This window comes from Echiichthys vipera (genome assembly GCF_963691815.1).
Source record: "Echiichthys vipera genome assembly, chromosome: 2".
Classification (NCBI taxonomy): Eukaryota; Metazoa; Chordata; class Actinopteri; order Perciformes; family Trachinidae; genus Echiichthys; species Echiichthys vipera.
The window spans coordinates 14634430-14778608 of record NC_139827.1 but is presented as its reverse complement, the minus strand read 5'-3'; the positions used below and the strand labels follow the sequence as shown (position 1 = coordinate 14778608).

Sequence of the window (144179 nt, the reverse complement as noted above, 5' to 3'; positions counted from 1 at the left end):
TAATAACCTTTTCCCAGTCTAGACTGCAGCTCAAGCATACAGTACAAGCCTAGCTATATACACAAAGATATACTCCTGTATAAACACAAAGTGGGAGAAAGAAGAGAAACTTTAAAGTGATGGACTTATATTGGTTTAGAGGGAGACATAGTCCATCAAGTGAAATTTATTTAGACTCTGGGCTGAAACTGTTGCTGGTATATATTGGTGTTTGGTGTAGGGTAGCTGTTGAGTCCTCTGCATACTGAGCAACAACGTTTTTCTTTAGGTAGAAGTTCATGAAACAGGAAGTCAATTTATATGTCCAGCGGATAAACAAATAGGCAGTTATATTGTGTATAACAATAAAAAATAGCTATGCTATTATTATTTGGGGAACTAACTACAATTTAGAAAATATAGAGGAAGCAGAAAGCCTGCATCATTTGGAAAGAAGTGATTGATTCATTTTGGCACAGGCTAATTGTACAAACACTGAAACAAGATTTAAAGAACAAGCCTGGAGCTAAAAATACACACATATTATTTTACAATTTGTAAGTTATATTGCTGAATTTATGTTTTTGATGTGTTTTTTATAGGTAGAAGCTGGAGGCAAGATATGTTTATTTCTTCACATTAGGGCTAAAGCAGTCATAAATATGAGTACAGGCATTGCACAGTAGAGTTCAAAGGCCTGAGTCTTGTATCCCATTAAAATAACTCAAACAAACAACACAATAAATATGACCTATAAAACCCTAATAATAAAGCAGGGGGAAGCGTGTGCATACGTACACTGAATGTAGAATGCAGCTACTATAAAGCTCTTGGTGCTTTGTTCCTATAGGAGATAACAGGGTCATGTACTGGTGCAACACATTTACAAAACTCAAATATACTGTATCTCACAATGCAAAGCCTGAATATCAAGATATTGCAATCAGGCTGTGCCAACCGCAGGTATAAAGTATCTAAAGATTGTGTACTGTCTCACATCCTGTTATCAATTCTTCAGCAGGAGAAGGAAGAACAATTGGTGTATTTATTTGAAGCTTGAGCAGCATGGAGTCATTTAAATGCCTAATAGATGCTTTCACCCTCTATTGTCAGCCCATTTTCTAAAACACAATCTTTAAGGCTTCATATTTCCTTTTGTATTTTGATTTTCATCATCCAACACTGTTTCAGTTTCTCTAACTTCCTCATCATTCATCCCTTTATTCTGAGCTTTTTCATTAAACTTTGTTTATATCTCATCCAATCATTGTCATTTATTTTCTGTCTGCTTTGAAAACACACAATGCTAGACACACTGACTGGGATAGGGATCTCTTCTTTTCACAAGAACACACACATCATCTGTCCATTTCTCACTTTCTTGCCATCTTTCTACTTACACAGTAGACACGCGTCCCTCCCCCCTTCTGTTCAGTCGGCCTCAAGCAGACTGACCTCCAGCCAAGGTCACTCGGTGACATGATGAAGGGCCCGGCTGAAAACATTTAGCCAGCTTCATTATTCCCTTTCCTGGGCTCTTGTGTGTAACAGAAGCAGGGCTATCAGAACTCAGAACTGGCCAGAATAGAGGGAGGAGCAGAGAGGAGACAAAAGACATGCAGGCTAGGTGTGTTTGTGTGTGTGTGTGTGTGGGGGGGGGGGTAGTATACATCAAGAAATACCAACAAATCAAGACAACTCGGTTATACCTTTGTAAAGGTGTTCATATTTCATAGCTTATGCTATGTGTAGCTGTAGAAATGACATCCAGGGGAAGGCACAGAGGCAGAGACATGAGGCAAAGATACTGCATGTGGCGACAAGGGAGAGTCAGTTTGGCAGCTGGTTTGGCCCGTTTGTAAACTCAATCAGCGGCAGAAGCAATTAAAGTTCAAAATCCTTTGCAGCAAAATCCCACTCCTTAGAGTCATAACTCAGTCAAGTCTGAACACACATATGTGCACTCTTAAGAGGATATCGTTATCTCAGATGATCTATCTTGAGTAAACATTCTGAAATTCACTTAGCAACCATGAAAAAAAGAAGCTTTCTATAACTACAGAGCTTGAAGAGTCATCAGGTTTTTAGCTTTTCTTCATTATCAAAGTAACCCAGTTACTACAGGTACATTGCAAACAAGAACTACTAATAGCTAATGAGCTATATTTTAAATGCTGCCAATTTAACACAATTTAAAAAATATCAGCTAAAACATTATCTTGATTCTGTCTGGGGGTGTCCTGAGGTTTAAAAGGAACCTTGCAGAGAGAGGTATCTCAACAATTGGAAATTATATTTGGCATAGACGTTCAAAATCACCAGATGATTAATAATATTAACTTCGGTCTTCACCTGACTAAGTACAATTGAGGCTATACAGCATCAACAATTCAACAATCAGGCCCACTCTATGCAGTAATTGGCTGCAGATGTGTGGTATAATGAAGGCAAGATTTGAAATCCTCTCTCAAACTCTCCTTTTTAATTACTCATAACTAGTAACTTTGGTAAATATGGATACATTTCTTCTTTCATGGCATAGGTAATAGGGGGACAAAATTTTTCAGACTGTATTTTCAATGTATGGCTTGATACAACCCTAAAGGGGTGGGGTGGAAGACATTTTTAGAAACTTAACAGCCAAAGGGACCATTTTAGAGGATTTCAAAACAAAATGCTAGATGATTAAGGGGAGACAGATGAGTAGGGTAACTTTAACTACTAATAGATATCACAGTGAAAGTTGTTTCACTGGGAGCGCTGTTTTAAACACAGGTTAACGTTGTGAATTCAAACTATATGTTTAGGTTTAGGCAACAAAACCACTTGGTTAGGGTTAGGAAAGGGGTGGGATTAAAATATGTTGGTTTGTATCATAACTATAGTGACATGCGGGACACAAGCAGGAAAAAAAAACATGGTTGAAAGTCCTGTGTTTGTTTAACCTATTCACCACGTGACCTCATCCCCACGAGGACTTTGCTGGTCTTACATATAGAGCACTTGCTCTGAGTGTCCAATATTGCTGCAGATGGGTTTGCAGTTGAAAGCCCGGTGTGTCTCAAACAGATGCTGCCTTGTGCATCGGTATCAAATGTGAAAAAACATCAGTATTTGATGCCCGGAGAATGAGAGGAGACAAAGAGATTTATGTTCAACAGTAGTTTTCTTGATGAAGATGAGATCAACAGAATTAGGTCGGGTTTGTTCAGTTAACAAAAGTATCTTTTCAGCTACACTGTATGATGCATATATAGGAAGAAAACAGGCATTGCTTTTATGTATTGATTTTTTTTTCATGCTTCTCTATTCAAAAGAAAAATGATGTCTCCATGATCATTCATCTAACCTTTGTGCTTTCCAGTGTATAATGAGCCTTGCAGTCTCATTGTTGGGTCAGCTCCCTTTAGTCTTGTAACAACGCCAAGAAAAAAGAATGAATGTCAGTGAGTGGAAAGAATACAAAAAAAGGTGTCACAGAAAGACTCTATTGCTGATGCTACTATTTGATATGTTAAACTTTATTATAAGTGAGCTTTAGGCCTCAGGATGAACATACAGGACACTACAGGATATGAATCAAGATTCAAGCAATATGCAAGTTAAGAACTACAAACAATCTGGTGGTTTGCAGGTATTGTACATAACAAAGATCGTGACAAATCTGGATGGGCTTTCTGTCTCTGCCAATACTCCGCAGGACTGGGGGGAGCAGGTGGTGGAGAAGCAACAAAGGGAAACCTGCAGTCATCCTTCAGATTCAGCAGGGGTTTTGCAACTAAGGACACAGTGTGTCATATGTGTGTACGATTGCAGGTGCGTGGTGGCCATGAACCATAGATCATATGTATATATAGGGATCTCCCGCTGCTCTCTTTCTTCTGTCTTCAGTGTCCCTGCTGAACAGATAATAGCACAGTCTCCCAGAGGATGTTTTTTTTCTTTGCAAAAAAGCTTCAAGATATCTTGAGCAAATATTATATTTTAGGTCGGGGCAAATGCAGCTTGAATTTTCTTTTGCTGCTACTATACAGTGTGGATACACTGATGATGACTAGAAGATAAGAGGAGGAGGAAAATGACAGTTGGTGACAATGAAAAATGTTGGGTTTTTTTTAGATCATTCATTCTAACGTACTTAATCTCTTCATGTCGCTTTAGTTCAAAGATATTTTTCCAGTTTCCTGTCGCAAGACGTTTCCTTCTGCTAAATCTCCCCTCTGATTCCTTCACACCATAAAACCTTATGTTGCTTATTATACCATGAAGTCTGTCCCCATCGGGTGAAGGACTGCATATATTACCCTTAATGCTTTTAGTATATAGCGAACACTCTGTGACCTTGCAAATGAATATTTTCAAAGGTAATTACCCACAATCCCTAAAATGTGTGATTAATCATTGCGAATGAGCCAGGGAGAAGTAGTACTGAGATAAGCCCCCGCATCAGTCACATTTATAATGTATGCATGTATATTTCAATACTGAGCAAAACTCACATGTACATTAATCAAGTCATCATCAATAATTTCTCTGTGACTGAACACATTACTTCAGGAAGATAGGGCCTGCCTGAGCCTTGAGCCGGCTACATGGTCTGTGTCATTGAGAAGTCACACCCTACACTACTTAAGTTAATCACCTGTATCGTGTGGAAAAGTACAAAGCACAACATGCCCTGTTAATGGAGACATTTGCATGTGAGCCATGATGAAGTTGACAGGGCCAAAGGCCTGTGTTTTACAGAGGGTGTAACAAGGCTGTCGCCTTCTGTAACTTGTTCATGGATGGGAAAACAAAAGACATGTTGATTTCATCAGTTATTTTCTCTTTCCATGCTGTGAGTTAGCTATCATACTTCACAGCTAGCTGGTAGACAGAGGGCACGCCTTGAAACAGACTGACGGGTTTGCCAGTTTTTGTGTTGACTGAAGCTAATCACACTTGCTTTGATCGAGCCCTAATGATGCTCTGTGTGTGTGTGTGTGTGTGTGTGTGTGTGTGTGTGTGTGTGTGTGTGTGTGTGTGTGTGTGTGTGTGTGTGTGTGTGTGTGTGTGTGTGTGTGTGTGTGTGTGTGTGTGTGTGTAGTTGCCTGTTACAGTAATATGGTGAGGCTTATCTGACCTCAAGGGAGCCTTTGGGACATAATAGTCACTTCACCTTCCACCAGACCTGTAATTACACACATTATGACCCTGACGAAAGTAACTGTGTGGCCTTCGGTCGATGCCTAACAACGAGCCTCCCCGAGATAGGTGAACCCAAATTAGTTGTTTTTTTGTGGTGTTTATATATTCTTGGCAACATGAGCAATGGGTTGAAAATGAGAGATCTAACTTTATGATGAATGCTAAATCAACTGATCTTGATGTGCATCCTTTAACATATTTGTTTAATGTTTTGTAAATCCTTGAACCATAAAGATGATGTAGCTATACAAGAAACAAAGCATGGGACGAGCAGGGAAGGACTAACGAGGCTGATACGGAGCATGTGAGGAGACGGACAAAGGAGGGAAAGGCAGCAGAGGAACACAGGAGGAAAAACACTAGTCAGAAAACCCAAACTCAAAAAACAAACGTCTTGATACAGAACACAGGCTCCATTACGGTAAAATAGAACTAAACTGAGTAAAATACAAAAACGAATAAACTGAAACACACAAAGACAGGCAGGAAAACAAAAAAACGACACAAGAGCAGAAATAAAACAACCCAAACCACCAGCTGAGACCATGTTGTTGTTGTTGTTTATTTACATATCTTCTATTTGCTTACTCTTAGATGTTATAGCATCAGTTAATGACTATGGCTCTTTTCTAAAACAAGTTATCCTGCGTCCCCTGTAAACTATGTCTTTCTTGCCATTACTGGCTGTAGGATTAGCAATAAGTTTTAAGAGTAAATCATCCAGAGTCTAAATCCCTGAGGGTTATTCTGTCCTTGATACAATGTTTTGCCTTTGAAGGTTATCAGATGGCCTCTGTAGAGATAGGTGTGTGTGTGTGTGTGTGTGTGTGTGTGTGTGTGTGTGTGTGTGTGTGTGTGTGTGTGTGTGTGTGTGTGTGTGTGTGTGTGTGTGTGTGTGTGTGTGTGTGTGTGTGTGTGTGTGTGTGTGTGAAAGAGAGAGAGACAGCAGTGTTTCTGTGAATGTGTGTGTTTATTGTATAACCATGCTGCGGTTAAGCAGTATCAGAAAGGTGTGGAGTGCGGAGCCTCTTATCTTTATTCTGAATAATGCAGTTGACCCAGGGGCCAGAGAGCAGTCAGACCCCTTCACTCTTTAAACACACACGCACACATAGACACACACACACACACACACACACACTCATAAATAAACATAATAAACATACACGCTCACCTGCTTCTCAGTTAATTATCTTTTCTCTGCCACACTTGGGAGGAGGCAGAGGAAAAATAGAAACAGGAGGTGAAGACTGATTATTTAGCACACAGTTCGTTCATTTTACTTACTGACCTTTTCACTTTAAGCTAAACACAATTCCTGTCCAAGCAGAAGACAGAAATATGTTCAACGCAATTACTTTTTCATCTATGAAACCCAATTAGCACTTCAGCTCAGCAATGAGAGCAGAGTATAGGAGGACTCCAGAGTCAACCTCCAGATGTCATGAACTCAGAGCACTGAATACACACAACGCGCTTTCATCGCGTTTGACCACTGGGGCTCTATTATGATAAATCAATGGCATAGTCAAGGCAACAATCTGATTATGGCTTCTTGTTATTGGTTTAGTCAGACTAAAATAAACTGTTATCCTAGCACCTTCGACTCTTCACATTTGTGATGTAACTATAAATCCTCAGGGAATATCTATATTACATTGGCAGAAATAATTTAACAGCAGATGTACTGTAATACTGCTGCAATTCTGCATCATGTCTTAACATACATCCCTGATGTCTTCATTTTAATACCCTTGATGTCTTTTGTGTTCCTTCCCTTAAGAAATGTTTCTCACATCTGTCAGATCGCAATTTTTCATCGTATATTAATAATTACTATTCAGAGCGCAGAATGTCAAGTCTTTTTCCCCCCCTCCGCTGTTTTTGAGATTCCCCAACATGAACCATTATTCATAATTATTTTCCAGTGAGCAGGAGAACATCAATTTCTTGTCCGAGGCTCTGGCTCGCTTGTAAATCTGGAACAGAGCACAGGCCTTTCAAGTACTTATAGTACCCATGTGATTTACTTGTCATATTAATAGACTGTTGGGCCTTAAGCAGCGGTTTCTTCATACTGAATAGTATATTTATGTCACTAGTGTCAGTGGACACTTAAAACTAATGGGTTAAACTTAGAGACAGTGTATAGGCAGTTCCAAGAAGTTCAGGGTATAGGAATTATGCTATGATGATGAACTTTAGGACCTACATTTGAACCAGCTCCACCACCTGAATAGTGGAGAAGGATTCAACTTATTGGCCAAACCAAACTGAGGACTAAAGGGGGGGGGGGGTACTGCTGGTGAATATGATTCAAATGTATCCGTAACAGTATTATGAAACTTCCCCAGTTGGTGTTTAAATATATGTATAAACACTTAGTATATCGATAGGAATAAAACTGGAAAGTTTGTTGTATGTAAACATAAAGATATGTATATATACAATTTGTGAGACACTACAAGAGAACAGAGTAAACAAATATACTGATATCAACATGAACACGTCCCCAGTTGATTACTTTCATTAAGACTTACTTTACATTATTTATGTTTTATATATTACATGTGTTCTGAAATACTATCTAATGCTAACTTTTGGTGTTGTTTATTTAGAGGAAATCTACAGATACAAGCAGAGTGAAATAAACACCTTAATGTGAATTTCAGATCTTTTCTTTCCACTTGTCTGAAAGAAGACATCTTATGGAAGCGAAGTAGCCCGAAATCTGAAAATTGAAAAAAAAAAAACTTTTTCTAAATTCAGCAAGACAAAAGAAAATCCTATAGTGAAATGTAATGAAACAATCATACTTAATAAACCCATTCATATACAGCAAACAGTCTGAGATTTGATCTGTTGCGTTTTGTTACCAAAAGGATGGTCTATACCTCAGCTGCAGCAGAGGCAGTGTTTAAATTACTCCTGGGCACAATTGCTCACATAGTCGAATATTGTGTATGTGTGTAACACAGCTGTGAGTAAAGAGAGGCTAGTGCTGTGGAGCCACAGTGTTTGTTATGTAGGGATGGCCTAAGTTGACTGAATGGCCTCAGTCATGACAGTTCTTTTGTTTCTGTGTGCATATCATATGAGAGTGTGGATCCAAGACAAAACACCAGTCTAATGACGTATGACCACACACCCATCTGGTATATGTCTGTGGGCTGATTAGAGCAACAGCAGCGTCCAGTTTTTTTCCCCTTAAACTTGTAATTCCTACCCTGCCCTCACTATATCATTTTGCACTACATTACATACGGACATATGTCCACAAGCATCCCAAACTGGTCAGCCAAGCGTGATCAAAGAGTGCTGAAACAGCGTTCAGTGTAGCGTAATAACTGTATGGGAAACTGTATGGATTATCACTTTTCATGCTGCATTAATCAATATCTTTATATCAATGATGGCTGCTTGTATATGAAAGAGGTCGCTCCTATGAACACAGAGAAATATCACCTGACTCAGCAGCTCCTTTCAATAGTTTTAGCGTATGTTGTTGCATTGCTTTTGTTTTCTGTAATATTGACAATAAACTACTTACTGCTGTTGTCCCAGAAATAATCACCTGTAATATAAATACAATAAATATACATTCACAACATTCAACAAACCCTCCCCCTCCTTTCCTATCACACGATCCTGCCTGGAACGTTTGTACCACCGTGGGCGGGCCAAACGCCCTGGAGCACACACAGGAAAAGACACAGGTAGGTGAAATGCAAACAACTTAAATAATGTTCGAGAATCTAATGCACTAGCTCTCACTTTTAAATCATGGTACCATAGCATATATGTCACACACAAAACTGAACAAAATGTAATTTTACCCTCTGTCCGTCAGCCATGCACAAACAGAGCCTATTTAATACTCGCAGAGCCGAGTACCAACTACCACATCTACCCAAAGACAACACACTCAACCCCGGGTTAAATGTTTTAAAAGTATGGTATTCAGTAAGTAGTCCATAAAAAGATGATACTAAAAATGCAATGTTGTTGCACAACTCTAAAATACAATGAATCATTAATATTCTAGTGTACTGTTTAGCTGTAAAATGAGAAAAATTTGTCATCAAATCAAAAAAACAAGCCCCGCCCACACATTTTCTCATTTAAACGCTTCTTTATACAGGTCACATGGCTCATTATACCACTCCTTCCAGTGTCAACAAATGTGATGCACAATTGCAATCCCAGATTTGACTACCTACCTATTCTGCTGAATATTCTTTGTGTAAATAATTTGGTTTTCTATTTGGGTGTTAAGTCTACCTTGAAGATATTTTTGACTATCAAACTAAAGCACATGCAAAGTTGTATCCTTAACAACCCTGACACAAGTGATACCATAAAAAAGAAGACACAGCCAAAAACACAGTTGGAGCTACAGACCCACAGTCATGGAGAGAACCATCTTCTTACTTTTACTTTGCACAGCTGCTGAGGGGGATATAGGAAAACACATTTATGTTTCTGAGAATATGAAATGGCGTCAGGCTCAGTCTCACTGTAGACAAAATCACACTGATCTTTCCTCTGTTCGTAGCCCAAATGATGTAGACAAGCTCCTAAAAGCTGCAGGTAATAATAATCCCGAAGGATGGATCGGTCTCCATCGAGATCTCAGCAATATTACTGGCTGGAAGTGGTCAGGAGGTGGATACATTACATACCAAAACTGGAAAGATGGACAACCAGATAATCATCATTACAATGAGACCACTGGACACATGGTATCTAATGGAAAATGGAATGATGAAAATGAAGAAACTTCCATGCCTTTTTACTGCTTCCATATTGCTGCAGTAGAGGTGAACAAATCATGGGAGGAGGCTCTGGAGCACTGCGGAGTGAAAAACTCTACCCTCATCAGCCTGCTCTCTGAGACCGACCACCTTCTGGCCCGGAAAGAGATCCAGAAAGTCACGGAGCCGGTGTGGATCGGCCTACGTTACCTGGAGGGCGGCTGGCTGTGGGTAAACGGTGACCCTCTGGTGTATGAGGCCTGGCCCCAGGGAGGAGATCAGAACCACCTGTGTCCAATACAGAAACGATGTGGAGCTTTAACCAGCGAGGGACTGTGGGAGAACAGGGATTGTCAGGACAATCTCAACTTCATCTGTGATTCAGAATATACCTGGTAATTTAGTTAAAATGGCATGACATCTATGACACTGTTACTGCCTTGTTTTACAACAAAAGACCTGCAATGTATGCAATATAGAAGCCAGTTACATGTAGCTATTAAGACCGGGTCCAGTCGAAATGTCTAGAGATTAAATAATATATACAGAATAATGTAAAATTAAATCTAAACTCTCATTTCTGTGTGCTTTTTTGCTGTGAGGCTATTATCCATTATCCATTTCTTATATGGCTAACTGCTACGTGTACCCGGGCACCAATGACTACCTGCTGCTCCTCATGGCCGATACCTTTAAGGTAGCCGATAATTTCACATTTTTGTATTTTAAAAATAAGCTCATATCCCATAGTTTATGAACACCTGAGGGTAAGAAAGGCTATGCAATGAGCAAAGTGAAGGATTTATTATTCCATAGCTCTGACCTAACAAAATCTAACTGACATCACCAGTGATGTTGGATACATAGGTATTGGAGTATGTAGATATAAAAGTTATAGTTTCATTGTCATCTGAATAAGACATTATGATATAAATGTCCAATTATCAACCGATATTGGTACCAATATATATCGTGCATCTCTACTAATAACTGTTGGGGAAATTAAGGTCATGTTGTTATACAGCGACAGTTAATATGATTACTTATTCAACCTTTGACTTTTCCAGCATGTTATGAAACCTAAAGGCAAATTAATAAAATTCATCAAACTCATTCAACGACCTGTTCAGCTGAAAAAAGAATTAATTAATTTTACATACAATTCAGACTCAACCACAGACAATCTTTGATCTGTAAAGATTAAAATTTGTATTTAAATTTGAGTTTTTTATTATATATGTTCAGTCTGTATAATATTTGTTGTTATGTATATCTGGAGTTTTGTAACAAAAATTATTTCCAGCCGGGGATTATTAAAGTATTTCTGATTCTGATTCTTATTTGGACAGACTGTTATTTACCCTGATTTTACATCTCTAGTTCTGTTTTCACCCTACTCATAACAAATACTGTATATTATCATGTATACACTGAACTCTGGACTTAGTCTTTATTAAAAACGCATTAACTGCAGTGTGATGTGTTTGTGCATATTCATAATAAATATTACACTCTAGAGTCCTTTTCAGGAAATAAAACAATATTTCAAAATGATGTAAACCCCAAATAATATAATAAAAAGGGAAGATGAAATCAAGAATGTGTCACAAAAAGAGAGCAACAAGAAAAAGCACACCTACACAGAATTATAGCTTTATTTATTTTTTCACACAAGGTTATCTAAAAACAAATTTGCAATGCAAAAGAATTATAGAATTGCTGATTTAAAAAAGGGCCGGACAGACGCTTGGTTGGGATATGTTTGTAATAATTATTTGGTGGTTGGATTGAACTAAAACCTTTTTCTAAATATAATATGTGTAGTTAAGTCAGATGTTTATTTTGGAAATAGTCCATTCTTTTGATTCATTGATATTTTTTATATATCCAAACAATTCACAAAACTAGAAGGGACTTGAGTGTAATGTAGTGTTTAGTATACTAGTAAACTATTGTATTGTCTAGTATCAATGCTAATTAGATGAAGCTGAACTGGACGCTGGAGTTTCTGCAGTTTTTAGAGTACATAAACAAGAAGCAGCTGTAGTCATTAACTTGAAAGGAGGTTCTACGTAGCATACAATACAGGCGGCTACTAAGACTTGGTTAATGCCTCCTTACAAGAGGATAATGTCAGCAGAAAAAATACACTGACACAGGCACAGTAACAATGGAAACCACAGTCACTCTGGGCCTGGCCGTCTGCCAGAAACCGGCAACCAGCTGTCTCCTAAAGCAGCAGAAACCCCAAATCAGGTCCAACAAATCTAAACTTTAATCTTTCTGTTATGGCAGTTGTTTAGAGGACAAACATCCAACAAGGAGGGGACAGTGAGCAGCTTGGTAGCCAGAAAATGTTGGTATTGTACACAACACTAGAAGCTTTAAACTTATGTGACCTATCAGGCTTTCAACTGACTCCTATGTAGAAGTAAAGATTCACATTCAGAGCAAGTGCTACAGGTCGAGGTAGATGGTTGGGTCACATTGGACTTTCACCAGGGAGACCCCAATAAATATTGTTTGAAAAAGCGTAATGTTTCCTTAGCGATTAGCTGAATATAAAGTGGAAGGAGAAAATGCAAATGCTACAACTTGGCTCATGTGAGAAAGCCATGTTGGGCTTGAAGTCATTACTGAGGTAATGATCATACTGTATGCAGGAGCTGTAACAGTAACGTTGAAGTTTCTTAAATATTTACCCTCAAATATAGTCACAGTTCTGCTAAATAAGCTGAAAAACTAATTCACCCCATGCAACTCATAAGAGTCAAACAGGGTATTCATATATTAATTGATGAGCACAAAGCATGGTAAACGACAACAACACAAAATATGAGCTCTGCCATATCAATAAATTAATTTACGATTAATGCCTCAAATACTGCACTTACAGTAGGCTGATAATACCAAAAGAGCAGCTGTTCCATTAAAGAAACATTCATTGCTCCTTTCTGAAATCAAAATAATTAATTCTTCAAACACTTAAGAAACTGACGGATCCTGGGGATCAAATTCGTTAAACTGTTTTGCTATCTCTCAGGAACAAATAAAAGACACATTAATGCACGGGTCACACTGAGAATGTATTTTTTTCTGTAACAAAGTTGTAAAGATTAAAGCAATGCTGATGATTAATTTAAAAAAAAGATATTAATCAAATTAAATTAAATTAAAAATCCAATTTCATCTGTCACTGTGACAATTTTGTAAATTCATCACATTGTCTATGTGTCAGAAACAGTCAAGGCCCTCTGAAATCGCACGGATACAAAACATCATAAATAAAATAAATGTATTATTATTTATTAAAAACCATAATAAAAAGAAATGTTTGCTCCAGTTCGTTGATGAAAGAATGACCCTTTAGCACCCCTAAATTGTTTTCTAAAATAACATCACAATAACATGCTCAAAACTCCTTGTGATTACAAAGCCATTACTGTTCAACATTCTGCAGTATCTTGTTTGTATATGAACTATAATTATGTGTATTTAAGTTGTGTGGGAGTTACATGCATCCATGGCAACCACCGATCTCCAAGTTTCTAGCTCTTGTCAACCATATACAGTACAGGTCAAGTGTCAACACCTCTGCGTATTAAAACCACTGGCAGCAACATCAGAGCAGCATGCTGTTTTTTCTCAGGAGCACTTTTGCTTATGTCATTTTTTTTTCTCAGGACCATTTGGCGTCATTTGTCAATGCATGGGTAACCCTGTGTGTGTGTGTGAAACTGTGATGCTCCACTGCAGTTGCTGTTTTAAACACAGGGAACACATGTTTAACATCGTGAAGTCTAACAAAACTATAGTAGTAAGTTATATATAGAAAATGGAAAAGATCATGGGTGGGGTTAAAATAAATTTGTAACATTACTAAAGTCGCGCACGGTACAGGAACAGGACACAAACCGTGGCCTCCCGGGTGAAAGCCTGGTGTCATCCAATCCACTCACCCGACCTCCTCCTTACATAGACTTTGTTTCGCTTAATCCTGGAGCACTTGTTTATATTGCCACGGATGGGTTTAGAGTTGAACAGGTTGTATCGATCGTGTGCGTGCATGCGTGCCTCTCCCTCGACAGCTACAGTAATCTTGGATACTACTGGACCCATCAGCTTGTGCACATTCATGACTGCTCAAGCACCTCTCATGTTTGCAGTGTTTGCACTTTTTGAAAAAAAACTATTTTATTGACTGTTTGATACCGTCCTTAACTACTTACTGCTCACTCCTCTCAGCTGGCTGGTATAGGGCCGCAAGTAATCAACAACTCCTACAATCACATTGAAAGGGGCAGGGTGCCCTGGTAGCTTTAGGGCACCTGGGCGTGAGCATGTGTCATCTGGGTTCAAATGCAACCCGTGGCCTGTGGTGTTTTACCAAAACACATATATCATTAAATCCAATGGGGGACTGAAGCCTGAGTACGGATGAGCTCTGATAATTTGGGTGCAGAATCAAGAAAACAGTCCTATGCAGGGTTCTACCAGGAGGGACAACAGTTTGAGATTCGACTCTTATTTGTTTGGGAGGGGAGAGGGAGACACACCTGGCAGAGATCTGCACCCTATTTATTCAGTGCTCTGTGTGGTTTGTTTTCTGACAGTGTTTTATTTGTCAGACAAAGCTGGACTTCAGCATCTACATTAAAAAATCTGAAGAAACATATGTCTTCCTTACAGAAAACTGACTAATGGCTGCCAGGGAGGAAATCCCTTTTCACAGAGCTCTTCTTTTTTCTTTGTGTCAATATCGAGCTATTACTTAAGCTTGTGTGTGCATTTACCTCTGTTACACTATACGTACCGTTCTATGTTTCATGGAGCAAAAGAAAGAAAGAACTGCCAGGAGCGTTAAATTCCCCTACTCTCTCTGCCTGGCTAAGGAGGCCTTGACAGAGTGCTGCGCTGGTTCTTTTTTTCTTGTTTTTTGCAAGCTCAAAAATGCTGTATCAAATACACCTCTAAGACATTTCATGGTGTTAAATTCTTTTATACAAAATTAGATTTTCAGTCCATTGTCATCCCAATGGTGTCACACACATACACACACACACACACACACACACACACACACACACACACACACACACACACACACACACACACACACACACTCTTTCTTTCCCAAGAAATGTCTTCTTTTTTTTTTCTTCTTTTTTTACAAAAAGAACAAATGTATTCATCAAACACTTTGCTCCAAGCACATCATCACTTTCCGGACTATTTTTTAGCATCAGCTCTTCACATCAAAGGAAATCAAAGGAATCTATTCACAAATGTCCTCATTCCATATTCCAGTTTCAGTAAAAGGAAAATAATATTGTACCATTTGCCAGGGTGGCCAGTTTAGCCTTCTTCCCGCCATTACCCCTCCTGTTCCTCTCTCATCTGTAGGTTTTCATTTCTGCACTAACAGTTGCCATTGAACCTGCGTGTGTCTTACAAGAAAGATTCCTGCTTCCCACGGTTGTGCAACACTGTAGAATACTCCACTGTACAGAAAATCTTTTCCTTTATGACATTTAGAAAAAATAAATCGTTTCAAGCCAAACTTGCCTATTCATGAGCTGGAAGCTTGGTGGCATAATGACTTGTCGGTCGGTCGGTGAGCTGCTATAGCTGGCAAGCTAACTGTTAAGTCACTAGTGGGACGCCCAGTCAAAATAAAGCAATTTTTTTTCTACTGCTGTTTATTTCCCCCCGGCATTTTGTTTAAAAACTATAACTAAACTAAACTATAACTTATTGAAGAGGAAAATAAAGCTCCCCAGGGAAACACGCTTTTCAGCAGACTCAATGAGAAACTAATAAGTGTGTGTGTTTGTGCTCACTGATTATTATAAGGGAGGGCGTTGTGTTTGTTGAACCGACTGATAAACCCACCTCCGCATCTATTTCACCAGTTAAACATAGTGTTCACTGATCATACTGTCCATGCAGTGATGCACAAGCTGGCTATAGCAGAAAATAACCCTGAGATATTGCCTCATTCTAAAAAGTGGACAGTCTGAATGTATTTTTACTTTTTGATGAGCAAAACGAAGACTGACCGTGTCCTTGATACATTTTTGTTGGCTTCAGGGTTGCTGCCTCTGTAAGTAGCTCAAGGTGCCTGAGTGAGTGGAATAGACTGCTTTCCTCTGAGGCTGTTTTCTGTCTTCATTTTAAATTAAACATCCCCTCTCTGTCTCATACATTCGCCTACGTACCCTCTCATGCGCACAAGCGCTCATGACTGCAAACTTGAGGAGTTTGCTCATTCTTTGATTTATTCATGCCCTTCTGCTCAATATGTGGAAAGGGGAATTGAAGTAACAACATGACATTTTTGTTTTATCTTATACCTTCATTCAAGTATTAGATTCATCATGAATTCACTTTAGAGATGGGATTTACAGCTCTTTGAAGGGAGACGGATCTTGTGGATCCGTTCCTTTTAAAGAGCCGTTGAAAAGACTGGCTCATTTTTATATTTATTTATTTTTAAGAAGCCAGACCGGGGGTAAATTATTTTATCCAGGCTATATGGACAACTCATATGACGTCATGCGGTATTTGCATATCAAATAAGCGCTACACGTGTACTCAGCTGGGCATTGTGTCACACTTCCATGCCTTACTGGGACACTTGAATAGAACAAAATCATTGTAAATGGCATTAGTAACATCTGTGCTTTTACTACTATTACAAATTAAAATGTCTGCTGTGAAAAAATGGAAGATGAAAAAAATGTTTATTTCAAATAAAATACAAGGTCTACTTTCTTGTTCTTTTGACCTTGGCCTTCTTAACCAAATAGAAGCCGCTCAGGTGTTATTATGTAACATGACAGGTAACAGGTGGTCAAACATGTGGTGTCTGTTTTCAAGAATGTGAATGTCCTCCTTGATCTGTCTTCCATCTTCCACTGACTTGTGGTCGATGACCTTTGACCGTTGCTTTCCTGGCAAAAACTACCAGCCGAAAAATAGTTTAACATTCTATCAGCGTGTTTACACTTTACACAAATAAGATATAACATGTTAATAAGCAAGCTTTAGAGGGGCTGATAAGAATTTATCTTCAAGACAGAGCCAGACTTGCTTCTTCTGGCCATTTCCAGTGTTTCTACTAAGCTAAGCTAAGCAGCTGCTGACTGAAGCCAAATATTTACGATACAAATGTGAGAGTGGTATCAATCTTCTCATATAACTCTCCCTTGACTGAAGCCTTTTTTCCTGAATCTTGAACTATGCTTTTTAGTATCCTATCTATGTTACTCTTTTGTATTAGATTTGAACTGAATTGAACTGAAGTCATATTAGAGGTGAAGTGACAGAAAAAATATTCAATAACCTTGATTATCAAGTAGTCTCTTCAGGTTTTCACTTCATTTCCTCCATAATTGAAATGTGATGAGCCTGAAGCTTCTGAATCGCTATCATGGCTGCTTAATGTCTTCAGCTACTCCAGAAAACCCTCTAGGCCGTTTTTCACCGTTCCTTGTGGACAAAAAAATGATGCCGTGAACCTGTCAGGCAAGACCCTCAGAGGAATGGTAGAAATCCAGGGAAATTCCCCACCACAGCTGTGAAGAAAGCAGATGGGAGTAGGGTAAGGAAGCTGAGAGGCGTCATTTGTCTTCATAAGACCCTCATTCCGTCGGGGTCGGAGCATGCAGAGGAAGAGGAAGCATAGGATAGGGAAATGAGGGATGGAGGGAGGGGGCAGAGAGAGATGTGGGTTATCTGTAAATGTTGCAAACTGAGATATGTGTTGGTCTGCTTCTGCTGATGGTGAAGGCTGAATTTGTTGTCAGCTTGTCGTGCATCTACACGGGGTTGGGGGGAAAAGGATGCGTGCATGTGTGGAATAGATGGGAAGAAAGTGATGAATGAGGAAGGGGGAAAGGAGGGAAGCTGGGAGGTAGAGGGAGGGTAGGATGAATAGTGGTGACCGATGAAGAGGGAGGAGGGCAATCTTAGTTTAAGATGTTATGTGCTTGCTAATTAGCACACAAAGTAGCTGAGGTTGATGAAAATATCAGTTAAACTAAAATATTCTTTATACAAATTTACAAGTTAATCCAAACATTAGTTCTGGATTAGGTCTGGACCAAAGTGTTGGATCGAAGGACCGACAGATCTACATTGGTATGCTGGGTTCAATTAAACAACAGCCATATAAAAAAAAAAGCATTGATGTGACTTGGGGGGAGGGCCATACGTCCATCTGGCTGACAAAGCTCCAAGGCGAAGTGAGGGCCAGGGGCTAGCCCCTAATTATTCATAAACTTTAACCTCCAATTAAATCAAAACTAGCCTGGTAAAAAAAAAAAAATCAACCCCCTCAGTGTTGTCATGGAGATATGACCTAAACATACACACTAGAATGTTTTTTTGTACCAGGCATTAAATAGGTTTAATTATGTTGTGAGAACGGTCTATTTAACATGGGGGTCAATGAGAAATAGCTCTAATATGAAACATGCCCCTAGTGGCCACTTGGCGAACTGCAAGAAGCACTCAAGAACTTAAAGCTGGAGACTAGTTCCACCTTGATGTTAGTCACGTGGATAGCGGTGTGTCTCCAGCTTTTAGACTCTTTTGTCTTGTTCATTTTTAAAAATGTTATTGTTCATTTTGTTTTTAGAGCTCCACCCCACATGGCTGAAGAGAACAAATGACAGGCCTCAGCTGTTAATATATTACACCACATTTTATACCCCCATCAGCCTATAAACATTCTCTACTTCTGCTGTAAGGAGCACAGACTGAATGATAGCTGACGGGCATGTGGTCTAAATTCACGCAAGGACATATCCACCAAAAAATCTGTTGTTCTTATTACACCATATACTCCAAGTATCCAGAACATTTGAGGCAGGTAAATAAAATGCTAATCATAGCTTTAAGGTAGCTGAGAGGCTACACAACAGCCAGAGATGCGCAGTTGCCAACAGGCCAGCGTATGTCTCCAAATAACATGAAATCATTTGTTTTTCATGTTTTTTTTTTCATTTGTTTTGTTTTTCAGTGTAAATCTATAGATTTTTATGTAACTGGGTATCTAGGGCTAAAATCCTGACATCCACTTTACATCTACCCTTAAAGCAGCTTATGAGGAACAAACTACCATATTTGTGCTGCCGGCCAAAGGGTAATCCCCACCTCCCAGACAAGCAGGATTTTTGGCTTACAAGTCTTCAGGCAGTGCTGCTACTCTGCCTGGGAAAAGCTTTCTCCTTCCCTGTCAGTCGGCCGCTGTGAGCCCCAGTGACTGCTAAGGGGGGTTAGTCTAATCAGGAGACCATGGGTGATGGGAGACAAGAGCGTGCTCCGAATAAAACCAGGTTCAAAGTGGCTGTGCTCAGCTGTCATAGTCTGAAGGAAGGCAGGAGAGAGAGAGAGGGAGAAAGAAGTGGAAAGCATGAGGAGAGGCAGAAAGGAAAGGGAATCAGTGAGGTTTAATAAAATGAAATAGGAAGGAGGGAGAGAAAAAGATTGATAGAAACAGAGAAGATGAGGTGAAAAGAGGGAGAGAGTATCCCTCAGCTCCACCACCTACTCACAGTCTGTTGGGAAGAGTTTAATTAAATATCAGGGAGGGTGGACAAGTGGAGGAGGAGAGATTAAAGCAACAAAACATTTAGTAATAAAAATAAACTTAATTTATATAGCACCTTTAATCGCATAAAATTCAGTTTAAAATGCTTTACAGCATAACCAAATCAATAACACACAAACCACACAACAATAAAAATCCTAAAGAGAAACACATAAAAACAAGAAAGTATTCTCGTAAAAATCTAAATTTACCATTAGCATGTAGACCTGTAACCCTACAATGATGATATGATTGCTCCAATGTGTGCTAGACATTAAATCAGTCGGTGTGGCTGAAAAGCAAAGAAATTGCTGTCCCCACGGCTGGTCTAAACAGCCATCACTGAAACTAAAGCAATGGAAAAGGATGAACTGAGCAGTGGTGAGTTATCAGGTTTCATGGTGCTCCGTTGGCCTTTTGTGTGTCTGTACTGCCAATGTTGACTTCACAGCTCAGTACCTTTGTGCTAAGCATTGGATCAAATCCTGCCCTGGAGGCATATCAGGGTTTTTTTTCAATATTGTAGTGTTTGGCTCCATCTTGTGGAGGTTTGAGAAAAAAGTAAAGCCTTCACTGTGCAGCAAATTCATACTGAAAAAGAGCTAATTTTAAAAAGTTGATAGACATTGATGTTATGATAGGGATAAAGGAAGCAGTCCCATTTTGAGTCTTTAAAAGTTTAAATCTCAGAATTGAAGAGCTGATCAAAGACAGGTTTTCATCTTTCAAAGGGATAGTTCAGATCTTTTGAAGTGTGGTTGTATGAGTTACTTATCCATCCATCAGTGTATACCTTTAGTAGGAGGTCAGCACGTTCCCAGTTTGGAGTAGCAGGTAAGAGGACTGTGGACAGGGGGGTAGCAAAATGTATTTTAGCCATTATTGAAATCAATATCAGTTCAAGTTTACTTTTTATAATATTTTCACTGCTTTACTTCATGTCAGACAGCCCTTTCTGACGAAGAACTGATGCGGGTCTATATCTCTTGTCAAAGTCACCAGACTCCATTGACAAAAACAGTAATTTAACCTTATAGAACAAAGGAGTTGTTGGTCTACCGCTGCCTCCATCCTTTCATTTGTTTGTGTTATTGTGTGACTTTGGCACTTTGGCACTTTGGCACTTTCTTTAGGTGGCTAAAATACCTGCTGCTCCTGGCCACAGCAGTCCAATTCTTAGCACCCATGCCTGTCCTCCTGCCTGCTTCTCCAAACTGGGGGGTGTGACAACTGGCATCTACTGTAAGTAACATACTGAATATAGATAAGCATCTCATACAACACCACTTCAAAAAACAGAACTATCCCTTTAATCTGAACACTTGTGTTCAGCGAAACCTTCTTCATAGGACAAGTTTATGTTGTTTCTTTTATCCATGACTTTATTCGGAAACGTCCACTAGGGGGAGAAATTGCTCCTAGGACGCTGTCTTAGACTCAAGTTGATGTCAGTCCTGCTCTCTTATGTAACTTTACAATGCTCTGTGGGTTTGAACTGCACAGTTCATTAACACAGGAAAATACCCGCGCCAGATTTAGCACATATCCCATTACACATATTTATATTATACAAGGACACAGTCTCACACTGAGCATTCTCACAGTTTTCTCTGTCAAGGATAGTCAAAACTCATGCTCTGTTATTTTTGAAAGAATAACACATACACCCCTTTCTCCTTTCTGTTACCTTAAACACACCAGTGGCGGACCTAGACTTTTTCAAACGTGCTACCAAAATATTAATCAATAGAATTGTACAATAGACCCTTTTATGCTTTTTATTGGGGGAGAGGCATTTTTAGGGGGAGACAGCAGGTCGACAGTAGATACCACCAGTTGCGTCGGATAGCTGGGAACATGAAGAGTAATTTAAGAAGAGCTCAGCAATGTGTCAAGTTTTTCTATTCACAAATCTCTAATAAACATTGTGTTTAGTTTATTTATTTTGTTACGTTTTTTTAGGCGGCTATTCAAACTTTGAACTGAAACTTTTTACGTAGACAAAATGGGCAACAGTTTAGCCATTTTCGAGTACGCAACCGGATAAATGCATTACACTGCATTTCACTGACTTGAACGTGAACGCACTTCCATCCACAGCATTAGAGTCTTTAGCCCCTTTCCTGACAAGCTAGCGTGGCATGTTGGTACCAAGAGATTGGGTTAATTGGTTTGATATGATACCAATATCTTCGCCTTTTTAAGACGTAATTTCAGCTGAGATCGGAAATATTTGCCACAGTTCGGGAGCCCCCTGGAACCCCCAGGCTTAATAATATAGGGGCACTGGCCTTTCGTACTGTACCCGCTAGAACCGCCACTGAAACGTTCATAAACGAGGTTCCCACATGCTTACTTTTCCACTGTAGCAGCACAGAGGCCAGTTTAATCACCCTGTCACCACCACTTGCACACTTTCTTCCTCCCTTTTCTCTCAGGACATTTCTTTTCTCCACAGGTCTCAATTTCATGCTCCCATTTGGATAATTACATTAGAATTATGTTTTGTAATGCATATTTTTTTACGTCTCTCCGTATGTATTTATGTATTTTAAAGTATATGACCTTAGTATCATGTAATTTGGTTCAAGTGACCTTAAAAGTGGTGTGGGCTGAAATACCAACAGCCTGTTTTTATGTGGAATACCATACTGCCAGACTGCCAGAACCCCATCGGGGCAGAGCAGCGGGGCACTTGCTCACTCCTCCCCTTGAAACAACAAACTCTCGTACCATGAAACACCTGTCGCCTCCCCCTCCCCTATACACACTTCTCCTCCCCTCCTTCTGCCTTTTACTTCTTTCTTCACTCTTTCTCACCACCCGCTTACCTACTTTTATTCACTGTTCTTTCCTGCAGACGTTTCCTGTTATCCTACATCAGCCCTTTCTCATAACCTGCGTCTCCACTGATGTTTTTGTGTATCGCGTTGCACATAGTGTGAGTATCTCTCGGGTGACGGGCCACGTGAGAGAAACGGCACAGTTTTTGGCCATTCGCCCCTTCTGACATCACTTTGTTTCCCAGACTGTGTATTATTAGATTGCTATATTCAAACCACCTCAGTGCATCTCATTACTGTTATTCCTTCAGGGGCTTCTGTTAGCTACAGACAGCCTGAGGTCAATTCACACCTAATTCAAAAAGTCAGTGGTGGAAAATAGTTAATGTTAAGTTAATGAACGTACAGCAACATTATGTACGATTTTTTTGTTTTGTTTCGTGTTATTTGCATATTGGTGCCCTTACAGTTTCAGAGTGCACTTGATGTGAGTGATCACATCACTGATGATCAAAAACTAGCAAGTCTACAACTTTACTAACGCAGCCAAACATCAAGCAAGTGTAACACAGACAACGCAAACCAGCTAATATTACTTACCAGCCCAACACAAAGCAAGAAGTCCAGCTCAGCATCGGTCTTACAGCCTTTTATTTCTCTAAGCTTTCGTTAAGGACTAGGACACTAATTTGAACAGGAAATTAGCTTAAATGAGGAGATCTGAGATTGATTCCTCTCATATCTGTCCATTCAATATAATGCTGCAGCCATCAGTTGGTTAGCTTATAGCTTAGCTCAAAGATACTGTGTTGGGGCGGCCGGTGGAACAGTGGTTAAAGCAGTCACCCCATGTAAAGAGGCTGAAGGTCCTTGAGGCAGCGGCTCTGGGTTTGACTCCGACCTGCGGCCCTTTGCTTGCTGCATGCCCCCCCCTTCACTCCATTTCCTGTCTGTCCTATCTAATAAAGGCTTGAAAACTGCAACAACAAAAACAATCTTTAAAAAAAAAGATACCGATACTTAGTAAATTAACTGAATACTTCTACCAACACTGGAAATTATGATTACTTGTAAGAACCTCAGCTGGGAGAAAAGTTATTACCATCATCTCAAGCATTTATAATTGTTTGAGACGATGCAGACATAATCTTTCAAAGACCCTTTCAAAGACCAGTTCTTACATCCAAATAATTTTCCTGTCTTAAAAAGACTGGTTTACTTCACACTAGATTAGTTTTACATCTCTGAGTGTCCTCTCGTTCAGCATCAGAGAAGAAGTTGAAAACAGAAACAGTCACAGGACTTTCAGAACTCCCCCTGTACCCTGACCACCAGAGGATTAAAATAGACGGGCCATGACTTTGTCTCCTTGGTCACACCATTAAAGTGATGACTGACAACTTCCTGAGGTGATTTCCTTTTTTAAATTGAGACTCATGACTCCAGTCCACAACCACCAATGTGTTGGACAGACAGGTAGCTGCAGAACAAAGATGAATGTTGTTTGTAAAAGAGGACCAACCAGCAGTTTAATTTATTTAAAGCTACAGTAGATTCAGGAAAGGAAAATGCTTGAACAGAGGCCAGTTAGACAGATTTATAAAGATTTAGGACTGATCGAACATTTTTCTGACATTGTTGTTTCATTTAGGAGGAGTTTAGTTAAATGATTAAAAGAACAAGATTTTTTTGCTGTAGCTGTTTTACATTTTTTTCACTTTCTTGATCGGAGTGAGGCTACGTTTACAAGTGGCCGGCTAGTTTCATACACAGACATTTCCCCGTTTTCAAAAATAATATTGTGCAGACCTGTCAGTTTTCAGAAAAACTTTTGTTTATACTATGCCGTCAAGAGCCTGCAATGAAAATGGTAACGTGCCTATGACGCAGGTGCAAGTTCTGGCACATACTTTGATGTCGGCTGCCGATAACTAATATTAACTCTGGCCAGAGTTTTTAGAAACAATTGTTTTCAGAGGCAAATTCTCCATTTATGTGTTAACGAAGGGGACAAATGTAGGAAAATGTTTTTTTTAAATAACCGTGTGCCTGTAAACGGGGCCGTTTATACCAGTTTGATTTCCGTCTGTTAAATATGAGGCTGGAGTGGGGAGACGCTAGCTTAGCTTAGCATAGCATAAAGACTTGAAACAGGGGGACACAGCTAGCCTTGCTCTATCCAAAGGGAACAAAACGTAACACCTACCAGCTCATCTAGCTCACTAATTTACACATCATATCTATTCAATTCAATTTTATTTTATTTATAGTGCCAAATCATAACAAAGGTTATCTCAGGACACTTTACAAACTAGGTAAAGACCACACTCTATGACTTATTTATGATTTACATAGACCCAACAATTCCCCCGTAGAGTACGGTGGTAACGAAAACCTTCCCTGTTACAGGCAGGAACGTCAGACAGACCCAGCTCTGTGGAGGACGGCCATCTGTCTTGACCGGTTGGGGAGGAAGAAAAGGAGAGAGAAAGAGAGAAAAGACGGACAGATGGACAGAGAGAGACAAAGACAGACACAAAGACAGAGACAGACACACTTCCAGTAACTATAATAATATCTATAGTAATGTGAATATGACTTATATGTTATGGCAGTTAATACAGCAGAATAGTAGAAACAAGCACAGCTATGGTTATAGATTATAATAGCAGCAGGAAGCGTCATGCAGGACCACGGCAGCAGGCACCACCACGATCAGCAGAGACCTGCGAGACGACAAAGCACAAACAACTCCGGGGAAGAAGTTGAATTAGTAACATGCATTGATGAGACATGAATGATACAGACAGAGAGGAGAGAAGCTCAGAGTATCTGGTAAAGTATTATCCCTCGGCAGACTAGGCCTATAGCAGCATAATTAAGCAGAACAAAATCAGCTTTAAAAATAACAACATTGCTAAGGGCTCGTAAGTCCTAGCTGTAAGCTTTATCAAAAAGGAAAGTTTTAAGTTTACTCTTAAATATGGGGACAGTGTCTGCATCCCAAACAACACTTGGGAGTTGGTTCCACAGGAGAGGAGCTTGGTAGCTGAAGGCTCCGCCTCCCATTCTACTTTTGGAGACTCTAGGAACGACAAGTAGCCTTGCATTCTCAGAGCGCAGCGATCTAGTTGGGTAATACGGTACTATGAGCTCTTTAACATACGACAGAGCCTGTATGTTAGCAAGTGAAGAAGAATCCCAACTTAAAGAATAACTGATTTTTGAATTGCTATCATTGCTGATTTAAAGGGCCTTATTTTGGACATTTTCAGCTTCATAGGCTACTTATGTTTGGGGTTTCTACAAGAACATGTTTACATGGTTCATGATTGAATGCACTTATTGTAAGTCGTTTTGGATACAAGTGTCAGATAAATGAATTTAATGTAATGCAATGTAACATGCTTTAGTGCTAAAAAAACACAATATTTTTCTCATAGTCTGGCATCACCAGACTAATTATAAATGCTAATGCATAAGCAGAATAAAAAACAGAATATCCAGTCGTATTTCATCAGAGCTACCTAGTTTTACATTTTGATCTGAGTTTCATGAGTCTGAAAAACTGTACTGAACCGACCTGCAAACTAGACGGTGACGCTGTCAGTCATCGTCTTAAACCCGCCCCACATGAGATAAACAGTTGTGATTGGTCCGCCCAGGGCCAGGACAACTGGACATCTTTATAGGTCAGGAGCCAGAAATACCTGCCAGAAAAAATCAAACATGACTTTGGCAGATTTGTCTCATACCGTCTGTCTGAATGAACCTGTATTCAATCTGAAACACTCTGTTTTAGCGCCTATCTCTTTGAACCGCCCTGTAGTTGAGCAATTGGGCGCTTTGATACTTTCATGCAGTATTTATATTGCACCTTAACCTGCTATATAATCAGAAAAGAAACATGGTAATTTCCCTTTTTACAATATAGGATGCGTAAAGGCTCTTTTATTTTGCGAGGGTAGACTCAAATCAGCTCAATGAATCATATAATTTGCCAACCTGCCAAAATCTGGAGAAAGATTTAGTTGAGGGGAGGAACAGGAAAGATGAACAGATGGGGATGTTTACTGTGTCTGTAACTCATATTCATGTGTTTCTCCCTTGTTAGTGTTAATGTAGAAAACTGCATTGATGAGGGTGCATCACTTGGCACGGGACCGTAAACACCCAACATTTGTCACATGGAAGAAGGTTTTCTAGCTACAGTACATACTAAGTTAAAATTTTCATAGACTCTGCATAATATAATTATAATAATAAAACAGGGGAAATACAAAAACATTATTTAAATAAGACACATTCTGAAATAATGTATTATGAAAAACAAATTTAGGCAAAATAAAGTAGAGAAGCAAAACAGTACAGAAAATAATGGAATGTAAATAAGTAGTTAAAAATGTATATGGAAAGGATGTGAAATAACACACATTTATAAATGTATCATATTTAACAAAGACAATACAGATACCATACATCAATTGCACCATATATAGCTAAAAGGTCATTTTCATCGGTTTCTGCTGGGTTGGCAGTGACACATCTTGACCCAAAAAAGCTGAATCAATCACCTATTTTAAGCTTGAAACTGAATATGAGCAGATATAGATCATTACCTCCTATGAGGGAATGAGGGTGAGGTTAAACTAATTCATCAGCGCAGACATTTCCCAGCACATAAGAGCACCACAGCCCATGTAAGAAATCATGTTTGGCTTTTTAGTTTCTAAGCCAGAACTATTCTTGCATACATGGACATTCATAGCAGGAACCTAACTTTCGAAACCTCTGCCTATCACATTTCTTTCATTAAAGGAGGTCTCTGTGTCAGGGCAGGTGTGGCTGAAAACCTGTGGTTGAAAAGGAAGACAGCAGAGGAGGAGGAGGAGGAGGCCAACCCTCATACGGGCTGCCCTTAAAATAATAATCCTGCTTTCACCCTCAACTCCACCATTCTTTCCAAGTGATCATATCCTCATCATTCCCATGTCAGCACCATGTGGTTAGAAATAATAGTCGGGACAGTTGGCCCACCTGAACTCGAGATGAACAGCAAAACAATCGAAACGTACATTTAAAAACTATGGAAACACATGAGCACAGACAAAGTTCACTCTCTCTCTCTCTGACAACTGCTATTATCTTGCTATTTGCTTAATACACTCCACTTTAATTTTATGTCCTGGCACCTACATTGGTCTGGAAAAACAGAAGGAATTCCTCCCCCCTTCTTTTTCCCCCCAGAGGTGGAGGTCCTATTAATGTTACCATGCTGTCTGGCCCAGCTGAATATATTTACTTAGTGTTAGGAGAGTGGTGGCCACAAAAGAAGGAATGTGCCTGAATGTGACTTGAAAGCAGCTGTTACATTTTAATTTTTAACCCATAAAATAAATACAGAGCAGCCTTGCGATTTTTATGAATGGCTGTATTCATTCCAAAACACGCCCACCAATCAGCAAACTATCCTCTCAGCGAAGCCACGCCCATTTGGAACGTCGGGGCTGCTGCCTGTGCGCTGATTGGTTAGAAGTATGGAGAGGGGCGGGGTCTCACAGAGGCTCTCAGCGGGTATAAATGAGATTTAAGACGTTTATTCCGGTAGAAAAACAAGGACCACGGTCCAAAAAAGACTGAAACTCAGCGTGAAACTACTTAAGACTAGCAACCGTTCAGTGGATTGTAGCTTGAAGATATTTTTTCTATATTTGTATTTTTCTTAAACTTGTCATTGACTTATAATGGCATTTCTGATCTTCCTGACTGTACTGACAACAGCCGTCATCCCGCAGGTAAGGTGTTTCTCTCCCGACAGAGACGCTTGTAGTTGTGAGTGGGCCAAGCAGGGCTATTAAAGATCAAAGTACGCTTAATGTGTAATCTCCTATGGTTGATGTTCTAGGCCTTTAAATGAGATCAAACTTCTCCAGAGCATATGGTGTAAACAAATGTATTTTCCACTTCACCATCAAATCAACTGTGGTTACTGGTGTGATGTTTATGTCTGTCAGCCCAAAAAATGTGGGAACAATGCAACGTTTGGTAAATGGACTTTAGGTGGGGTTTATCCCTCCAATACTGTCGGTTGTCATTTCTGGTAATCAGCATGCCTACTCATGTCTCTTATTTTAATGAACAGCGACATGTTGATTCCTACTAACTGGAACAAGTTGGCTCTAGTGAGCGATGACTCAAAGCATAAGTCAGCAGGGGACAACAGTACAAACTGAGCTGTCTAGACACTCAGGGCTGACTGGCCAGACTTCCAGTAGAAGCTGCACTGTAGAGCTGTTTGAACAAAGCTCTGGAGTCCTTTTTATTTATTTTGTTGTCTTTTTTTAGCTGTAGAAAATGTTGCATGCCTCAGATCATTTGTGTCTTGTCTGACAATGTGATCTCCCTCTCTGCTCTTTTCCTCATCCCTCCAGGTGACTGCTAGCTGCCCAGCAGTGTGTGAGTGCCCCGACGAGCCTCTTGTTTGCCCTCCGGGAGTGAGCACTGTGCCAGATGGATGTGGGTGCTGCAAGATGTGTGCTGCACAGCTCAACCAGGACTGCAGCCCTACGAAGCCTTGTGACCACCACAAAGGGCTAGAGTGTAATTACGGCAACGATGTGACCATGGCCTGGGGCATCTGTCGAGGTGAGAGAGGAGGGATCAGTGTACGTTGGGAGGGAAGGAATTTCACTCAAAAAATAGCTGACTTCTACAGCTATTTGCACTACTGCAGTGGAGGGAATATTACAGCAGCATAGCAACATGCAAGGGAAACTAATCCTATATTTAAAATGGATAGGGTGAATGTGATGTGCTATAAAAAACAAAAGGTCACAACACCTGTGCATCAATAAAGCTACAAATGTGTCAAGGAAATGGATTTAATTGACCCACCTTTCCATAAAGTTAAAGACATCACAACTCAGTGATTACGTAACACGTAGCCTTGCACGTCCAACAAGACAGGATATATTTTAATGAGAAGTAGATGTTTTATGGCAGCGACAGGGGGTTTCAGAGATAAAAATACACTTTCCATCTGCACCATGCCAGTGCTGCCCCACAAACTATGAATAGCTGGTTCTTACGCGCTTTGGAGACAAGGAGTCTAACACTTCCTGTCTCCTTATTTCCACTGACCTTTCTATGTTAGCGGTCCTCTGGGTGATTTTGTGCACTGTTGCCATGTGAAGTCATTGTGTGTGATTTTGGTCGAGTCAGGAGAAACTTGCTCAATGTGGTGAGTTGTCCTTACCTGCTGTATCCTGAAGCTCACTCATTGGTCCCTTTAGACTTTAAAGGTCCCATACTGTAAAAAGTGAGATTTCCATGTCTATTGTTATTATAAAGCAGGTTGAGGTGCTATATAAATACTGTGACAGTATCGAAACGCTCAATCGACATAGAAATGCACACAGGCCGTATTCAGAAACTGTGACTTTAAACAAGCCGTTGGGACTACTGTATGGTTGTAATGTCACAACTATACTATATATAATGAGAAAGTGCCGTTACAGTAATTCCCCGGCTGCAATGACGGTACAGAGACGCAAAGAGCTCAGATGCAGAAGACCTGGCAAGGCTGACCAATTAGAGCAGACTGGGCTTTTTCAGGAGGGCCTTAAAGAAACAGGCGTGAAATGGAGCGTTTCACAGAGTGTTAGGAATACCTCTGTTGCAGCCTTCCTTTGTGCAAACAGCCAGTCTGTATATATAACCATTCTGAAACTTGTGAGTCATTAAATGTTTTGTTTCAACTGAGTGAAATGTGTCTTTCCAGCAAAATCAGAGGGACGCACATGCGAGTACAACGGTAGGATCTACCAGAACGGCGAGAGCTTCCGTGCCGGCTGTAAACACCAGTGTACCTGCATTGACGGCGCTGTTGGCTGCGCTCCTCTCTGTACCAACAAACTGCCACCGGCCTCTCCATCCTGCCCCTACCCACGGCTGGTCAGGATACCTGGGCAGTGCTGTTTCAGCGTAGACTGCCACAAGGGCACATGGCGGCTACCACCTAAGCATCAGGTTTGTTTTTTCATTTAGTGGCAAAGCGACATACCACTACAGGGATCGGTATATATATATATATATATATATATATATATATATATATATATATATGGGGCTGTAATGAGAGGCTCATCAGCTACAATCAGCCAATTTTTGATCTCTGCACTACTGGGGTGGAGGTGCAATCTTCACCTACCACAGTGGTATTCCCTTGATGTAGAAAAAAAAGGTGATGGGATGAAACAACAAAAATTACAAAATATTAAGAAAAATTGTCACCAAAAAATACCAGAACCTTATTAAAAATATATATATTCATTTTACTTGTTTGAGAAAAGTTCCCTAATGTCCAAGAAAATGGCATCAGATTGCTTGGTTTTTTTCTGACCAACAAGACTAAAGAATAACATTTTACGTTTATTGTAAGTGTATCTCTCTGCCTGTCTGTCTGTCTGTCTGTCTGTCTGTCTTTGTCTCTCTCTGTCCATCAGCCTGTCTTTTCTCTCTTTTTCTCTCTTTTTCTTCCTCCCCAACCGGTCAACACAGATGTCCATCCTCCATAGAGCTGGGTCTGTCCGACGTTCATGCCTGTTAAAGGGAAGGTTTTAGTTGACACCGTACTCTATGGAGGAATTGTTGGGTCTATGTAAATCATAAATAAGTCATAGAGTGTGGTCTTTACCTACTCTGTAAAGTGTCCTGAGATAACTTTTGTTATGATTTGGCACTATAAATAAAATTGAATTTAATTGAATTTAATTATCACATAAGACAAATAAAAGCTTCAAAAATCAACAACACTGAGAAGCTGAAACTGAAGAATATTTGACCGATAAACAAAAGATTCATGCAAGTAGAAAGGAGTAATCAGTCATAATCAATCGTGGTACCTTGATAATCAATTTACCACGATGATAACACTGGGAAAAACACAGAAAACGTCACTGCTGCATGGATGAATCCCCACTACTGTCTCATCTTATCTTTTCTCTCATCACAGGTGCCTCCACCACAACAACACCTGCCCAGACGTCAGCAGGATCTTGCCCCGCACCAGCCTGAAAATGAGCTGACCAACAAGCTCGCAGACATCAAGTCCAGCGGCTGGGAGAGTGAACATGGCTACAAACACCTGCCTGGTGAGAAACTCACTGCTTAACTCACATTTTTGTTGAATTACTTGTAATTAATTGGGTGCTGAATATCACCAAATCTGTATTGAACTTAATATAATAACAGTTATAAAATACTGATACATTAGATGGTGCCCGAATCTTTAGGCTTGTGTTAAAACAAAGTCTCTTATGACCCCTTGCCACACGATGCATCTCTACAGGTTGTGATCAGTTGAAAAGAGTAATTATTCCCTCTCAGACTGCTGAATGAACTCTCTGAGGCTGTACTTTTCCATTCAATAGTTGTTATGATATTTCAATCAAAGGGAATGTGTTTGAGCATGTTCTAGTAGAAACCCAAAATTCAAGTGTGAACCTGAAAACGTGCATAATATGGGACCTTTAACCCTCCCTCAGATTTATCTACGGACCCCCTCGGTGGGGTCCACACCCCCAGGCTGGTAACCACTGGCCTAACTGATGGTTTTTCTTTTCTCCCTGCCTTCCACCCTCCTTCCTGTCTCCTCAGTGTGGAACCATCTGAAGGAGAAAAACTGTCCGGTCCAGACCACCGACTGGTCCCAGTGCTCTCGCAGCTGTGGGATGGGAATTTCTTCTCGCATCACCAACAAGAACCCTCAGTGCAAGCTGGAGAGAGAGACGAGAATCTGTACCATACGGCCATGCCACGGCCTGACAGCCCCAGCCAAGGTGAGGTGGACTGAACTTGACTTGAACCGAGGGAGAGACAGACAGAGAGCAGAGGTTGAATATTTACATAACTGCCAAGATACCTTCTTATCACAACAACTTATCTCTCATACAGTGAAACCTAAACGCCTTGTGATAACACATCACTGAGGTATTATTTCACCTCTTATCTATCCATGTCAGACTACGCAGGGAAAAACAATGCCTGCTCATTTTTTTTTCTCTGCTTCCTTGTTGCCATCTTTAAACTAAAGAGCAGAGGCTGAAAATGTCAAGTCTGTGCAGCAAAGGAGGAAAAATTAGACGTTCTGACGCAGACTAAATATGCTGTGTGTTAAATCTGTCTGTTTCCGGAGTTTAAGAACAGAGATTATTTTAGTGGTATCGGGAAGCTCCACATCCAGTTGGAACTGGACAGTTCTCATTTACTCAGCGGTGTTACGGTGGCGCCTTTTTAAATATAGTCCCCCACCCCCGGCATTCCTGCCAAGCAACTGTCCATAGCTAGGCCCCGTCTGTGTTCTCAAGAGTCCAGGGAAGTGGTGTGTCTATATTAATCCCCCATGTTGGACACACACTAAGAGCTCCTTTCTCTGCTCTACTGAGTTAAAAGGCCCTGGTGCCAAGAACAACCATAGGTGTCAGCATGTTAAAATGATAAATAAATGTTTCATCTTAAAATGAATCACTTCTATTTAAAAAAAGAATCCCTCTATAAATCCCTGTTTTGGCATAGTGGCACACTGAAGTCTGGCCCTCTTAATGTGAAACTAATGAGTTTGAGGGCAGAGCTGCTTAAATCTGATGTTATGTAAAAGGACAGGGCAAATAGAAGTCATAATGAGTATCTTCATATGACTTGTTTTGGTGAATTTTGCTACTGAAGCCAATTAGGAACAACACTCATTGTTATTCAAGAGTGACATTCATCATTTTATGTTTATCATCCAACCACAGAAAGGGAAGAAGTGCTCCCCGACCCAGAAAGCTCCAGAGCCCATCCGCCTTTCCTACGGAGAATGTGTGAGTGTCCGCCTCTACCGGCCCAACTACTGCGGCGTGTGTGCAGATGGACGGTGCTGCTCGCCACGACGCACACGTACTGTACCCGTGACCTTCATCTGTCCGGACGGCGAGCATTTCCAGAGGTCCGCCATGTTTGTCCAGTCATGTAAATGCAGTGATGACTGTGGCCACCTCAATGAAGTGGCCCTCCCTCCACAGCATTGGATGTATGGAGATACACACCAGTTCATAGACTAGTACTCGGGAGGATTTTTGTTTTGTTTTCTTATGTGGTGAGGGCAACTTTCCTGATGAAGGAAAATGCTTCGAGAGTAGGGGGCATTTTTCTCATCTCGCTCCAAATGAGTGAAGACCACAGGCACCCACCTGACTGACAAACAGCAGGCAGGAAGGGCTGCCTCAGTTTTATTCTCCGTCATAAAGTCAAGCCTTAATTGTGATATTATTGTGTGACCGGAGTGGATTGTACACTTGCCCGCTCCTGTTCAAACAGACATGGGACTGAAATTAGAGCCCTGAAGCACTCCTGGACTTCCTCCACCCTGGACTGATTGCTAGTTCAGGTGTGGAGGATTTTTTTTTTTTTTTTAAATCCTCAGAGCAAGAGGCGAAACACTACAAGAGCAACAAAGCACTTTGTTTAGCACTGAAACTTAATAACTATAACTATGACAGCAGTGCACAAGGATCACCTCACCTGCAACAACAGCCTCACATACTCTGAGGGTGGATGACTCAATATCCTACAATGCACTGTGACTACTCAGCGACAAGCAAAAGAATCTTTTGCAGCTTTATGTAGAAAATGTGGACTTTCCTTTTCACAGTAAATTCTTGGTTCAAATTTAAGGTCTTAACAGGCCAATTCACTGAAATTCAAGGACCCAACATGGCATAGTTTGAGACACTGATCATGGTTAATTACAGCACTGAGATTTTTTTATGAGAACAGGCTGACACATGAAACAGTGATGCAACTGCAGGAAACACACGCAGACAGCAGGACGCAGCCCATTTACTTACATTAAGTTTAGGCAAAAAATAAAAGGACATCAATTTTAATCATTGCACAGAATATAAAAACTCAAGCACTTTCAATGATCCGTTTATTTTTAAAAACTTTCAAGGCCTTGATTTGTTTCCCCTCAAATTCACAAACTTTCAGGGACCTGTGGGAACCATGTAAATATACAAAGTCGGATTAAAATGTTATGACCGTAAGCCAACTGCATCATTTGTGCCCCTTTGGCATAACAAGACCATTTATATTTTCACACAGCAATGAATGACACTGTTCCTCTGTAACTGAATGTTGAAATGATGAACGCTATCTGGAACTGACAAGTGTTCTGCGAGGACCGGACCAATGCCAATTGATTTCTTGTTTGTGCATTAAAATGCCGCTTAGACTAATGTCTTACACAAACCTGTATTTGAGAATTTATTTTGGATGACACTGTATTCTGTAAATATATTTTCTTTATTTGGATCCAAGTTTGTTTTATTGTCATTTGTACACTTATGGATTAAGACACTACAGTGTAGCTGCCACGTTGTTGGTTCATCCATGTGTCTAAAACTGGCTGCTGAGCTCAAGTTTCATTCAAGGTTTTACTTTAACTGAACTTGTACAGTTTCAAACTTGGCAGCCAGTTCAAAGAAGTACACTATTTGGGAAAACACTGGTCTATGTCTTCAAACCATGAGCATAGCGCCCTCTGCTTGGGACAATAATTAAATACATCACAAACTTTGTATTTTATAATGATACTGTTGAAGTGTAATTGTATGTTTAATGTAACACCCAAAAAATTGAAATGTTTAAAACGTGTTAAATTAAATCCAACATCCTTAAATAAGGTATAAAAAGTTTATTCCTTTAACCAAAACAATATATCCATGTTTTAACAAGGAAATGACTAAAACAAGCACCCTGCAATGACATTAAAAAAAAAAAGTCTTATCTTTAGGAATTTGTTGAACTTATACGGTGGGAGGGGGGCTTTAAAATAAATGCTGAGGGTTTTTTTCTTCCACCAAAATACAGCAACACCAAGGGACACACACGATCTTCACTGGAAATACACTTCAGACTCATCTGGACTGTTCAACTGCAAAGAGAAAAAAGGGAAAGCGTTTAGGATGCGAGGGACAAAAAAATGTGTGATGTACCTTTATACAGACTGCATTAAATGGGATGTCACGGATGAATGTATTATATAGTTATGGTTTGCCTTTATGTGTGATTCCATGTCTTCTTACAACCAGATAAAGCCCATGAGGTGTTGTAGTCATTGTCATTGTGTAGGTTGACACGCACACTAATAACCTGATGTGTGATCATAATGTCGAGCCGTGTCTCCAAACTTCTTTTCTGCCCCAGCTGAGTTTTCCAAACACTTTGATTTGTAGCTGCCTGAACGTTACTTCATTTAGCTTCAATGTTCTCTCACCAGTAACAGGAGACGAGAAAAAATAGCCTCAATGCAACCCCCATGTTAACAGTGAAGACATGATGCATAAATGGATCATGCAAAAAGTGTAAGACAGCTGGTGAGCAACAACAGAACTTACTGTAGGAGGAGATATCAATCTCCTCTGGTAGCTCTGCTACATTGACCTCAAAGCGGTCTTGGACGTCGTTAAGGGTCTTAGCGTCTTCCTCGTCAGACACAAAGGTGACAGCCAGGCCTTTGGTCCCAAACCTGCCAGCACGGGCCACCTGAGGCACAGAGAAACAAGATGGGGCTCAAAACAGGCTCTGCTCAAAACGGAAAAAAATATTCCAGTTTTGGGATTATCAAGAAAGAGGGCTTATGATAATGGACAGATAAACGTTTAGAATTATTTCTGACTGAGTATTAATTTCTAAACACTTCAGAATACACGGATTATAAAACACATTAACACAACGTTCACACCTTCTTGTACCTTTTTAAAGAAAGGATTTATGAACAAACTAGGAGTGTTTTGTACACACCCTTTTGTATGCGATTGTGTTTCAATGTAAAATATACAGATCTCTGATATAGAAAACAAAAAAATATGGTATAGCTGGACTGACTCTGTGAAGGTATGTGTCAGAATCCTCTGGCATGTCGTAGTTGAAGACAATGTTGACCCGCTCAATGTCCATGCCTCGGCCGAACAGGTTGGTGGCAACCAGGATTCTCCGCTGGAAGTCTTTAAATTGCTGGTACCGGGATAACCTGGGGCAGATAAGTTTCCACAGTGAGACTAAGCAAATAAACTGTGAACCTCTCAGACAATATCATTTTCCACATAAACCTTGTTGTAAATCCCCATCAATGAATCTTGATACTGAACATATTACAGTACAGCGATGTTTCATGCTCAGGATATTGAAATTAGGAAAGCAACTGCTGAATTCAAAGTGTGAGCAAAAAGATGAAGGCCCATACCGCTCCTCCTGCGCCATGCCCCTGTGGATGGCGATGGCAGGGAAATTCTGCTCCACCAGCAGCTGGGACAGAGCCACACAGCGATGCACGGACTTAACAAAGATCACCACCTAAAAAGGTATCAAAGGAAAAAGGCTTGCATATTATTGCTGGGGATGGCAAAGATACTGATGAGATACAGGCAACACAAACATCTCCCTTTGGAGGACGAGAAAAAACAATTTTAAAATTATTGGTGGAACAAGGCTGCAAATTTGTATTTCTTAAAATATAGCCCTTTGATGAGGACTTAAAATACTATAATAACTAGAACTGTCTGTCTCAGTCAACCAGTCAAGTTACTGTTTACATCCAAACTGTCCAGACTTGCATAATAGATGTGGTGAAGAATTTAAAGGAATTTAAGAAAAAAGGAGTAAGTGTAATTTTTGGGTTAAATGTGGATGCTTCATACACATCGGGACACGAGAGCTATACAGTTATCACAGTTTTAAGATTGTCACCAGTTCTATATCTGACCAAATATCTCCCATTCTGTTCCTGAGTTATGACGAACAATGGACAGACACATGTAACAGTGAAGCTGACCTTTGGATAGAAAATGTAATCACATCCATGTTAAATGTTGTCATAATTAGTGTAAGAATTATTGAGTTATGGCCAAACACGTGTTTTGTAAGGTCACAGAGACCTTGACCTTTAACCTCCAAAATCTAATCAGTTATTCCTTGAGTGGATGTTCGTGCCATTTTTTAAGAAAATCCCTCCAGGGGTTCCTGAGATATCATGTTCACAAGAATGGGACGGGCGACCCACAAACACCATGCCTTCGCCGATGGCTGTTGCCGGCAGAGAGACACTCTACAAATCGGTTCCACCTATACCTGGTTGAACTCCAGGACGTCGAGCAGGTCGAACAGCTTCCGGTTCTTCTCGCTGTCCTTCAACTTGCAGTAATATTGCTGTAAGCCATGGAGTGTCAGCTTGGTCTCGTCATCCACAAACACCTCCATGGGCTGCACAGCAAGAGAGAAGATTCAAAACATTATTCTCCTAAAAATCACACAAACCTACATCATTACATTTTCTGAACTTGCACCAAGTTTTGACAAATGGCCGGTATGTGGGTGCTCACTGAACATGTTCTCCTGGACTGCAGCAGAGCCAGGAGGACTGACTGTCCTGACAATGCCAAAGGTCCCAAGGAGGATCACTTTGCCCCTCTGATATGGCCACTTATGGCACTGACAGCCACAAGTGGGCAAAGCTGAGAGGGACTTTGCAACCAACAATGAAATACCAGAACAATGCCACTTGGATGGCTAGGACATCAATTTTAATCAAATATATTAAGCATTGGTATATGTTAAAACAGCCATAACCCCCTTTTCATCCAGGGAGATAAATAAGATTGGTTCAAATGAACCACAGACAGAGCAGCTCCACTGGACTGACTAACTCAGTAACGGTGATAAGGGAAAGGTAATTGTTGCTCTTTTACCACCCAGGTCGCATACATTCTGGTCACAAACACACTCTCTCCCTCTGACTTATATGCCACTACTGGCTAAAACCAATGTTTATAGTAATGTGTATATGCAAAAAATAAATGAATATATATGTACAACTATCTTTCTAGTCCCAGCACACATTAAAAAGTCAACAGATGCGATACAGCTAGAATGGATTTTTAGGATGGCTGAGCTACTTTGGAATTATCAGCACATTTGAACAAGCCTTTGACTTATCGTTTGTAGAAAAACTAACCAGGCCTATAACCATTTATTCCAATGAAAAAAGTTGCTGTTTCGGTATTCATTAAAAAAGACTACTTGTATATAGGATATAAATGTATATTGTACAAGACAATCTCAGTTTGCAGCTCTTTCCATGCCTGCTTAATAAAAAGGCAAACTAAACTGGGAAAAATAAATGTAAAATTGTTTTACATATAGCTGAATAAAGCACAGTTGGTTGAATCTAAAACATTCGTAAAACGATGATAACTCACATCTTGCATGAACTTGCGGCAGACAGGGCGCACGTCTTTGCTTAGCGTTGCACTGAACATCATAACCTGTTTCTCATGGGGTGTCACCCTGAAGATTTCCTGGACATCGTGCCTCATGTCTGTACAGGAAAAAAATAAAATACTCACAAATTACACCAATTGCGTTTGGATTCATCTCTGTATACAAAAAGAAAGCATGCTCATTCTCTCAAAAAAGACAGATCATTTCCCCAGTTCCTTTTAAAAATCAACAAAGCGGCAGATTACTTTATTCATAATTAGATCAAAGTGAAATCATACCACCTACATCTTATTCTCACATTAAATCTCTAAGGCTCTTGAACTTGAATTCCACATTTCAGCTTATTGGGGAGAATGTTGTGGAGAAAGACACTAATTCAGAACAATACCCGAGTCAACTCCCCCGTCTTACATTCCATTCACAGGCCTTCACCAAAACGACTTGTTTTATAAAAAAATGTCCCCTAGCAAACAGTTCTGTTTCTCTTACTCACCCAGAGCCTCCAGCATCCTATCACACTCGTCTAGTACAAAGTGTTTGATGTTCTTCACATTGAGGCTTTTGTTGCGGATGAGGGCCAGGGTACGTCCTGGAGTTCCCACAACGATGTGAGGGCAGTTGTTCTTCAGGACATCTTCGTCCTTCTTTACGGCCAGGCCCCCAAAGAACACTGACACTTTGACAGTGGGCATGTACTTGGAAAAGCGCTCGTACTCTTTGCTGATCTGGAAGGCCAGCTCTCTTGTGTGGCACATTACAAGGACAGACACCTGAGACATAGGGAATGAAGACATTCATCTTAGTCTCTCTCAATAATGTCTGTACTCATGCTTCCATAAATGTGAGCAGCACATACTATTATCAAGTTTCTGAGTGTTCCCAACTTTGTATAGGGACATAGTATATGCATTTCTTAAACCCATTCAATGCACATGCGGTGTTGAGTGCATATGCACGAGGCCTCACGTCAAAGAATTAAGCACAGATTGGACATAAGACCAACCAGTCCGAGGAAAAAACTAAAAGAGAGGTATAATGATGCTTTGGCATAAAAGACGCACAAAAACCAATGACCCACTCACCTGCCCATCCACAGGTACTATCTGTTGCAGGGTGGCCAGTACAAACACTGCTGTCTTTCCCATACCAGACTTCGCCTGACAAAGGATGTCCATGCCCAGGACAGCTTGTGGAATACACTCATGTTGGACTGGAAACAAACAAATAGCAACAAAGGGTGGTGAGACCTTCAAAAACATATGCTGATTAAAATATTGTAAAGGAATGAGTTGTGTAGAGATACAAAACGATTCATTACATAGCTTACATAGCTCTTTGTATATTTTTATTATTTTTATTATGTTGTATGTATATTCTGATTGCACTGGGTCTGAGAGGACTGTAATTTCATTTTTTGCATTTGTATGTCATACATATTGCAATTTTTGACAATAAAACTGACTTGACTTGACTAAAATAACGTTGTCATAAGTCCTTGCCACACAAAACATATTTATACTTTCTTTCATTAATAACCTGCACATAGTGCTGGTGCAGAGAAGTCACTCAACACAGCCAAAACAGTTTTCTTCCCTGTTTCACCTGTGAAATATCTGCCTTTTTCCTAAAGCTTCCATACTTTGGATATTATGAAATGTGGATACTGTACTGTTTTAAAACCTGGAAATGGAAAGTATCAACGTTATTTTAAAATAGGGATTATGTTGTATTTAGCATTAAACAACCCAAAACTGCTTTTCACCTTCTGATGGATGCTCAAAACCGCAGTCGACAATGGCACGGAGCAGCTCTGGTTTCAGGAGAAAGTCTCTGAAGCCTGAACTGTGAATGGATACGTAGGACCCCTTCACCTCCTTCTTGTTGGCCGGGGCTGCACTCTCGGGCGCTTCCTGGGAATCCACATCATCATCATAGTCCAAAAGTTCAGGTTCAACGTCAGTCTCAGCCATCTGTATGAATGAAAAGCATGTAAAATACAAGTCACACAGCTTTTCTAAATCAATATAGGCTGTGCCAAAGTAGTCTTCAATTTGCAAGCGCATTTATTTTAAGATGAGTTAGATGGTCTCTTACAATTAAAATCCTAAATGGTGGGTTAGTTAAAACGAATTAGAAATGCTTCATATTCTAATATCTGGCATGTTTTTAACTCGTGTAATATTTTATTTAATTCCCAACTTTTGCTGAAAATAGTATACTTTTACAATTTGAATTCTACATATGTACTTATCCTTGGTAGCCTATAGGTTTTTTCTGACATTGTTTTTTTTTAGGCATTTATGGGTTTTAGTCTCTTTGCCTTGTGGTTAAGATGAACTTTGGATACTTGTACCTCTGATCCAGTTTTTGTAGGCATGTGTACGGTTGGGTTGGGTTTGTGTGTTATCAAAAAAGAAATAGTATACTTTATCAGTTAATTAATCTAGGAAATGATATACAAACTTGATCAATGGACCGAAGCCTAATCAGATGTCCTACCTACGCAGCTGCGTCGTAGATTAGCAAAGTTAGCCTCGTTTGGCTAGCAGGCCGCAGTTCACGTTAAAACCTATTAATTAATTAATGGAAGGAGGAAGTTAACCTTAAGTGTTATCTTTACAGTCTTAAACGACAAGCATGAAATGGGTAACGTTTAGCCATTACGCTTTTTGAAAATGATCGTGAACCAGTGTGTGCCGGTGCAGACAGCGCTTGTCGACTTCTCTTTCATTCCGGCTAGTTAGCAAGCTAGCATGCTAACAATTGAACGTGACTCACGAATTACTTTGAACAAATATTAAAAGCAACGTTACCATCATTACCTTATCCAACTATCCAACTTGTCTAATACCGTAGCGTTAAAGTGACGTTATGTCACCGTATAATGGACGAATGGTTAGAAAGACATTATACACACTATAACCAGATAGCTGAAGCTAACCGGCTAACTCAAAACAAAGCTATGCAACTAGCGTGTTAGCGTACGTTTAAAAAAAACTTTAGCTACTTCTACAAAGGATTTCAGACATCTCTTGATTGATTAAATATAGCTAACTGTTTCATTCTGCCGAATCTGTTGTTAAAAGTATGAAGACGTCGCCACATTACCTTGCTATGGTGGTTTAATGTCCCGCGGGTGAGTGATACTGGTGCAGTGCTAGCGCGGAGTCACAGCACAGAGATCACACATGTATGCTGTGTTCAGGTACACCTCGGAAAAATCTGACGCTCTCGATGCAATGGGGGAAAAAACGCCTTAATGTTGTTTGAACAAAAACAAAATGAATCATGCAACACAATAACAATAATAATACTACTATTACTACTACTAATAATAATTCAATTCAAGTCAATTTTATTTACAGTGCCAAATTATAACAGAAGTTATCTCAGGACACTTTACAGAGTAGGAAAAGACCACACTCACTTATTTATGATTTACATAGACCCAACTATCCCCCCTTGTGCACACAGTGGCAACGACCGTCGGACAGACCCAGCTCTGTGGAGGACGGACATCTGTGTTGACCGGTTGGGGAGGAAGAAAAAGAGAGAGAAAGAGAGAAAAGACAGGCTGATGGACAGAGAGAGACAAAGACAGACTCGAAGACAGACAGCCCGAGAGATGCAAGCAACCACAAAAGAAACAAACTTCCATAATATCTATAGTTATGTGAATATGACTTATACGTTATGGCGGTTCATATAGTAGCATTGTAGAAACAAGTACAGCCAAGGAAATAGGATATGAAAATGCTAATAATTATGGTGATAAATATGATCAACGATGAGTAGACCAGTACACCAGTACCTGGAGACTTATCTTCTTTTTTTGTGCAATAACTTAATCCACCACTTAAGTGTAATGATTCAATCTTACTGCCCATTTCTGCCATATACAGTCATACACATTATATCTTATACGCTTTCTCTACACTTCATTTTCCAAGAATTTTATTTAACCTGTTTTTATATCTCTACTTTATATACAGTATATATTTAACTAAGAGTTTATTGCTTACTGTTCATTGTTTTACTTTTGAATAGAATAGAAATACTTTATTGATCCCAAGCTGGGAAAATTGCAGAAAATTGCTTGTGTATTTATTTAGCGAAGAGTTTATTATTTATCTTATACTGTATTTTTTATACCTCCCTTGTGTTTTTTTCTAAGCTGCTGAAAACTCTATTTCGTTGCAGGAATCACCCCAAAGGGATAATTAAAAAGAAGTCTACGTCTAACAGCTGTGACTACTAAGACTAATGACAGTATATAGGAGTAATAGTAATAATAGTAGCTGGAAGCATCATGCAGGACCACCGCAGCAGGCACCACCACGATCAGCAGAGATCTGTGAGACGACAAAGCACAAACAACTCCGGGGAAGAAGTTGAATTAGTAAAATGCATTGATGAGACATGAATGATACAGGTAGAGAGGAGAGAAGCTCAGGGTATCTGGAAAAGTATTATCCCCCGGCGGACTAGGCCTATAGCAGCATAATTAAGAATTGGTAGGCCCTAACTTTAAGCTTTGTCAAGGAGGAGGAAAGTTTTAAGTTTACTCTTAAATATGAGGACCGTGTCTGCCTCCCGAACAACACTTGGGAGTTGGTGTCACAGGCGAGGATAATATTTATTATTATTATTATTATTATTATTATTATTATTATTATTATTATTATTAATGGTAGTTCAAGTATACATTCACTTGTCAAGTACAATCTTATTGTCAACACAATAAACAGGTTTCATAAAAAAACACACACACACTTTGTTATAAAATTTTAAGAATTGAATGCATTAATTGTTTTGTTTAGTTTTAAATTTGATATAGTTTCAAAAATGTATTTAGATCTGATTTCTAAGAAGAGTTACAGAGGGCATTTTCTTTAGAGATTACATTTTATGAATATAATGTTCGTCCTTAGATACATTTGGATGTTTGAATATTATTTGTATGTGATGTGGAATAAGGCCTCGATGCTTAAGGCTGTCCCTTAAACTAACAAATAAAAATACACAAGATGAATAAATGCATCCTGTTAACATCAATATGGCCGGGCTTTCGCGTTCCCCGCCATGTAAACTAACCTATGGGCAAATTTGAAGTGAAAAAATATACATTTATCTCGATGTTACCGTAATTTGAGAGTCTAAAAGAGTCTAGTCCACATTTTTCTCACTATTACACAGCCTGTGGTTATTTGCGATAACCCCTGAAGGCATCAGTCACCGACAGCACCGCCTGTAAGAAAGTCCGTCTGCCATTTTTCCAGGGCTGTGATTGGTCAGATTCATAGCGGTCGGGGGGAAAGGGATAATATCTATTATTGTGCTATTATGTAGATTTTGTATGCCTATATATGTTCCTAGTGACCAAATCCCTTCTGCCGCTCTATAACATATTACAGATAATATTCTCGTGGCCAAATATATTTTTCGAGAGAAAAATGACTGAATGTATTACACGCATGAATCTAGTGTGCCATGACCATACAAGCTATTAAATTGTCGGTCTATAAATATGTGTATAATATTTCCCATGCAGCATTGAACGTGTATTTGTTGCCTAAGAGCCCGGGGAGCTGCAGTATCCAATCTTCCCACTAGATGGCAATAAAGTAAAGACGGCTGGCTAAATGACAGATGGCATAAGTGTACTTGTGTGCTCATGTTGATAATATTGGGCCTCAATACAAAGGCTGAGAACATCCCTCAAGGCTTGCCTATGGTAAAAGCCATGGGTTTAAGGATCTTATTAGAACCGGATTAAAATATGCTCTCTTTTGCACCTCCAAGTGTTGAAGGTTCACAATAATTGCATTCTGACCTTTCTCTAATATTCACTAGCACATGCAAGTGTACCTGTGAAATCAAAACAGGTGTTAATGGAAAGGGAAGAAAAACAATACACCTTCAGTAATAATACAAATAATTAAGCAAACAAAAAGCCACATGTAATTAAAAAAAAAAAAAAAATGCAATTTTAAAAACAAAAATAGGTATTTTTACAGCTCTGGTGTCGCTTGTGTTATTGGTTTCCATCTTCCCTCAAATCTTTCTCGTTTAAGTTGTAGTCTTGCTGTTGTTTTATCCCGTAATAAAACCCTTTTTTACACTGTCCACCCATTGCATTATGTTGAGGATGTGTCGATTCAACCAGTTGAGTGTGATCACTTTCTATGCTATCAAGAGCAAGACTCTCAATAAGTAGCTACTATCTCTGTCTATCAGATCTTCAGGTAATATCCCAAGTGTATCCAGGGTTGAGTCAAGCTGTAGATCAATACCCAGAATTATTTCGACTTCTGTTTTTACACAAATACCAAAAGTCTATGATCCTTGGGCAATCCCAAAATATATGAGTCCCCCACCATGTCACAATTCCTCCAACATGAATCTGTTGTTTTACTATATTTTACGGTAATATTATTTAGTTTTACTTCAGTAACATTTTCATTGCAGGTATGTAGAGTAGTTACTCCCTTCCTGTGCAGTGATAGGCTACCTGCTGCAAATCTCAGGATAAGGTCATTGTACAGGCTGCTTCTCTTCTGTTCTTCTGCTTCTGTGATTTTGGGTGTATGAAGCACAAGAGGTTATGTTGTTTTGTTGTTGATTTGATTTTATTATTTTATTATTTTTAAAGAAATAACCATGAAAATAGCGAGGCCGAATAATACCAGACTGCAATAGGTTGCTATCATAATCGCTCACAGAGCCACAGATTAAAACTATTCGCCTACATATAGGCCTACAACGTTTTTGTCACATAATTAATCGTTTAGTTGCCACAGAAAATCCGACACCGCTGTATGACACCTGCCTCCGTGCGAAATAAAGCTCTCCCCTGATTCGCTGTCTTTGTTGTCCTTCCGAAGCATCCAAGCAACCCGAGCTGCCCATTGGTTCAATGACGTGTCAATCATACCTCATTCTGCCACCTGATTGGCTGAACAGAAAGACACAGAACGCGAGCCACTGTGATTCACTTGTGATGACTGATGCTGCCGTTTGTGCCATATCCCCGATGAACCGCACAAGGCTACACCGCACGGCTGTCATGGTTATTTTAGCGGATTATTACGGAAATATTTTCCTCCTCTAAGTCAGTTCATACACACACGAGCCTCTCCGCGCGCGCAGGGGGGCTCGCGACCAGCTGTGCGACGCTGCCTCCCGGTTGAACGGTGGCAGGACGATGGCACTGCCGCGTTTGTCCTCGGTGGTCTATTAAGATTTTTAATTAGCTGATAACACACGTTTGACATTTACGACGGACGCGTGTTGGGGGCGACGATAAACGCACCGCTGTGATTATGGAAAAGGGGTCAAGGTAGGTTTTTTTTTAAATTGTGTGTTTTATTTGTCTGTTTGTTTATTTTTGAATAGAATATCAATGTTATCGCGTGGAGCCCCCTCATTACGGGCCCAGTAGCTCTTTCAATTGTGTTATTTCCCCTGTTATTACACTGTTGGTGCTGGTTGTTGAAGCACCATCAACAGCAGCTTCACCCGTCTGCTCCATTTATCTCAGGGAGAAAATCCACTGTACGGCATGCCAACCGAGACACGGCCCATTCATTAGCCCGTATAAACCGTATTTATTGCTAAGGCTCCTCGTGTTTGGATGTCGTTACACAATCGTGTTGTTTTGGGGAAGCCGGGACACTTGGTGCGGCAAAGAGAGAGAGAGAGAGAGTGATGATGATGTGTCATTTTGACCACAGATGTTGGTCCAGCCGAGCCATGATGAGTCGACTGCAGAGCATGCAGGCCTGTTGTTCAGGCATCCTCCAGCAGCAGCAGTAGGCCGGGATAATGAGCTGTCATGTCCCAACAACCCAGTCAATAGGATTACAGGCTTTTCAAGTATGAAACCGCAGGACAAAGGTCTCTAGGAGACACCTTATTTAATAAATGCTTTTTTTTTTCTTGTGAAATAACATTGGGCGGATGGCAGAAGGGCTACTATGCTTTATATGTGTCTATCCAGATGCTTTGTGAACTGTCAACACATTAAGACACTGGGCCCTTTCCTTAACTGGTGGTTTTAGCTAATTATTGTCATTGAAATCAACTGTTTTCACTGTTGTTTTGAACCTTAATCCAGATGTTTTTTCACTTTATTCAGAGTGATTTCAAAGGTAAATCCCTTTTGAATGTCTGCCCTGTAGGACAGAAAACCAGCACTTTTCTTTAACAACACCACTCTGTGAAATGACTTTAAATCTGGCACAGGCGCTTATCATTGTTACCTCCCAGGCGGAATAAAAAGTAGGGAACTGACATAGTTTTTGGGCTATGATGTTGAAGGATTAAGGATACAGCTGACTACACAAAATGGAAGATTTCTCTTAGGCACATATCTTATTTTTTAGGACTGGGGAAACTCATGTATGACATTATTATCTGCTGTTGATTGTAATTACTGCCTCAAATGCCCCGTGACTAAGACATGCTTCTGCTGAGTAATGGGTTCATCATATGTGTATGACAGTGAGATTATTCTCAGGCTTATCTGTGAAATCCACTCACCTTGCAAAAGGCACCTCACACATTTCACTGTTCAAGGAAACCGGTATCTGATTTTTACATCCTGGTGACCTTGTTTTCTTATGTGATGCAGCCTCGAAACTTCTCTATCTGATCCTACGATCACACACTCGCACACGAAAAGCCAGCATACTATGTCTGTGACCCCTAGTTTATCCCAGCTAACCTTTTCCTGTGCACTGCTGCCATGTTGTGTGTGTGTGTGTGTGTGTGTGTGTGTGTGTGTGTGTGTGTGTGTGTGTGTGTGTGTGTGTGTGTGTGTGTGTGTGTGTGTGTGTGTGTGTGTGTGTGTGTGTGTGTGTGTGTGTGTGTGTGTGTGTGTGTGTGTGTGTGTGTGTGTGTGTGTGTGTGTGTGTGTGTGTGTGTGTGTGTGTGTGTGTGTGTACATTTAGTCGCTCGTTGACTGATATCACCATGCACAATTATGGTGTTGTGTAAAGTCTACGCCTAAACGCATCCTCTCTCTCACTGCCTACAGAAACAGAGAGTGTGTGAGTGTGTGAGTGAGTGTGTGAGTGAGTGTGTGAGTGTGTGTGTGTGTGTGTGTGTGTGTGTGTGTGTGTGTGTGTGTGTGTGTGTGTGTGTGTGTGTGTGTGTGTGTGTGTGTGTGTGTGTGTGTGTGTGTGTGTGTGTGTGTGTGTGTGTGTGTGTGTGTGTGTGTGTGTGTGTGTGTGTGTGTGTGTGTGTGTGTGTGTGTGTGTGTGTGTGTGTGTGTGTGTGTGTGTGTGTGTGTGTGTGTGTGTGTGTGTGTGGCGCCTCCAGCAACAACAGGAGGAGGGATATAATCTCCCCGTGCTGTACAGTTTGTCTACCTGCTGCTGTCCAGGTTTATTATCGACCTCCTCTGTGTTAGGTTGTTGAGCAGGGACAAACAGGAGCCACATGTGCAGGTCATAACAAGGATGGACTCATTGACGCCTAAAACAAGATTTGCCCTGATAATTTGTTAAGAAGGATGATGCTATCTGCTTCTCCTGACTTACAGTGAGCTCCAACATCCACTCCACTGGCTTAATCCAGCACAATAAACTACCGTTCCCTAGCTGCAGTTGTGCACACATCCATGCTTTTAGTCTCAACGTCTGTTTATATGCAACTCTGTTTTCCAGCGTAAAGGCTGCTTGAACACATCAGGCTTAAAGGTGGAGTCTGAGATTCTAATCCAGTACACTTTTTGTTAAATTCAGCAAATATCTCCTCACAGTCTGCCAGTTGTTTGTTCTGTGTGCACTGAAAGAAAAAACGTTATTCAAGGGATGGGCATGAGTTAATACATTTATGAGGTTAATGATGTTTTCTAGTGGTGGCTGTTTGACCAGGGAAAAATTATAGGTCTGCAGTTGAAAGCTAATAATGGTTTTCAACATCAATTATTCTGATAACTATTTTCTCAATTAAGAAATCAGTTATTTAATCATAAAAATGTCCAGTGCCCAAGTTGGCGTCTTGTGCGACCAACAGTACGAAAACCCAAAAATCTTCAGTTTACTAACACAGCGGACAAACGAAACAAGCAAATATTCACATCTGAGAAGCTGAAACCAGACACTTTACGTGAAACAATGAATTAGTTGGCAGTTCATTTTTATATATATATACATATAGTCCCTCTAAAGCCTTCAGTATCATCTGTCCTGGTTCTTGTTTGTCTTACTGGTGCTGGCTGGCCTGTTACACTGCACTTCATTTCCTTTGCTGACACATGGAAACATGGAGCAGCTTGATGACCTGGCTGCCGCGGTTCACCCCACTACTATGATTGCTGCTCCTCCACAGCTCTCCTCTATTGTTCATGTAGGCTGCAGATTTGCAACTGGATCTCTGCAGCCCTACAGATTTTACACTGATTTACACTGGATTTATACAAACATATAAATAATAATGACGTAGAAATATTCATCGGGCCATATTAGGGTGCACTCACACTGTCCATTTGTACCGTGCCCCAGGACGTTTCACGGCTAAAGTCTAATTCGTCTGACACTGGTTCTTTGACCAGTGTGAATGCAAGCATACCGCTCGGTACGGTTGCCGTCCAGGGCCCGTTTAGGAGAGGTGGGCTTTTGTAAAGCACGATTGCACATGTACAAGCACGAGCGTGCGCATGTGTATGAGCACGGGCATGAGGCCTACGGCGATTCTGACGTCATTTGTCCTTCCGTAGCATGCCCAAAGAGGTTTTACGGCTAAAGCCTAGTTCGTTTGACCAGTGTGAGTGCAACTGCTCCGCGCCTAGCTGCGGCCAGCTGGCCGTCGACAGCCCGTTTTAGAAAAGTAGGCTTTTGTAAAGCGTGTTTGCACATGTACGAGCACAAGCGTGCGTGCGTGTACGAACACGAGGCCTACGACGGCTCTGACGTCATTTTATGTGCGCCTGTTCGGACATATAAAAAAAAGGAAAAAACGGACCATGCGCGGACATTTGACAACAACAACAATGCAGCGAAAGGTTCACGTTGGTGGACAGTGTGAGTGCGCCCTTAATGCTGTAGAGGAACTAAAATCATTTGAGCTCTGCTCTGAATATTGCCTTCCTTTCTATTTAGTCAGTATTGGTCTGATCTTTTGTTTTGCCCAGCATTTTTTAAGTACTCAGATCTTTAACTTTAACTTAAGAAAACAATGCAAACACTGGTATCTTTGTATTTTATTTAAGATGATATTTTTTATGTGTAATCCTCATCTGAAAATTACTAAAACACATGTAATGGAGTATAAAGAACAATATTTCCCTCTGGAATATATAAGAGTGCAAGTATAAAGTGGTATAAAAGGAATATACTCAAGTAGTACCTTGAAACTGTACTTGCTGTAAGTATGAGTCACAAAACCACTGTTGTTGGGTAAACTGAGAGGCTATTAACAGTGAGGACAAATATTTCATAAGCATATGGCATTACTACCATGTGTATGTTTTCATTACCACATATGTGATTTATAAAGTAGTAAAGCACAAACACACTGCTTCTCTGTACAAAGTTTAAAGCATTTAATCCACTAAGTCAAGGTTTTGTTTAAAATGAACATGTGGGAATGTTTTACTGCAGGGTAAATCTGTGGGAGTATGATTAACAACAGTGAGAAACAGACGCATTTTGAAACCGGTGTTGTCTCACTGGGCTCTTGATGATCCTTTGCACATCGACCTGTAACGTGATGTGTCCTGTCAGCGAATCAGCCTTTAATGAGGCTGTGCTTTGGAGTAAACAGTTCTCAAGTTAAGGTTTTTGAGGTTCTGAAATTTAATCCTTTTATTTTTTTAAATTTCCCCAGGAGGAAGTTATGAAATACAAGAAAACAAGCAAAACACTAAAATAAATCTTATTTATCCGATGTTGTTGATTCATAGTGCTCGTTTCCCCTTCTTACAGACATTTCTAATACAAATGTTTGTAATCAGAATCAGGTGTCAGCGTTTCTGACGGCGCTTCTGGAAAAGTATGAAATTAAACGATAATATAATGAATGCAGCAGGAAAACTAATGTCAGTCATTGCTTTACACATTAAGCCGTAGCTACGTATGTGCCTGTGGTAGCACCCGGTTTATAGCAGTTATCCTTCATCCCACACTCATGTAATCCAGTTTTGAGATTAGTGGGTATTGCCGTCTAATTTATCATGCATTTTTTTAGTTATAAAATATTAAATAATCTGAGCAGTATTAGCACTAATGCACTGGGCAAAAATAGTCGGCTGTACTTGAAAGTAATTGATGGGTTGTGGGGGACGGCTATTTCGAGACAATTTCCTCTCTCAGTGGCACTCAGGGAAACCAAATCATCTGGAGAGGGATACTAACTAAATTTGGAGCAGGAAAGCATTAGTCACATAAAGTGAACATGGTCAGTAGATTTAAGGAACCAAGTCTGGAAAACATTTGTTGTCTTTTCATTTTCCCTGGATGTGTCTCCTCCTCATTCAGGCTTAATGTCACACTTAATTCTCCTTGGACAAATCCCAGAAAACACAGTACAAGTGTAAGAGAGTTACCAATTACATCTCAATAATCTATACGGTGCAGTTGGAACATGAGGGCTGTTTGAAGAACAGGCGGTCGTTACTGTAATGATGATGCTGGGAGGCTCATGGGTTAATATGTAGACATTCTCAGTACACAGAGACATGAACATTAACCGCCAGTCAGATTCACTGTGGACACTAGGTGATTTGTTAAGAAAATGACTAAAATGCATGCCCCTTGTTTACCTGCCATCACCACTCATCTTTGAGTAGCAGAGAGAGTGCAGGGGCAGAGGGGTTGTTTAGTGGATATGTTAGTCTAGTCTGCCTGATTCATTGATCCTTTATCTGACTGAGGCCTGTGCAAGTTAGAATCTATGGCCCCCACCATGGCTCTGAAATGTCAGGGTTGTGTCGGGGTGGGAGTGTCACTTAAATGGCCTGTTTGTGTAACTCTCTGTTGTGTTCTTTAACCCCAAATGTAGCACAGATGGTTGCTATAATCTCACCATTTCCCAGCGCTCTTGAAGGCAGCTTCATTTCACGGAGAAAGAGAGAAAGAAAAAGACGGAGGAACTGAGCTTTGTGCTGGAGCCTGTTGCAGGAAACAGGAAAATCAGCTGTAACACAAAGTCCCTCATAGTTTTTTTGTCCTACTTTCTTGTGGCAGTGATAGAGGCAGGGATGTTTACTGTTCAGGAATCTCACACCGCCTCAAAATGAACTGACAAGTCCAGTTTGTTTCCCTCACCCGGAAGAAGAACTTTTACACAGTCAAACAAAGTCTGTTCACAGGTGAGAGTACTACTACATATGTCAACAAGTTGTATAAAGTATTTTGTGGCTCCAGGGGGAACTGCGCAAATTCTAAAATTGCATCAAGTAATGTTTCTTGACTCATTGTTGGTTGGAGCTAAAAACTACAAGTTTGAAAATGAAAAAAATCCGGGGGCATGGAGTTAGAAAGAAATTAGGTTACCAGACCTCTTTAGCTGCTCCTAATTTGTGCTGCAGGCTACATTAGCTTGCTCCTACTAGCCTAATTACACACCAGAATCTACAAAAACCAGGCGTTTTTATCTTCTTTCTTAAACTGTCCATCGCGAGGTCAACAATATGATAGAAAAGCAATGCTGACAATCTTTAAGTGAAAATACAAAATTATTAGCAACAAAATACTCATTAAGCAGAATTGGCATATTTGTGAGATTCATTTTGTGTTCATTTGTAAATGGCACTTTAATGTTGTAGTTGGTCATGGTGGGGCTAACTTTTACTGTACCATATTCATATAGTTTGGGGTCTGTTTAATTTATAACAACGCATCATACTTTATAAACAGATTACATGTAAAGTCTTCATTTGGAAGTAACCAATAACAATAGTGTGGTAAAAAATGACATTATTTCCCTCTGAAATGAAGTACCTCAAAATTGTATTCCTGTGAGTACAGTACTTGAGTAGATGTTCTTAGTTACTTTCTACCCTGTCAGGCAGATGCCGTACGGCCATTTAAAAGCATCCTTTCATCATATACAAATTGATTGGTATCTACGTTACACACCATTGACTTTGTGCTTGAGTGGATGTACATGTGGAGTGTGTTTAACTCATCAATATGTCTGCATCAGTGCAGCGAGGACCTAATTCCATGCATTGGTTTTAGTTAATGGAGTCATTCTGATTCCAGTTATGGCGTTTAGAAACACTGAGGGGGAGAGAGAGAGAGCTTTGAGCAGCAATATCAGAAGAAAACATACTGTATCTCCCCTTTACAATGAGACGCTTTGAGCAACGTCGAGCCCAACGGCAGTCACAAGGACAGTGGGTCCAGCAGATGAATAGCGTGGAAATGAACAGTCCACGTGTCGGTAACCAAACATGAGATCATAAGCTGGAACAACAGCGAGGTTAGCAGCTACTGACAACAAAGAAGTCACCCTTAATGTCACGGGCTGGAAGGCCCCGGGGGCAAAACGCACACACATATACAAAGGGGGGAAGAAGAAGAGGGAGGGGGTGACACATCAGCACGGTGAGGATCCCAGTGAAAAGTAGCTGTTTTTTCTGTTCTTTCTCTTTCATGAAATGCTGGTCAGGAGATTTTTTTAGGCCTCTGGGGAATTTATTAATGCCTGTGATAGCATGAAATAGCACTATATCCTTATTTTGCTCAGGGAAAATATGGATGGAGCTTGTTTGTGAATGTTGTGAAGAGATCAAAAGGGGTACTTGGGTGTCTTTTTGTTACCCAACTTATTTTAATTGCCCAAGGCCGACTCGACAACGTCAAGCCCAGATGGAGACTGTGAAAAGCTTCTTTACACCAATAAAAAGTATTTTGTAAATCTGCTCAAGGGTTTGCATTCAAACCACGAATAAGACATTCAAAACATGGGAGGGGGTTCATGTTGGATAACTGGAGGTGGTGTGTGCGCCTGTGTGTGTGTGTGTGTGCGTGCGTGTGTGTGTGCGTGTGCGTGTGCGTGTGCGCGCGTGCGTGTGTGCGTGTGCGTGTGCGTGTGCGTGTGCGTGTGTGTGTGTGTGTGTGTGTGTGTGTGTGTGTGTGTGTGTGTGTGTGTGTGTGTGTGTGTGTGTGTGTGTGTGTGTGTGTGTGTGTGTGTGTGTGTGTGTGTGTGTGTGTGTGTGTGTGTGTGTGTGTGTGTGTGTGTGTGTGTGTGTGTGTGTGTGTGCGAGCGACTGCGCGCGCGTGCGTGTGCATGCACTGGGGTCAGAAACAATAGCGCTGTCTGTTTCTGTAGGCAGAGAGAGCTCGGAGAGGATGCGTTCAGGCGTAGACTTTACACAACACCATAATTGTTATTATTATTATACTTAATGTAAACACTCAAAATTGACACACACACACATTCTGAGGTGGAACTAAAAGACACATTCATAGACACATGAACACAGCATGGAAACATGTCAGTTCACGTGCTAAACATTAACTTTTCATGAAGAACACACCCTAAACATGCCTGGAAGCACACATTTAAATGGATCATCTCTCCTCTGCAGTTCCTCTCAAGAACACACTGACTTTAGAGAGAGCCTGCTGCAATATACAGAGCAACAGCCAAGCTACGAAAATCTGGCTGGAATTGCTTTGTCAGAGACCTTCACAATGTCGTGTGTGTGTGTGTGTGTGTGTGTGTGTGTGTGTGTGTGTGTGTGTGTGTGTGTGTGTGTGTGTGTGTGTGTGTGTGTGTGTGTGTGTGTGTGTGTGTGTGTGTGTGTGTGTGTGTGTGTGTGTGTGTGTGTGTGTGTGTGTGTGTGTGTGTGTGTGTGTGTGTGTGTGTGTGTGTGTGTGTGTGTGTGTGTGTGTGTGTGTGTGTGTGTGTGTGTGTGTGTGTGTGTGTGTGTGTGTGTGTGTGTGTGTGTGTGTGTGTGTGTGTGTGTCACTCTACTGTAGTTCTGCATGACTCACACCTTTTACAGTATGGTCTGACCACAGTGACACAGCTGAATAGCCCTCCGTGGTGTGGCTCAAAGATGTTTTCATGGCCCTTTAAAAAAAAAAAAATGCAGTTAATCAACCAGATATCTCTTAAATCTAATGATGGTCTTGGTAACAAATCCAGACTCCAGATCATTTTTTTGTTGCCATTTTACGATATATTGTGATAATGCTTAAAGGCTGTGGGGAAAATGTTATATACATGCAAGCGTGGCCAGTGATGTAACAGGCGATCAGGTTTGACAGTTTATAGAGTTCACATGAGAGTAATGATACAGTGAACATCCCTGCCTCTATCGCTGCCATGGGATGGGGGCTTAAACGTCTTTGGTACAAGAACATTTTTAAACCATGAGGGTAAAAAATGAACACAAGCACTCACCCTGATTGCCCAGGAGTTCATGTAACAGCAGACTGTTTCCTGCAATAAGCCCCAGCACAAAGCACGGTCCCTCTGTCTTTCTCTGCTCTCGCCGCTGTGAAATGAAGCTGTCCTCAAGTTTAAGTTTGCCCTGAGAGATCTGCAGTAGACTCCAGTCAACAATAATTTAAACCTTGTTCAGACAGAGCCAGCCTCATCAACATTATATTGTTTCTCTCTGTTGTGCATTTTGATTTAAAGCATCCTCTGCTGGCCAGGATGGTAAACAGGAGCCTACTTTTCTGTCAACTCTTTGAATGGTCTCTGGGTATTGAGATCAAAGTGAAAACATTCACAGATGTACAGTTATACATTTTGCCTATAACCGAGCTCACCTCACTCTCACAGCTATGATCGAGGTAAATATGTGACTGACGAGGCAGATTGGCTGCCTGAGGCTCACCCATCTGTCAGATGATTTTAATCTTAGAAGAAAAGGCAGAACGACATTTTAAGCTCTGTGACTGCTGCGGTAAACTCAGTCACAGGGTGGTAGTTTAGCTTTAGCAGATTTACATGAGTAAATAACTACTGTATCCAGGAAATGTTTATCACTTTGATATGAGAAGGATGTTATTTCAGATGTGTCTTCTGACAGAGCCCTTTTACAAATGTGATTGGTCCCAATGACTTGTTAATGGTTCTTTTGATTGGGCTGCTTTATGTGCATGAATGTGGTCCTTGTCTCCTCCCCATGCAGTGTTTTCACTGTTCGAGCTGGAGGCTATTTTTTTCCGCTCTCCTTGCCTGTATCTGTATGTTTCTCTCAACCTTCATGATCGATTGCACGGCCAGATTCAATTATTCATTGCATTGTACATGACTTTTCTAATACACAGTTCAATATGGAATTTGTTGATCAATTAACTGTACCGTTCTTGTTGTTGTTGAGTACGCCAACTATGAGTGCACTACTGTGTGTATGTGTGTATTTTCTTTGTCTGGGATATATCTCTTTACCGCATAAGTGCCTATATGCATTATTCTAGAGTTATTATTAGCTGGTCAGCTGCACCATGTGTGTGTGTCTCTGTGTGTGGCAGAAGTAGTTTCCACAGGGCTCCCCCAGTAAAAGAGCTGGCATCCATAATGCAGAGGAGGAAGAGTCGGGGGGGGGGGACTGTAGCTCCATATTTTTCTACCTATTACAGAGCAGCTCATTTTCTCCACTGACCAATTACAACTCCTCCTCAGCTGCCTGCTAGCTGCAGCATAGACAGAAAGAAGCAGAGTTTAACTTTGCAGCGTGTTTGTGTTGAATAAGTCTTTGATTTTATTTGTCTTTGTCCCTTTGGTATTCAGCCATCTATCTTAAGCATTTGTTTGTTAAGATGAATATGGGGGGGGGGGGGGGGCAAAGCATGGGGTTTAGATATTAGGGTTAACATAAGCAAGTTAAATGTTGCACTCAAGACACAAATGCCTTTCCCTTGCACGCCCTATCACTGAAAGCAAGCCATTCAACTTTGAAGTTGCAAACACATGCGCACCAACTTTGTTGTTTTATGATTCATAAAACCCCCAGTCAAACAGTATTCAATATGCCTTCAACCCAAACAGTACGGTGGCATACATTTTCCACTGTCTGTCCAAGTACAGCGCACAGGTCATAACTGGGAATTGAACCCTGACGGCGCATTTGGCCAAACATCGCACATCTTTGAGTACTTAAAACTAAAAATACAAAGGATTAGGATTTTTTTTCTGGGGGGGCAGCTATGATGCTTCAGTTTATTAATTTGCCTAGCTCATTTATGTTTGTCAGTTGCGGGAGGGCAACATTCACTAAAACAATATGGCTACAGTATAACAACAACCTAATCTTGATACCCTGAATAGGTTTTATTCACAATGATGACCAACTTGCTCTACATTATTCCATATTTAATTTTAAAAAAAGAAATCAATAATAGAACCACCACACCACCATGCCGCCCCTGATAGAAAAAGGATTTTATGAATTGAAAAACGGTCTTCCAGAGTCTATGATCTGAACTGTTTTCATAGCAACGGTCAAAGGTATTTAGAAATTACAGATCGTAGAATGCTGTGATTGACCAATCTGAATCAAGTACTCAACAAAGCTGTATAGTTTGTGGTCAGGGGCTTGAGCTCTGTCTAAGCTCTGTGTCATTCGTCCTTATCTCTCTGAACTCTTCATTTATTCATCTGATTTATTAACGATCTGATTGATTTATTATCTCTTAGTGCACATTAATCGCTCAGAAGGTGTGACCATGACTCAGTCCCAAAGAAAGGCCAGTCTGATGATAATTGAATAACAGTGTATTAGGCCATTATGTGTGTAACAGTGCTGACGTGTTCGTTCTCTTACTTCATAGGCTGTGGCTCAGAAGGTAGAGCAGGCCATCCACTAATTGAAAGATTGGTGGTTCCTCTGCTTCTCCAGTCCACATGTCAAAGTGTTCTTTGGCAATACACTGATCTCCAGATCGCAGGGTTCGTACAGGTCATTTTAATGTTGTTTTCAAGGTTTGAAATTTATAAATTCATTTTGGATAAAGTACTTGAAAATGCTTGAAATTGTATCCACATTTTCCACTACAACAGCTATAGAATAGAAATTAAATTGAATTTCTTATCCTTCTGTTATTACAAACACAATTTGGGTTGTTTCTAGCATTATACCATCTCCTTTAATGTGATAAAAAAGTTAATGATAACTTTCAATATCTATTCATTTGTAGAAATATGTAATTTACCACAGCTTAAGGTGCTGGAAAAGCTTTAAAATGGACCTTGAAAAGTGCTTGAATTTGACCGTGTGTGTCTGTGTGTGTGTGCGTGTGCGTGTGCTTGTGTGTGTGTGGGTGTGTGCGCACGCGAAAGTGCCTTGAGCGCTTGGAAGACTAGAAAGGCACTTTGCAAGTACATGTCGATTTAGTCCATTTACCACTTCCTTTTACACTGATGAAACAAATGCAGCACATAAGTTATGAGTATCCCACAAAATCCCAACAGTTTATTTACATAACGCCAACAACATTTTGTCTGTGTTAGGCATCACTGGGCAACAGTCCATCGTAGGATAAAGAAAAACCGCTCTCCGACAGCTGAGTCTGTCTGCATTGACGGACCATGATGTTCTCAGTCAGTCAGGATGATGTCATTACAGTGACTAAAGCAGTTACTTGAGGGTGTGGAGAGGCGTTATTGGCATCTTCATGTGGATTGGATCAGTATGACCAGTATGTTTACTATTAATATTGTCTATTAAGCCAAACATCTCACATCATTAAGTGCACCAACTAAAAAAGCAATGGATTAAGATTTTTCAAGCAAAGATTTGCTTCTCAAATGTGGGGATTTATGTAATTGAAATTTGAATTTAGACTACTGGTCAGACAAAGATAATAACAGAGATTGTCTTTAGTGATGGTGCTGCTTTGATTTATTCAATTGTCTGTGGTCAGTCATTTCATTGAGCTTTTTCTCCATCTATGACAGGTTTGGAGACCTCTGATCATATTGGCTCTGCAGCCAGCCAGGTGGCCAATCAGGTGACAGCCAGGCTTACTGAGGAGAAAGGACAATAGTGAGGCTGGAAGACCCTCTTACCACACCCAGAGTGCTTCACCCATCCCACTCCATCGTCACCGCCATGTCTATACCCAGCGGCAGCCCGGAAAGAGAGGGCTCTATTATGGCTCCCACTCAGCTAGAGTGTCCTTCTTCCCCTCCTGGCATGGACCCAGACCCCCCATCGACAGGCAGCCCAGTGCTCAGCCCAGACTCATCTTCCCATGATGCATTGATGTCAGCACCAGCAGCCTCGCCGGCAGACTCAGAGAACCTGAGTCCTGATGAGCTGGAGCTGCTGGCCAAACTGGAGGAGCAGAACAGGTGAGATCACGTTTAACTATTGGAGTGAAAACAAGAGAGTAATACAGTTGTACAGAAGCAGGTTTGAACAGTTAATAATGAAGGAGTAGGTGTATGTAAAGTTTAGACTTACTAATAATTAACCACTAAACTCCTCCTCGTAGCTTAGCAACCCAAGCTAGGCACAGCAAGCCTGTCAAGGTGTGGATTTCACCACGATTGGCTCTTCTCTTTTTTGTCTTTCTTTTTTTAGCATTTCCAAAACCAAAAGCACGAGAGCAAAGTGTAAAGAATGGCTGCTCCTTTGCTGCTCAACCCTTTGCAGACAGGACCGAACCGGTATAGACAGCCGCTTCAGTGTCACAGGAACACTGTCGTTATGCGAGCGCTACACTGACGCAACTCGAAAGTTCTTTTTCTCCACAAGCCCTTGAGCATAGGATTGAAGACAGTCAAGGATGATAACTAAACAGTGATTCACTCTCACTCATCTTCAACCACTTATCCGGGATCAGGTCGCGGGGGCAGCAGCTCTAGCAGGGGACCCTTTCCCGGGCCACATTAACCAGCTATAACTTGGGAATCCCGAGGAATTCCCAGGCAAGTGTAGAGATATAATCTCTCCACCTAGTCCTGGGTCTTCCCCGAGGCCACCTCCCAGCTGGGCGTGCCTGGAACACCTCCCTAGGGAGGCGCCCAGGGGGCATCCTTACTAGATGCCCGAACCACCTCAACTGGCTCCTTTCACCGCAAAGGAGCAGCGGCTCTACTCCGAGTTCCTCACGGATGGCTGAACTACTCACCCTATCTCTAAGGGAGACTCCAGCCACCCTCCTGAGAAAACCCATTTCGGCAGCCTGTACCCGTGACCTCATTCTTTCGGTCATAACCCAGCTTTCATGACCATAGATGAGGGTAGGAATGAAGACTGACTGGTAGAACGAGAGCTTTACTGCATGAGACCCATTCCCTACCAAGAGTAAGCAATCCAGCGGTTTCCTGCTGAGAGCCATAGACGTGCTGATCCTCATCCCAGCCGTTTCACATTCGGCTGTGAACTGATCCAGTCAGTGCTGAATGTTACAGACAGTGATTATTGTGCTTTATTATATTTTATATCACACACCAAACCATGTGCACGACTTTAACCAGAAATTTAAAAAAATATATGGCGATGATGGTAATGAGCTCATCCCTGCAGTAATAGTCACATGGCTGCAGTATTGCAATCACAGCCCTAATTCTGACAAAAATAATCATTGTTTCACCTCACTGTAGTTGTACTCTACAACTTGCACGTGTATTTACAGTTTGACTTCAGCTGCATAAGATGAAGGTAGCATTCATACAGCAACTAAGTAATGTGATGGTCTAAAATGGGAGATAATTATAACTTCATGTTAAAGGATAGGATACAGGTTCAGCTAGCTAGAAAGCTTTTCATCCTGTTAAAATTCTAACAGTTTCCCCCAGAGTTGTATTCTCACACAGACAACATTTTCTGTATTAAACACCAAATGCTGTGCAGTACATGGCAACTACTGATATTACCGTCCTCGACTAATTACCTTGGTTAAAATAGCAGAATGTGAAGCTGAAGGAGAAAGTCCTTCACAGGCCATGCAAGAGCTTTAAAATTAATTCCAAAAAAGGAAAGAGGCCCCAAGCACCATGGTGCTTCTCTCCTGGGGGCCAGCTAGTGCAGGGTAAACAAAACAAAAATTGGTTTACTGAAGCTTTTAATTTACAATTCCCCTGTTATTCCCTTTAAAGAGCACATGAAATATTAGAAACTGTATATTTGTGAGGCTTAAAATCACAGTGATTTCTGGGGAAATTATTTCTATATTTTGCACTGTTTAGATATTCAGCCCTTTGGGTTTGAAACATTGTCATTGCATAAGGTGTGTATGCACTTGGTTTGATTGATCAGATTTGTGTAAAATGACCACAAGCCAATGACAATTTGACCTAGAATCACAAGACTGCATGCACTACATTTGAAAGGATCCGCTGGATCCCTGAAAGAAATCAGCTCAGGCCCTATATCAGTATTTATAACTTATACATTTACGAAAAAGAATAGCAGGACTAAGATTAGGCGATCAATTAAACACAGACAAATACACACACAGGTGCTGACCCTAATCAAAATGAGGAAATAAAGAAAAATGAATAAACAGCATTAATGTCTACTTCCTGTCTGCTTCCTGAGAGTAACAATCCCATTTCATCCAGTGTTTGTCTTACAGGGCAATATATATCATTGAAATATTCTTGATATGATATCATACATGTGCCTTTACACACTAAGGGCATTTTTTTCCAGCGATTAATTTGTACGTCCATATGTTTTTTCTTTTGTTTTTGTCATAAATAGTCTTACACAGAATGTGAATAGTATGTGGCGATAAAGCAAGATTTTTCTGGGCTTTTGCACTGCGAGATACAAGCATGAGAATTATACAACAACACAGAAATTGTCCTGTGTTGTTGGCAAACTCTACTCCTTTCAATCGTGATAATGGCAGTGCATACCAGATCCACTCTTTCCTTTCTTACCTTTCACAATAAAAGCCCTAGACTAACGTAACTGTTGAGCTGATCTGGCAGGCCAAGCATATAACTGCTACAAATAGCACTTCATATTATCGTCTTGTTTATTCGTCATGCTCCCAGTGTGTAAAGGGGAGAGGACCTTCTATTCCAGGGTAAAGTTTAATCCCTGTAGTAGAAAAGGTTAGATATCATAGAACATAGAGCACCAGATTCTGCAGGGGGAAATGTCTGTTCACATGTTTGTATCACTGCAGAAAAAAACCCATGTAGTTTTGATCAGACTTTATTAACACCAGCAGGGACTCTAACGAAAAAGAATAGTGCTGTGTAAGCAGCCACATACTGTACAATTCTCCCTCCAGCCACCACATGTTTCAGCAGAGAGGTCAAAGTGCAGGAATTAGGAGTCAAATAACTTAAAAGAATCAAACATTCAGGGTAAAAATGGGGCTAAACCCGACATCCTCTGGGTAAAATGCGGTGTCTTTAATGATCATCTCTGCTTCCTGCTGCGCCAGACTCAGTGTGGTGTGGATGTGACGACACATTTAGACCACCATCCTTGTTTACAATATGACTATACTGTATGTAGAACAAATTATTACAGAATATGATATGCGGACTGTTTTCTACAATATTTGAAATGAACTTGTCATCTTGGATATAAAAAAAAAGACTGTATGCTCAAGGACCTCTCGGGGTTGTGGTGCTTAACAGCCTTTGAAAAAACAATTTTTATTAACTTCTGACTCCTCACAATGGATGTATTCTCCTCAATCGTTTTAACCAGTACCCTGCCCTTGCACTCCAATACCATCACTGCCATACTACTGTATGAGTATGCCAGGAAAAAGATTTTGCAGGTCCAAATACATAGTATTTCAAATGCAGTATGCCAAAAATACCAGGATTTCCTACTGCATCCGTTTGGATTTTGCAGTATGTAAGCCAGTATCCTATTCAAGTAGTATGTCCTTATTGTATGCATACTGCATGCAACAGTACGCACTTTGAAAGTGAAGCCACAGTACATACTAAATGTAAAAAGAAAAAATATGCAATCTGGAACTCGGGTTATGTCATAAGGCAGGTGTATCGCTCAGGACCCAACGAAGCACAGTGTTGAGTACGAAATTGTTTGGATGAGTGGTTCTCGATATCGGGGGCCAAGTAAAAGGTTTTCGAACAAGCACTTCACCGGTAAGACAAACATGCTGTGTGTAGTCATGTGCTCATAAGCCGTCTTCATGCAGGTTGCTGGAGGCTGATTCCAAGTCCATGCGGTCAATGAGCGGTTCACGGCGCAACAGCGGCTCCTCATTAGTGTCCAGCTCCTCGGCCTCCTCCAACCTGTCTCACCTGGAGGAGGATACCTGGATCCTGTGGGGGCGCATCGTCAACGAGTGGGAAGAGTGGAGACGCAAGAAGGACAAACTCCTGAAGGTCGGTATCAGTGACTGGAGATGTAAAATTAAAGATTATATTGTCACAGGCACCGTTTTGAATGAGTCATTGAATAAAATGATAAACAAGAACATCAGTAAGAAGATTACCAGCCTCCTCATTTTATTTTTATATCTTGTTGGTCAGGTTTCACAGGAAGTTTACTGGAACAAAACAGAAAATGGGGGCCTGTAAATCCCTGACTCACTGCACTTTTTCTGCAGAGGCTGGTTTCATTTATATCCATCTGTTTTTATTCATAAGGCCACAGTGTTTGTCCTTATTAGCCATGTGTGTGTCAGAATCATGTAGCTCAGTGCTATATTTGCATTCCTCTACAACGAAACAAAGGTTTGGGGGGAAAAAACCCTTCATGGTTGCTTGTGTTAATACTTTCATCTGTTTACACCAATGCCTTTAAGCGGCACTGCACCAATACGCCTCTTTCTCCCTTCCTCTCCTCTCTGTGTCTTTCTGTGTCCTCTGTGACAAAAAGAGGAAACCCAGGGGAAGAGAAGATGGATGATAGAAGAGGCAGCTAAATCAGTCAGGCCAAAATGGTAGAGCAAACAAACCAAGCAAAATGACATCCGCCTGCAAACTCCACATAGAGTTTGGCATTAATGATTGGCTTGGGTGGGGAAAAACGTGAGCGGGTGAAGAGTGATGCATCGTAAGGTACAGAGTGGCTGTAATTATGACATGCTACTTAGTTATCTTTGTAAATATCTCTATTCATTGTCCCATAATTGATCTGCCTGCTTTTCAAGAGATGCTTAAAATATCTGCCGCATCTCTGACCACATAAAGAAGCAAGGTAAGCTATTAATCCTCTTTAATGCATCTGTCTTTGCCCGACAGGAGTTGATCAGGAAGGGCATCCCTCACCATTTCAGGGCCATCGTGTGGCAGCTGCTGGGCAACGCTACTGACATGCCGGTGAAGAACCAGTACTCTGAGCTGCTAAAGATGTCATCCCCTTGCGAGAAGCTCATCCGCAGAGACATCGCCCGCACCTACCCCGAGCATGAGTTCTTCAAAGGCCAGGACAGCCTAGGGCAGGAGGTCCTCTTCAACGTCATGAAGGTGAGCACTGCTGCATTTCACATTTCCACAAGGTCGGGACTTCTCAGCCCTGATATTTAGCAACTGTGAGGAAGGTGAAGCTTCTGTCTTTGTTTGCATGTGTGTTTTTGACTGTGGGCACAGTGTTTTCACAGACGTTGAGTGTCTAGGTGGTCTCTGCTTAGATGATGTTTACGTATTGTCAAAACAGCTATTGTCCTGCTCCTGTAGTTCAGGACATTAAGGCGGTATGTTGTGAAAATGGTTAACGACCTGGCGGCCTATCGGTTCAAGATGCTGACCGTATAATGAAGACCGAGAGTCGAGAGTTGACAGGGAAATTGAAAGAATTTCTTTCCCGGGTCCAGATCTTTGAATCCGCTCACTCCACCAAATTGACTGATTAACCTGGCATCGTGGTTGAAAACAAAATGCTGCAGCATGTCTTCTTAATATCGCCCAAAAATGTAGTTTGTTTATTTGGTCCTCTACTCTTAAAACTACTGCAAAACCAGCATGTTGGCATTGCTATGCATCAGTATAGACCTAAAATGTTAGATTCAGGCAGTCTCTAGTGATTGGTTAGGGAAAACCCCATCCCCCGCCCCGCAGAAATCAGTTAGAATGGAGACACTGCGTTGACATGCACAGCAGTCACTGGAATATGGCCTTTCCTCGGTTAAGGGAATAATTGGATTATTGTAGTTCCCCCGTTTACATGAAAGGGGTTGAATGGGAAAATGACGAGAGTAACACAACCTATGTTACAGTAGGTGGTGCTCCGTCAACATACAACTGGTCAGAACTGGTTGTTTTTAGTCAAAATCACAATAACTTGGAAAGCGAGGGGACTTTTTAAAAGAACTACAGAAATGGGTCTTATTGGTAGCGATCTTACTTGCCATGGTGACGTCCTCCCTCAATTTTAAGGTAATGCACTAGTTGTTGTTGTTTTTTTCAAGTTATTTTGGCATCGTTGCTTCCTGGTCAATTCTATTTCCGGGTCGTGGAGTGGGGCGTTGCAATTAAAACCAATGGAGCATGCACAGACGCGTAACCCTTTCATACTCCGGGAACGGTGTTTACATTTATAAATATTTAGGGTACTGAAGGCGTTCTCTAGGTCAGGTTTTACCCGGGTATGAAAACTCATATATAAACCGGGGTTTGGTATTTACATGGCATTTGAGTATTGCTTTAACCCGAATATAATCAGGTTTTTAAACTGCATGTAAATGCACTGACTGTCAGACTGAAGATGGAAATGGAGTAGTAGTACAAACAAATTTGTTTGATATTATGCAAGACTGTTCCTCTCCAATAAAGGCAAACATAATGCCCCAACAATATAATTTAAAAAAATTTAGATTGAACAACTGACATTGTTGCATTGCTGAAAGCACATAGGGCCGCATGCAATAAAAAAAATCCTTTCTGATAAGTCTTCTTTTGCACTTTCTTCTTTTTCTTTGTGTGTTAATTGTAGGCACAATTCAAAAAAATCAGAACCCATTCATGATTACATTTATCCAAAGCTCTAACCTCCATTTTCTGTCTTTAATATGTTTGAAAAAAAATGCCCATCACAAGTTCCCAAACTTCCCAGAACCCTAAAGATGTTCAATTTACAATAATATAAAGTGGATAAAAGCACCAAATCTTCACATTGGAGAAATTGTAACCAACTTTATGTTGATTGATCTAAATGATAAGTGCTGCAACAAAAGTTATTTGTTTCAGCATGACGGGCAAGTGCTCTGTGTGGTATTAATGAAAAATTACAATAATCAAAGTGCCATTTTGACACATTTCTTCCTGCAGTTATTCAGAAAAAGATGCATTGAACTGGAAATACTTGAATGGCTGTAATTAACTTGTCCATTTTGCTACCCTGCTAATCTAATTTTGTTGATGAAACCAAACCTGTAGAGAAACGATGAAATGTGGAGAATTAACAGTCATGGAAACAAGCTTGTTTACTGTCAACAAATCAGCCAAGTTTCCTGGTAGCTCAGCTGCACAGGAAATTAAGGGACCTCTGGTGACTCCTGTTGTTCGGTCTGTGTTGCAGATGTCATCTGTGCTGCTTTTTTATAAATGCAGCACAAAGCGAATGTAATGTGTGTGCGTGTGTGTTTCAGGCGTACTCTCTGGTGGATCGAGAGGTGGGCTACTGCCAAGGCAGTGCATTCATCGTTGGTCTGCTGCTTATGCAGGTAATGATCGAATATTTCAGGAAAATGATCCATAATGAGGATATTTTGCCTGAAGGCTCAGTGTAGTTTGTCTGGGGTTCATTGTAATCAGTCCCTCTAGGTTTCTCTGATAACCAAAAACGGTTAATTAATATTATTTAGCAGGAAGGCAAATAAGTTGTCTCTAGAAGTCATCTGTGAAATATGGGAGTCCCTGTATGATAAAGACATAAGAAAGATAATATCTTAATTAATACCTAATGAGCGAGCTTAACTCACACCTCTCACCTCCTCCCAGATGCCCGAGGAGGAGGCATTCTGTGTTTTTGTGCGTCTGATGCAGGAGTACCGTCTGAGGGAGCTGTTCAAACCCAGCATGGCCGAGCTGGGCCTCTGCATCTACCAGTTTGAGTATCTGCTCCAGGTAAGGAGGAAGCAGGAGGGTCTGTCAGCAAACATGAGGCTTGCATTGTGACACTCGTCCACAAAGGGGCAGCAAATCATTCATTTATATCTCCAGCACACCACTTCTTTTTATGTTATTTGAGGCTTGAGATCATGCTCTTTTTTTTCTTCTTTTTTTTAACTTTAGGAGCAACTTCCGGAGCTGAACGTCCATTTTCGATCCCAGAGTTTCCACACGTCCATGTACGCCTCGTCCTGGTTCCTCACCCTTTTCCTCACCTTCCTCCCGCTGCCTGTTGCCACGCGCATCTTTGATATTTTCATGTATGAGGTAGGAAACATTTAGAGTATGCGTTTTTTAAGCATCTGAAGGTGTATTTATTGTGTTAGACCGTTTACTAATCTATGACCTGTCTGTAGGGCCTAGAGATTATCTTCCGTGTGGGTCTGGCCATCCTGCAGTACAACCAGACTGACCTCATTCAGCTGGACATGGAGGGCATGTCACAGGTAAGCAGCTGCAGCTTTATGCCACAGAAATGAGTTTCATGTACAGATTCAGCCATTCAGACTCCATGTCCCACTTTCCCTTTTGCACGTGACAGACTTGCTCTAATGAAAAGAGGCTTCACTTAGTGACACCAATTCAAATCAGAAACCAGGAAACATTTAACGATGGTATAACATACTCGACTATCAGATGAATGTTGATTTTTACACTTTCAGAAACTTGTTTGGTTTTCAGCTGCATTAACAGTAATGCAGGGGAGAATTAACTCTGGAAAAAACAAAAAAATATTAGTTGTTCTTATGTAAAAACCCACCTAACAGGAGAAATAGATATTGATTTGTTATGCATCGCATTACACAGACGGCATTATAAAACATTTAAAAAACACTGTGAAATCTGTGCGAACCCGACTTATTTCAAGACCAGGGATTTTTGAGAAACTCCCGTCCCGAGTGTGTCAGGTCAGTTCACGACAGACCCAGTCAGGTTTGGGCAGAGAATCAAAGGTCTAATATGCAGCATAAAATATAGCTCAAAATAAATATATCAGTAAATTTAAATTTCCCTTAACTTATTGAGCACAATATATCTTTCTGGAGCAGCATACTGGAAACAACAGAAAGGCAGAACTGAGTACACTTAATATCTGTCCTTATTGCAAGTTATATTATTATCACACATTGTTTTTCCCTGTATCGTGCAGTCCTACTCTGAATCTTGGTGTATCAGAACCATCACAGTTCCAAAGCTGCAGCAGCTGTAGGTTCGCCACTGAGCTAATGTAGAGCCTCAGCCGCTCTTCCTCACTCCTCTAAAGTGTGTGTGTGTGTGTGTGTGTGTGTGTGTGTGTGTGTGTGTGTGTGTGTGTGTGTGTGTGTGTGTGGTTTGTGTGTGTGTGTGTGTGTGTGTGTGTGTGTGTGTGTGTGTGTGTGTGTGTGTGTGTGTGTGTGTGTGTGTGTGTGTGTGTGTGTGTGTGTGTGTGTGTGTGTGTGTGTGTGTGTGTGTGTGTGTGTGTGTGTGTGTGTGTGTGTGTGTGTGTGTGTGTGTGTGTGTGTGTGTGTGTGTGTGTGTGTGTGTGTGTGTGTGTGTGTGTGTGTGTGTGTGTGTGTGTGTGTGTGTGTGTGTGTGTGTCCCTCTGGGTCTGCCAGCATTTTCAGAAGGTGATCCCCCACCAGTTTGACAGCTGCCCAGATAAGCTGATCCTCAGGGCCTACCAGGTCAAATACAATCCCAAGAGGATGAAGAAGTAAGAGCGCTCATTACTCAACTAACGACTAGTAAGACTCTGGGCTTCATGTTGCCCGGTAGGATTTGTGTTTCTGTCTTAGTAGTGCTGAGGTTTTTGCTCTGAAGCACACTCACATCCTGTGTGCTATTTTTGTTTTGTTTTGTTTTGTTTTAAGCGTTAAGAGGTGAAAACACGATGATATGATGATTAAGTTAAAAAAAAAAAAAAAAAGTGATGTTTTTGTTTATTTTTTATCAGACTTGAGAAAGAATATACCGCAATCAAGAACAAAGAAATGGAGGAACAAATTGAGATCAAGGTTTGTGTCTGCCCAGCTGTGTGTGTATTTGATTTATTTGTGCTTGATGTGGATATTACAATTGACATATTAAGTAGGATTTTAAACTAAACCCGGACCTCTCTCTGTTCAGAGGCTACGTACGGAAAACAGGCTGCTGAAGCAGAGGATCGAGACGCTGGAGAAGGTAAGAGATGGGTTTTGATTCCAGCTTCTCTCAATGCTAAAATGAATCAGGTTTGTGCAGCAGCATTGACACGAAACAGCCAGATTGCTCAGCGCAGGACACTTGACACTTTGATCAGATCTAGTTAAACACTTTAAAGACACTGCAGGTTTAAATTTGTGAGCTCATTTTCTGCTGTTAGTTAGTAGGAACTTTGTGGAAGTGTTTTTTTCTCTGCTCCAACACTCTGCAGTTTTCAATCTTTTCCTCTCGTAAGCAAGTTTTTCTGAGTGATCTCACTGCTGCCTCTTTTTCCACTTCTGCAAGATTGACTTCTCCTCCTGTGATGCTGTTGCTTTCTTTTCCATGAATTTCCTCTCGGGTGATGTTGTGGTTTATCCTCCCTGGTGTCCCACTGTCTTTCACCTTCTCTTCATCTATGTTTTTCACCCTCATCTTCCTCACTTTCGCTGCGTTGTAGGAGAGTGCCGCTCTGGCAGACAGACTGATACAGGTAGAGTACTGTGAACAACTTTCCCACTGACCTCGCTGTCCGCTGCCTTGCTCACACCTCTCTCTTCCTCCTCTTTCTTCTCTCCTGCACTGCTTCTCTTCTTCCCAATAACCAGCCCAAGGTGCATGAAAGAATATCTGTTCAGTCCACAAGACCATCCTGTAATCCCTAAATGCATGTTCCGTTTATTCAAGATGGAAATTCTAATACGGTCTAATAAGGTTGTACAGTCCCTGCATGTGGCATGTCAAAGTAAATTATCATCACCACTATTACTGTTACACATTTTCATTATAAATACACCTTACCAACACATGAATGAAATATTCTATTTTGTAAAAATGCATTTATTTGCTTTCTTGTCGAGAGTAAGATGAGAAGATGTATGTACACTAAATATGAAGCTATCACCAGGAGATTGTTATCTTATCTTATCTTATCTTATCTTATCTTAGCATAAAGACTGGAAACCACTAGCCTGGCTCTGTCCACACGCAACAAAATCCACCGACTAACACCTCTAAAGCAGTTTTCACATAGAAACTCCAGACAGTGTTGGACAAATCTGGTGTGGACATTTTCGGAAATCAAACATTTTCACACAAAGACTTGCTTACTGGAAATACTCCGTTTGATTAAGAGGAGGGGTGGTACAAGAGGCAGGTCATAACGCGGATTACACTGCAGACACGTAGCCGGTTTGTAATTTGGTCATAAACAACCTTGAATCTAATGACTTTAGTTAGGGCTGCACTATGATTATTTTTGCCCAACTATTCTCATAAATGAAAAATATGTTAAAATTATCATCGTGTGATTTTTGTGAGGATATTTAGCAGACAAAGTTTGGTAAACCGGCCGGGACAACCGTGCAGCACCACAATACTTCATTGAGGATGATATATTGCCTTTTGGAAATTGCACTCCCTCTTGCAATTTGGATATAGCATAGTCCATATTGTGATTGTGATCAAATTGCGATTAATTGTGCGTCAGCCCTTACTGATGAAAGGGTTAGGGTTAATCACGCTTTTTCTTTACCTTTGGTTATTTGTCTTCTTCCGGTTTGCCAACGCCATCAACTCGCTCACCGTAAACTCTCCACACAATGAGCAGCTGTATCCACACATGGACTCACTCAGAGATTACACAGACTTTATACAAGGGAGCTGGCAGGGTAACGTTTTTTTAATGTCCGATCCAACTGATTTGGACATTTGTGTTCTCACACACAGCTCCTCCTGGTAATGTCCTGATAATTTCATTGCAGTGAATGTGTCAAAGCGACTTAATTAACACATGTATTTTGTTTGGGTAATTTGTACAAAAAACGAACAAATGATACATTATGGTTTCACAGGGGGTTAGACAAAAGAGATGTAATGTGAATTTCATTTTTTTTTTCACCTTCCACCAGAGTCAGGCAAGCTGTTTCCCCCAGTTTCCAGTCTCTGTGCTAAGCTAAGCTAACTAGTGGTGACTGTAGCTTTATATTTAACGGACAGATATGAGACTGGTATTGATCTTCTCAGCCAGCTCTCTGCAAGAAGGCAAATAAGTGTACTTCCCAAAGTTTTAAACTATTCCCTTAAGGCTAAAAAGGTCTGCTAAGTGCCGTGAAGCAAAGTTCCCCTCAAGCATAATAATGTTGAATTCCTTTTTGATGCCCAGAATGACCCTTCTGCCTATATTGGTAGCCTTCATAGCCTGCATTTAAAAGTTTCACAGCTGATCTTCTGGCCTGCTGTTCCAGGGTCAGGTGACGAGGGCGCAGGAAGCAGAGGAGAACTACGTAATCAAGCGGGAGCTGGCGGTGGTGAGGCAGCAGTGCAACACAGCCAACGAGAGCCTTGAGAAAGCACAGGACACCATCAACGAGCTGCAGCAACAGAAGGTAAACACAAACCCACAGATCTGTGCACAAACACTGTGGTGGCAACAGAAACGGTCGTTTTAAATACAGGATGACGCCGGGCGAAACTTCCCTCACATATGTTGAACAAACTGATGTAGTCAGATTTCCTCTCAGGGCAGAACTGAATTTCTCTTTGGTAATGTGACATGAGGTCAAGTTCAATTATTGCAAAATCACGGATGCTTTTGTTTTGTGTGCAAAATGGTAAATATAGTTCCTGATTCAGGTGATGAAAGGTTGTTAAAAAAGACACAATTAAAAAGTAGTTAGTAAAAGTAGAGAAAACGTTTTTTTAAAAAAGGGCTATTCTAATTTTGGGGGAAATACGCTTATTAGATGAGAGATAGATGAGGAGATTGTTACCACTGCTATGTCTGTTTGCTAAATTTAATGCTACAAACACTTCAGCTTAGCTTAGCATAAACACTGGAAACATCTAGCCTGGCTCTGTCCAAAGTAACTAAATCTGCCTCCAAGCATCGCTACAGCTCTCTAATGAAATTAACACAATATATTAAAAAACACAGGGTCGAGAGAGTCCTCAGTCTTGACAATTATTCCACTTTAATGCTTAAAGTTGGCGGCTTGTGGGTAAGAAAATGCCCGCTTGATTCATCAACAGCTGACAGTAGAGTATGAGAACCAACACATTGTGGAGAAAAATTACATTGTATATATTGTCTGTTTTTATTTAGTGCGCTATGGACTCAGGCTACAGTTACTATACAAAAGAGTGTCAAAATGGCTGTCCCATTTGTCCAACTTCCACTTTGCTAACCTTGATGAAAACAAGCCCGTCTGGTGTGGAAAAAGGATTTATGGTTAAAACTCACATCAGCAATTCACACTATTCCGTGAGAATATGATGCGTGGCAAAATCCATACAGCATGATTGTTTTGTTTTTTTAATGCTGGGAACATTAACTTAAAATGCAAAAAAAAAAAAGGTCTCAAAGATGGGATCTTGAGCACTCTAAATTAAGTCATTGTGACGGGTGATTATATTCCAGCTCAGACTTCTGGTGCCAGTCACCCACCAGAGTTCTCACACCTTCAGATGCTCACAGTTCACTTTGATAGCCAAGGCTGAAAGGCGTAAAATGACAAATCGAGACTCTTTCACGCACGCTATGTACTCACCCAATTTCAAGCTTTTGTGTTTTGCCTCATAGGAAAGGATTTTCCCCCTCGCCGCCTTTTCTGATTTTTTTTGTTGCTATTACCCTAGCTTTGTAGTTTCACTTTTATGTGGTGACATGAAAAGGTACAGTAGCCTTCGCTCTATACTCTGACATCACTCTGAGATAGTGAGTCAGAGGTGCCGCTTGATACTAACGTCCTTTTGTTCATCAGCTATTAAAATGCATACATTTGCTTAGTACTGGAAACCGTGTGATAAATTGCCCCATGCAGACTTGCTGCATATGATCAGGGGTTAAAGTAGCATGCCATAATTGGTGCTTTTTATTTGTTTGTGACAGAAATGAAGAATAACACAATAACTTTTGTTTGCTTTGCGCAGGGCTCTAGCTTAACTTTTTTACTTTAACAATTATATATATAAACAATTATCATGACTGTCGGTGGAGGATAAATTCCATTTATGTCTCCTGTTATTGACGCATAATGTTATTTTGAACAATTCACCACAATTCCTTTGGGAAAAGCTTGTTTAAACATGTTTTTGTCATGGACATATCACACATCAAGTGGGTACTGGTCATCTGGTGGTTCCAAGTCCACAAACAAATTTAACGACTAGAGCTGTTCTTTTTAGGGCGTCTTCTGCATGGAATAAGCTCCCCGTCAGCATTAGACACACGAAAAGCGGACCTTCTTTTAAAAAGTTACTTAAACATAAATTAATGAATCCCTTTTAGATCTATAGTAATTGTGCTTGTTGATTACTATTAGTTATTATTGTTTGTTTAATGTGGTGTGTTTTCACGTATTCACTGGTTATTTATGAGGCTGAGCTTGTTGGGGTTTTTTTGTTTTTTAGGGGGTGGGGTTGCTGTTTGTTTTTGTTTTGTGAATATAGCTACCTTGTTTTTGTTTTATTGATATAGTGTGATTTTATTACTGTTTGTTTTAATAGCTGTCGCTTCCTGTGTGGACCCAGGAAGACTAGCGACCACTTTGTGGAAGCTAATGGGGATCCAAATAAAGAATAAATAAAACTCCACGATTAAATGATTAAATATCTCACATTTTATAAAAAAAAAAATAATAATAATGGCATGCTCCAATAAGATACAGACAGACTAGTTGGGCTAGTTTGGCCAGCCAGCGACACCAGAAAAAATCAAATGCCACCACTGCATTGCGGCGCCATAATAACTGCCATGCCATTCATCTTCTGGCTGTGTGCACACTCTTGAATTGTCTACTTTCCTGTAATATTTTAATTTTTTAGACTGGACCTACTTTTTTAAGATTATTTTTTTGGCAGTTTTTCAGGCCTTTTTACTACAGAGGACAGATATGCAATGGAGTGAGAGAGAGGGGGAGACATGCAGCAAACGGCCGCAAGTCGGAGTCGAACCTGCAGCCGCTGCCTGGAGGACCTTAAGCCTCTTTACATGGGGCGACTGCTCTTAACACTGAGCCACCCTTGCCATTCCCTGAAAAGCAACATCGGGGGCAGAAGTGAGGTTTTCTTCAGCTGTGTGGAGCTGGGGGTTTTTTGTGTTATTATTTAATACACAAAAGGTTAAAAAAAAACCTACCTTACCTTTTAAAAATAACTGGACCTTGACTCCTTCCCCCCGGGATATTATTATTTTAATATAATTTTATTCTGTGTTTGTCCCTGTTCCCCTAACCGGGACGTAACAAAATGTATTTTGCCAAGGAATCAAATATATTATTGCAAATGTCCTGCTGCCTTCCCCAAATGTAAAAAAACTTTTTCTCCAATAATCCTCAGAGAAAAATGGCAAAGGCCATGCAAGGTTTTAGAGGTGCATGGCAGTGTGTGAATACGCAGTTTGCTGTTAGATTTATCAGCAGAAGAGACCAAAGAAAAGGAAAGAGAAAGAGGTAGCAGAGGCTTGTGGTAGAATTCACGCCTATTGAAACACTGTGGTAAAAAGCTGTTGTGACTAACTAGGTCAGTCGACTCCCCCGCTCCACTAACATAACCAATAGTTAATAAATATCTTTATACCAACACAGTCTCTAGAGAGCTGATCAACAAATGATCAAAGTTGGCATCAAGCCCCACTGCCCTGCTTTACAATATACCTGTAACACCAGTGATGTTTGTTCTAGTACACAGAGCCATTTGTGACCAACCTGCAGACCGAGCTGGAGCAGTCCAGACTGCATGAGGCCGAACTGCTCGGAGCGCTGAAGGAAATGCAGGACAAGGTCCTCGATCTGGAGAAGGTGAGCTAACACATTTTAACGTGTGAGAGAGAACAGAGTGTGAAAGATGAGCAAAGACGACGGGCGTGTGCAACTGAGAACGTGTTAAAGATCATCTCACCTGCATCTTTTCTGTTTTCCTCTGCCTTTTATTAATTTATTAAGGTTAATTTTTTTTAGATAAAGCTGTAATTTTTATTTTTAAATCTGTCTTACTCTATTTTAGAACTTTTTTAACTATATATTCTCTTAGCTCTTTAATCATTTTTTAATTGTAATTAAATGTCCTTTTGTAGTGTGTTCATTTTGCATTGTCTTTGCACTTGTGTTTTTTATTGTAAAGCACTTTAAATTGTTTTGTTGGTGAAATTTGCCAAATAAATAAACACGCCTTGCCTTACTGCAAACTAAGCTGTTGACATTTATTCCAAACAAAGTTATAGTTGACATTTCAAGCTTTCCACTTTACTTCATAAGTAAGTTTCTTCCTAATGATGATTTCACTCTAACATAAAACTGAAAGCTGGAAAAACAAATATGCCTCTCCAAGAGTTTGCTTTTACAATTGTTTAAGTATGCCATATATATTATAGTCACACTAGCGATATGTCGGTCTGTGAGTTGGTCAGTGCATCAATTTGGTCCAGAATAAAATGTTGCTACATCTATTGGATAGATTTCCATGAAATTTACTAGTCATTGAGTGTCTTTAGATAATGACACTTGGTGATCTCCTGACATTTTCTCTAATGCCATCAACAGGTTGACATTTGTGGTTTGGAGTGAAGTGTCTCGACGTATTGATCGCCACATTTTGTAATTCTCAGGATTAATTGTGATAACTCTGTTGTCCCCTCAACATTTCATCTGTTGTCATCATCAGGTCGAGATTTAACCTGGTCCAATACTGGTCCTCACAGAGCCGTTATTATGGCTGTAGACTAGTTAGTAAGTGTTTTTAAACTGTAAACATGACATGTTTTTTTTTTTTCATCCAGAGAAATACTTGCCTGCCTGATGAGAACAACATGGCGGCTCTGCAGGAGGAGGTGAAGCAGATGAAGCTGAGGGAGCTGGAGACGCTGCGCTCATTCAGAGAGATGCAGGACACCGTCACTGAGCTCAACCAGCGCTGGCAGGTAACACACACACAAACTGCTGCTGTTTCTCTACAACCTACTTGTATGTCCATGTTCAAGTGCCCTGTCTGTGCAGTGGCAGGAGAGTTACACTTATCCTATTCTGTGTTTTCAGCAGCATCATATGTCCCGTGGCAGCAGCACAGGCGGGGGAGGCGGCCACTGGAAGGAATCTCCAAAGAAGAACGCCATGAACGAGCTGCAGGACAAACTAATGACGGTCAGACTGAGGGAGGCCCAGGCTCAGGCTGAGCTCCGAGAGGTCAAACTCAAAGCCCTGCAGCTGGAGAGCCAGGTCAGACAAACTGTACACTGTGATTCAGTCATAGGAGTTATATAAACTAGGGCTGCACGATATTTGGAAGAAACTGACATTGCAGTTATTTTTTCTGCAATAAAAGGCCTGGAAACGAATAAAAAATTGCACATCCTGCGTCCACATTGCTATGTTGACAATATATGGTGCGGTCCTAATATAGAAACCCTGTAAGTCCTTTTCCTACATACACGGATCTATGGTGCAAAATATCCGCAAAGTTTTATTTGTTTCAAACATTTATAGGAACAGTGATGATAACATGATAAAGGTAGATCATCTCTGCTGTGTTTTTCTTCTCTCCAGCGCTGAAAAGTCAAATAATCAATAGAAAAATGAACAGAAACAAGTTTGAAATCAAGTTAATTGTAAATATTTTAATAACATCCAGCTTCACAGTCAATTAAAATGAATATGTTTGTGATTTTTGGACAAAACAAGTCATTCCAACATGTCACCTTAGGCTCGGGGTGGGCATTGTTCACAATTTTCTTACTAAATGGTTCATTAATTAATCGGAAACAAAATCAAAAATGTAATGATAAAAAATAATCATTTGTTGGAGCCCTCCTCACCCTCTCTCTCCCATGTCACTTCCTTTACTCTAGAACCAGATCCACAGCAAGCTGATTGGTCGCAACGATCAGGAACGCTCCGCCCTGCAGGACCGACTCCAGATGCTGGCCAATCAGAACAAAGCTCTCCAGGCTCAACTCAGTGAGATGAAAAGGAAGCAGGCAGAGTCCGACTGCAAGGTGTGAATGGAGAGGAGAGAGAAAAAGAGTTAGCAGGAGGGGAAAGAAGTAACAGCAGAGCAATGTTTTTTTCCCGGTCCAGCTTCATGAAGCGTAAAAGACATTTACATCTAGTCATGAGACACTAGGATGAAAAAACAGGCATGAAGAGCATATAAAGAAGGAATGACAGAGAAGGATGTGAAGAAGAAGATATATTTTTGTAGAACAAAAATTAAGAAACGGGAGATTAATCTTAGTATAAATTCTGGGTTTCATATCCGGAAAAGAAGGACGGATGCCATGGAGGAGGACTGGAATCAGAGAGGGGGGAGGGAGAGAGTTCATGATTGATCGTCATATTCAGTTTATCCTTGTCATCCACAGAGTTCAGCTATTGATGTCATCTTCTCTTTCTCCTCATACATGTAGAGTAAAGAGGAGGTGATGGCGGTGCGACTGAGGGAAGCCGATAGCATGGCTGCCATGGCTGAACTCAGGCAGAAGGTCGCTGATCTCGAGATACAGGTGTGTGTTTGTCTGTCTGGATTGATTGTATGTTTGTCAATGGATGTTGAAGTATGTATGGGGATGTTTGAAGCAATATTGCAACAATAAAGAAACTGACTTGAACCTTGCGTGTAAAATGTGCTCTTCAGAAGGAGGAAGGGCTGATCCAGGGCCAGCTGAACCACTCAGACTCCAGACAGTACATCAACCAGCTCCGGGACCAGATCGCCGAGCTCAAGAACGAGGTTGGACACACACATGTATAGTGTATAAAGATGGGTGAAACGTCTCCATTTCCTCCCACTGTACAAAAATTAAGCCAAAATATCCTGGAGCCAGAGTCTGTGCTGCGACGGCTGGGACGGTGTAGCAGCGGTATCGAGTTGCCCACCTGTACCCCCGCTGGACTCTATCGTATAGCATCAGCTTGAATGAATACTTGAACTACCTTAAATGACAGAAACAATCTTTAGGAAAAACAAGTATCTAACTTAGATTTTTTAGTTTTGCCCATGTGTCATTCGCTACCATAGAGGGAGCAGGGTTTATGACTTGTACTGCAGGGGTGGGTGGGGGTGATTGAGGTGTTTTGGCTTCAATTTTGGGGAGCTGTCAAGTTGCCCATCTTTATGCTACACACACCCACACCCACACACACACACACACACACACTTACACACAACTGCTCTGTTTACTGGATTTCATTTCATAATAAATAACACAATAAACCTGTGCAATCAAGATCAATATTACATTCAAATGAACTGTAAAAATCTAATTTAAAAAAAAGCTAATGATACCATGGTAACAACGCTTGATGGCATCAAGCTAAGTGCTGCAACACAAGAAGCAGTCACTACCTTGCATGTCCCTTTCTGACATCACTGAGCTGAGATTTGTGTTCTTTATGGGCAATTTATGGATTAACATTGGGTACAAGATTCCAGCGAGACAGGAATCCAAAAGGCTGCCACACAAAAGATTTAAAAATGGCGGGGGGGTCTTTTATGTTGATGTTTGACATCTCTTTTTCCGTTGAGCCATTAATACAGCTGATGAAAAGCATAGGTTAACTGGTGACTTCTGCTTCAAAATGACATGCAGATAAAAGACAGACAGTGCGTGTATACAGACAGATACCCTGCATACGTGCTAACCACCACAGAAGGATCTCGTCATCTAAAAGGCAGCCTAACAACTGACACCACTTCCACCCAGCCACACTCACTCACTTGTGTCAATGTCTTTCTTGTAAATGGAGACCACTGCTCTTCCCCCAACTACTGTATTCTCACCATTTGGTTGCGTGACATTCCGAGCTTCTTTTTCACAGCGGTGTGCAGTTGTTCAACTCGCAGTGGTTTCTGATTTTCACGTTTTAATTTTACTCGGAGGCGACTTGAGGGTTTTTAAAATTCAAAAGGACATCTCGGGTTTATGAAGATTTTTTCCTAACCTGTTTTGGAGACTTTTTTTCACCCAGAATACACTTTGGGTTTGTTCATTCAGAGAGTGGCAGTGCGTGACTCGGAATAAAGTGAGGAGGTGTGGTGAGACTGCCCTGCCCTTTACCGCTCCTTTCTTTTCTTATACGCTCCCCACCTTTTTTGATCAAAGCAGTGGTTTTATAAATGAGACCGAAACTTGCGTGAGGAGGAAGCACTGAAGCATTTAGAGAAATCTCAGTGTAGCCAGCGTCTCATGATTGAGTCATATTAACAGTGAGGATCCACATATATGTACTTACTACACTAACTCATTGTGATTCCGCTCCCCGTGAATTCAGCAGTTTTACAAAGACAACGCATTTTGATATTTATTAACCCTTTTTATATTGCAAAAAGTAATCTGATAAAAAAATACTTATGTGCTTTATTTTGATGTAGCTTGAAGAGCAGTCAGACAGTCAAAACATTTCTATTGGTTAACCACTGCCCGCCCCCCCTCCGCCCTACAGCTAGCCTGAATGTATGATAGGGGGAAACAAAAACCTCTGAGATTTGCCATGAGTCACTGTGGTACATGCAAGGTTAACACGCAAAAAGCATGCATGTGCAGAGAAAGCGTGCTGGTAGCTCTTCTGTCAGGCAAGAACAACCACTGTTCATCTGAAAGCCAGACAGTAGCGATGAGACGAGAAACATACAAACACTTCCTTTTTCATTTTTTTATTTGTTCACTTTTTTTCTCGTTCTCCCACCTGACATGAGGGACGGGTGGGAGACCTCTGGTGCTCAGATTTAGCTGTAAAGACCCCTCTTCCCTATTTGCGCAACCTCAAATGATAAGCAGGATTCAGATCAGTGGGTTTCAGTGGGGGGTTTTCACACCCAACAACCTGTTACAAAAAACTCCCAGTACCTGACATTAAAGACTTTTGCAAAGGCTTATCGAACAGATTGAAATTTTCTTTACTCAAGTACTGTACTTAACTGTATGTTACTTTATACTTCCACTCGACTACATCTGAGAGGCAAATATTTAACTTTTACTCCACTATATTTATCGATTTATTATATTTATATTTATTGATTTCAAAAGTTTGTGATAACGTGAAGGATGAAATCTTTCTTTATATGTTGAATATGTTCGTCCCAAAACTAAAAAAAGGGCTGTTTATCCAACACCATGAAAAATGGACTTCTTAGAGACGCATGTTTCCCACAGGACAACGACACTACAAACATTAAAATGTAACATACATGTTAATGCAGCAGGAATATTCATCTAAAAACCTCAATGTAACAGTAAAACACTGACAAGCAACATTTTGCACAATGAGTACTAAGTAAGTATATTTTGCTGATAATACTTGAAGGACTTCTGCAGCGTATTGTTGCCATTCTACCAGATGTGGCAGATGTTTTACGGAAAATATGAATGCTACATCTTTTAACAGTTCATTTCTCCCTCATTGATACTAAATGGTTTACACTTTGAATTGAATAGATATTTATAACAATTATATTGATAATAAAAAAGTGTTGTGTGCCGTAGAGCTCCATTGTTGTCACGGATGACATGCTCATTCATACAGCTAACATGGTCATCAAATGTGTGTTAATCCGCTGTTTAAAATAGTCCCTAACAAAAATAAAACATCGTCCCATTTGAGTAACATTTGTTGTTGGTTCACCATTTTAATTCTGATACATTTACATCTTCAGTAGGAGTAAATGGGTTCATTTGCACAGACTGGGTAACTAACACATTGTTTTCTTGCGATTTATTGAAAAGAAAAATATAATGCCTTTTAAAAATGTAAATACCACTGAAGTAGAGACAAAACCCTATTTTCTGTATTTAGATCAGGCAGTTGCGGGGGCAGAAGTTGGCCCCCAGCTCCAGGGTCAGCAGTGGAGGCGGAGGTACCAACTACCAGGATCTCTGTCTGGCCAGCCCCGCCTCCGCTGAGGGGGACTATCTGAGTTCAGACGAGGACCTCCTTCCCAGCCCGCTGCCTGCCAACGCCCTGTACCCCGTCCTGTCCGGCCCATGTCACCCATCTGCCCGCCTCGACAGCGAGGGAAGCACAGACAGCGAGGGGGAGGACCGGGTTCTGACACATCCAGACCCACAGCAGCTGTACGGCAGCATGGTGTGTGCTGAGGTGCTGGATAACTGAGACCTGGAGGTTGTGAAGGTTTCATTTGATTTCTTTGAGCAAAACAGACGCTGGAGCTCTACAGGACAGGAGTGTGACTCTAAACGGGGGCTGTATTATCCTATCCAGCCCTCCTCCTCCACTTTTCCAGTGTTTACCTTTAAACTTGATGCAGGCATAGTGGCATTGATTGGACCTCTTCTGATCATCACATCCCGTTGTCTCTCTGCATCTGTTACCGTCTCCATCACCTCGTCCCCCACACTGTCCGATCCTGTGTTCCCTGACAAAAAAAAGAGGTAATGTAAAGCCTCTGTCCTTGTTTCCAAGTGTAACTGCACCAGAAACCACACAAACACGATACACAGACAGAATGGACTAAAACTGGACCAGCAAGACTGTTGCCTGTCGCCTCCCGCTGCTCAAGATCGACACTGGACCTGAACCTGTGAGAAGGAGTGAAACCTGGGTAGACAGAAAATGGCTCTTCCCTCTCCCTATAAACTGAGTGATGCTCTGTCTACCCTTGTAAGACTCTCCTTCCTGATCGTTTCAGAGTTAAATACATATTTTATCCTCTCTTTTCCCTTTTTATGCTCTCATTAGACACACAAAAAAAAATCTGATCAGCCATCCATTTACCTCTCAGTCGACCAAGTGTTAAAAAGAAAACTGAAAAGGTAAAGAAAGGTGTGCGTACCCATCAAACTGCAGGGGTATCAAGAGATGGCATTCATTAATGAATCATGATCATACTAAATACTAAATATGTGTGTTGTTTGTGTCGGTGGCTTGCAGATGACAAGAAGCCGAGCGAGTAAAGACAACAGCTCATGTCAAAACATATTCCCCCACAACCCCCAACACAAGGAAGGAAGAATCTCAATGTTGCCAAATCTTTTGTTTTGATTTGTTGTTGTTTTTTAATTATTTATGTGTTGTATTTATTTTCATATTTTTTTTATTTTTTTATATATCTATATGAAACTATGAGTGAGTGTAGAGATACCGACAGAGGCCAAACTTTCTACACCGTCCTTTGTGCCAACTAGTCGTCTGTTACAGATTTACTGTGACGCTGAGCGTTTCAGAGACGGGAAATGTGCTGCTAGGATTTTGGATTTACTTCTTCCATTTTGTTCTTTCTGTTCTTTTTTTTTGTGTAATCTTTGTGAGGTGGACCTGCAACCTCACAGTAACTCTGCCATAGATTAGGTTGACAACTGCTGTGCACACTGATCAAATCAGAAAACGGTTTTAACTTGATTCCTCGCTGGAGCTCCTCAACAAACATATAAGTTAAAGGAATAGTTTGACATTTTAGGACATGTATGTGCTTTCCTGCTGCAGTTAGATGAGAAGAAACTATGGATGGGAATTGATAAGATTTTGTGCCATTATCAATTCTGCTTCCGATCCAATTCTTCATCAATTCCCCTTAATGATTCCTGATCGATTTTCATGGTTGAAAAAAAAAGTCAGCATCAACACAACTGTTTTATTATCTGAGTGTGAACAAAGTGTAGATGAAATAAGATAATATTTCTAAAGCTTTCCGTCCTATTTAGTATTTCAGGTTCATCAAAGAAAAACTAAGCCTGCCTGTGTGGAAATAATATAATTATAACAACACGTTTTCGCAGCGTAGTCGCATGAGTTTGGCATCATTGTTTTGCGACGTGCAGCCGTCATAAAAACATGCCAGCATTGAGAAAAGGAATTGAAAAGCTTGGCGGTTTACGATTCCAGTTGCGATTCCAATTTGTTACCGGTTCTTAACTGGAACCGGTTCTCAATTCCCATCCCTAGAAGAATACCTCTTAAATGTCAAACAGCTGAATCATCAGTGTCCCATACGAGCCAAAAGAAACCCAGGTAACAGTGCTCATCTGGAATCACCACTTCATGTGCTCATATCACTTTTTGACAGCTAAAAACTGCAGCATGTGGGCCAATGAAAGTCGAGGGAGGAGTAAGGATCCCAACAGAGGGTGTGGGTTGAATATTTTACATATCAAACATTAATATATTCTGTGTAGAAAAAAAGGGTGTAAAATCTATGGAGATAAATTAAATATACAGTGTAACATGAACAAAAGTATATGGATAATATTCAAAGCTGTATCACTGTCAGTCAAGTCTTACTGATGATGTGTGAGTGTGTATAGATTTTTCAACAGGGTGTCATACGTAGAGCAGGGATCTGCTTTTTGCACTACAGAAAAACAAGTCTCTGCTCCTGACATTGAGCAGTGACAGATGAATTGGATGAATGGATTCCCGAGAGGATCATTTATTGTAGTCAGCGCTTCAGAGGGACCTTGACATTATCAAAGTACTTTGCTCCTAGATTATCCACCCTGATTTTATATTGTGCTTCATTACATTGGACTCACTTTGAAGGATTTTCTCTAAATGCCCACTTTCATAACCGACATTTTTGTGCAGTACAAATGAATAGATGGTAAAGCAGGAGGAATTCTTGCCAGCTTCTCAGAAATAAGGAAATTAGATATTCCAGTAAAATCAAAGAGCTAAAGAGGATGTCTGTTTGCCCACCATACTGTTGCAATTAACAGCCTTTAGTGGTCATTGGCGGGTGTAGCAACTGAAATCTCTATACTGGAATCTGGAAATCGTCAAACGAAATGAGCATTGTGCAAATGGGTTTTAGTTGTGTTCCTTCTAGTTCTTTGTGCATCCAGGCTGAGATTTATTTACTTTCAGTCATAACTGGCAGAATTTCTCACCTGAAGTTATAATCCTTAAGATCATTCAATCAAACCTCATGTTTTAATCGTATTCATCTATTCAATTCATTTGGATTCTGTAATAGTAGTTTTTTTGGTGGTGGCCATCTTTTCCATGTGGGATTCAAAGGATTTACAGGAAAAGACAGATCCATGTACTGGGCATGACGGAGAAGACATAAGAGGATGTGCATGCTTTTCATGTACAGTAATGCACGAGGCAACATTGGATCATGAGTCTGAAAACGCTCAACTGTATGGTACGGCCCCGCTTGACTCACTTCATTGTACCGGTACTTTTCTCCTTTCGTTTTACACTGCGGATAGGACCGCCTCAGTGAAGGCCGGAGTCTCAGTGTTATAACTCCTGTGACATCACCTTGAACACGACACTAGCTGAATCCTTTCTCTTTCAGCAACCAAACAGAGAAATGTGTGCGGTGTATAGCATAGCGGGCTGCCATTTTTAAAAAAATCTTTGAGTGAGTGAATAAAAACAAAATTGTGGCCAATACTGACGGAAGCTTAATTGCTGGTTTGCGCAGGCTGTCCCATGTCAGGCTAGTGACAGTCTCTGTGTTTAAACTTCATCTTGTAGTATCGGTTCAGGTTTTTTGAACTTCGGAACCAGATATCAACAACGTTTGCTGATGGAAACATGAAAATAGCTTCTCTAATGTGTAACAAACTGGACTGCTTGGTGAAAATGTGACTATTGTTGACTGTCTTCTTTAAGGTGACAGTATACTCTGTCAGAAATGCTTGAAGGACGGTGGAACAGCTTTGGAAACCTCTTCCCACTGCACCGGCCTGACGCCAGATAGTAGGTCGCGTCCGGCCATTTTTGTAACTCTCCGAAACCGACAAGCCAACATTCACATCCACTTCATGCCCTCATCGGCCAGCTGTGCAGAGGTGAGAAAGTAAACTGGGAATTCATTATTGACATCAATATCTGTCATTTTGGTGGGTTTAAATAGCGCGCCTCCCCCTCTACATGATGGAGAGATTTTTTCCCCTTGACTTCAACTCTGGCTATTTGAAGCACCTATAAACTGCATCGATGTGGTCAGACAACACATTGTACGAACTACTTGACCCTTAGTCTTCATCATCAAAACATTGTAAAGCGAGAAATCCTCTGAACCCATGGACAAGTTGTTCTTCTGTCACATTTTTCTGACAGAGAAACCACTCAAAAGCCACTTTCAAACTGATCTCTAGGAGCTGTATAATTACAACCATTTGCCATTTCAACCACTAACCATGAGTGTTGCCAGATGATGATAATAACAATAATAAGAATAATACCAACACTAAATCCACCACGACTGAAATCTTAAGGATTATAACTTATTTTAGGAAGCTTTCAATCAGGACTGAGTATCCTTTCCCAAATGAACCCTAATCTAGAATCAGATCAGTTCTCAGTGTCCTTAAACACGTTATACAACATCTGTACACTGCTGTTCAGTGATGGTGCTCTGTTCTCACCACTGTCTAAATACAACTATCTACTGTGATGAAGCATTTTGATATGTTTGTAATTACTTTTGAATATATGGTACTGCCTCTCTTCCTTAATATTATTTTTATAATTACCATCAGTACTTTGGTTTCTTCTGCTAACAGCATTACACGAGACGATAATGATTAAACATAAAGTGCCATAAAGGTAGGTAGATTTACACACTACACTAAACGACTTCATGTGTGTTTAACGAGGGTTTCATCGACATGTCAGCCACTGCAGCCCTTCATTAAGCATCCATGTTATATAGAGTGAATTATGTCTGGACGGATATATGATCACACTGGAACATCCAGACGCAAAGAGACAATGCAGTGCAAAACAGTGTGTCACATGTGAGTTATTGCTCACAGACGGTGTTCATCCTGGTTCATCTGGCACAGGATTTCTCAGATCTGTGTGACGGCTGTCTGATATCCACAACATCAAACCCAGGAACTTGCCCACCCTCTCTCTTTCTGTCTTGCAATTCAACTGATGTTATCAAATATATTAAATGACAGTAAAGATTATATAAATTCTAGTATGACGGGGAAAAAATACATTTCAGTGTTCTGTATCTTATGAATGATACAAAATAAACTTTGACATTGCACCTTTGCAAAGGCCTGATTGTGGTGGTGTTGTTTATTACAGAGGGGTTACTCATTTACTCAAATGTTAGTATCTTGTAACTTAGCTTTGTTATGATAAAAGTCCTCTGCTAAACTAGTTTTTGTCCGCATCGAGCCGGGCTGTTACGGTAGAGGTTATTGTTACTGAATATTTAGACCCAGGTGTAGCGAACTGTACTAACTTGGTTAGATTTACATAATCAAACATTTCATTCTAAACTGCATGAATACACCAAGGACCATAACTCAGACTCATGTATTTCTCTATGCATTTACAGATAAACCTAAGTTTAGCAGTTACATTTACAGTTATTTTGGTAGTTGTGAGGGTAAAGTGAGTGACTTCCTGTTCATAGTTCATTGCTAGGAAATTGCTAGTTTAAAACTAGCCAGTAGTTTCTAAGAATGTAGGAAGGTCTTTACACACAAACTTAGTGATGGAGTTGCATAAAGCTGGTGAAGTAATCTTAAAATAAATCCAACCTCCATGATGTCAGATTTTGACATGTCTTCCTTTAAAGCTTGAGTGTTACAACAAATACCTTTAAAACTGTGATTTCTCTGTGAATACACAAGTATAGTAACATTCAAGTATTCAATGGTATTATGTCAAAAAAAAACATTAATGTATCAAAACTAACAGAATGTTCGTCCAACTCTTACTGCTTTCTACTCACTCACTCAGCTCATTTGTTTCTACTAAAAACTTTTATATAAAGTTGAATTTACAAAAAGTAAAACTCAGTGAGTCACTGTAGTTTGTAGGAAAGTTGCTCAAGCAGGTAATAACAGTGAGTGTTTTGGGAACTATCATCAACAATGAAACAAAACACATTTAGTAGCCTATTCTCAGCATTAGGGTGGTGTATTTTGGTAGCTTGGCACCACCAGACTAATTCGGAAATGTGCAGAAGAGCTCGGGAGATTCGCAGATAAGAGACGGGGGCCTGGAATACATCTCTGGAGATTCGGTTTTCAGGCTAGTTTTTGGGATTGACTCAAATTAAACTGTAGTGCCCGTAGTAAAGGGGACCTTTTATGCTTTTCCTTGTGTTCTGTCATGTTACAATGTCAGGTGTTCATATTAAACAATAAAACTTCCTGTCTTTTGTAACCTCTGTCAACACCCACCAGTTTGTCAGCAATCCAGTTCTTCAGTATGTATCCAAGACAGGCTTTTTCGGTTATGTGGGAAAATTAATTTTGCTTTTCCCTAAGACGAAAGCGGGCCAACATCGGCCTCGTCTGTTCTCATCCCAGCTACTTCAAGGACCCTTTCATCAATGTAGTTGGATTTTCAGTTAAGCTAATTCTAGAGGACGGACTTTTCCGTCTATAAAGGCTCATGTTGATGAGTCAGAAGCTGTAAGTAACATAATATCACATCCAGTGCACCAAGGAGTCAGATATACGGTATGGCATTATTTTAACCACCGGATCACATTCCTGCTGAACATGTCCGGCTGTGTAGCGTTTGGTTTAGAAGGTTGGTGATTTTAGACGGTAAAAATCCCACTATATATGTTGCAGTCAGACTTCTGCAGTAGTACAGAGAGGGAGAACAGCAGCGCAGAGACCCCGAAGTGCTGGCCAATCAGAGCAGACTGGGCTTTTCGGGAGGGGGGTCTTAAAGAGACAATGTCTCAGGCTTCATTCACACGTGGTTATTTTCATAGATGGACATTTCGTCTTCTCCGTTTACAAAAATTCATGCAGACCATTTTTTTTCAGAAAAAAATTAGTTTACGCTTACCTGTGTATATATGCCATCAAGAGAATGCCAAACCTGTAGTTAGCAGTGTATAGAGAATCACAAGCCCACATTAGACAGTGATCTATGATCACCACACCCAAATGAAAATGTAAACATAGGTAACATAAACTCAGTTTTTCTCTGTTAACATGCAAACGTGCCACCAGAGTTTTTCAAAATCTTCACTCTGGCGGGAGTTTAGAAGAATTCTCTGTTTGCATTTAATGAAGAAACGCAGGAAAATGTCTCTGTTTTTAAAAATAACCGTGTACGTGTGAATACAGGTGCAGTAGCCATGAGCAGTACAAGAAAAAACAAAGTGGTTTTTGAACATTAAAGCATGACAACATGTTCTAGTAGAAACACAAAATACAAGATATGAACCTGAAAACAAGTATAGTAGGTTGAAGTGTGTCTATGTTCCCTAGCCCAATATCTTCATACTACCATTCAAGGACCATTCAAGGTGGGATTTGTTCTCAGCAATGTTTTTTCTCTAAGTCACATGTTCAATGTGTTGGTGAGTGTGTTAAAATCAACATCCATCTCCCTTTGTTACAATTTGAATTGCAAAGAGAGTCTTCACCAACCTCTGAAAATGTTAGTTTACATCAAGGAACATGTCATTGATATATGCCTTTATTCATGTTTCCTCTGGCTGTGTCTCTCATTAATGTGTGTTTTCATATCATATGATAGAAGAGAATCTGCTGTTGCATCAGCCGGCTTCTTTAAACTTGACCTCAATGGTTATTTTGTAACCCAACTGTGTCAACACATAGTGTGTCAACACTTTCTAAAGAATTTTCAGCACCGTTGCCCACCACCCTCTTCCTCTCATGTCGGCCTTATCTGTCTTCCCCAGATTAATCTGATGCTGTGTTCAGTTTGCGCACCACTGTAACACATATCCATCCTCAATTTGTTCTAACATTTTTTTGTATTTTTTTTTTTCTTTTCAAAGTACAGCTGGAGATTTAGTGCTGCTGTGAGTGTGCAGTGTTTGGGTTTGTGTGTGTGAGGAAGCAGTGTGGTTGTCGGCTCAGAGGTGTCAGAGCCGAAACACTTCCTCGTCCTTTTTTACTCTCATCACACGACCTGCAGACAACATCAACGGCTCACGATCCGAACTGACCTCACATGTGTCACACTGACTTCACATTGTCTTTAGGACTTTTATCTCAGTTAAATTATTAGTGTGATGTTTGTGTGTGACTTTCAGAACAACTGGTGGAATGTAAACATCTGGTGAGTATTTGTATTTATTTATTTTCATCATATTTCTGGTTAAATGAGTGCTACAGTTTTGGTTTGTTGCTAATATGATGGGGAAAAAAAACTTTTGGGATGTTAAACCAATGTAGATTTGTCCTTAATCCAAACTTGACCAATGACTAGAAATACACAAACACCTTTTAACAAGATGTTTTTAGATATAATGTCAGTGTTGTCACGTTATATCTAAGTTCATAAACACTTTGTTTATTAGATTTTATTAACGCGGTTCAAAATAAAGATAAAGCAAAAAGAGAGCTGTCAATTAAAAATATAGTGATACACAGATGCACACTGAATGTGACAAAGAATATAGGATTGTACACATTGTATTGTTTTGAATATTGTTAATATAATGAAAATGTGATCCTTCTGAACTAAATAGTACCCAAAACAAAAGGTGTAATACTCAACATGCCCGTGCAAAGAAGCATATATATAATTAAATTGATGATTAGATATATGTCATGTCAAGTTTCTCATTTATCACATAAAACGTAATATAGCTTGTTATTAAATATATGCAGTCTTAGCAGCTTCTTTTTTAAAATACGTTTTTTTTTTTTTTTTAAGTAAGTAAGGTGTACATCACACCAATTACGGCGCATTTTCTAACACTAGAAAACACCAAGTAATCATTAAATTAGCAAATACAACCTTTTTTGCTTGTGACCGAGCATTTTGCCTCTAAACTTCTCTAATGGTTTCATTTGACTAACTGTCAAAATTATCGATTATCTCACATAGAAAGCAAAGATGAGAAGAACCCCAAAATACTGACACAGATTTGTGTAGTTTGTTTTTTCGTCTTTCTTACCCCATTATTCATCTCACTACCCCTCAGATTTATTTTATGACCCTGTTCAGGGGCGGACCCCTAGAACCACTGGAGTAAACTAACCTCAACCGGCTGCAACTCTAAAATGCTTCTCACATTATTGCATCAGTATATTTGCAGTTTAAATAGTGTTATAAAACAATGTATTATACTATACTGTATAAATCACAGGGGCGTTTTTTCTGCAGAAGGAGTACTTTTACTGCTGATACTATCTGTTTATTTAGCTGATAAAACTTCTTTTACTTTTAATGGAGTATTTTTACATTATTGTACAAGTACTTTGAATATGTATAATAGTATAATACGTGAGCACTTCTTCCCCCATTGCAGAAAACCTTACACGTTACAAACTATGTGACATCCCGCCGTAGGCAAATAACTGTGTTCCTCGTTTGATACATAGGGGCTTATATCAAGAATACTGGAAACCACCATTATTTTTTGTAAAAAGGAGTTAAGCTTAATGCCATAGGTTAAGAAAGAAAACCATTTTCAGTAGGTTGTTTTATCGTTTTATCATGTAACAGTTTTTTGTTCTTTAACACCTCAGTGTCCTCCACTGCAGCTTCACCTTTGCTCGAGCACTGAGTCATGAAATGTGTTGCAGTTTACTGATATATTTGCAGGGCACATGTCTGTAGTGAACGTAGGTCCAAATTTAAAAGACTGAACAGGAAGGAAAGGATTCTTTGGTCCGATTAACTCATTGTCAGGGGCTAGAAAACTGGCCACGCATAGGGAACAATGATCTGACCAAAATACAGAGGGATCCATGAAGAAAACCTTGTCTAAAGAAAACGGTGTGCGTCAAAATCTATGCACGGTCGCAGTTCAACATCCAGTCTGAGAGCTTGAGAGGATCTGCAAAGGGAAAATCACAACAATTGAACTGCTGCTGAACAGCTGTAACTAATCATTACATTTGAATCTAATCCATTATGAAGCTACAGGATATGTTATGCCGTATTCACACTGATTCAAGCAGGAAATAAACAAGTTAATTTACAGTTCTGCTGCCCTCTTTTGGGCAAAACAAATATATCATGTGTAACTCTTTTGGGTTCTTCATTTTTAGTGTTTCAGTTGGTACACTAAATATGAAAAGCTGCAGAGAAATACATTTTATTTGTACATTTTATTTTTTTTCACCCCTCTAGATGATTTTGATTTCGGCTGTAGAGTAGTTCTTCCTCCCTCCAGAGAGTGATGCCTCGTTCTTTCTTGGTGAAGCGAGGAGGGCTGCACCACCTTGGAAAAAAGACGGGGGCCTGGAATACATCCCTGGAGAACTCCACAGCAGAAACACCAGATAATAACGCAGTGCCCGTCACATTACTGCAGCAGGACCTTCCTGCTGCCAGCCACTCGAATGGAAGCGAGCACCTTCAGCCATTCAGTCCCAAGTATTACGGTGGGTGACAGAAAACACACAAAGCACTTCTTAGATAACTTTAAAAAACAAAATGATTAATAGTAAGCATATTTTTGTTTATTTTGGTGTAGGCCTATGGCAATCTTTGTGAGCCATTATTCAAACAACTCTGACGCTTTAACATGAGATTATAGCAAAAGTGTATTAATTCAAGGTTTCAGACAGTTGCATAATAACTTTCCTGTCTGTCTTTTGTCTCAGACTATAGATCTGCTAAACCCTGCTGTCCGGTCAACTCTAACACTCTCAGCTCCATGGAGAAAGTCGAGCCTCAGCCTCCCAAACCTCATGTGAGCTCAGGATATCCAGACAAACTGTCTGTGGGACGGGGCGACTTGACTCAGCACCCTCACATCCTGTGGGAGACCAGGAGCAGTGCTCCGAGGCAGGAGTGTCCTCTCTGTAGCAAAGTATGGCATCCCTCCATTACATTAGATTACATTAGGGACCGAAAATAAGTCTGGAGGATTAAGACTTTCTTTAAATGTACATTTGTTCTGAAGGAAAGTGCACTACACTACAACAGTGGTGCCTAAACTTAGATAAACGACAGCAGTACAATACAGTAAGCATTCAGAAAAACATATCAATAAAACCATCACATTAATAAAGAATGTTCAAATACTATGAATATAAAACATAATGTAAAAAAACAGCAATATATACCACATTCAAAACGTACAGTAACCCTTTAAGATTCAGTGTATGGTGCAGTGTGAGGGCATTCATAGTGAATTATAATGCAATCATATTGCTTTTTGATTACACCCGTAAACACACACAAGTCTTTGTGATGCACCGTATCAACAGTCGTAAAACATCAAAGAGTGTCTTATGACTTCTCTGGACTAGTTATAAACTAGAAGTTGACTAATGGAGCTTAAAATACATTATGAACTAAACTCACCTATGAGAACATTATTATAGAAGCATCAATATGTACTTAAATGAAAACTTATTACACTGCATGGATCATTATAGCACAACCATGAGTGCTTACAAATGGAAAAAAAATCCACCTTGTGCTCTGAAGTCTGAAGTCACCTCTTTATTTTTTAACATGATAAAATTGTGCTGATCTTGTCTTTGCAGATATTTTCATGTCTGTCAAGTCTAAAGACTCACATGTGCAAGAGTCACAGGAGCAGAGCACCAGCACACATCAAATCCAGCAGGACGCATACTGAGCGGTCACCATGCAGGGGCAAGGTCAATATCACATTTATTTTCTTATATGGATTCATCTCACACTAAAATAATCAATATCATCATGAGTGCAGATCCTGGGGGAGGTTTCTGAAAAACATGAATTGTTCCCCACAATAAAAAATACCCTTAATTATTCAAAATTGAACAATGTATTTTCATAGTTCGCAATATTTACATTTTAGATTCACGTCTAACAAGGATGTATGAAATGGTGAAACAAATAATGTCTAACGAATATAATTCTGACTCCATATTCAAACTCTCACTACAACACAAATGATTCTTAAACAGACGCTGATGATCAGCAGTCTTTAAAGAATAAGGGCTTCATATTTTGATATTCATCCATATCAATGAATCACGCATAAAGTAGTCCCATACACTGGGAGAAAAGGAAGATGTGAGATGTGAAGATATGGGGGTGAGTAGACATTACATGCCACAGACCCTTACAATTATCATTTACTAATATAACAGTTAAGTAAAATTACGATTTACTAATATAACAGCTATGAGCAGTGATACGCGCTGTTAAGGACAAATAAACAAGAAAGGTTAGCACAATAAATGATTCCATGTGCAGTACTTTTTGAATGAAGTTGTGAGCCCCTATGAAGTTGTGATGTATGCCCCCCCCCCCCCCCCCCCCCCCGCTCCTGACATTGGATCTGCACCCCTGAATGGCATGCACATATGAGGTACAACACTCCTGAGTCTATAAGCACAGTGTCTGTGGTTTTAGGAGAGGACGTTTGGCTGTTCGGTGTGTGGGAAAGTGTTCAAACGCTCCTCCACCCTCTCCACTCATCTGCTCATACATTCAGACACCCGTCCGTACCCCTGCCAGTACTGTGGCAAAAGGTTCCACCAGAAGTCTGACATGAAGAAACACACCTTCATACACACAGGTATGTTTATGTTATCTTCTTGACTGTTTTTAATATGGAATATGGAATTATTCAACTGAAATCAGTTTCATTTCCAAACATCACTTTTGCTAATCACCAACACTTACCGTTTTATTACTTATTGGTCAACTGTTTATATTTTATCATATTTTATTTGTTTTTTAATTATTTTTTAATTCTTACTGGTGGAGAGTACTCTCTTATTTTTAGTTTAAAAGAAGAATACTAATTGCACACTTGAATAAACTTCTTTTTTTCAACCGATGTTAATGGATGTCCTTATGTCATCATAAATTGATTTTCTTTGGGTTTTGAAATGTTGTGTATGACATGTTAATTAATTTAATACGATATATATATATATATATATATATACAGTACAGTAATATAGCTGTTTAATCTACACAGTTGGAACACCCTGTGTATTCATATGACGTGTGCTGTGTTTGTGTGCCAGGTGAGAAGCCCCATGTGTGTCAGATATGTGGGAAGGGATTCAGTCAGAGTTCCAACCTCATCACCCACAGCCGTAAACACAGGGACGACCGGCCCCACCGCTGTCCTCAGTGCCTCTACAGCTTCCAGCACAAAGTTGACCTTCAGCAGCACCAGGATCAACACTGCTCCTACCGCCGACTCTGACACACATTCAGCCTTTTTGCAGAAGCAGCAGAAAAAACATTCAGGACAGAGAGCTGCTGAATGTGTCGACTTCTTGTTCCCAACTTTACAGAGTTACTCTCACGTTAAACACGGTGTTTTTATATTTATAGAAAAGAACGCTTCAATTATTTGTCATTTTTTTAAGTGAACCGTCATCCTACCAACATATTTAAGGTCTACGGACTGAGGGCCCTGGGACAACTACTGTAAGAAACAAACATCATATCAAAATGCTTACTTGACTTATGAATGATGTACTTAAAGCTGCAGTATGTAAAAGCAAAAGACAATGCTAGAATTAGCAGCAGAGTGAGAGCTCTTCCTGCGGCTCCCCCTCTCCAATAGAAATACACTCTTTCTCTCTGAAAGGACCCGTGATTGGCCAAAGTCTTCCGTCAAGGCTAAATTTTCTAAAACCTGAAAACAGAGCCAAAAGGTGATGCAGAAGTCAAATTACGGATTTTTCCCCCCTCAAAATCGCAAAACACAGGCTGCCTACCCCAGGTTAAAAAGCATCTACAGAAAAAATAAATATTATTATTTTAGGAAAATTACAGCTGATTTGCATATGCCCCTGACACTCTGCTATGTCTGATACTTTAAATTAGAAACCAAGGCAAATATTTATCTTTTATTCAATTGTATCTGTTCAAAACTGCCCAGGCTGCAATTGGGGGCTTTTGACTTGTTCTTTTGGCTTCTTTGGTATTTTTAAAAAGCACTAATTAAATCAGGAAACAATGATATGAAGTTATTTGGAACAAATTTATTGACCAAAACGTGAAAAATTGAAATGATAGAACAAAGCGCCTGTAAGATATGACAGAAAGTATACCTCTGGGGTCTGCAGGTATACCCCAGTCAGGGCGATGAGAGTTAACATCATGTCAAAAGCAAAAATAACAAATGTCATAATGTGGTTCCTAACAAACAAAGATGAACGGCATTGCCAAGGAGGATTCAGTTTATGAGAAATTACATTTTACAATACAACTGTTCTTATCTTTCCACATTCTCCATATCCGCTGCAGGGCGGTCTTATCTGTGATTTAGCTTTGAAACACGTTTGCACACAATACAGAATGTTACCTTCGTGATTTATAGGAGATTTTTCAGAGATATATGTTGTGGACAGCTTCAGGCAGGTATTAAAATATGTTGCACCAGGATCCAGAGTTGTTTCTGTACCACTGAGCTCTGGCAACAACGTCATTGGAGTAGTCTCCACCTGTTGTTTCCTTGTCCACATTATCAGGATCTTTTTTATCAACTTTTCCATCCCCTATATTGTAGGCTGCTATCCCTCCTATAGAAACAAACAGTGAGAATGAAGCAAAATATGAAGTTGGTACATGTGTGGCTCTACTGATTCACTAAAACAAACCTTTCAGCTGCTCCTCCGCGCTCCACTTATCACATTCATTGCGGAACACTTTGATAAAATCAACCAAGATGTCGGTGGCTTGGCGGAGATGTGTCAAACTGTTCCAACCACCCTTTGCAGTGTGTCCACCTCCATTTGGATTGACATCAACCTAAATTAGTGTCGAGGAAATGGCATGAACACTGTTATTGTATTGAAATGTGAGGCTTTAATGCGAGGATGTGAGAACAACAGTATTTATTACAACCTGCATCAGTCCCCAGGCGTTATATTCTCCTCTGCTTGTGTCATAGTCTCCCCAGCCGTCCTTTAGTCCATTTCCAGCCCTGGACTCTCTGGAGATGATGGCAGCAATGAGAGCTGGGTCAATATTCTTTTCCTTTGCCACTGTTTCGATTTTAGACATGTACTTTTGCATTCTGCTCGAATCTTCCTTTGCCATTTCGTTTGATGCCTTAACACCTTTAGAGAGAAACCAAACAGAACAGGAATGAGGCCTCAATGCAGCAAAGTGTATATAAATCTTCCTGATGATGTAGTAGTATTGATGTAGTTACACCATATATTTGGATAGTTACTGTATATTAAAGACTCATGATTATTTCTACATTCAGCTCCTGTGTCTCTCTACTGCAGTGCTTACCTGAATATGATAGCCCGTTGGCCGTTGATGTTTTCTTTGAGGCACCAGAAGTTTTCACCTTCATGATGTCTCCATAACCTGCTTATGTTGAGTTTAATCATTGCAGACAAGATCTTTACTAACGACATGTTGTAATTTATGTTAGAATACAAATAGCACAGCAACATATCAAACATAATATTAACATGTTGTGTTGTGTCTAGTGATGAGCAAATGAGGCTTCAAGTAGCCCCAGGAACCATGAGTTGTATATTTGTGGAGCCCGCTAGATAGAGCTCTTGAATAAAAAAAAAAGGCTCAATGGATGGTAACTCAGTGTGTTTCCAACACTTTGTTGAACATAAAGCACAATCTAGTGGATAAAGGGAATGGTTCATATATTTTAAAGAAGCCCATTTCTGATCATAACCACTTGTCTGTTTTGGACTAAAGGTGACAACAGTACTTCTAAAGTTCTATAATGGCCAAAGAGGTTGCACCGATACTTCAGATCTTTTGAAGTGAGGTTATATGAGGTAGTTATCCATAGCCAGTGTGTTATCTACAGTAGATGGCAGTCTGTGCACTTTGAGTTTGTATAAGCGGGCAAGAGAAGAGGGATGGAACATGTAAGCAGCTCTCGTTATCAAAGCCACCAGACTCCATTTTAAAAACAGTAATTCAACCTCACTGAACACGGTGGTCCACTGCTGTCTCCATTAGTTTGTTTGTTTGTTAGTTTTGTTAGTTCCGCACCCTTTAAAACATCAAAGTCACACAATAACACCAACAAACCCACCGGTGGAGCTAAAACTGTGAAAATACTCTGAATATAGTGTACACTTAAACTGATTTTCTTTTAGGCAGACCTCTGTTGAGTAATATGTTTAGCTGCTGCTCCTGTCCACAGCAGTACATTTCTTATCTTCCTTGACAGGACTCATGTCTGTCTGCTTCTCCAAACTGTACCTCATACAACCCCACTTCAAAAGATCAGAACTAACCCTTAAATAAAGAGACAATTGAGCACAGCAGACATGGTTTAGGCTCGAGTTAGAATATTACAAGAATCAGTGGAGAAGATGGAGATTGAAGACATGGAAAGAATCCACAAAAACGTGGAAAGAAATAGTGATGAGTTGACATACCACAAGCTCCTTCACAGTTGATAATACACTAAAGGATAAAACAACAAAATGCTTACCATTCCCCATTTTCTCTGTGGATAGTCCTCTTGAACCTGAATATGAGAGCTGTAACAGAACTGTGCTAGTTTAAGTAAAACTATGTAATGTGAGAGCTGCACCCTTCCCCTGTGTTCACTATCTGGTGTAAACATGCAATATATGGCCTCAGTGCTTCCTTTCCGAGGCACAGACCTCTTCATAGTGCCCGCCTTCTATTCTATTTCTCGCCTGTAGGAGGCGGAAGTGAACAGGTCTGGCTAGCCAGGGAAGGGAATCAGGGGAAAGCATCTGATTTAAAGGAAATGGCCCTCACTTATTGTGACAGCAGACATTTATCTACTTAAGTACTTTAATCGTACATTTTCATGTTCTCATGATGCAGTCAAAGGAACTTGCTCACCTCATTGGGTGTTTCCTTCCTGTGCAGGACAATGTGTGTATTTTGGGAGTAGAGGTTTGGGTGTTCCCTGTGTTTCCTTGTTCATGTATTGTTTCGTTTTTGTTTTTACTATGCTTTTATTTTCTTCTAAAGTATGAAAAGTGCCATATAAATAAAGTTGATTTAATCTGAATAATGAACCTAACACCCAGATAAATAAAACTCTGTAAATGTCTTACTTAGTTATTTATAACTGCTAATCAGATCAGTCAATACCCTTCATTAATTCCGGTCTTTCTTCAATAACAGATTCCAACTAGCAGGTAACAGTGATTATTTTCTGCAGTTGTATACCGAATTAAACAAACGATAAACTACAAAAGCGAGACAGGACAATACAAGATGTGATTGAATGTTTTATTACATAAGTGCAGAAAAACACACACTTAAATACAAGGGAATGTATGTTTATTATTCCAAAGGCAGCATCCATCTGTTTGTGTTGATATCAGCTTTAATTACACACATGAACAAATCCTTACAGTGTGTTGTAATTGCACATTGCGCTCATTACAAACATGGTTTCCTACATGATTTTATAGGAGGCTGTGAGCAGCCTCAGGTTTCAAAAGCCTCGATTGTTTTTGTACCACTGAGCTCTGGCAACAACATCATTGGAGTAGTCTTGACCTGTCGTGCTTCCATCCACGTTATCATATGAATGGACGTTTCCATCCCCCATATTGTAGGCTGCTATCCCTCCTGCGGAGACAAATACGAGTGAGAACAAAGCGAAGCAAAGCGCGCAGAGAGTCTGTGCACGGTTTCAGTAAAATGAACCTTTCAGCTGCTGCTCCGTGCTCCAGTTAGGAAATTTGTTGCGAATTCGTTTGATGAAATAAACCAAGATTTCGGCGCCTTGGCAGAGGTGTTCCTCGCTGTCCCATGCGCCCCTTGCAGTGTGTCCACCTCCATTTGGATTGACATCAACCTACATTGGTGGCAATGAAATGGCATCAACACTGTTTTTATTGTATTGAAATGTGAGGCTTTAATGAGAGGATCTGAGAACAACAGTATTTATTACAACCTGCATCAGTCCCCAGGCGTTATATGCTCCTCTGCCTGTGTCATAGTCTCCCCAGCCATTGTGTAATGCATTTCCAGCTCTGGACTCTCTGGAGATGATGGCAGCAATGAGAGCTGGGTCGATTCCATATTTACCTCCCACTCTGTTGATTTTAGACCTGTACTTCTCCATTCTGCCGGCATCAGTTTGTGCCATGGTGTGTGATGCGCTCTCACCTTGAGAGAGAAATCAAACAGAAATTTGACCTAGTAACAATTGGGCTGTAGATATCTGAAATGGGAGTTTTTCCTAGTAAGAATTACATTGGTCCAGTCCAGAATGTTCATTCTGGGCATCTGTACAATGTAATCGTGGATATCTATAATTGAAAGCCCAATACACATAAATTGCAAAAGTGACGTCATTTGTGGTAGTAAGAAAGTCATGTTTTTTTTTGACAAGGAAAACATTTATTACACATATATGCAACACACATACAGTCTAGCTATTAAATGTTAAAACTGGTTACATAAGTAATCATGTTTCTACCATTTTTAAGCTGATCGGTGTTTACCTGAGTATCCCAGGCTGTCCTGCTGAGATGTTTGCCATGAAGCACCAGAAGCTTCAACCCTCATGATGTTTCCATAACCTGTTAATGTTCACTTTGTTAGAATAGTTTTAAAAACACACCCGCAACATGAGGAGACATAACCTGTACATAAAGGGCATGAGTGGCAATAACTAGATGCTACAAAAATGCAATTATAACAGGTGAGCTTACCCATGTTTCCTGTTTCCTCTTGTGTTGGTCTTTGTCTTTATAAGAGAGCCTGAAACCTGTCTCTTGGGGCACTCTGTCTGTATTTATACCGGGATGTTTACTTTCAGTTTCACTTTGACATCCTCGTCTTCCCTACTATTGTCTCGCCTGTAGAGGGTGGTATTATGTAGGCCGGGATTGCCAGTGAAGAAAGTAGAGACACTGAGGAGAGAGCATGTGATTTAAAGGAAATGGCCCTCACTTACTGTAACAGCAGACATTTATCTAACGTGCTCAGCCTGCAGCTTTACTGTGGCAGACTGTAAACCAGGTAAAGTTGTAAATGCAACTTTCAGATACATGTTGCAGGATTTGTGCAAATTCCACCTGGAAACTACCTTTTATTTGAGGACATGTTGAGATTTGCACTCAATCTGTTTAATTTTCATTCCTTATTAAAAGTTTTTGAGCTCCCTGATATTTTTCAGGCCAGGCATTATTCATTTATATTGTTGTTCACTTTCATTATGACATTTCACAGTTTTGAGCTTTAAGACCATACCTTAATCTTTCGTGTTCGTGTTCTCATGGTTCAGCCAAAGGTTCAGCTTTGAGGTTGGCACCCTTTCAAGGTTAGCACCCTGTTTGCTTCCTGTGCAGCACGATAATGAAACTAACACAAGATAAAACTCTGTAAATGTCTTACTTAGCCGTACAGAATTACACAAACAATAAACACCAGGAGAGAGACAAGGCAATATAAGATGTGATTAAATACAAATCTTAGGTAGTTACATACGTGCAGAGAACACGCAAGCGCGCGCACACACACACACACAAACACACACACACACACACACACACACACACGCACACACACTTACAAAGGAATGTGCATATTCTATCACACATCCTGTGTTTCTTCTTTCTGTTTAATAAGGAAATGTGGCTAGGGTAAACTGCAGGTTTACATCTCTTACTGATATTTTTGAATAATCATGTTAAGGTAAAAATAATAATAATAATATAATAATAATAATAATACTTCATACATTACCAGTCCTGTTATTTTAATCTCCTTAAGAACATGAACGCACATTCAATCTTTTCTGCAAAAACATGCTTTTCCCTCCACATTTATGCAATTCTGTTTTCTCTGTCTGGAAAAAACAACTGGAGACTTGTATATTGAGGGTATTCGGTCATCTTTCTAACAATTGCAACAGTCCTCATAGCCTAATATCAACACACTTTATTATCTTTGAATATCACATTGTGAAAATATGCCAGAACATACCATACTTGACAGCCTTGTTTGCCATGATCCTGCCAGTCAGGGATCAATCTATTTTCTATATTCATCCTTGCAAACCCATGTCGTACTGTGTGATGTAAGATTAAACAATGTGTGGGTAGAAGAGCAGGGTTTTTAAATCACTGATGATACAAGGCGATTCTTTTTAAGAGAAACAGCAGTTCCTTAAACATTAGACTAGACTTATACAATTCAAGATTGTGCACAGACTCCACTAAATCAAGGCTCCATATAAATTTACATCCCTACCCTTGTGAAATAAAGGCAAACAGGACACAGGTACGCTTGACAGTCAGTTGTGAATATACCCCCAAGCTCTGCTCCTTCTTGTCTCTTGTATTTGATTCCACTGGGACGCTCCTTTTACTTTAAAGATTGTTGCCACAACAAGAGTACGTTTGTTTTTCATTTTCATACCTTAGAAGTTAATAAACTTTTGAACTTTTGTGACCACCTTAATCTTTCATTTTCATGTTCTGCTTATACAGTCAAAGGTTCAGCGTTGAGGTCAGCACTCGCTGACAGCGTGTTTCCTTCCTGTGCACAATAATGAAACTAACACCCAGATATAACTCTGTACACTTATAGCACCACATGCCACCAATGGCTGAGGCAGCTCAGAAATATGATTCAAAAGGAAGGCCTCCAATATAAACGTACAAACAAGGGAAATGACCTGAAAATCTGGAAAACGTTTCTTAGCAACGCCATGTTGTGATGGGATCAAACATGCTGGGATGCCAAATGGATGCTGGTTTTTGTTTTTTTCTGTTTCCTCCATCTCCTGGATGATATTTATTATCTAAAAAGTATTAAATGGTAAATGGACTTGTACTTATATACCACCTTTCTAGTCTTCTGACTACTCAAGGCGCTTTCACAGTGTCTTTCACATTCACCCATTCACACAGACATTCACACTGATGGCAGTGGATCTACATACCATGTCATCTAATCTAACCATTCACACCACATTTACAAACCCATGCGCAGCACGGGGAGCAATTCAGGGTTCAGTGTCTTGCCCAAGGACACTTCGACATGTGGATCGGGGAAGGTGGGGATCCAACAGCCAATCTCTCGAATGGAGGATGACCCACTCTTCCACTGAGCAACAGTCAGACCATTAACATTTTTGTGTTTGTATTCTTTGTTTGCTGCTTGCTATTCTTTGTTTCAATCCTCCCCTAAAGTCTGATTGGTCACCCCAGTCAGAGACCAGTGGGTTTGTTCTATGGGTTCCTACAACTCTTTCTTTACAGAAATGATCACTTTTTGATAATCCCAGACAGTTTGGGGCTAAAACATGCAGTTTTTCTCATACAGAACAAATGTGTGGATTCAATTATTCACTTGAGATTTACAACTGAGCTTACTACAGCCCCAGAAAGACAAATAGTTGGTGGGCCTGCCAGCAGCCAATTGGAGTGTAATAGTTAATGTTATTCCATTGGTGGGTGCACTGCACATGCACATACTTCAGTACATGCCACCCTTGCATAAGCCAGTGCCCCACTTGGGCCACCCCAGTCAAAAAAGTCTGGACACACCCCTGCTTTTCAATCTGCATTCAGGACCTGCAACTAAAACTGTAAATGCCTCTCAGTGTCAATGTGTGTGCTTTTAATACTGGAACTTTTGACACCAAAGATCATTGTATGCACATACTGGAAAATCTATTTGCCATGGCTGGGCCTGTCATCGCATGGTTAAAATCCCACTTATTGAAAAGAAATGAGTTTGTTTCTTTTAATAATACTATATCACAATTTTCCAAAGTGAAATATGAAGTACTTCAGGACTCTGTGTCTGGACCACTGCTTTTCTATCTTTATATGTCACCTTTTGGCCAAATTATATGCAGTCATGGAACGAATTTCAACTGCTACGCTCATGATACTCGATCGATAGCTCGATGTGCCTGTAAAGACGGATGATCATACCCCCTTCTCCTAAATTCTAATGATGTCGGCCATTGGCCCTTCTGTAAATATAACAGTACAACATCACATATAATGATATATGATTACACACATGGACAAACCCTTAGTTTGTTGTAAAGCATTTATTAACTGTTACAATATTTTGTGTCAAGTTATTGATTTATTTAGTAAGTAGCTGTGTAATACGTGGGATAATGCAGAGTGAGTAGGTTGTTATTGCTCATCCAACACCTTCCTGGGGATAGACAATAACAACCCGTTTGCTCTACATAATTCCTCACATAATACACTCGAATGTTTCTGATGACTTATAATTGTTGAAAAATACATCAATCAGGGTTTAAAAGAAGAATCCGCATGTTTTAATGTTACGTTTTTTCATATATTACCGACATGCTTTCATACATGATTTCCAAGAAGTTGTGGGCAGCTTCAGGTTTTAAAAGCCACCTTCGCTTTTGAACCACTGAGCTCTGGCAATAACATCGTTGGAGTAATCGCCTCCTGACGTTTTGGCGTCCACCTCTTCATAGGAACGGATGTCCAAAATTCCTGAATTGTAGACTGCAAGCCCTCCTGCAGAGAGAAATACAAATGAGAACAAAGCGAAAAACAATGTGGAGGCAGTTTGTCATGACGTCTACTAATTCTACAAAACAGACCTTTTAGCTGCTGCTCCTTGCTCCAGTCTGGAAATCTGTGCTTCATGTTGACGATGGAACGAATCAGGATGTCGGTGCATTGGCAGAGGTGTTGCTCACTGTCCCATGCGCCTTTTGGGACGTGTCCACCTCCTTTTGGATTGACATAAATCTATGGAAATATCATTAGAGTTCAGATAAACACTGCTGCCATTTAAACATGAGACACTAGGAGGGACTGATTGAAGCAGTTTCGTTATTACCTGCATCAGCCCAAAGGTATATGCTCCTGTCTTTTCATCACAGTAGCCCTTGCCTCCCGTCAGTGTCTTTCCAGCTCTGCATGATCTGGAAATGATCGCAGCAATGAGAGCTGGATCAATCCCTTTCTGGCGAGCCACGTTTTGGATGATGGATTTGTAGTCGTTCATTTCAAACAGGTCCGTCTCCGCCATGGCATGTGAGGCCTTTATACCTTTAGAAAGTAATCAATAGGACAGGAGTATGGTCTCAGTCTTTTCAATCTATTCATACAGTTACAGATATCAGATATAAATAGATATCATGTGGTTACCAGAGTATTTCAGGTTGTCCTGCTGAGCTGTTTGCATTGAGGCCCCAGTAGTTTCCACAGTCATGATGTCGCCATACTCTGCAAATGTGTAACAGAGCAAACTCAGCACACTTGCACATCGAAGTGAACAGATCTTTGTTTATTTAATCATCCAAATCCACTTGCTTACTGGAAACAGATGGAAACACAGTCAGTGATCCTTCACTTGTGTCTTTGGCTGGAAACATACAAAGACACAATGTTAAATAGCACTGAAACAATTTTTTGACAGACTTTACTAATATTGTTATGGGCAGCAGGCAACAAGGGTGTGAGGTAGAAGTAAAGCTTGAAATAAAAGTAAAAAAATAAAAATCTCTCTCTTCCATTTCCTGTCATCTCAGTTGTGCTGTCCATACAAGGCAGGCCTAAGGGGGTTGGGTGGGGGGTGAGGGACGGGGCCTGCACACATAGATAAGTCACAATCTTAAAACTTAAAAGTTTAGGCCTGAAATAAAACTGTGGGGTGTTGAGCCATATTCTAACTATGAAATACCATATTCTTTTATATAAATCTGGGGAAATAATGTAATTATGAACACCAGCATAGTTGTGTTTTATCACAGTAAGTCATATATTTTAGTTTACAGCTAAAAAAAATAAATAAATAAAGCTAATGTGGGCATGAACCTCTTTAAAATGAAACCATTTGTGTTTTCAGGGCAGTTATTAGAAACTATTATTAAACAATTATAAGAACATCTGAATCACTTTTGTTTCTTGAACTTTGAGACCAGATATTTGTGAAAGTTTGTGTGACAAACTTCGAAACACAAGAACAAAATGGGGATGTAATTGTAATCGACTGTAATGTAACTGTACTTGTCTGTAAGTGTAATTGGCTGTAAGTGTAATTGCCCTTAGGTGTGAATGGTTGTCTGTCTCTGTTTGTCTCTATGTGCCCTGTGATAGACTGGCGTCCTGTCCAGGGTGTACCCCACCTCACGCCCGATGTCAGCTGGGATCGGCTCCAGCCCCCCCGCGACCCCGACCCCGGGATAAGCGGTTGAAGATGAATGAATGAATGACTGCCAGTTAGACTTAACCATTTAAGTCCCTTGTCTTTTAAAATAAAAAAAACTGCTTGAAATCTCTTTTGAAACCAAACTTGGGAAACATAAAAACCTGCGTGTTAAACTCACCGAAACTCTCTTTTTGCTCGTTGCAGCCAATCCGCCCCAGAATCTCCAGAGCCACTTGTTTCGCTAAGGACTCAGTTAAGATTTAAATCAGCCCATCTGCGACCTCTCCGCGTATTTTCCCCTCCAGAGCCGAGCGCCTGACCCGCGGCTCATCCTTGCGGTCCAGAACCTCGGAGCAGAAGTTTTTCATCTCAAGTTCACTCAAGTCCTCCAGCACGTCTTTCAACGCGCGTCTAACGGTCTTTGGAGGCATCTCTGCTGCTGCTGCTGCTGCTGCTGCTGCTGTGAGCTCCCCTCCCTGCTGGAGTGCAGCTGGACTGGGAGTAGTCTTTGCTGTGACTGCGCACTGCAGGCATTGCCTTTCTGACTCCCCTCCTCATTAGCCACCAATCACACCCTGTGACATTTCCTGCCAATTGAATAAAAAAAAAAACATCACATTTTATAACATATACGATTTTGTTTCAAGTAATTGCGCATTATTTGTTGGAACAGGAAGCCAACCATATCAAAAAATACATTATATTCTGTCGTTTCAATTGTATTTTTTTACTGAGACTTATTGAGACTGGTGTGTCGTTCATCTCACCGGTTTAACACACAGCAGCACTAAGACACAGAGTTACAGACGGATAGGGCATTCATACAAAGACAAAGTAGGACAGGAATCATAAAGGGATTAATACCAAAGTGTTAGATTAAAACTATCAACAGGAACAGATGCAGAACCCCAGAGACAGTCTCTCCAGATTCTTTAAGTAGTTTAATTTAAATCCTCTATATGATTAACATTTATTATTTAATTGTATTATTGTGGTTTGCATAAGAAATATGCCCAGCCCACAAGGGCTTTCAAGGCACCTTTATCAGACAAAGACAGACCAGAAACCAAAAGTAGATGCTCAACAATACTTATACTAACAAAATAAACCCTCCTGACGTTTCTTCCAGGCTTTTGCAACAAAGAGGCTAACATATAAACATTACAAGTGTACAACAGGTCTGTCATCATCAGTGCTCAAGAACGTTCCAGACTTAATGAAGAAGGGTACTCTCAGCTCATCATTAAAGGGACAGTATAAACTCCTAAATCACAAAGTCTGTGTTAATCCAGTATGTTTTAAAATCGTCCAATTTCAAGGGTCAGATAAATCTGTGGGCGACTGTGGCTCAGAGAAAGAGTGGGTCGTCCTCCATTGGAGAGATTGGCGGTTCGATCCCCACCTCCACCGGTCCACATGTCGAAGTGTCCTTGGGCAAGACACTGAATGGTTACATTACATTAGATGGTATGTAGATCCACTGCCATCAGTATGAATGTCTGTGTGAATGGGTGAATGTGACAAACACTGTGAAAGTGCCTTGAGTAGTCAGAAGTATAGAAAGGCGCTATAAAAGTACAAGTCCATAACCATTCTGGGAATCATTCTGGACAACTTCATCTCAGCAGGAAAAGCCTTTTGGTATTTAGTTTTCCGAAAAGGCCTTTATATTTTTTACGCAATTCTGTACATGACTGAAGGCCTGGAGAGAGTAGTGAAGCTCGGGGGAGGAGAGGCAGTGGCAGTACTGTTTAAGTGACATGGAAGTGGATAAATACTCTAAGTGAAGGGTTTGTAAATGCCTTGTGTCAAAATATAACCATAATCTTTAGAGCTTTATTATTGAAGTTCATTTTGTCTCTCATGGAGTATATTGATGAAAAAATAATAATAATGATTGGGGCCAGTTAATATTCCAGTACAGTCATAGGAGGAGTACAGGTTGGTCTCTGCATCTGATTCTCAGTGGAAGAGGTACTCAGATCTTTTTCGTCTATACTTGTAAACTTCGATGCAAAGACTTTTACTGAAGTACGATTGTGTTACTTGTGACAGAGTATTTTAGCTTGTTGCTACTGAAAGTGTAACTTCATCGCCCCAGATCTGAACTCCGCCCACTGTATCATTTTGAAAAAGTGTGCAGAGAGGATTAGTCCCAACCAGACGACTCTGTCTCAGCAATGAGCTTGGATCAAAGGAGGTGACATGTTGAGTCAATTATCAAACTATTTTATCAATTTGGAGAGAATTGTCGATATTAACACGTGATATGTACATATACTGAATTTCCATATATGAAATATACTGTATGTACAAATGAAGTAAAAACATACAAGTACATTTATGTATAAACTCCAATAAAACCTATTCGACAAAGGAACAATTTCATATATTGGTATATCTTTCTATCCAATACAAATATGTCCAATACAGTTATTGCCATAAAATTCTATATATTAATTAAATACATTGTTGACATATATGGTTGCAACATATAATACCATATAGATTTTCATCATATAGATATTTTTTATATATGACATGCTTATGTTGTATATTGTTATTCACAAATATATATTCATTGCAAAGCTGATCTATATATATATATATATATATATATATATATATATATATATATATATATATATATATATATATATATATATATATATATAAAGGAAGACATGTCTCTTTAAAATAAATGAAAAAAACAAATATAACCACACACCATTTTTGTTACAATTATGTTTTCATAAACTTGCATGATATAAATCAAATATATATTATTAACACATATGGTCGCAACATATAAAACCATATAAAAGACATCATATAGACAATTTTAATATATGTACATATACAAATCTTACTATGGACACATCATGTTATAAACCTATATCTTGAAATATCCAGAGGATGTATGTGATGATAATATTTCGCCATATATGTAACATCACTCTTGATATAATGTATGTCATATATTACATTTCCCAGTGGGCAGTCAAATAATTTAGTTTACAGGTCACACGACATCTTTAAGTGTGCAGTACCTTTAAAATATTTTATTTAGTGGACTGAAACGTAAAAGTATTCATGCAGAATGGCCCTTTTCAGAATCAAATGTATTATATTTTTGGATTATTATTGGTGATGAACTAATGTGTAAGCATCGCTGGTTTTAATCGAGGCTACTTTTTACACTGCCAGGTAGCTTAACCTGTAATAAACCATCATAATTTAATATTTGATTTATGTTCTGTACCAATAATCTTAATGTGTAAAGTAATGAGAACTGTATCCAGAGTTGTTGAATAAATGCAGTGGAGTGAAAAGTACAGAGAATAGGGACCAATAACAAACCCCCCAGGATAGTCAGGTCTTTCCACAGATTTAACCGATCAATTATATTTTCTGTAAAACCGCCCTACATAATGTTTCATATGGTATATGTCCAAAGCCTTCTCTACACAGCCATACGAGTAATTATAGTTGTGAATAGTCTTCATTGTTTCATTTTAAATAAGTTTTCTGTCTAAAACAGTTACCTTTTTTATTATTTTATCTAACTAATAATAAGAATCTGCCTTCACAATTTAAGGTGTGGGTAAGAGTGTGATCTCCTTTTCACGGCATTAAAGAAATGTACAAATGTCCGTGAATGTGGCCTTTGTGTCCTTGGTATCTGGGGCTCTGCTTCCTGGGCAGGATTGTTATGAAACACTAACCGCCAGGAACCTGCAGATGGCGTTGATGTCAATGAAATCATAACTTACTGTAAAGGGTCACCATGCATGACTGAAATAATGGCTCAAATTTATGAGTGTATTTATATTGTTTCATGAGTGAAATAATAAACAGTGACTTGTGAAGGTTTGGCTGCTTGTCTATACTCTATTTTATTTAATTCCTGCACTTTATTTGCTACATCTTCCCACAGTACAGTGAGCTCTACAAAGTAAACAGATTTCAGATTATGGTGTCAGTCTTTGAGGAAAAGTGGCTCAGGTTAAAATGTGGGTAAACATAATAATGGTACTGTTTTCTAAATCACAACTCACACTTTAGCTTTCCCATATATTGCACCTTCATTAGAGCTGAAACAATTCATCAATTAGTCGATGAAAAGAAATAAAATCACCATCTTTTAATATTCAATTGAATGTAATTTCTCTTTGACAAAAGATACCTCCCCTGGACTAGCTTCATAAATTAGTTTTTTTGGATGGTTGGTCTCACAAAACCAGACATTTTGAGACTTCACCTTGGGTTGTTTTGGGCTAATTTCACTATTTCTGGGCATTTTATAGACCAAACAATTAGTTTATTATTTAGAAAAAAGATGTGTAGATTAATCGATGATGAAAATAATTATTAGTTATAGTCCTTTCCTTCATCAGATATCTCTCGTGCCACTTTACCATGTACCATGTTAACTGCATGTGTACCTCGACTAAAATTTGAGTGATTTATTTGTTCTTGTGTGAGGAGTTTAATGGCTCTATTTAGTCTAGTGTTTACTGTGTGTGAAGTCTTCCTGTCTTTTTTATCAGTGAGTAGATACAGTGGACTTAAACAAAATTATCCACCAGGCAAAACCATCCTTCATGCAACTTGCATGGAACTTTATGCTTTTATATATTGTATGTTTTCTTCTTGTTCGCTGTCGGTCTTCAAATCACCTCACTGAGGACAGTAATATATTACAGTCTGTCACACTGGTTATTATTGGTAGTAAGTGCCGCTACACTGCCGTAACAGTCATTTCCCGGATGCAGTGATGTTGCAGAAACGCAGTGAGGGCAGATGCTGAAAACCTGGAAACCCTGACCAATCAGAGCAGACTGGAGTTTTTCAGGAGGGGGTCTTAAGACACAAATGCTAAAACAGAGTGTTTCAGACGGTGAATACAGGTATATTCAGACAGTATGAGTGTGAATGTGTTTGGTTTTTTTACATTAAAGCCACTGGAAACCCAGATTTAAAAAGTAAAAATGTGTATATGATAACAACGTCGGGGGTCTCATTAAGCATCAACTAAACTCGAACAATTAAAAAAAAAACTATAGATAGGTAGATAGCTAAACAACTGAATAGAGATGAACAGATAGACCGATCAAATGTGTAATATACAGTAGCTAGCTATCTTTTAAAAGTTGCGCAGTGTTAGAGTGAACGTTGAGTTGGCTGAGAGGCGGGAGCAGAGAGCTTTTATATGAAACGTTACGTGACCTCGAACCTGATTTGAAGTGTATACTGACGTTTAATATTTCTGAATATGGCCACGCCCACTTCATATCCGAAACCAGGACAGTAAACTGATGTTTTAAGAGAAAACTAAAATGACAAGTATGGAAACATGTCCTAGTTAACCCAAAATACAAGGAGGAATCTGAAAATGAGCATAATGTGGGATCCTTAAAATATGACCACTGTCTCCTGTTTAGATAAACAAAGTCAATGATCAGTTGACAAATACCTTTAAATGATGATGACACAATTAGCAATTAAGAAGTAAAACATTTTACCTTATTAAAAAAGACATTTTTGAGGAAAAGTCACTCATTCACAAAATGTTCAATCAATGTTCAATCCTTCAAGGGTTCATAGTTCACTTTGTAAAAGTTGTGTTAAAGAAATTACTACAAAGTTTGAATCAAAACCAGTATGTGTGTGTTTGCCACAGCTGTACTAAATGCACCTGGAAAGGAATCAGGTCTTATGCAAATGAACAAATTATGTAATAGAGAATCACATTTATTACAGTTGTCCAGTCTCTTTATTTTATTGTTTGTGGAAACGTGCAGTGCTAACGGGCGCCAACAGGTCCTGACAGAACGGCAGTATGTGAGGCGTTGGGTGTTGCAGTTTCCTGTAAAATAACCACAAGAAATCAGAGGTGAGATGATTGAAAGTATTTTTTTTTTCTTCTTCTTTCTCTGTCCCACTGACTTGGGGCTTGGATCTTTAGTATTTATAAAAATAAATGCCTGACCTCAAATCTACAGAACCTCCAGTAATCAATTATTTCAAGCTAAATAATGACCAGCATAACTACAAAGAAAAGAAATCAGAAATACATTTATTTATTATTTGTTTGCCTCGTAAAACAATCGTGTTTGATGCATACTGTTTACAATGAATAAAAAGTTTCATATTGTGAACATCTGCCAATAAAGCAAAATAACATATTATATATATAAATATAAGCATAAGCATATATATATATATATACATATATAGTATACCGGATCTTAGGGTTTCCCCCTTTTAGACAATTTGCTGAATTATTGCTTGCTTTGGTCTTAGTTGACTACAGACTTCCTTAGTTGGTTTTTCAGTGCACATCTCTGTTAAACACAAGATTTAAAGTAGTGATTTTGCATGATTTTTTGTGGACTTTTACAGATCTGTCGATACAATCAGCAATTAAAATCTATGTTACTCAACTAAGAATTTCTTCAATTGATGACAACCCTCGTATAAGCGCATCTTAATCATAATGTCTATTCAGGGGACCCAAACCTGAAAAAGCTGTAGTGAGTCTCAATATTAAACCCATTGGTGCCTGTGAGGATGACCAGACAGACCCATTTGGTTGGCCACCATTTAAAGCAACATTGATTTACAGGAGGTCATTCTGCACTGGAAGAGTCGGATTTGACAACATGATACTAAACTAATCCAGTGTCTGGAGGATTAACTCATGAGCCTTTTCATGCAGTGAAACTATTTTTAAAAAATTAAGAAAAAAACACTGGACAGTGGCAATTATCATACCCTGAAGAGCCATAAATGATGTTTGAGAATCTCAAACTGTCAGTGGTTGTCCTGTCGTTCCCTGAAGTGTTCCCAGCTTCTTATTTCTGAAAAGAGGGCATCTCCAGGGCAAGAGGTGTAGTTCACCATCTGTCTGTGCCCGTGGATGGTGAAGTTGGCAGCAAGTCCTCCTCTATCTACTGCACATTGGACTAGACGATGGCGTAGCAGGTCCATGGCATGGCGAGACGGCAGGCTGGCAGTGTAGTTACCAATGATTGACACGCCGTACCCATTGGCATTGTGCCCCCTTGTGTGTGTTCCGAGGTGGTTCCAGCCTCTGCCTTCATAGACGTAACCATCAGAGCCAACCACAAAGCTGAGGGAACAAGATTAATGAATAAAATGAATGCAGTGTAGAGTAAGTGGTCTGAAGTCAATGTAACAAACTTTTATGCAGGGTGAAGTTAAGACATAAATAGTGCAAGATATTCAGAGTTAATTTTGTGCTTATGTGCATAAAATACATGAAATCAGCAGTATTTTTGGAAATACTCCAACATTCATTAACAGGATATGAATTATCTCTACTTAAAGGGATAGTAACGGAGCTGAAGACATGGGGTGGTAAGCCTAACTTAGCACAAAGACTAGAAGCAGAGTAAAACAGCTAGCCTACCAGCACCTCGAAAGCCTCATGAACATAATTAAGGCATGATATCTCATTTTTATAATCTTTACAAAATCAAACAACAATTTGTGGTTTTAAAAGGAATAATTTAAGCCCCTTTAACACATACACTGGAACCTGAAATTATCTGAGCTATATGTGAGAACGTGAATGTCGAATCAGGTGGATCTGACATCAAACAGGCTTTACACTGCCAGCTCCCTAGTACGAAGTCTGCGTAATCTACAAGTGAGCTTGAAGTAAAAAATCAAGTGAGCGTGTTTGCAGCTTGCATTAAACCAGAAGAAAACAAACATCCGAGGGTGAAGTAGAAGAAGAAGGGTCATTTACACGAAGATGCCAACAAAAGTAACACAGAGATTCAGGACTAATGTCGTGCCTCCTGCACACTCTACCTAGGCATCAACCCTTGCCTAGACCAAACGCAGTATTTCCAGTAAGTGAGAATGTGTCTGAGATAGACAATCTCCTGTTGTATGTGAGTGAAAGGGAAACTTGTCTGGACCTGATTCGTTGGACATTGTTCGAATTCTTACGAGAAAACGACTACAACGTAACAACTTCTTGTCGAACAACAGGTCTTTCATTTATCAGGTTAAGACCTGTAAAACCACAAACATGTCATTTTAAAATGTTGTTTGTATATGGCTTAAATAAACATATTAATTATTGAGCTTTAGGTGCTGGTAGGCTGTTTTTCTTAAATTTTGGACTAGGCTAAGCTGTTTCTCCTTGCTTTTTAGGCGTTATGCTAAGCCAGGCTAATCACCTCCTGTCTCAATAAATAAGGCAACATCAATCTTCTCATCTAGCTTTCTGCAAAAAAAGCAAATAAGTTTATTTCCCATGACAAGATGTTAAACTATTCCTTTAAGGGTTGGATACCTGTATCCAATGTCATTCCAACCACGATCTTCCTGGTGGAAACGCTGCATGCTTCTCATGTCACGAGAGCAGTTTGGGAAGGATAAACATGGTGACGATGGCTGATAGGTGTGGTGAACATAGAGGAACTGGAGGGGCAGAGACAGCGGGATGGGTGTACTCTGGTAGGGTTTTGCCCCCCACTGACACCGAGGGATGATTTGAGGGCAGTCTGAGGAGGGGAGGAGAGAGGATGAGGGTTAGGATACTAAAGCCACTGCAGATTCTACTGTCATACCCACAATCCTATATTTACAACACTCCAGCCTAGAAGTCCAAAACTAGAGCCCAGAGCCTGATCGATATTAGCTTATTTCAGATAGATTAGTGTGTCAGAAATGCCAAAGATAGTTTAGAAAGTTCTCAATTTTCATACTACTCTAGTCTATACTATACTATACTATTCTATACTATCCTATTTCGTACTACAGTTTAATTGAATAACTTTGGGTTTTGGATTGTTGGTCAAACAAAACAAGACATTTGACCCCACATGGGGTTTGGGAATTTTTTCGGAATTAGTCATCGTTTTACAGACCAAACGATCAACTGATTAATCGAAATCTGTAGTTCAATCACTAATTCAAATAATCGTTAGTTGCAGCTCTATGCACCCACTCTCACTTTTTTTATCATTTCATAGCTCACCCCAGTACTTTTGCACAAATGTCTGTAGTCCATCCTTCACCGCCTTCCCCACTCCCGTGTCCAGAGAAATCCATTCTGTCTTCTCCAGCTTCCAGACTAATGCTAGTGTCTCCATCACCTGGCTGTGAAGATCGAGTGGCTCCAAAATGGATCTCGAGATCTCCCTTCGCCTTGGGCTGACATGGCTGCTTATGGCATCAAGACCTTGCCCCTCGTGCAGATTAAAACTATAGTATCCTTTCAGAACCTCACTGAGGGCCTGTGGCTGTTCAGATGCAGGTAGGCTGCTGAGGTCCATGCCCAGTATTGCTCCATCCATTCCCCCATTTATAACAGCATCGGTGGCCAATGTGGCAGACCGAGAAAGCTTGAACATCTTAGGGTGGTCCACGTTGTCCCAGCACCCATTAGGCCCCAGGCGATTAGATGGGGGAAAGTCCTGAAGACTGAGGAAGGACAAGCCCAGTGTCCTGCCTAAGGTGAGAGGGAAGATCCCAACAGCTGGCGTCCCCTCCATTTTGGCTTTCAGTCCTGATTCGATTCCTCGCAGTAAGGGTGCAAGGGCTACCGTGGTGCCATCTGGAGCGAGGACCACCCCTCGTTCCTCTCCGTAATCTGTCACAATGTGGTGGATGGCCTTGTCAAAGAAGCTAAAGGATGAGACATTGAGAATGGCTGTTTCTAGAAAGTCAGCATCGGTGAGATTATATGAGGCACCCAAGAAATGAATGGTCATCATATCGTCGTGGCCAGCAGTCCTCCGCAGGGCTCGGACCAGAGCCAGGGGGCACAGACCAGGGTTGGAGTCTTCCACCTGCTGCACGGCTCGGATAAAGCTTTCCATGTTGCGCAGGTAGACACCTGACAACAATGTAAATAAGAATAAAAGATGTGAAGAAAAACCATTACAGTGCAATGAGTCAGTGAACCAACTAATTGGGGTGGATCATTTTTTATTTTTTTTTTGGACCCTTCCTTTGATTTTTGGACACCCTTCTCCAAATTTCTCAAAAGAAACCAGAGTAAACTTGATTTAACTTGTTTCACAATTAATAACTAAAAGAGGCAAATCATAAACATCGAAGGTAAGAATATAAGGTTTAACATCACCCTTTTATTTTAATAAAAAAATAAATATTAATCCCATCAGATGATGAAGTGGCCTGATGTGTGTCACATCAGGTGCTTGACTGTCAGTCATAATTGAATACATGATGAGTCGGAATACATTTGACAAGGGAGAGCTAATGTCAAATTAAGTAAGAAAAAAAAGTCAAACAACCTCCCTGTCTCTACCTTAATGAATGTCTGACCCTCCCTTCAGCAGAACAAAAAAGACCAACAAGACCTCCAAATCAAACTAAATACATTGTATTTATTGTACTTTATGCTTGTCAATGACATCTAGAACAAAGTGTTCTCTGATCTGATGCCATATAACACAATGACACAATCTCCTCCATCTTACACCACAGTTGGTTCCATGCTGTCAAGTTGATTAAAGGGATAGTTCGGATGTTTTTAGGTGTGGTTGTATAAGGTACTTATCCATAGTCGGTGTATTGCCTACAGTAGATGGCGGTCAGTAATTTTACCTCACAGAACACAGAAGTTGCAGGTCTACTGCTGCCTTGAATGGTTAGTCTGTTTGTGTTATTGTGTGATTTTGGTGTTTTAAAGGGTTACGAACTAACAAAAATAACTAACAAACTAATCGATCGAGGCAGGGGTGGACCAGCAACTCTTGTGTTCTGGGAGGTAAAATGATCCAAAGTAAACCTTCAAGGTTATGTAACAATCGTGATCATGGTCTAATGAAACCAACTTTGACTGTCAGTAGGAAAAGAGAAAACAAACAGAGGTCTCCATTAAGTTAAAGTCTGATGTTTTGTTGATCCATCCACCCACCCCGACCTCGCATGGACTTTGTCGCTCAATAACAACATCCCACTAATCCCTCATTTGATCCTGACAGACTTCTGCGGCTGCCAGAGGGTTTTGTCACATGAATGTTATTAAATGTTGTTTTTTTACACAAAGACTGATGCCGTCAGTTTTTCTCGGAAGACAGTCTTTGAAAGAAAAAACCCTTCACCGTCTCCGAACCCAATCCCTGCCAACATCCTCCCAATAATTCCCATGCAGTGCCTTAACCACGGGTGGTTGTACAGAGAGTGGCTGTGTCAGTTTTATACTCTGCTGCCTTGCCAGCTGATTCTAAGATTATTCACAATTTAATGGAAAACCTAAAGTTCAAACAGCTTAAGAACACAACTCAACCAGAAGGTTTTAAAAGCTCAGACTTTCTTTCCGGTCTTGTTTTCAAATCTCCATAAAGGTGTGTAATGTAAAACGCATCGTCTACATCCTGTGTGTTTTTATCTATTTGATATATGATATTTTAGACAGTATGTATGTACACACACACATATATATATATATATATATATATTTGTTAATATATGTATGTATTTGTTGATCTATATTCAGAAAATTCAGAAAACAAAAAAAACAAATAAATTATATATGTATATATGTATATACTTCTTATTTTTAAACCCTGTACTTTCTTGAATTACAGATTTGAGGGAGACAAATCTTTGAACAACAACATGTAAATATCGCTTATCAGCATACTAAAGAGAAATGTAGCTTTGTGAGGAATTTGACTCAAGATAACACAAATATAAAGGACGTTTTTTTGTATAATTGACCTTACCTGTCGGCCTGCTATAGACACTAACGGAGTAGGATAAAGCCAGAACAAAAACCAGCCAAAATGAAGTCATGTTGCATCTCCTACTTTCGACTTTAAAAAAAAAGCAATTCTCTGTTTAACTAAAAAAAAAAAAAAAAAATTTAGGCTTTCTCCAAGTGAAACGAAAGACAACCTAAACAAGCGTTTACAAGAAGTAAATTGAATAGCACAGTTGCTCCCCTCGACTCCTGAGAGGAGTTGTGTAGGTGTATTTTTGTGCATGTGTGTGCATGACTGCACTTTTGTGTCCTAATAGGGAAGAGTACTCTTTGTACGCGGATGACTCCAAATATTGATTTAGTCTATACATGAAGTGTGTCATAAGCAAAACAGTGTCTCCCCCCGTAGTGAAGTTTATTACACAGATTACAAATAGGTCTTTTCTCTAATTATATTGGGTGTCACTTTCTCATGCACATTTGTTCATATATACATCATGTATTTCAATAAACAAACAGAAGTGAAAGCACATTCACGGAGAATGTTTTACCATCTCATGTGGTGTGTGCATCTGTTGTATACTGTACACACCAATGTCAAGAAACATTTTGGTCACATAAACAGTCAGATCTAGTGTGAACTTTGAATGCAGGGAAATTATGTAAAACAACATATGACTGCCTTGTTGTAGTTTGTACATAATCAGTTAAAGGTTTATGATATAATAAGCATAATGTGAAAGTTAGTAAAGTTTAAGTCATTGTTAAGTCACAGTTAAAAGGAAAACAAAGCTAAATGTGAATTTGTGTTTGTATGAGCCCACAAAGATAAATCCATTTTAATAACCGTGCACAGGCCAAATTATTGGAAGTCCTTTTCAGCCAATAATTAAATAAAGACAGATATTAAATATAAGAATGAAAATTATAATTAATTTAGAGGTGCTCAGTTAAAGTTTTGACTGTCTGACAAAATTATCAGTTAAAAATTTAATTTTTTTAATGTTAAAATTATGAGATAGTAAGTAAAAAAAAGAATAGATAAGTAAGTCCAAAGTTCAGATTTTGTCTTACAGATTATATGGGCTGCACAATAAATAGTTTTTAATCATCATTGCAATATCATCGCCGTGAGAGATTAAAAAGGTAATCAGAAGAAAATTGCATTAGTTTTTATTGACCTTTCAGGTCAATGTTCAATTTGTTTTCAGTTTTTAAATGAACAAAAACTGCTATATTTTGCTTGTGTAGGCGACTAAACCACAGAAAGGAAGAACTAAATACACTTTAATATCAAGCCCCCACCAAAGCCACTTCCTGGTTGATCCAATAAAGAAGTGCCAAAAACTGCAGTTCTCAGAGTGTCCACTAGGAGCAGGTTTCATAATAGAGCAGTTTCTCATTGACCCCCATGTCAAACAGGCTGTTTTTAACAGCATGATTAAACCTACTTAGGGCTTGTTTAAAAAAAACACTCATCTAAATGTTTAAGTCATATCTCCATGACAACACTTGAACACCTGGTGAATATTTTTGTAACAGGCTAGTTATTATTTTATTGGAGGTTAAAATTAATGAATAATAAGGGGCGTGGCCTCTTGAATGACAGTCAGCCTCTGGCCCTCACTTTTCCTCATGCAGCCCCACTAATATTTTGGCCTACAGATTAAAATTTTACTGACAATATAGTCGATATACTGAATTAAATAGCCGTTATTTTGACTTGCCACTTTTATGAAGGCTTACTTTTTTTCTCTGTACTTTTTGTGTGTTTGGAGCATGTAATACATACATGGTTTTTATTTGTTTTGTATTATTTTGTGTGTAATACATCCAAGTTTTGTTTTGTTTTGTTCTGTGTGTAATACATCCACGTTTTTTGTTTTTGTTTGTTTTTTTTTTGTATTATTTTGTGTGTAATACATCCACGTTTTTTGTTTTTGTTTTTTTTTTTTTTGTATTATTTTGTGTGTAATACATCCATGTTTTGTTTTCTTTAGTTTTCTTTTGGGGTTTTTTTGGTTTTTTTCTGTGTGTAATACATCCATGTTTTGAAAACATGAAATTAAGACATACAGTATAGATTTAGTAGATGATCTTGCCCGATGATGTTTTGGTGTTCACTGCAGTAGGAGTTTGGCGTGGTTAGCATTAACCTGCGTTAAAACGCTCAATCCACAGAGAAATGCACACAGGTTGTATTCAAACACTGTGCCTTTAAACGAGCTCTCCGGACTTCTGTACAGTTGGGATGTCACAAATAGGATAAAAAAATATAAATAGGTTATTCGTATATAATGTTGAATGTAACTTTCCCTCAGACATTGATTATGGATTCTGCTCCTTTGCAGTGGAAAGTGTCAACACCACGCTACACAATGTCTCTGTTGGGTAATCATAAGATGCAAATGAGGTTCTTGTTTTCTTGTTTTCTTCTTGTTCTTGTATTAGTCTGACCAACAATTTCCAATCCAAACAGCTGATGGAAACTCTTCCATTTCCCCATGTTACCATATTAGTCAGATAAAACCTGTGACTGCATCTGTATTGACAGGCCTGAGAGGATCATAGTTGTAGTCCTCTCAGACTGTCTGTTCATGTTTCCACTGTGGAATCACCACAGCAAAGTCTATCAGGGGCACACTAAGGTGGGGCATCACGTTAAACCAGCAATTAAGGCATTATGTGTAGTTATTTAGGCTAAATAATGCTTATTTTGCTCTGATAACATGTAAATAAATATATGAAGGAATACTTTTTGGAGAACTTTTTTTTTTGGACTCTGGGAGTAAGCGTATTTACATTTGATGTTGCCAGATATCAGATGTTTTGATGCTGCAACTGGAAATTCAAGTGTTGGGAAAGAAAAGGGAAGTGAGTAATTTGTCCAAGAGATGCAAACTGGACTTTTTACTCTGCTCCTCTTTCTGAGTACCACAAATGCAATAGGGCAAGTAATTAGACTCATGGTACTAATGGTAATGGTAGAAGTCAGTTGCAAGAGATGGCTTTTTTTGCATTTACCCTCAAAACACTTCATTAGTAGACACTTTTAATGACATTTGACGTCTGTGAGTGCACGATTTGTTCTGACTGGAAAACAAAACGCCTGGAGGGAAGCCTATTTCATGTAGGCTACCAAATGTGATACATATTTGATGATTATTTTAGGAGGAAGACCTAGATATTTATAGGAATTGTAATTTTACAAAATATAAATTAAGTTTTGGGCTACAGAAAGTTCTGCTTTGCACAAGGATCCACCTAAATATGTGCTATAAATCAGTGAATCTGAATTCATATTTTTTTTTTAAATTGACGGGGTCTGTCACGTTCTGTTTCCATTGTATCAGCCAATAGCGGCCAACATTGTGGGTTGCCAGGGCTGTCTGTTGTTTGGTGCAGCTACTGGGTTTTTTGTCCCAGCAGCTGAGTGACCGGAGACGGGCAAAAACAAGAGTCAATATAGGCCAAGAATTCACTCCATGTACTGAGATAAAGGAGTTCAATGGCATTAAAATGCACGCTGAAATGGATACGTTTCTCCTTGATCAGTAAGCTAACTTTCATGTTAACTTAGCTGTAACGGCTAACAGTAACTGTCAGTTAAACTCCTCTAATACTTGTTTTTATGGTGCGATTTGCCGCAGGGGACGGGTTCAAACAGGCTCAAACAGACTCCGGTCTCCATGACTACTGAGCCGGGTCTGACCAACCTGGCAACCTGAGTGCTTTTAATATTTTTTGTTGTTGCGACTACGATCTTCAGACACTAGATGGCGGTGTTTTGCTCATTCTCCATATCCAACCTTTAATAAAGTGACAATCTAAGATATTGTTGTGGGGTTTTATTAATTACCAATGTTGCTTCCAATGTATTAAAGTGATCGTTTTAAACGTGTAATAGTTTCTTCATCAGTTTAACAAAATTCAAAATGTCCTGACTCCCGTGCCTCCTGCTGGCCCTCGAGCACAGAGCCCGTGAGTAATGTGGTCACGTGTTGTCAGTTATGTCACGTGACCTGCGCGAGAGGAAGAGCACCAACAGCAGCAGCGCGAGCAGCTCGTCCCCGGCTGCTGTTTTCAGGACAGCTGTGTGCTGGTAGCGCTGTAAACAGTCCTCCGTTACTACAGTAATAACAAAAACAAAACAGTTACCGGCTACCTCGAGCTTTAGCCGTTTGGTTTACCCGTTTATTGAAGTCAAACGGATGACGTCATGGCTGCGACAGCACACCAGGACTCCTCAGGTAATGCAGAGTTTAACTGTTACATGTAGCCTAACGTTAGTCTTTCTACACGTAGATAATGTTTTGCTTATTGGTTGTTTCTCTCTGGGATTTAAGCTTGTTATGGAGCTGCGTTGTGGAGCCTCAGATGTTGTTGTTGTTGTTGGTGGTGGTGGTGTTGTTGAGACATCCACAACATTAAGGTCAAACCAACCGTTACTGTATTTCTGCTCTGTCATCTTCTGGAGTCATTTTTAGCATGTGTGTTTTTTTCTGAAACAGCTCTGTCAGCATCAGGTGTTTGCTGTGATGAATCCATATTTTAATCATTTTCGACTAAGTGGGTTTTTTTCATCTCTCCTTCACAATTAAAGCAGAATAACATCTGTTTCACTGTACCCATGGCCTCATTTTGATCGCCTACAACAATAAATGCCAGTCAAAGATATTATATTATTTTCTCCTTCCTTCTACTGCAAAGAGTTGGTCATCTTACAAAATGCCTGTAGTTTAAACTACCCTACAAAGCCTAAGTACGGTAACTACAAAATCAGTAATAACATAATTTATGCACAATTTTGGGGCAGAAAGTACAGAGGTTAGGATTGATTTGGATAAGAATTATTAAATGTCAAACTAGTAAACCATGACCAACCAATAGTGTGCCAGCTATTTGTTGGGACAGTAAATAAACTTCAGAGCCTTTTATTTTTTTGCTTAAGTTTTTTCTAGTTACTTCGCTTTGGCTTTGTAGAGCGGTGCAGGCATTGTATTTTAATTGTTACAAAAAACTATTTTTGACTTATCATTAGTGGATTGAAAATATACATATTTTGACAATCTGTGAATTCATTATTATTTGGTCAACTATTCAGTGAATATTATATTCTCGTAATGAATTCATGTGGGATTTAGATTGTTAGGTTAAACAAAAGACATTTAATAATAATAATAATACACTGGATTTATAGAGCAGCTTTCATAGAAATAAATGCAGCTCAAAGTGCTTTACATTAAAAGCATAAAAATGAGAAGACAACCATGAAAAACAGCGCTCATAGCATTGAAAAGTAAAATAACAAATAACACAGAAGAACAATCAATTAAAATTTTAAAGAGTAAAGAATCTGCAGGAACCAACTGTAAAGCAGACGAAATTATTGCGCAAATCATACAATAAATGCCATAAAAGGAATTAAATGTCTTTAAAGTAATTGGTTAGTCTATCTTATAAAATAATTGGTCCTTGTGAGTCCTAATTGTGTGTTTTAGGGGATTTACCTTCAACTACATTGTAGGCTACAATACCCACTTCTGGTGTGAGTTTTTGGTGTAAAAGAAAGTTTGTTGAGACTCTCCTCTATTAAGACCCAGACGCTGCACCACCACCGCCATCAGACCCCCTTTCAGCAAATCTACATCCAAACATCCTGACTCCCTCATGCATAATAATAGCTCTGAACCGTTTCATAAGCTCGTCTCACGCATGCTTGAGTCTGCAGTTTCTTTCAGATTGTTGACGTGGGTTAGGTGAACTGCGCTCCACAGACTCTAGTGTTCCTCTGCCGTGTGTTTGGAGGACGTTTCACTTGAGTTCAAAAGTTAATTCTTGACTTTGAAAACTGTAGTTTGACAAGAAAGATCTTTAAGTTGCTCTTTCCAGAATGTTTAAGACTGTAAGTGATTGAAAAAAAGCTAGTAAGTTAGACGTTGACGGCTTTAAGAAGTTCTGAGACACACATACAGATTAAAAGTCTAAGTTAAAGGGTCTGTTCACCCAAATTACTAAAATATTTTTCTTCCTAGCTATGCATATGCAGAGGTTTTGAGAGACCTGTCTTTCAGTGTTTTTTTTCCAAATACAATATAGGTTTAAAGAAATATAGTTAGATGTGTCCAAATCATAGAAATACTTTAAAAACAGACTCCAATTATTCAGGATAATCCACACCGTGAACACCGGAACTACTTTTTAGCGAATAACTATAATTATGAAGATTCACTGCTCTACTAAAACCATGTCTGTGTTTCATTTTTGCTGAGTAACCCAGGTATTGTATCTAGCTTTTCAAACATTTAAGTGCTTTACCTTGTTGCTTAACTCTGTGGTATTGTGGCGGGAGCAAAAGTTTCAGTGGTGCTTGTGATATACAAGACACACAAAAGCAAAAAAACTCCACAAGCAGCTACTATAATTAGGCCTTTTTCTCCCCTGATAACACATTGCTGCAAAAGAAAGATGCATTTCAGTACATAAAAATATCCCCTCCAACCTACAAATAATTCAAAATATGAACATCGTCTTTTTTGCTTGAGATGTTTCCTTTAACTCGGGTATAAGTGGTTTTGGACTCTCGACCTGTGGGTGGCCTCTTGCTGTGGACTGCCCGACTAGATTAAAACGCAGATACAGAGTTGTTGACAGATTCCCTGTTACTGTAAGGATTTAAACTGACAGCCTTGTACCTACATCAGTGTCTCTGCGAGCGCTCCACAGATGGCCGTGAACCGGGAGAGCCAGATATTTTCACAGATTTACTCAGCTTGTGTCAAATCTGGTGGCACGGTCAATGGCCTGCACCCACTTTTGTTTGTCCGATTGCTATCTGCCGTGACGATCGACACACTCCTCCGATCAAAGATATGTCTGCACTCACGCCTATTGTCTGCATGAAATGTGAGGTGGTTGAATTCTTTCACCGAGGCACGCAACCCCTGTTGAATCCACGCCGCTTGTAGACGATTCTATGAAAATGTAGTGACGTTCATCTCACCATAACAGTTTAAAGTTGTCAGAGGTTAACAACAGGTGTTTGATAATGTAGGAAATGATACCTGTAAATGTAGGTTTGGTCAGTTGCAGGAAATGACATGTGGTTATCATAAAGTCTCTTCCTTTGTCTAGTCATGCCGAGTAAACATTTCAGTCAGACTCACAGACATCGAGCAAAAAACAAAGTCTTAAAGACTTTAAAGTTAATTGAAGACTTAGACCATACAAGGGTGTGACCATTTAAACCCAAAATAAAGTATTACATCAGTTGCCTTATAGATTAAGATCTTTTAAACTTAAAAAAAAAAAGTATTCTTATTTTGCAGTTTTTTCAAGCCCTTTATTAGATAGGACGGACGGGAAATGGGGTGAGAGAGAGATGGGGAGACATTCAGCAAAGGGCCCCAGGTCGGAGTCGACCCCGTGGCCGCCCCCAGATCTTTTAAACTTTGAGGTGGATGGTTAATGTCATGCTTCATTAAAGGCCTAGTCTGGAATACTGGATGTACATTTACAGGTCTTGGATTGTACTACTGCATATGAGAAAAAAAGTTGTATAAAGCTGTTTTTATCCTGAGGAAGCTGAGCAAAATCTGATTAATTGACTTAAATGATGTCACTTGAGTCAGTGTCAGTTTGGGTTGAAGACTTAAGATTTCAAAATGAAAAAATCTCCCAAGTGTTGAGTGAGAAAGAAGTGAGCATACCACGCAAGCCCCAACCTCAGGGACTTCCTGGTTGATCCAATACAGAAGTGCCAAAAATTGCAGTTCTCAGAGTGTCCACTGGGGCCGGTTTCATGATCGAGCAGTTTCTCATTGACCCCCATGTTAAACAGACTGTTTTCACAGCATAGTTAAACCTATTTAAGGCCTGGTACAACAAAACACTGTAGTCTGTATGTTTAGGTCATATCTCCATGACAACACTGAGGGGGGTGGATTTCTTTTGTACCAGGCTAGTTTTTATACTATTGGAGGTTAAAGTTTATGAATAATTATTGACAGCTAGCCACTGGCCCTAACTTCTCCTCTGAGGTATACGTCAGCCAGATGGACGTGTCACATCAATGCCATTTTTTGGTAAAAGAAAGTGAGGTGGAGTTAAAGTCTGACAAGATGGCATCTCCCGTAGGCAAGTACGACTGGATCAAGCTGAGAGAACCGACATCGACGGAAATGCTACATCCATGTTTTAGTCTATGATACCACCTCTCACACCAGCCCACTCCTAATCTCTGATTAAGGCTAGCGGCTTGGGACTACAATTGCTGTACTTCTAGCATAACCTACCTGAAGTGTTGGAGCTTGAGTTGCATTGTGAATAATTGCCCCCCAGGTTGAAATTCATTTTTACTCCTTATACATATTGGTATGTATGCACACACGCAAACACAGGACTCATGTAGTTGGAGAGATGTCGTTGTCAGGCGCCCCTGAGCAGTTAAGGAGTCTGTACCTTACTCAAGGGCACCCTGGCAGTGCCTTGGAGGTGAACTGGCCCCTCTCCATTTATCAGTCCACTCTCCTTACTTGGTCCGTGCTGGACTTGAACCAGTCCACCTCAAAACACAACATGTGGCAAGCATCCTGAGCTATTCCAGTCTCTAGTTATTCTCTGTAGTGTTGTTGAACTTTCATCCACAGTTAGTGCTGACTAATATTGAACACCAGCAGTTTATTTCTCCTGTTTCACTTCTCATTCCCATTAGACAACTCTGCTAAGCTGGTGGTTTGCTCTGCTGACTTATTGTGTGTCTGTTGAGTGTGGATCCATTCTGACTCAGCACTTTATCTAACCTTGTTCATGCTGATTTTGAATACGCAACAAGTCATTTCCTGAATGTAAACAGACTGAAATAAACGGAGTGACCCCATTCTTCATGTCTCTTTAATGCAGCCTGGTCCAGCAAGCTAAAAGCATGTGACAGGTATTAAGCCTTATTAGCCTTCTTTCTGATTTGTGGCTTTCCTACAAAGAAACGACACGTTGACCAGCTGTGTTCCCGACCATAAATTGCCAATAGTCTCACTGAGATCAGGATCTATTTGTCAAGAGAGACATGAGAAAAAAAAACATTCACAAACAGCATCCAAAAAACACAAATAAAGCAGTACAAGCACAATTCAAGAAGAATTGATTAAAAAAACAATTACATAATGTTAAAAAGGTGAATGAACAAATTAGTGGTCACTTTAGAATAGACAATAATTGAATGGCAGCCCAGAGCATATGACTTTTACTGCAGAGGAAGATTTCAAATCAGACATCAGATTTCAACTGAAAACACCAAATATAATGTCAGATACAGGTATATCTTGGATTTAGGATATTAGGGTTATAACATATTATATTTTGCTTTAATATTGTGTCTAAGCCAGTGGAAACCAGTGTGCCAAAGTTCTTAATATTATTTAAAAGCCCTTGTCCTCACACTTTGGCGAACATTTTTGGTAAAGTGGTGGTTGGTAGTGTTTCCCTGTTCTGCCCCAAAATGCGGCGGGTTTATTCCATGTAATCTCATACATAGTCTCCTAAATATCTGTACTTGTACTTATACTTACGTACTTATACGTCAAACGCAGTCAGGCCAGACTGTTAAGATTTGTCAGCTCTTAAGGAATCTGCCTCACTTTTCCTACTAAACATATAAACATACTTTGAAATACCTTTCTACACATAAAAATGACTCCTCTCTCCAAATTTAGAAGAATTCATTGACACTCTTAATACAACTGTAAAAGTAAAATATTGGCCATGTGTGGGCCCTGTTCTTTGGAGGAACATTTGTTTCCATTAATCCTTGTAGCACCAGAGTTAAAAGGGTTAAATCACATGTGTAGCCGCGTTGAGCACATGTTCAATGCGCCAGAGGGGACAGAGACAAGTACATCCATACACACTGCGAGACAAAAAGAAGGTGTCAGACGTAGGCGAAAGCTGAAGATATACTTTTCAGGCTCTGGCACACGTGTGGTGTTGACAGGAAGAAGTCAGTGTCACTGAGTAGAAAGTGGAGTCAAGTTTTGCATGAAATGGCTGGACATGGGATCAGCAATTTGAAATACTTGTTACCAGTTGTTACAGTCACTGTTGGACTACACAATAGGGACTCTTGTCTTGGTACTGGACATCAGAGTTAACATCGCCTTGACATTCTTTAGAGTAACAGCCTTGTGACCTAGTTCTTTTTATCCATGCCTCATATACTGAGGCGTTCTTGTGATTTATAGCAGACATTGGCCACTTTACCCTCAACAAAGAACAACTAAAACGATGCTAGCTACTGTTAGTGTACTGCTGCAGTTGTTTGAGCTAAATGCTCAGTTTACCATCTTCGTTAAGCGTTTTAGGATGCAAACATTAGGTAACAAAAAACAGCAGTGGAGCTATTTGCAATACTTCTAAAGCGTTTCAGTCGTTAAAGGTGCTCTACTCAGAATACTGAAAAACTGTGGGTTGGGAAAGCCACATGCACTCACATGCACTCACATGCACACACGGACGGGTTGTTTATCACAACAAACAACAAAGAAACACAGACTACAACACACACACAGAGAAAGTGACTTCATTCTCTGCTCAGGACGTTATTACTCTACTATAACTTCAAAAATGGTGTTCTAAATATCAAGTAGAGTGCCTTTTTAAGGGCATCGCCCACTAAATGAATTGTTCATGTCACAAGATGCATCAGGATCAGGGTTGCTAACAACCACTTCGGCTAAACAATTTCTTGGGGGTGAAAAAACCCTGACAGTTGTCACAAGACTGTCACATAGGGCTGCAAATATTTATCAATTAGTTGTCAACTAATGAAGTAATTGCTAACTATTTTGATAATTAATTGGTTGGATTTGATTGGCTCCTTAAATCTGAATGTTTTCTAGTGTCTTTATTCCTCTATGCTAGTAAACGAGACATTTGAGGATGTCATCTTGGGCTTTGGGATACACATCAAAATCGACATTTTTCAGGATTTTATAGACCAAACAACTAAACAATTGAATCAAATCGAGATTAATCGACAATGAAAATAATCTTTACTTGCAGCCCTACTTAATAAATAGTAGCTCTAATGAGGTGAAAAAGTTAAGGCAATGTCGTCGTAATGATGATGATGGAGGATTGTAAAACTAACTTAGAAGAATCTTCCCTCACATAGAGTTTATAAAGTACTTCACATTGTGGGTTTGAAGTTTCGAAAATTGTAATTTCTTGTTGTATACACCAGCACCAGTATATCATTCATTGGACAATTCATTGATCAGACCCTGGCGTTGTCATCACACGCATGATTTTGAGTTTGACCACTACAAACACTTAAGCTAAGATGTTTTAAGATGTGCTTCACAGTGAAATATTTTTGAGTTTCTCTGTCCGTTCAGCTTGTTCATCAGTTGTGTTTGAGTAGGAGTCCTGATCCCAGATTATTAAGTGTTTTTTTATCATGTTTAGATTAAATTCTTAGAAATCTCCAAATCTGCATGAGAAAATAAACGTTCCTTTTGTTTTCTGTCAGAACGAGAAGGCCTGACCAGCTCAGTGACTTGCTACGGCTCCACAGACAGCAGCGGAGAGTATGACCATCAGAGTAACCATGACGGCAACAACCATAGCAACCATCGTTTTCCCACAGCTGCTCATTGGGTTGGGGCTGATCAGAAAGAGGAGGCCATTCGCAGGAAGTTGAAATATTTCTTCATGAGCCCTTGTGATAAATATCACGCCAAGGGCCGCAAGCCTTACAAGTTGATCCTGCAGCTGCTCAAGATCATTATTGTCACAGCTCAGGTACGTCAGATCCTGTATTTCTCTTTTGTTTTTGCACCAAAATCTTGTTTTTCATTTGGGCCTCTTTATTTACAGTATGTCTTTGTATGTACACTTTCTGTCCTGCCCAAGTCCTGTTGGATATTTCTGTTTTAGTGAACATATATAAGGTTGAAGTTCTGAACAATACTGTTTGATAAAAAAAGTGTTTACTCTTACGCATGAACTCAGATTACGGTTTCCTGAGGAGTATTTATTGTCCCTCTGTCTAGGTTCATTTTGGTTCCTTTTTTCTGCTCAAACTAAGTCACAAATCTGACATTTTCATCTTAATTTTGCCAGTTTAACAAATGAAGCTCAATGTGGAAAATGACTCTTATAGTGCGCCTATAAAATTGGAAAATCTTTAGTGATATTCACTCAAAATATTATTACTAAAAACTTCAAGGTCTTACTCTTTAGACACAAATACAGCAGACAATTGTAAGACATAAAGATATAATGCAGTCTAGTAATTTATCCCAACTCATTTTTCTAACTTTTTCAAGTCTATGTATGCCTGTGCATGACTAAAAACATTAATAATTTTCAGTTTATCCCTGCATGATATATCAATAAAGTTACGTTACTAAAGAAAATGCTGTCTTGCATGTTGTCGATGCTTGAGTGAACTGTGTTGTGCAGCAGTGGAAGAGACAGCAATGTTCTCACCTCAACCCAAATTAAATTTTTGTCAGAAATGTTCACAGGCGTTCTATTTTTACTCTACTTGTCAGTGCACATCTCTATCTAGGTTTCCTGGGTGGGAGCTGTTAGTGAATTATGATGTGCAAAAACACAAAGTTCTGCTTAAGTGATGAATGAGCCATAAATTATAATATAGTTCTTAAGCAGAAACAGCCTGCAGCTATAAAGGTGCACCTGGAACGTACGGCCTCAGGGGTTTTCTTTGTCCCCACTCTCTCTCTTTGCTGCAGTTAGTGCTGTTTGGCCTCAGTAACCAGGTGGTGGTGACCTTCAAGGAGGAGAACACTATGACCTTCAAGCACCTCTTCCTCAAAGACTACGATGAGTCCTCAGACGACTCGTTTGCTGTTTACACGCAGAATGACGTCTACGACCACATCTTCTATGCCGTGGAGCAGGTAACCTTGAGGAAAACGAAAAATAGATGCTTGCTGTGAAAAATATATGAGTTGACTGGAAGATGGTGTTAGAGAGATTCTTGTCACAGCCCCCCAAAAACCACTGGGTACCAATATACCTTCAGTACTTGGCTCCCTGCTCAGTTAAATCTTGTCCTTTCCACAGTATCTGGCCTTACCAGAGACCACAGTGGGACGCTATGCATACGTCTTCGGTTTTGGTGTGAACGGCAGTGCGCTCTCCCTCTGCCAACAGTACTACAAGAAGGGAAGCATCGACCCAGCCAATGACACCTTCAGTATAGACCCTCGCATCATCACAGGTACATGAACTTGAATGTACAGTGTTGCTATGTCCCAAATTGCGCACTTCCACCCTCAAACTGGCCTTTTGAGGATGGAAGTGCGTGCATGCCGTAAGTCGGTAAAATGCAGTGTACTGCATTTATCCAGTCGCACACTAAAAAACGTCCAAACTGTTGAGTGTGGATGGATGGACACTCAACGCCCTCAATCACCGACATTTTGTCTACTTAGCAGAAGAGGCGGGATTTAATTCAAACTGTAAAATGGCGGAACAACAGCGCAACGGAGCGGCATAACTAGATTCACTTTATAAATGAAAAAAACTGGATCACATTGATTTTTTGCGGTGTGCTGAGTCAGAAGAGTTGTTAGAAAAGCTTATGAACATCAGTTCACATTTAATGGTGGGGCGTGTAATGAGTATGAACAGAACATCAAAGCCGATATATACCGTGGCATAGGTTTAGTTCTACCATTTTTGTTTCAATTTAATGGAGATTGATTGTCCCATCACTCGACGTGCACTGTGAGCATTTGTGTCACTTCATGTTAACCAGAGCAGCTGATGCACGCTTCCCTTTTTCCACTAAAACACACAGAAAAAAGTGAAGACAACGCAACAAAAGCAGACCACATGAAGAAGAAAGTGTTCTGAAAGGGGTGTTTCATGCTTCGTTTGTATATATAATGCTAAGCAGAGTGTTAATCTGCAGACTGGGCAGGGGGACAATTGTTGACTGAGGGAGTAACATAAGTCTCCTCTTTTATCACTTCAAAGAGAAACGTAGGACGAATGTTTGAGCAAGCACTCTGGCTCTCACTCAAATAGCTACCAGAGTGTATACTCAAATAAAAAGATGCAAAGGCTTTTTAAGAAATAATTCAACCTTATCTCATAATGACAGTATGGCTTTGCATCTCATGATTACGAGTATCTCATAATTGCTCATTAGAAATGTATTGTTTAATGAGAAGTAGAGGTGTGTTGAGATATCGTCCCGAGAGATTTCACAATATTAAAATGTGAGGATATTTCTCGTCGAGGTAAAAAGTTGTCTCACGATATCAATACATAAGTAGCTAAATGGTAACAGAGTGAAACAGGAACAAAATGTAAGCGCTGTAAGAAGTTAACACAAAAACGTAACATGTGAGCCCCGCAGCTTTCTTTAACATCAGGCTAGAAGTTACAGGCTCAGTGTCTGCGCCTAAGCGGTCATCCAACCTGACAAACCCCAATCCTCCTTATGTGACGAGTAGAGAGGACGGTTTGGTCTCTGCCGTTTGTCTGCAGCTCCTGAGCTGAGTGACAGCAGCTGGATAACCTGCCTTCACCTGATGACTGACAGAAACGTACAAAACCAAAGTAGTTTTCATGTCGGCTCCATGGGAAGAAATCAACAGTGTTAATCTGATTTATTGACTCTATTTCCCTAAAACAGTGAAACAGTGACACAGACACACAAAGACTGAGCTGATCAGTCAGTGTACATACTGTTAAAATGTTCAAAACACATATAGAGAGGGAGAAAACACAGCGGGAGTGGATATATTTAGTAAAATGGGAGATGAGCGAGTGACGGTTGACACACTGTGTGCGTGGAGCAGAGACCGTATGTTGACAGGCGGGGGCGGGCCCTTTTGGACGGTGATGTCAACATTGCACATGCATCCCTTGGCACTGCTCCAGGGGAAAGCACACTCTGACCTGCTTGCAAGTGCTGTGTGATCCTTCAGGAGCAGTGGAAACAGAATGACTTGATTCATGGGTACGAAGTCGTGCATCAGAAAATGCATACAAGAGGTCTTTGTGTGGTGATAAAAATGATCAAAAACGATTACCGTGGCAGTATAGCAATTTGCCACAGGTCACAGAATCTGAAGTGTGGTGTAACACCTGAGATGGTGAGTCACAATCATGAGATACAGAGGTCATAATGACGTGATAAGGACAACATTTTTTTTCTATGATGAGTGCAGTGCGCTTTTGTAGATTGCACCTTGACAGAGGTTCATGCATTGTTATTTTAAATATCCCTGGATGCATGAAAGGGTTTTGTATCGATTCAGGCGATTTAATGTTGATATCTTGTCTTCATAGGGACCTTTTCAAAGATGTAAACATAAACATTCCAAATCACTCCTAGATTATTTCCTGTTGCAGGGAATGTGAATGGCATCAACTGACAGGAAGTTACCAAGGACCAAGGTTGTTGCCTAGCAATGGAATTCTGTTGAAAAGGTCTATAGGTTTACTTTCTTCTCTCTGTGTTTTGGGAAAAGCATTCCTTTCACAGTGTAGATTGTACATAAAAGTGTTACTGCAAGTAGATACATACATCATTGTCCATACAAACGGGGAACAAGGGATTTGCAGTATATCGAATTTTATTCACTGTCTAGCTCTTCCACATGTTTTTTATGTTTAACGCCTTAAACGCCTGAACTAAGAAGCTTTTACATTGCACGGGTAATGGTAGTGAAACAAACAAAACCAAACAGGATAATAATAGAAAAACGTATGTATAGTCAAGTTACCTCTAATTATTTTGTCAGGCCAGATAAAGTCTGATCTTAAGGGTTTGATGTACTCAGTCCACTGAATGTCTTTTTGGCCTTTGAGTGAAAATTTCAGCTTTTCCATAGTCTATATTTCATTAAGTATTTCTATCCATTCCCATCCAGTGATGGGTGGCTCTGATTTTAGCTACTTCCCCGTCACTGCCTTTTTGCTTGCTGCCAGGAGTATACGTATCAGTTTCTTATCGTTGATATTTCCGCTGTCCCCCAAGTGTATGGTGTCACAACTAAAGGGACTCTAATGGGAGAATAGTTTTTACTTTTAAAAGAAGTTGCTAATTGGGTGTTTTTTGTAGTCTGGCTCATTATATTATCATATACTCTAGTCCTGTTATAACATTGTGATGTAAACCTTTTACCTTTTGAGAATAGAGAAGCGATTTCACCCCTTCAGAGCTTCTTACTTCCTCATATAAGTGTGTTTCTGAATACAATTTGACCAAATTAAGAGGAAGTCCGAACATTGGTAACAACCTCTTTCTTCTTTCAATCTTTCTTCACTGTGTGTAGGGCTAATGCATCTTTGAGATCTCCTACTTCTTATAATTCTGATAACATTTCATACTTTGTTTTTAGACGTTTTGTAAGGTTGTAGAGCCATAAAGTAAAAATTCATAAAAAATGGGACATTCATTTTTTCTCCCTCTCTCTTCAGTATAGTCAGTATTCACTCATCATGGTTGTCTTTTCTCCACTAATTTCAGACTGTGTAGGTGTGGACCCGCTGGCGACTCCTCCAGGACCTCTCACCAGCAGCTACAAGAACTTTACACTCAAGTTCCACAAGTAAGGCTTCATTTTTCACATGGCTTCAGCTTTCTCCTCATTTGGCCTCCATTGGTGAGATTTATCTCTGTTGTATCTGATGATTACAATCGACAAGTCACCTATCTCGGCTGCACACACGAACACACACACACACACACACACACACACACACACACACACACACACACACACACACACACACACACACACATACACACATACACACAAGCATGTATACAAGAACACTCACACAGGTTTGGGCACAAAACTACACAAAGGTATGCAAAGTGTCTCATCCTGCTTCCTGTGTGTTCGTTGTTTAAAGTCGTTCCGGAAACATGAAATGTCAGCTGGTTTCTTTTTTCAAGGCTCATTAACGTCACCATAGAGTTCCAGTTGAAGGCGATCAATATACAGACCATCATCAACAATGAGATCCCAGACTGCTACACTTTTTCCATAACGGTGAGTGAAAAAGAGGCAAAGTGTCGATGATTCAGCTCCCAGTACTGCTGAAGACCTCATTTATCTGGGGGCCATGAGGTTCACAGGCTTAAATATTTTATTTTACTGCTGAGCTCAAAATAGAGTTTTGTGTTTTGTGTCTTCTTCAAGAAGGCAAACATTTTATGCCAGAGTGAAGGGAGCTGTGCAGTTTGATGGCATGTTTCTTAGTTAGAAAAAACTTTAAGATACCCAGATTTATTGCTAATTAGACCTGTTTAAGACACATTTTGACATAGTCTCACCATTAGTTAGATCTAAACCATGATCCCCCAGATGATGATGATTGTTGTTTTTTTTCACAGATTTCTTTTAGAAATTCAACTGTTAAATTATATTTTCTGTACATATTTTCTCCCTACATTAATGTCTAAATGTTCTTTCAAAGCCTTCTCTACACTTCCATGTACAGTTTGTCCTGTAATTCTGGTGGAGAATACTAAATGCTTCTTACTTTCATTTTGTTATTATATATAAAAAACAGTTGAGCTTTAAAATATTTAGTCTTAAGAAAATCTTTTTAGAAAGTTCAAAATGTGTGTTATTACTCATTTCAAGTTCTTCGTGTGACTAAATTACACAAAGAATTTGAAATCAAATTTCTGCAAATATTACAGGAGACGTAACCGTGGTAGTTGCGATAAACAGCTAAACCCTGCCCTGTCTATATTTCAATACAAATACTTGATTTTCTGGAACACTACAGTTTCAAAGGTTATGAACTGCCTGTTGGTCGTCTGTCTTCTCCAGATAGTCATGGACAACAAGGCTCACAGCGGCAAGGTGAAGATCCGGTTAGAAAACGAGGCGTCAATAAAGGAGTGTAAAGACCCGAGCGTCTCTGGACAAGGTGAGAAGGGTGAGTGGATGGATGGGACTCAGCAGGTGACGCAAGACTTATAGTAGTCATAGAACTGAGAGATGATAATGAACCAGTAGCAAGCTAGCAAAGGTGTTAAAGAACATGAGTATATATGAATAAATAAATAAGCCCGATGTCAGCTGGGATCGGATCCGGTCCCCCGCGACCCTGAAAGGGACAAGCGGTTGAAGATGAATGAATGAATGAATGAACAACACTCCACCTTTACTGATTAATTCAGTTGCCCCACGGACGTTTCGAGCATTGGCCATTCATCATAACATGAAGAAATCTATATTAAAAGTTGCTTCTATCCATCAATCAAATATATATAAAGTGTAAAATCACCATTAGACATTGTCTCAATGCACTTTACAATAAATAACAAGCAGTAATAATACAGTTGAACAAAATTATTATAGTAATAGCAAAACAAAAAGTTAAAATGTTTGTTCTTAGAGGACGCAGAAAAGATGATGTGCTATAGTCGGCTATTGTATAAAGAGTAGAGGTGGGTTTTCAATCCGGATGAAAATGTTCAACTGTTTGAGTTTATTTAACATGTAATGGGAGGCCATTCCAGAGAAGAGGGGAACGGTACGAAAATGCTTTGTAAGCAACTGATATTTTGTTTACGGGTGGAATGACCAGGAGACCAGCATCAAGGGAGCAGAGAGGGGGTGCCTGTATATTCGGAGTAAGAAGCTCAGATAAAATGAGCAGGTGTGAGTCCTTGCAGGGCTTCATATATTAAAAGAAGAACCTTAAAATCAGCTGTAGCTTGAGGTCAGAGAGGCCAGAACAGGCGTCATGTGCTCGTAGTTTCTAATTTAGTAAAGATTCTGGCTGCAGTATTCTGAGTAAGTTGAAGACCTCTGGTGGCACAATTAGAAGACTAGAGAACAGGACATTACAATAATCAAGTCTGGAAGATACAAATACATGGATTAAAGTTTCAGCATCACAAAATGAATTGTGGGATGTTGCTGAGATGTTAGTGAGATGGGAAAACGCTGTCTTTGGCCCTGTCATTGGTAATGGCCTTGATGTGAAACTGGAATGTTTCTAAAACAGAAAGTTTCATTGCATGAAGTCATTTATACACCACCACCAGCCCATAGCAGTAGTGGTTTACAATTACTACATCTATCTATCTGCTAACAGCTCTGCTTCCTCCCTTTATTCTCCAGCTGAGAACTACACACGTGTAGCGTTTGATGTCGCTGTGGCTCTGGTGTGCATGCTGTCACTGCTGCTGTGTGGACGCTCCATACTGCGAGGCATCATACTGCAACAGGTGCGAAACGTCTGATACAATTAAGGGAAAATATTCAACAGAAGCCGCTTTGAACAGCAGCAAATTGTAATTGTGAGAAAAAGAGAGTATGGATGAAAAGGTTTCCCATTTAATGATAACCTGCAGTAAAATTCCTGATGTTTAGTATTACTGTAATTCCTCTCTTACTGTCTCTGTGTGCTTTTCAGGAGTTTGTGCAGTTCTTTAAGGAGACTCTGGATCGTAAAGTGAGCTGGGCAGACCGGATGGAGTTCATTAACGGGTGGTATATCCTTCTTATCGTCAGCGACATACTCACCATCACTGGCAGCTTCATCAAAATCGGCATTGAATCTAAGGTGTGTTCTGCTTTCCGTCACTTCTCTTAAGGGCACTGTACTCGATATTCAGAGCATTGACACAGCAACAAACAAATCTGTAAAGTATGAGTTGTTTGTTGTGATAGACGGTCCGGCTGCACGTGCCTATTAGTGCATGTGGTCATGAAAAAAACTTTGGTATTTCACTTTATTTTTCAGTATTTCAAGTAGAGCTCCTTTAAGTGTTAACATCGGCTGTTTGTCCTTGTGGTTAGTTGCTTAAGCTGATGCCAGTGAGCACCTACGTCTTTAAAGATCCCATATTATGCCCATTTTCAAGTTCATACTCGTATTTTGGGTTTCTACTAGAACATGCTTCCTTGCGGACTCATTCTGAAAGAGTCTCGGAGTAAGAAGGGAAAAAATTAATCTGTTTTAAATGCCATCTGATGTTGGACGTTTATTTTGTTAGATTTTTAGTTTGACTGATGTGCGCGAAAGATTTGCAGTCGTTGCCACTGTACCCAACATTTAATTGAAAATAGTGAACCTAAGTTTACATTGTGGTTCATAGATGAAGGTGGTGAAGCACAAATATGACGCTGAATGTTTGTTTACTAACCAGAGGAACAGGTTGGACATTGAGCGAGATCTGGGACCCCAGACACTGAAACTGTTATCAGGAGTAAGGCACATTCACAACTATAACAACCTGCTTTGTAGGCCTTACTTACTTTGTGTGTTAACAGTAAAAGAGTTATGCAGTTATGGTGTTAATGTTATTTTTATTTGTAAGAATCAGCGGCAACAGTTGTGATGTTCATACTCAGTTTATTTTAAGTGTAAGGTTCTCTGAATGCAGGATGAACATATATGTACATTTTATGTTTAAAAAAATATATACTATATATATATATGTACATATATATGTCTACTGCATACATGACTGCTCAATGTGTGTCTGTGTACACATGTGAATGCGCTTATGTATATTATATATACACTGTATACAATGCATACAGATTTGATGCCACCTTCCCTGTATGCAGGGATGAAAATATCTGTATATATTATGTTTTCATGATCATGATGATATTGAATATATGTTTAATGGCCTATTTAAAAAAAAATACATTTCTATTTCTACAAAAGTCCATTGTGGCTTGATGACCTGGAACATGTTTACAGGCTTTATTTTTCTCATACTGTCTGTCTGAATATACCTGTATACACTCGTCTGAAACGCTCCGTTTTAGCTTCTGTCTCTTTAAGGACCCCTCACTTATTCACCTTTATAAAATGGAACCTTTAATTATCTTTTCTTGTCTCCTGACAGAATATGTCCTCATACGACCTGTGCGGCATCCTGTTGGGAACCTCCACACTCTTGGTGTGGGTCGGAGTAATTCGCTACCTCACATTCTTCCAGAAGTACAATGTAAGTCACACTGGTGTGCATCAACTGATGATAAAGTTCCTGTTGATTTAATAACTTGTCAAACGGTGCAGAAATGCTCCTTTAAATTGGTTGATGTAATGTAATAATCCTGTTAATCAAGCGCCTGCACTCTCTCACATTGTAGTTTAATCTGTCTGATGTTTCTCTGCCTCCCACAGATCCTCATCGTGACACTTCGAGCAGCGTTCCCTAATGTGATTCGGTTCTGCTGCTGCGTGGCCGTCATCTACCTGGGCTACTGCTTCTGTGGCTGGATCGTTTTGGGACCATACCACGTCAAGGTGAACACAACTGAAACCCTTGTAGACGTGGATGTGATTATTTGTTGTAGTACGCTTTTTTCTATTGATGTTCAATTGAAGTCCTGTCTAATTACTTACACGAGTGATTTGGCATACAATTAAAAATAAACAATAAAAAGGACAATTAATTATTATTAACAAAGTCATACAGTAAAAAAACTATACAATACATCACTAAGTACCATTAGTCGAATCTTTACATTGTCCCTATTATACAAGTGCCAGCATGCCATTTGGTGATACATTTTTTTATATTTATATTAGTTCATGAATTCATTTTTAATTAATTAATTTTCATCTATGCTTACTCTTTTTGACGTATTGCTTCTTTTAAACAACTTTTAGATACTAATAAGAAGTATTTTGTCCTACATTTTGAAATCTACAGTCTCTGTATTTGAGAGCCTTTGAAAAACAGTTTGTTTGTTACAATTTTGGAATATATTTTATGTTTGAAATATATGAAAATACACGACTCCTTAATATTGGCCCAAATCAGTAAACCAGATTTAAATGGAGAAGACTGTCCCCATTTGTCCTCAATAATTTAGGTAAAACCTGGTTCCCATAAGAAACTCTGGTGTCTCTGTGGACACTTCAGATTTCTTCAGTTTAAACAGTTTTCAGAGAGTAAACTCATTTGTGGATCATTAAATACTGTAACTAAAGGCTTTCCTTCCTGTATAAACAATGTCTTTAGAGGGTTTATTGAGCTTTCTGTTCTCTGTCCCTCAGTTCCGGTCTCTGTCCATGGTATCAGAGTGCCTGTTCTCCCTCATTAACGGGGACGACATGTTTGTGACGTTCGCTGGGATGCAGGAGAGCAGCACTCTGGTGTGGCTGTTCAGCCAAGTTTACCTGTACACCTTCATCTCCCTCTTCATCTACATGGTGCTGTCGCTGTTTATCGCTCTCATCACAGGAGCCTACGAGACCATCAAGGTAGGAAATGACTTACACCAGGTTATCATTTCTGCTTTTACGACTCCCGGAGTGGAACGGACACACACAGGAGAAAAATAGAATAAAAAAATAACTGTTTGATTTCCACAGCACCAAACCCAAGAACCCATGCACATCACAGACCTGCATGCCTTCATAGCAGAGTGTACGGACACACCAAACTCTGGGAAGTTCAGAGGTCTGGAGACGTCGCCGTGCTCATTCTTCTGCTGCTGTGACAGGTGAGGAGCAGAGGGCACAAGATGGATGAAGACTGAATAAATATTTTGGATTTCTATATCTAAATGTTTCTAAACAACACAACAATAGAATTAATTCATTAATAAGAGACATTTTGTGAGATTCCTGATATATCCGAAAACAAAATGCATCCATGCTTTTGAGGGGGTTTTAGCAGACCAAGACTTTCTCAAACCAAAGATTGGGTTGAGGGTCTCTAAAGCGCAGAAAATAAAAGGATGTCTGGTGGATTATTTAAGAGTACACACAGATTTGAATGGCGTCAGAGACAATTCACACATTTCTACTGCACAGGGACCTTTGTTATCTGTCGAACACCTCTCTCTCCTCACATTTCCTGTCTGTATCACTCTATCACTATCAAATTAAAAGCAAATTGCACCCCAAAACAATCTTTAAAGATCAGTTTTTTGAAGATGACAGATATCTTAAATACCACCGTTATGTGACTGTAAAAACACAACATATGACAATGATATAAAATATTATGACTATAGAACATGGTTTTATCTTTCTTTGATTTCCTCCAGAACAACAACATACGAGGACGTCCTGCTGGTGAACTGAAGTTGACCTCCTTGACCTCCGAGAAGACTCACTGTCCTCCCCGTGCTGACCACAGGGATGCACTGCACACTCCCGACTCCCACACAGTGTCTCTGTACCAACATGCTGTACATGGGTCAGACCTCATCACTCATATGAAGGAGGAGGTGCCATCAGCTGGACCAGCACTCTGTAGAAGGAATGTGTAACAGTAACAGTCTTCTTATTGGACCATTTCTCTTTCCTGTCCATGAAGAAGAAACTGAGGGCAGACGCAGGAATGACCCTTTCCTCTGTGTGGACAGGAATAAGCACCATCATGGATGGCTCAGACATTTCTGTGTTACTTCTTTTAAAAGGAAACAGTATGTTTTCTAATGTATTTAATGATGGACAATGTTGAACCAGGAACATTGTCAAAATACCAAGTGGATACAGGTGCCATGATGAGGACTGCAGTGGTGCACACATGGTGCGGACTGTTTTTTTGTTGTGTTTTTTCTTTTATAGTATTTCAAAATAGGTTACCTCTTGAGGACAGGACAAAAAAGTGTTCACCGAAGTATCCTTTTTCTTAATAATGTCTCAAACTGTAGTCTAGACCGCAAACGTCACTGAAGCCGAGCATTTCAAAGCGTCCATCAGCCAAACGTTCTGTGCAGTGTGCAGCATTCCTGTGACGCTAAACAATGTTTCCCCCTCATAATTCTATGCTTTACACATGAAGATTGTGATAACACAATACAGAATCAATAAATAGGCATTAAAGGTGGGAAAAAAATACCATCAGAAACAATCAAGTGTCATAATGTAGTGAAGTGGTAAACCTCACAATTATACCGATTTGTCAAGAGAAAACAATAGACTTGACGCATAAATGAAAGCTTCCGGTCGCAATAACGGAGCAGGTGCAGACAGCTGCATAGATTAAACTGAGATTGTATCTGTTGGTGAGATGTGCAGATGAAAAATGAGTCAGGGACACTTGCGGTCTAGACAGGATGGTTACACTCGAAACACATTATTTGCTCCAAAAACTACTTTGCGGAAGACACTAGAAACATATGACTTCGCAATACTATACCCACCTTATAGTAGTCTGTCTGTTTTTGAGACAGTCAGGGAGATGGATTGCAGAAATTGATTTGTTTTCTCTCCTGTGAAGCCGTAACTGCAGTATAAAGTTTCAAACTGCTTCTTTTGCTGTGGCTCTACTGCACGAGCATCATGTTGCCTTCAAATGTGCAAACAAAGTATTAGTGCTGTATTGGATGTGTGATGTATTGCATTTACCTGAGTAATTATCAATATTATGTCAGTAAGGAAGCACTCGACATTGCCTGTGGTTAGCTACAACAACCAAAGCTGTTTTCCAGACCCATACGGATGCTTCTTTAACGTTGCCAAAGTATGTCAAGGAACAAAGCGATCATCCATTAGAAGGTAGAAAATGTTATCTTCATTTCTGTTGGCTACAGTCTACTGTATCCGACGTGTCTTTGGTAGAAAAATGACTTGAATCGGAGCAGGGTTTAGGGTAGATAACTTAATGATGGCAGAAGCATATTTGTAGCTTTGTAAAAGTGTCCTGTCATACTGTATCATGCTTTTCAGTCAGTTTGTTTTCTTCATAATGATGTCTTGTCTAAAACAGTAGCACAGTGACTGGATCTTCAGTAGACCCTTTGTACCGCATGAAACGCACAATATCTAAAGGAGTCTCACAGTCTGGACTCCAGGAGGTGTTTTTAAGAAAATAGTTTCTTTTATGAAGAGAGAAATGATCTCTGGTCCAAGCAGACGGATTCTTTAATGTTCTGTCTAAAACACCAGCAGTGTCACATTTAAGCTAAATATGCTGATGAACTCTGGATCTAGATGGCAAATGTGTTTGAAATGTATCAGTTGCCTTAACTTTTAATAATATGTCAGGCATGGATATATCATCTAGTGTAACCTAGATGTACCTTTCCTACAGTTTAATGTTTTTTTATACAAATGGTCTGCACTTGAATTGTATTGAAAAATGCAAACATTAGAGACACAAGTTGTCCTGAAGTCATCCACTTGATGTCATACTATTGTCAATCTACTGATTAAGGTTTCCCGGATCATCTTTGATATTAAAACATAGTTTTGTTGTTTTCAATTTGTATCATGATCTCATTTAATCTGCAGTAACTTGACTTTGTGTGCAGCTCCCCCGGTTTGTCAGAAGAGGGCGCTCATGTGTATGGATACTGATCCCTGCAACACCAGTCTGTACTAAAGGACTACAAGTTTATTTTTATACTCTTTTGGCAGGTAAAGAAAAGGCACATGAAAGTGTTAAAGGTCCTTTATTATGCAAATTTTCAGGTTCAAGTTTGTATTTGGGGTTTATGCTAGAACATGTTGACATGCCCTCGGTCTGAAATGCTCCGTTTTAGCACCTGTGCCTTTAAGACCCCCTCAAAAAAGCCAAGTCTGCTTTGATTGGTCAATGTTTCCGGGTCGTCTTCATCTCCACTCTTGGTTTCTCTGCACAGTCTTTGCAGCCGGGATATGACTGTAACGGCCCTGTAGCAGCACTTTCTACCTATATATAAAGTATAATTGTGACATCACAACCATACAGAAGTCCTGACGTCTTGTTTAAAGGCACAGTTTCTGAATACGGGCTGTGGGCATTTCTCTGTGGATTTAGCGTTACTTTCACAGTATTTATATATATATATATATATATAGCACCTCCACCCGCTTTATTATAAAAGAATAAATATGTAAATCACACTGTTTACAATATCAGACCTTTAAAACAAACTATGATACTTGCAAATGAATCCTTCAATCACACACATAGGCACAGCTGTTGTGAATATCCTGCATGTTTTTAGTTGAGACGCTGCCGCTCAGAGGTTTCAGAGAGGGAAAATTACAATTCTCTGCCCTTTTTTTTTTCTTTCTTTCAGAAAAGGCCGATATGATGAGCTCATTTCCTGGTTATTGAACTTCCCAAGTGAGGCTTGGCAGCTGATGTAGCACATCTTTGCCTTCCACCCACTTAACCTAATATCATCATACATTATGTATTGCTCGAACATCGCCTTGGTGGTTCATGTCAGACTGCGTGAGAGTGAAGGAAATGTAGGATTCATAGTTGAATGAACCTCATAAACATGTTTCTAGTATTTTTCTTAAGATAGAGAATTGCCTTTTTTGTTTCCCATGATGTGTGTATATGCAGGACTACTTTTACTCAGTGCCTTTAATACACAAAGAAAGCCCTGAGGTAACGTCCTGCAGTTGTAGTTTCAGTGTGCTGATGTCGGGCGTGGTGCTTTGGTGATGCCAGTTTGATCTCAGCCTGAATGCAAATCCAGTTACTTGTGGCTCGCTGTTTGAAGTTCAGGGCCTTTTTTTATATATTAACAAAGCACCTCAGAATCAAAACTGCAGCAGAAGCAGTTTCCTTTTCCTGTTCTATATATCTTATTTACTGAGTCACTGAATCTGAGAGTGTGTTTTTGCCACAGGCAGTGTGTGCAGCTGTCTACGTTACAAGGTGACCAGACCACACTAAAGAAACCAAGTCTGTGTATAAAAGATCTGCAATTTATCAGTCTATCCTAATTCTGTTAAGGATTTCCACCCGAGTCTACACTGTGCTGTGCCACACCCTTGTGTAACAACATCATGAAGCAATCTGAAATGGATGGGCAGGATGCGAGGGGATTTAGCAGCTTTTTCATCTCTGTGATATAATGATGGGTGCCATTAATGCAGAGTTTAGTCAAATAAAAGGAGAAGCCTAAAATGGTTTACTGACATACTTCGGGTGGAGTCACGCCCTAAGAGGCAACTTCCTGTGGCAAGAATTTGGTTTCTGTTTGTCGGATTTGCATTGGCATTGAAACTCTTTTTGAAAATATAATGTTTTTAAAAAAACAGCTTTTAAACGATGTAGCATGATAAGTTTAAGTTGAAGAATTAGTGAAACTTTAGAGAGCGTTTCTGGGTTTTCTCCCCCTTGCTCTGGCTAAGTGCCCCTCACCGATCGGAAAGACTGACAGGCTGCTGATGAAACAGAGTCCTGTGAAGAGAAGGGACGGAGACGCATGCAGAGCTGAGATATGACTCACACTCTCACTCTTCATTGAGGCACATTGAGAGTGTGTTCACTGATGAGTCCACGGTTGATGATTGCTGGTAAGCCTTCATTCCTCCCCCTTCACTCGCAGAGGCTTAGATTTCTCTTTGCCCCAGGCTTTTTCTTCTAAATATCTCTATTCTTTCTCCTCGTCTCTGAGCTTTATTAGAGAAAACAACAGCTAATGTCAGATGTCTTAAGCCATTCATCCTTTCTTCTCTCTGTGAGTTGCAATAGTCTTTGTATTTTTTTCTCCCTTTTCATTGATTTCTATTGTAGACCGTGCAGCTGCAGCTAAAAAAAAAAAGCATTCAACTCGCAGCTATTGTGGGCTTGTACCATAGGGAAGTGGACACTGCTAAACTAGTAGCACAGGAAATGAAACTTTCTTCATTCTGAGAGAATCGCTTTGGTTCAGGCGTACTCCCAACTATCCAGATCTCAGGAAACAGAAACCCCTTTGTGTATGTGAAGAAGGAATGATATTAATCATGCAACTAAGTGTCTCAAATTTCATTGTAAGCACAGAGAATAAACACATGAGTAGAAGAAAAATGGCAAAGAGTGTATGTGGAGTGCCAGTGCTTTATTTCTTA

General features: G+C 39.9%; 10 protein-coding genes across 12 annotated transcripts; 5 read left to right on the top strand and 5 right to left on the bottom strand.

Moving 5' to 3' along the window:
- Positions 1-9908: 9908 nt before the first annotated feature.
- On the top strand, positions 9909-10322 carry LOC310964057 (snaclec 5-like; the record flags this gene model as incomplete). The annotated part of the gene is made up of 1 exon (XM_083937046.1): positions 9909-10322. One exon carries the CDS (start codon positions 9909-9911, stop codon positions 10320-10322), a length of 414 nt encoding a protein of 137 aa, XP_083793172.1.
- Positions 10323-27924: 17602 nt separating this feature from the next.
- LOC310955764 (CCN family member 1-like) lies at positions 27925-34660 on the top strand. The gene is made up of 6 exons (XM_083925790.1): positions 27925-28096; positions 28733-28946; positions 30082-30329; positions 31315-31453; positions 31959-32140; positions 33098-34660. The coding sequence occupies exons 1-6, from the start codon at positions 28046-28048 to the stop codon at positions 33401-33403; spliced, it is 1140 nt and encodes a 379-aa protein (XP_083781916.1). The 5' UTR covers positions 27925-28045; the 3' UTR covers positions 33404-34660.
- Positions 34661-35022: 362 nt separating this feature from the next.
- LOC310955757 (ATP-dependent RNA helicase DDX39A-like) lies at positions 35023-41799 on the bottom strand. Its single transcript, XM_083925771.1, has 10 exons — positions 41730-41799; positions 40384-40591; positions 39704-39831; positions 39115-39391; positions 38600-38718; positions 37473-37604; positions 36589-36698; positions 36231-36375; positions 35741-35888; positions 35023-35277 (listed from the first exon to the last, which is right to left on the bottom strand). Exons 2-10 carry the CDS (start codon positions 40589-40591, stop codon positions 35261-35263), a joined length of 1284 nt encoding a protein of 427 aa, XP_083781897.1. The 5' UTR covers positions 41730-41799; the 3' UTR covers positions 35023-35260.
- A 15563-nt stretch (positions 41800-57362) lies between these two features.
- evi5l (ecotropic viral integration site 5 like) lies at positions 57363-81129 on the top strand. The gene is made up of 20 exons (XM_083934129.1): positions 57363-57482; positions 58491-58886; positions 62678-62867; positions 63729-63953; positions 66074-66148; positions 66426-66551; positions 66720-66863; positions 66953-67042; positions 68192-68289; positions 68530-68590; positions 68703-68756; positions 69217-69249; positions 71003-71143; positions 74438-74554; positions 75532-75672; positions 75788-75967; positions 76597-76743; positions 77155-77250; positions 77382-77477; positions 80540-81129. The coding sequence occupies exons 2-20, from the start codon at positions 58645-58647 to the stop codon at positions 80855-80857; spliced, it is 2574 nt and encodes an 857-aa protein (XP_083790255.1). The 5' UTR covers positions 57363-57482; positions 58491-58644; the 3' UTR covers positions 80858-81129.
- Positions 81130-90806: 9677 nt separating this feature from the next.
- On the top strand, positions 90807-94452 carry LOC310964048 (uncharacterized protein; the record flags this gene model as incomplete). Its single annotated transcript, XM_083937035.1, has 5 exons — positions 90807-91011; positions 91234-91442; positions 92125-92241; positions 92984-93149; positions 93607-94452. The coding sequence occupies 5 exons, from the start codon at positions 90807-90809 to the stop codon at positions 93789-93791; spliced, it is 882 nt and encodes a 293-aa protein (XP_083793161.1). The 3' UTR covers positions 93792-94452.
- A 106-nt stretch (positions 94453-94558) lies between these two features.
- Positions 94559-97155, bottom strand: LOC310955649 (lysozyme g-like). 2 transcript variants are annotated; one of them, XM_083925603.1, is made up of 5 exons: positions 97023-97155; positions 95840-95917; positions 95444-95658; positions 95197-95347; positions 94559-95118 (listed from the first exon to the last, which is right to left on the bottom strand). In XM_083925603.1, the coding sequence occupies exons 1-5, from the start codon at positions 97030-97032 to the stop codon at positions 94961-94963; spliced, it is 612 nt and encodes a 203-aa protein (XP_083781729.1). In that variant the 5' UTR covers positions 97033-97155; the 3' UTR covers positions 94559-94960. The 2 variants fall into 2 exon arrangements, with proteins under 2 accessions (XP_083781729.1, XP_083781728.1); XM_083925602.1 differs by having other exon boundaries at positions 95840-95920; positions 97023-97144.
- Positions 97156-97787: 632 nt separating this feature from the next.
- LOC310953035 (lysozyme g) lies at positions 97788-99271 on the bottom strand. Its single transcript, XM_083921928.1, has 5 exons — positions 99238-99271; positions 99028-99105; positions 98475-98689; positions 98225-98375; positions 97788-98146 (listed from the first exon to the last, which is right to left on the bottom strand). Exons 1-5 carry the CDS (start codon positions 99239-99241, stop codon positions 98010-98012), a joined length of 585 nt encoding a protein of 194 aa, XP_083778054.1. The 5' UTR covers positions 99242-99271; the 3' UTR covers positions 97788-98009.
- A 3424-nt stretch (positions 99272-102695) lies between these two features.
- LOC310953045 (lysozyme g-like) lies at positions 102696-104962 on the bottom strand. The gene is made up of 6 exons (XM_083921941.1): positions 104871-104962; positions 103859-103906; positions 103690-103767; positions 103379-103590; positions 103137-103287; positions 102696-103050 (listed from the first exon to the last, which is right to left on the bottom strand). Exons 3-6 carry the CDS (start codon positions 103751-103753, stop codon positions 102914-102916), a joined length of 564 nt encoding a protein of 187 aa, XP_083778067.1. The 5' UTR covers positions 103754-103767; positions 103859-103906; positions 104871-104962; the 3' UTR covers positions 102696-102913.
- A 6546-nt stretch (positions 104963-111508) lies between these two features.
- On the bottom strand, positions 111509-116500 carry LOC310964040 (N-acetylmuramoyl-L-alanine amidase-like; the record flags this gene model as incomplete). The annotated part of the gene is made up of 4 exons (XM_083937023.1): positions 111509-111827; positions 113025-113235; positions 113712-114572; positions 116431-116500. The coding sequence occupies 4 exons, from the start codon at positions 116498-116500 to the stop codon at positions 111509-111511; spliced, it is 1461 nt and encodes a 486-aa protein (XP_083793149.1).
- Positions 116501-120490: 3990 nt separating this feature from the next.
- mcoln1a (mucolipin TRP cation channel 1a) lies at positions 120491-141558 on the top strand. 2 transcript variants are annotated; one of them, XM_083934923.1, is made up of 14 exons: positions 120491-120658; positions 127933-128204; positions 129161-129328; positions 129495-129651; positions 132919-133000; positions 133351-133447; positions 134237-134336; positions 135539-135645; positions 135834-135983; positions 137281-137382; positions 137562-137684; positions 138441-138647; positions 138759-138889; positions 139439-141558. In XM_083934923.1, the coding sequence occupies exons 1-14, from the start codon at positions 120628-120630 to the stop codon at positions 139473-139475; spliced, it is 1764 nt and encodes a 587-aa protein (XP_083791049.1). In that variant the 5' UTR covers positions 120491-120627; the 3' UTR covers positions 139476-141558. The 2 variants fall into 2 exon arrangements, with proteins under 2 accessions (XP_083791049.1, XP_083791048.1); XM_083934922.1 differs by having other exon boundaries at positions 134237-134345.
- Positions 141559-144179: the final 2621 nt, after the last annotated feature.

Bases quoted from the DNA above. Each gene is read 5' to 3' on its own strand.
- LOC310955764 (XM_083925790.1), top strand. From the start codon at position 28,046: ATGGCATTTCTGATCTTCCTGACTGTACTGACAACAGCCGTCATCCCG. The intron at 31,454-31,958 runs GTGAGAAACTCA...CTGTCTCCTCAG, and splicing joins TGGCTACAAACACCTGCCTG to TGTGGAACCATCTGAAGGAG. The intron at 32,141-33,097 runs GTGAGGTGGACT...ATCCAACCACAG, and splicing joins GCCTGACAGCCCCAGCCAAG to AAAGGGAAGAAGTGCTCCCC.
- LOC310955757 (XM_083925771.1), bottom strand. From the start codon at position 40,591: ATGGCTGAGACTGACGTTGAACCTGAACTTTTGGACTATGATGATGAT. The intron at 38,719-39,114 runs GTGAGTAAGAGA...TTTCCTGTACAG, and splicing joins TAGGATGCTGGAGGCTCTGG to ACATGAGGCACGATGTCCAG. The intron at 36,376-36,588 runs GTATGGGCCTTC...TATCTGCCCCAG, and splicing joins GGCATGGCGCAGGAGGAGCG to GTTATCCCGGTACCAGCAAT.
- evi5l (XM_083934129.1), top strand. From the start codon at position 58,645: ATGTCTATACCCAGCGGCAGCCCGGAAAGAGAGGGCTCTATTATGGCT. The intron at 63,954-66,073 runs GTGAGCACTGCT...TGTGTGTTTCAG, and splicing joins TCCTCTTCAACGTCATGAAG to GCGTACTCTCTGGTGGATCG. The intron at 68,290-68,529 runs GTAAGAGCGCTC...ATTTTTTATCAG, and splicing joins AATCCCAAGAGGATGAAGAA to ACTTGAGAAAGAATATACCG.
- LOC310955649 (XM_083925602.1), bottom strand. The intron at 95,659-95,839 runs GTAAGCACTGCA...TTCTCTCTAAAG, and splicing joins CAACGGGCTATCATATTCAG to GTGTTAAGGCATCAAACGAA. The intron at 95,119-95,196 runs GTTTGTTTTAGT...TTGTTTCTATAG, and splicing joins CGCGGAGGAGCAGCTGAAAG to GAGGGATAGCAGCCTACAAT.
- LOC310953035 (XM_083921928.1), bottom strand. The intron at 98,690-99,027 runs GTAAACACCGAT...TTCTCTCTCAAG, and splicing joins GGACAGCCTGGGATACTCAG to GTGAGAGCGCATCACACACC. The intron at 98,376-98,474 runs GTTGTAATAAAT...CCACCAATGTAG, and splicing joins ACGCCTGGGGACTGATGCAG to GTTGATGTCAATCCAAATGG.
- LOC310953045 (XM_083921941.1), bottom strand. From the start codon at position 103,753: ATGACTGTGGAAACTACTGGGGCCTCAATGCAAACAGCTCAGCAGGAC. The intron at 103,288-103,378 runs GTAATAACGAAA...ATATTTCCATAG, and splicing joins ATACCTTTGGGCTGATGCAG to ATTTATGTCAATCCAAAAGG. The intron at 103,051-103,136 runs GTCTGTTTTGTA...TTCTCTCTGCAG, and splicing joins CAAGGAGCAGCAGCTAAAAG to GAGGGCTTGCAGTCTACAAT.
- mcoln1a (XM_083934922.1), top strand. From the start codon at position 120,628: ATGGCTGCGACAGCACACCAGGACTCCTCAG. The intron at 120,659-127,932 runs GTAATGCAGAGT...GTTTTCTGTCAG, and splicing joins AGCACACCAGGACTCCTCAG to AACGAGAAGGCCTGACCAGC. The intron at 137,685-138,440 runs GTGAACACAACT...TCTGTCCCTCAG, and splicing joins TGGGACCATACCACGTCAAG to TTCCGGTCTCTGTCCATGGT.